The sequence below is a fragment of the Gorilla gorilla genome, chromosome 15 (genome assembly GCF_029281585.2).
Source record: "Gorilla gorilla gorilla isolate KB3781 chromosome 15, NHGRI_mGorGor1-v2.1_pri, whole genome shotgun sequence".
NCBI classification, from domain to species: domain Eukaryota; kingdom Metazoa; phylum Chordata; class Mammalia; order Primates; family Hominidae; genus Gorilla; species Gorilla gorilla.
In genome coordinates, this window is record NC_073239.2 from 45,114,023 (window position 1) to 45,258,201 (window position 144,179).

Genomic DNA, 144,179 nt, shown 5'->3' on the forward strand with positions numbered 1-144,179 from the left:
CGGGTTGATTCAATTTCATTCTACTCCATTCCATTCCATTCCGTTCCGTTCCGTTCCGTTCTACTCGCGTTTATTCAACTCCATTCTACTGCATTCCATTCCATTCTGTTCAACTCGGGTAGATGGGATTCCATTCCATTCCATTCCACTCCATTCCATTCCATTTCATTCCACTCCGCCCCATTCCATTCCGTTTTTCTCGGGTAGATTCCATTCCATTCCATTCCACTCCATTCCATTCCATTCCATTCCATTCCATTCTGTTCTAATCGGGTTGATTCAACTCCATTCTATTCCATTCCATTCCGTTCTGTTCCGTTCCATTCTACTAGAGTTTGTTCAATACCATTCTATTGCATTCCATTCCATTCCATTCCATTCCATTCCATTCCATTCCATTCCATTCCATTCAATTCCATTCCATTCCGTTCAACATGGGTTGATTCCGTTCCATTCCATTCCATTCCATTCCATTCCATTCTACTCCATTCCATTCCATTCTACTCGGGTTGATTCAATTCCATTCTATTAAATTCCATTCCGTTCCATTGCATTCTGTTCTTCTCGGGTTTATTCCATTCCATTCCATTCCATTCCATTCCATTCCATTCCATTCCTTTGCATTCCATTCCATTCCGTCCCATTCCATTCCGTTCTTCTTGAGTAGAATCCATACCATTCCATTCCATTCCATTCCACTCCATTCCATTCCATTCTATTCCATTCCAATCCATTCTGTCCCATTCTATTCCGTTCTTCTTGGGTAGAATCCATTCCATTCCATTCCATTCCATTCCATTCCATTCCATTCCATTCCATTCCATTCCATTCCATTCCATTCCATTCCATTCCATTTCATTCGATTCCATTCCACTCCATTCCATTCCGTTCTACTCGGGTTGATTCAATTCCATTCTATTAAATTCCATTCCGTTCCATTCCATTCTGTTCTACTCGGGTTTATTCCATTCCATTCCATTCCATTCCATTCCATTCCATTCCATTCCATTCCATTCCATTCCATTCCACTCAGGTTGATTCAATTCCGCTCTACTCCACTCCATTCTGCTCCGTTCCATTCCGTTCCATTCCATTCCATTCCGTTTTTCTCGGATTGATTCAATTCCTTTCTATTCCATTCCATTCCATTCCATTCCATTCCAGTCCATTCCATTCCATCCCATTACATTCCGTTCTTCTCGGGTAGATTGCATTGCATTCCATTCCATTCCATTCCATTCCATTCCATTCCATTCCATTCCTTTCTACTCGGGTTGATTCAATTCCATTCTACTCCATTCCATTCCATTCCGTTCCGTTCCGTTCCGTTCTACTCGCATTTATTCAACTCCATTCTACTGCATTCCATTCCATTCTGTTCAACTCGGGTAGATGGGATTCCATTCCATTCCATTCCACTCCATTCCATTCCATTTCATTCCATTCCGCCCCATTCCATTCCGTTCTTCTTGGGTAGATTCCATTCCATTCCATTCCACCCCATTCCATTCCATTCCATTCCATTCCATTCTGTTCTAATCGGGTTGATTCAACTCCATTCTATTCCATTCCATTCCGTTCTGTTCCGTTCCGTTCTACTAGAGTTTGTTCAATACCATTCTATTGCATTCCATTCCATTCCATTCCATTCCATTCCATTCCATTCCATTCAATTCCATTCCATTCCGTTCAACATGGTTTGATTCCGTTCCATTCCATTCCAATCCATTCCATTCCATTCCATTCCATTCCATTCCATTCCACTCGGGTTGATTAAATTCCGTTCTATTAAATTCCATTCCACTCCGTTCTGTTCCATTCCATTAAGTTCTGTTTTACAAGGATTGATTCAATTCCGTTCTATTCCTTTCCATTCCAATCCATTCCATTCCATTCCATTCCACTCCATTGCGTTCCATTCCATTCCGTCCCATTCCATTCCGTTCTTCTTGGGTAGAATCCATTCCATTCCATTCTATTCCATTCCATTCCATTCCATTCCATTCCATTCCATTCCATTCCATTCCATTCCATTGCATTCCATTCCATTCCATCCCATTCCATTCTGTTCTTCTTGGGTAGAATCCATTCCATTCCATTCCATTCCATTCCATTCCGTTCCATTCCATTCCATTCTATTCCATTCCATTCCACTCCATTCCATTCCGTTCTATTCGGGTTGATTCAATTCCATTCTATTAAATTCCACTCTGTTCCATTCCATTCTGTTTACTCGGGTTTATTCCATTCCATTCCATTCCATTCCGTTCCACTCCATTCCATTCCATTCCATTCCATTCCATTCCATTCCTTTCCTTTCAACTCGGGTTGATTCCATTCCTTTCCATTCCATTCCATTCCATTCCATTCCATTCCATTCCATTCCACTCAGGTTGATTCAATTGCCTTCTACTCCACTCCATTCTGCTCCGTTCCATTCCGTTCCATTCCATTCCGTTCCGTTTTTCTCGGACTGATTCAATTCCTTTCTATTCCATTCCATTCCATTCCATTCCATTCCAGTCCATTCCATTCCATCCCATTACATTCCGCTCTTCTCGGGTAGATTGCATTCCATTCCATTCCATTCCATTCCATTCCATTCCATTCCATTCCATTCCATTCCATTCCATTCCATTCCATTCCATTCCATTCCGTTCTACTCGGGTTGATTCAATTCCATTCTATTAAATTCCATTCCGTTCCCTTCCATTCTGTTCTACTCGGGTTTATTCCATTCCATTCCATTCCATTCCATTCCATTCCATTCCATTCCATTCCATTCCATTCCATTCCATTCCATTCCATTCCATTCCATTCCATTTCATTTCATTACATTCAACTCGGGTTGACTCCATTCCTTTCCATTCCATTCCATTCCATTCCATTCCATTCCATTCCATTCCATTCCAATCCATTCCATTCCATTCCATTCCATTCCAATCCATTCCATTGCATTCCATTCCATTCCTTTCCATTCCATTGCATTCCATTCCATTCCATTCCCTTCCTTTGCATTCCATTCCATTCCATTCCATTCCATTCCATTCCATTGCATTCCATTCCATTCCATTCCATTGCATTCCATTCCATTCCATTCCATTCCATTCCATTCCATTCCATTCCATTCAACATGGGTTGATTCCATTCCATTCCATTCCATTCCATTCCATTCCATTCCATTCCATTCCATTCCATTCCATTCCATTCCATTCCACTCGGGTTGATTGAATTCCGTTCGATTCCATTCCATTCCGTTCCGTTCCGTTCCTTTCCATTCCATTCCGTTCCGTTCTACTCGGATTGATTCAGTTCCGTTCTATTCCATTCTATTCCGTTCAATTCCATTTCATTCCATTCCATTCCACTCGGGTTGATTCAATTCCATTCTATTCCATTCCATTCCATTCCGTTCCATTCCGTTCCATTCCATTCCGTTCCGTTCTACTCAGATTGATTCAATTCCGTTCTATTCCATTCCATTCCATTCCATTCCATTCCATTCCATTCCATTCCATTCCATTCCATTCCAATCCATTCCATTCCGTTCTACTCGGGTTGATTCAATTCCATTCTATTCCATTCCACTCCGTTGCGTTCCATTCCGTTCTACTGGGGTTTATTCAATTCCATTCTAGTCCATTCCATTCCACTCCATTCCATTGCATTCCTTTCCGTTCAACTCGTGTTGATTCCATTCCATTCCATTCCATTCCATTCTAATCCATTCCATTCCACTCTGTTCAACACGGGTTGGTTCCACTCCATTCCATTCCATTCCATTCCATTCCACTCCATTCCATTCCATTCCATTCCATACCATTCCATTCCATTCCATGCCATTCCATTCCATTGCATTGCATTCCATTCCATTCCATTCCATTCCATTCCATTCCATTCCATTCCATTCCATTCCATTCCGTTCAACACGGGGTGATTCCACTCCATTCCATTCGACTCCATTCCATTCCACTCCATTCCATTCCATTCCATTCCATTCCATTCCATTCCATTGCATTCCCTTGCATTCCATTCCATTCCATTCCATTCCATTCCATTCCATTCCATTCCATTGCATTCCATTCCATTCCATTCCATTCCATTCCATTCCATTCCATTCCATTCCATTCCATTCTATTCCATTTCACTTGGGTTGATTCAATTCCGTTCTATTCAATTCCATTCCATTCCGTTCCATTCCATTCCATTCCATTCCGTTCAGTTCCACTCAGATTGATTCAATTCTGTTCTATTCCTTTCCATTCCATTCCATTCCATTCCATTCCATTCCATTCCATTCCACTCCATTCCATTCCACTCCATTCCACTCGGGTTTATTCAATTCCGTTGTATTCCATTGCATTACGTGCCGTTCCATTCCGTTCCACTCCATACGGCTCCGTTCTTCTCGGATTGATTCAATTAAGTTCTATTCCATTCCATTCCATTCCATTCCATTCCCTTCCATTCCATTCCTTTCCATTCCATTCCATCCCATTCCATTCCGTTCTTCTCGGGTAGATTCCATTCCTTTCCATTCCATTCCATTCCATGTCATTCCATTCCATTCCACTCGGGTTGATTCAATTCCATTCTATTCCGTTCCATTATATTCCATTCCATTCTGTCCCATTCTTTTCGGTTCTTCTCGGTTAGATTCCATTCCATTCCATTCCATTCCATTCCATTCCATTCTTTTCTACTCGGGTTTATTCAATTCCATTCTACTCCATTCCATTCCGTTCCGTTCTGTTCCGTTCTACTCGCGTTTATTCAACTCCATACTATTCCATTCCATTCCATTCTGTTCAACTCGGGTAGATTGGATTCCATTCCATTCCATTCCACTCCATTCCATTCCATTTCATTCCTTTCCGCCCCATTCCATTCCGTTCTTCTCGGGTAGATTCCATTCCATTCCATTCCACTCCATTCCATTCCATTCCATTCCATTCCATTCTGTTCTAATAGGGTTGTTTCAACTACATTCTATTCCATTCCATTCCGTTCTGTTCCGTTCCGTTCTACTAGGGTTTGTTCAATACCATTCTATTGCATTCCATTCCATTCCATTCCAATTCATTCCATTCCATTCCATTCCATTCCGTTCAATTCCATTCCATTCCATTCCATTCCATTCCATTCCATTCCATTCCATTCCACTCCATTCAATTACATTCCATTCCGTTCAACATGGGTTGATTCCGTTCCATTCCATTCCATTCCATTCCATTCCATTCCATTCCATTCCATTCCATTCCATTCCACTCCATTCCATTCCTTTCTACTCGGGTTGATTCAATTCCATTCTATTAAATTCCATTCCGTTCCATTCCATTCTGTTCTACTCGGGTTTATTCTATTCCATTCCATTCCATTCCATTCCATTCCATTCCATTCCATTCCATTCCATTCCATTGCATTCCATTCCATTCCGTCCCATTCCATTCCGTTCTTCTTGGGTAGAATCCCTTCCACTCCATTCCATTCCATTCCACTCCATTCCATTCCATTCTATTCCATTCCAATCCATTCTGTCCCATTCCATTCCTTTCTTCTTGGGGAGAATCCATTCCATTCCATTCCATTCCATTCCATTCCATTCCATTCCATTCCACTCCATTCCATTCCGTTCTACTCGGGTTGATTGAATTCCATTCTATTAAATTCCACTCCGTTCCATTCCATTCTGTTTACTCGGGTTTATTCCATTCCATTCCATTCCATTCCATTCCATTCCATTCCATTCCATTCCATTGCATTCAATTCCTTTCAACTCGGGTTGTTTCCATTCCTTTCCATTCCATTCCATTCCATTCCATTCCATTCCATTCCATTCCATTCCTTTCCGTTCCGTTCCATTCCATTCCATTCCATTCCATTCCATTCCATTCCATTCCATTCCATTCCATTCCTTTCAACTCGGGTTGATTCCATTCCTTTCCATTCCATTCCATTCCAATCCATTCCATTCCATTCCGTTCCATTCCATTCCATTCCATTCCATTCTATTCCATTCCATTCCGTTCAACATGGGTTGATTCCGTTCCATTCCATTCCATTCCATTCCATTCCATTCCATTCCATTCCACTCCATTGCGTTCCATTCCATTCCGTCCCATTCCATTCCGTTCTTCTTGGGTAGAATCCATTCCATTCCATTCCATTGCATTCCATTCCATTCCATTCCATTCCATTCCATTCCATTCCATTCCATTCCATTCCATTCCATTCCATTCCATTGCATTCCATTCCATTCAGTCCCATTCCATTCCGTTCTTCTTGGGTAGAATCCATTCCATTCCTTTCCATTCCATTCCATTCCATTCCATTCCATTCTATTCCATTCCATTCCACTCCATTCCATTCCGTTCTACTCGGGTTGATTCAATTCCATTCTATTAAATTCCACTCCGTTCCATTCCATTCTGTTTACTCGGGTTTATTCCATTCCATTCCATTCCATTCCATTCCATTCCATTCCATTCCATTCCATTCCATTCCATTCCTTTCAACTCGGGTTGATTCCATTCCTTTCCATTCCATTCCATTCCATTCCATTCCATTCCATTCCATTCCATTCCATTCCATTCCATTCCACTCAGGTTGATTCAATTCCGTTCTACTCCACTCCATTCTGCTCCGTTCCATTCCGTTCCATTCCATTCCGTTCCGTTTTTCTCGGACTGATTCAATTCCTTTCTATTCCATTCCATTCCATTCCATTCCATTCCAGTCCATTCCATTCCATCCCATTACATTCCGTTCTTCTCGGGTAGATTGCATTCCATTCCATTCCATTCCATTCCATTCCATTCCATTCCGTTCTACTCGGGTTGATTCTATTCCATTCTATTAAATTCCATTCCGTTCCCTTCCATTCTGTTCTACTCGGGTTTATTCCATTCCATTCCATTCCATTCCATTCCATTCCATTCCATTCCATTCCATTCCATTCCATTCCATTCCATTCCATTCCTTTCCATTCCATTCCATTCCATTTCATTTCATTCCATTCAACTCGGGTTGACTCCATTCATTTCCATTCCATTCCATTCCATTCCATTCCATTCCATTCCATTCCAATCCATTCCATTCTATTCCATTCCATTCAAATCCATTCCATTGCATTCCATTCCATTCCATTCCCTTCCATTGCATTCCATTCCATTCCATTCCATTCCATTCCATTGCATTCCATTCCATTCCATTCCATTCCATTCCATTCCATTCCATTCCATTCCATTCCGTTCCATTCCATTCAACATGGGTTGATTCCATTCCATTCCATTCCATTCCATTCCATTCCATTCCATTCCATTCCATTCCATTCCATTCCACTCGGGTTGATTCAATTCCGTTCGATTCCATTCCATTCCGTTCCGTTCCGTTCCTTTCCATTCCATTCCGTTCCGTTCTACTCGGATTGATTCAGTTCCGTTCTATTCCATTCCATTCCGTTCCATTCCATTTCATTCCATTCCATTCCACTCGAATTGATTCAATTCCATTCTTTTACATTCCATTCCATTCCGTTCCATTACGTTCCATTCCATTCCGTTCCGTTCTACTCAGATTGATTCAATTCCGTTCTATTCCATTCCATTCCATTCCATTCCATTCCATTCCATTCCATTCCATTCCATTCCATTCCATTCTGTCCCATTCTTTTCGGTTCTTCTCGGGTAGATTCCATTCCATTCCATTCCATGTCATTCCATTCCAATCCATTCCATTCCGTTATACTCGGGTTGATTCAATTCCATTCTATTCCATTCCACTCCGTTGCGTTCCATTCCGTTCTACTGGGGTTTATTCAATTCCATTCTAGTTCATTACATTCCACTCCATTCCATTGCATTCCATTCCGTTCAACTCGTGTTGATTCCATTCCATTCCATTCCATTCCATTCTAATCCATTCCATTCCACTCTGTTCAACACGGGTTGATTCCACTCCATTCCATTCCATTCCATTCCATTCCATTCCATTCCATTCCATACCATTCCATTCCATTCCATTCAATTCCATTCCATTCCACTGCATTGCATTCCATTCCATTCCATTCCATTCCATTCCATTCCATTCCATTCCATTCCATTCCATTCCATTCCGTTCAACACGGGGTGATTCCACTCCATTCCATTCGACTCCATTCCATTCCACTCCATTCCATTCCATTCCATTCCATTCCATTGCATTCCTTTGCATTCCATTCCATTCCATTCCATTCCATTCCATTGCATTCCATTCCATTCCATTGCATTCCATTCCATTCCATTCCATTCCATTCCATTCCATTCCATTCCATTCTATTCCATTTCACTTGGGTTGATTCAATTCCGTTCTATTCAATTCCATTCCATTCCGTTCCATTCCATTCCATTCCATTCCGTTCAGTTCCACTCAGATTGATTCAATTCTGTTCTATTCCTTTCCATTCCATTCCATTCCATTCCATTCCATTCCATTCCATTCCACTCCATTCCATTCCACTCCATTCCACTCGGGTTTATTCAATTCCGTTCTATTCCATTGCATTACGTTCCGTTCCGTTCCGTTCCACTCCATACGGCTCCGTTCTTCTCGGATTGATTCAATTAAGTTCTATTCTATTCCATTCCATTCCATTCCATTCCCTTCCATTCCATTCCTTTCCATTCAATTCCGTCCCATTCCATTCCGTTCTTCTCGAGTAGATTCCATTCCTTTCCATTCCATTCCATTCCATGCCATTCCATTCCATTCCACTCGAGTTGATTCAATTCCATTCTATTCCGTTCCATTCCATTCCATTCCATTCTGTCCCATTCTTTTCGGTTCTTCTCGGTTAGATTCCATTCCATTCCATTCCATTCCATTCCATTCCATTCCATTCCATTCCATTCCATTCCATTCCATTCTTTTCTACTCGGGTTGATTCAATTCCATTCTACTCCATTCCATTCCGTTCCGTTCCGTTCCGTTCTACTCGCGTTTATTCAACTCCATACTATTCCATTCCATTCCATTCCGTTCTTCTCGGGTAGATTCCATTCCATTCCATTCCACTCCATTCCATTCCATTCCATTCCATTCCATTCCATTCTGTTCTAATAGGGTTGTTTCAACTCCATTCTATTCCATTCCATTCCGTTCTGTTCCGTTCCGTTCTACTAGGGTTTGTTCAATACCATTTATTGCATTCCATTCCATTCCATTCCATTCCATTCCATTCCATTCCATTCCATTCCATTCCGTTCAACATGGGTTGATTCCGTTCCATTCCATTCCATTCCATTCCATTCCATTCCATTCCATTCCACTCCATCCCATTCCGTTCTACTCGCGTTGATTCAATTCCATTCTATTAAATTCCATTCCGTTCCATTCCATTCTGTCCTACTCGGGTTTATTCTATTCCATTCCATGCCATTCCATTCCATTCTATTCCATTCCATTCCATTCCATTCCATTCCATTCCGTCCCATTCCATTCCGTTCTTCTTGGGTAGAATCCCTTCCACTCCATTCCATTCCATTCCACTCATTTCCATTCCATTCTATTCCATTCCAATCCATTCTGTCCCATTCCATTCCGTTCTTCTTGGGGAGAATCCATTCCATTCCATTCCATTCCATTCCATTCCATTCCATTCCATTCCATTCCATTCCGTTCCATTCCATTCCACTCCATTCCATTCCATTCTACTCGGGTTGATTCAATTCCATTCTATTAAATTCCACTCCGTTCCATTCCATTCTGTTTACTCGGGTTTATTCAACTCCATTCCATTCCATTCCATTCCACTCCATTCCATTCCATTCCATTCCATTCCATTCCATTCCATTCCATTCCTTTCAACACGGGTTGATTCCATTCCTTTCCATTCCATTCCATTCCATTCCATTCCATTCCATTCCATTCCATTCCATTCCATGCCATTCCATTCCATTCCATTCCACTCGGGTTGATTCAATTCCGTTCTATTAAATTCCCTTCCACTCCGTTCCGTTCCATTCCATTAAGTTCCGCTCTACTAGGATTGATTCAATTCCGTTCTATTCCATTCCATTCCATTCCATCCCATTCCATTCCATTCCATTCCATTCCATCCCATTGCATTCCGTTCTTCTTCGGTAGAATCCATTCCATTCCATTCCATTCCATTCCTTTCCATTCCATTCCATTCCACTCCATTCCATTCCGTTCTACTCGGGTTGATTCAATTCCATTCTATTAAATTCCATTCCGTTCCATTCCATTCTGTTCTGCTCGGGTTTATTCCATTCCATTCCATTCCATCCCATTCCATTCCATTCCATTCCATTCCATTGCATTCCATTCCATTCCGTCCCATTCCATTCCGTTCTTCTTGTGTAGAATCCATACCATTCCATTCCATTCCATTCCACTCCATTCCATTCCATTCTATTCCATTCCAATCCATTCTGTCCCATTCTATTCCGTTCTTCTTTTGTAGAATCCATTCCATTCCATTCCATTCCATTCCATTCCATTCCATTCCATTCCATTCCATTCCATTCCACTCCATTCCATTCCGTTCTACTCGGGTTGATTCAATTCCATTCTATTAAATTCCATTCCGTTGCATTCCATACTGTTCTACTCGGGTTTATTCCATTCCATTCCATTCCATTCCATTCCATTCCATTCCATTCCATTCCACTCAGGTTGATGCAATTCCGCTCTACTCCACTCCATTCTGCTCCGTTCCATTCCGTTCCATTCCATTCCGTTCCTTTTTTCTCGGATTGATTCAATTCCTTTCTATTCCATTCCATTCCATTCCATTCCATTCCATTCCATTCCATTCCAGTCCATTCCATTCCATCCCATTACATTCCGTTCTTCTCGGGTAGATTGCATTCCATTCCATTCCATTCCATTCCATTCCATTCCATTCCATTCCATTCCATTCCATTCCATTCCATTCCATTCCTTTCTACTCGTGTTGATTCAATTCCATTCTACTCCATTCCATTCCGTTCCGTTCCGTTCTGTTCTACTCGCGTTTATTCAACTCCATTCTATTCCATTCCATTCCATTCTGTTCAACTCGGGTAGATTCAATTCCATTCCATTCCATTCCATTCTATTCTAATCGGGTTGATTCAACTCCATTCTATTCCATTCCATTCCGTTCTGTTCCGTTCCGTTCTACTAGGGTTTGTTCAATACCATTCTATTGCATTCCATTCCATTCCATTCCATTCCATTCCATTCCATTCCATTCAATTCCATTCCATTCCGTTCAACATGGGTTGATTCCGTTCCATTCCATTCCATTCCATTCCATTCCATTCCATTCCATTCCACTCCATTCCATTCCGTTCTACTCGGGTTGATTCAATTCCATTCTATTAAATTCCATTCCGTTCCATTCCATTCTGTTCTACTCGGGTTTATTCCATTCCATTCCATTCCATTCCATTCCATTCCATTCCATTCCATTCCATTCCATTCCATTGTATTCCATTCAATTCCGTCCCATTCCATTCCATTCTTCTTGGGTAGAATCCATTCCATTCCATTCCATTGCATTCCATTCCATTCCATTGCATTCCATTCCATTCCATTCCACTCCATTCCATTCCGTTCTACCCGGGGTGATTCAATTCCATTCTATTAAATTCCACTCCGTTCCATTCCATTCTGTTTACTCGGGTTTATTCCATTCCATTCCATTCCATTCCATTCCATTCCATTCCATTCCATTCCATTCCATTCAATTCCATTCCATTCCGTTCAACATGGGTTGATTCCGTTCCATTCCATTCCATTCCATTCCCTTCCATTCCATTCCGTTCCGTTCCGTTCCGTTCCGTTCCGTTCCGTTCCGTTCCATTCCATTCCATGCCATTCCATTCCATTCCATTCCACTCGAGTTGATTCAATTCCATTCTTTTACATTCCATTCCATTCCGTTCCATTACGTTCCATTCCATTCCGTTCCGTTCTACTCAGATTGATTCAATTCCGTTCTATTCCATTCCATTCCATTCCATTCCATTCCATTCCATTCCATTCCATTCCATTCTGTCCCATTCTTTTCGGTTCTTCTCGGGTAGATTCCATTCCATTCCATTCCATGTCATTCCATTCCAATCCATTCCATTCCGTTATACTCGGGTTGATTCAATTCCATTCTATTCCATTCCACTCCGTTGCGTTCCATTCCGTTCTACTGGGGTTTATTCAATTCCATTCTAGTCCATTACATTCCACTCCATTCCATTGCATTCCATTCCGTTCAACTCGTGTTGATTCCATTCCATTCCATTCCATTCCATTCTAATCCATTCCATTCCACTCTGTTCAACACGGGTTGATTCCACTCCATTCCATTCCATTCCATTCCATTCCATTCCATTCCATTCCATTCCATTCCATACCATTCCATTCCATTCCATTCCATTCCATTCCACTGCATTGCATTCCATTCCATTCCATTCCATTCCATTCCATTCCATTCCATTCCATTCCATTCCGTTCAACACGGGGTGATTCCACTCCATTCCATTCCACTCCATTCCATTCCATTCCATTCCATTCCATTGCATTCCTTTGCATTCCATTCCATTCCATTCCATTCCATTCCATTGCATTCCATTCCATTCCATTGCATTCCATTCCATTCCATTCCATTCCATTCCATTCCATTCCATTCCATTCCATTCCATTCCATTCTATTCCATTTCACTTGGGTTGATTCAATTCCGTTCTATTCAATTCCATTCCATTCCGTTCCATTCCATTCCATTCCATTCCGTTCAGTTCCACTCAGATTGATTCAATTCTGTTCTATTCCTTTCCATTCCATTCCATTCCATTCCATTCCATTCCATTCCATTCCACTCCATTCCATTCCACTCCATTCCACTCGGGTTTATTCAATTCCGTTCTATTCCATTGCATTACGTTCCGTTCCGTTCCGTTCCACTCCATACGGCTCCGTTCTTCTCGGATTGATTCAATTAAGTTCTATTCTATTCCATTCCATTCCATTCCATTCCCTTCCATTCCATTCCTTTCCATTCCATTCCGTCCCATTCCATTCCGTTCTTCTCGAGTAGATTCCATTCCTTTCCATTCCATTCCATTCCATGCCATTCCATTCCATTCCACTCGAGTTGATTCAATTCCATTCTATTCCGTTCCATTCCATTCCATTCCATTCTGTCCCATTCTTTTCGGTTCTTCTCGGTTAGATTCCATTCCATTCCATTCCATTCCATTCCATTCCATTCCATTCCATTCCATTCCATTCCATTCCATTCTTTTCTACTCGGGTTGATTCAATTCCATTCTACTCCATTCCATTCCGTTCCGTTCCGTTCCGTTCCGTTCTACTCGCGTTTATTCAACTCCATACTATTCCATTCCATTCCATTCCGTTCTTCTCGGGTAGATTCCATTCCATTCCATTCCACTCCATTCCATTCCATTCCATTCCATTCCATTCTGTTCTAATAGGGTTGTTTCAACTCCATTCTATTCCATTCCATTCCGTTCTGTTCCGTTCCTTTCTACTAGGGTTTGTTCAATACCATTTATTGCATTCCATTCCATTCCATTCCATTCCATTCCATTCCATTCCATTCCGTTCAACATGGGTTGATTCCGTTCCATTCCATTCCATTCCATTCCATTCCATTCCATTCCATTCCACTCCATCCCATTCCGTTCTACTCGCGTTGATTCAATTCCATTCTATTAAATTCCATTCCGTTCCATTCCATTCTGTTCTACTCGGGTTTATTCTATTCCATTCCATGCCATTCCATTCCATTCTATTCCATTCCATTCCATTCCATTCCATTCCATTCCGTCCCATTCCATTCCGTTCTTCTTGGGTAGAATCCCTTCCACTCCATTCCATTCCATTCCACTCAATTCCATTCCATTCTATTCCATTCCAATCCATTCTGTCCCATTCCATTCCGTTCTTCTTGGGGAGAATCCATTCCATTCCATTCCATTCCATTCCATTCCATTCCATTCCATTCCATTCCATTCCATTCCATTCCATTCCGTTCCATTCCATTCCACTCCATTCCATTCCATTCTACTCGGGTTGATTCAATTCCATTCTATTAAATTCCACTCCGTTCCATTCCATTCTGTTTACTCGGGTTTATTCCATTCCATTCCATTCCATTCCATTCCATTCCATTCCATTCCATTCCATTCCATTCCATTCCTTTCAACACGGGTTGATTCCATTCCTTTCCATTCCATTCCATTCCATTCCATTCCATTCCATTCCATTCCATTCCATTCCATTCCATGCCATTCCATTCCATTCCATTCCACTCGGGTTGATTCAATTCCGTTCTATTAAATTCCCTTCCACTCCGTTCCGTTCCATTCCATTAAGTTCCGCTCTACTAGGATTGATTCAATTCCGTTCTATTCCATTCCATTCCATTCCATCCCATTCCATTGCATTCCATTCCATTCCATCCCATTGCATTCCGTTCTTCTTCGGTAGAATCCATTCCATTCCATTCCATTCCTTTCCATTCCATTCCATTCCACTCCATTCCATTCCGTTCTACTCGGGTTGATTCAATTCCATTCTATTAAATTCCATTCCGTTCCATTCCATTCTGTTCTGCTCGGGTTTATTCCATTCCATTCCATTCCATCCCATTCCATTCCATTCCATTCCATTCCATTGCATTCCATTCCATTCCGTCCCATTCCATTCCGTTCTTCTTGTGTAGAATCCATACCATTCCATTCCATTCCATTCCACTCCATTCCATTCCATTCTATTCCATTCCAATCCATTCTGTCCCATTCTATTCCGTTCTTCTTTTGTAGAATCCATTCCATTCCATTCCATTCCATTCCATTCCATTCCATTCCATTCCATTCCATTCCATTCCACTCCATTCCATTCCGTTCTACTCGGGTTGATTCAATTCCATTCTATTAAATTCCATTCCGTTGCATTCCATACTGTTCTACTCGGGTTTATTCCATTCCATTCCATTCCATTCCATTCCATTCCATTCCATTCCATTCCATTCCATTCCACTCAGGTTGATGCAATTCCGCTCTACTCCACTCCATTCTGCTCCGTTCCATTCCGTTCCATTCCATTCCGTTCCTTTTTTCTCGGATTGATTCAATTCCTTTCTATTCCATTCCATTCCATTCCATTCCATTCCATTCCATTCCAGTCCATTCCATTCCATCCCATTACATTCCGTTCTTCTCGGGTAGATTGCATTCCATTCCATTCCATTCCATTCCATTCCATTCCATTCCATTCCATTCCATTCCATTCCTTTCTACTCGTGTTGATTCAATTCCATTCTACTCCATTCCATTCCGTTCCGTTCCGTTCTGTTCTACTCGCGTTTATTCAACTCCATTCTATTCCATTCCATTCCATTCTGTTCAACTCGGGTAGATTCGATTCCATTCCATTCTATTCTAATCGGGTTGATTCAACTCCATTCTATTCCATTCCATTCCGTTCTGTTCCGTTCCGTTCTACTAGGGTTTGTTCAATACCATTCTATTGCATTCCATTCCATTCCATTCCATTCCATTCCATTCCATTCCATTCCATTCAATTCCATTCCATTCCGTTCAACATGGGTTGATTCCGTTCCATTCCATTCCATTCCATTCCATTCCATTCCACTCCATTCCATTCCGTTCTACTCGGGTTGATTCAATTCCATTCTATTAAATTCCATTCCGTTCCATTCCATTCTGTTCTACTCGGGTTTATTCCATTCCATTCCATTCCATTCCATTCCATTCCATTCCATTCCATTCCATTCCATTGTATTCCATTCAATTCCGTCCCATTCCATTCCATTCTTCTTGGGTAGAATCCATTCCATTCCATTCCATTGCATTCCATTCCATTCCATTGCATTCCATTCCATTCCATTCCACTCCATTCCATTCCGTTCTACCCGGGGTGATTCAATTCCATTCTATTAAATTCCACTCCGTTCCATTCCATTCTGTTTACTCGGGTTTATTCCATTCCATTCCATTCCATTCCATTCCATTCCATTCCATTCCATTCCATTCAATTCCATTCCATTCCGTTCAACATGGGTTGATTCCGTTCCATTCCATTCCATTCCATTCCCTTCCATTCCATTCCGTTCCGTTCCGTTCCGTTCCGTTCCGTTCCGTTCCGTTCCATTCCATTCCATGCCATTCCATTCCATTCCATTCCACTCGGGTTGATTCAATTCCGTTCTATTAAATACCATTCCACTCCGTTCAGTTCCATTCCATTAAGTTCCGTTCTACTAGGATTGATTCAATTCCGTTCTATTCCATTCCATTCCATTCCATTCCATTCAATTCCATTCCATTCCATTCCATTCCATTCCATTGCATTCCATTCCATTCCATTCCATTCCATTGCATTCCATTCCATTCCATCCCTTTCCATTCCGTTCTTCTTGGGTAGAATCCATTCCATTCCATTCCATTCCATTCCATACCATTCCATTCCATTCCATTCCACTCCATTCCATTCCGTTCTACTCGGGTTTATTCAATTCCATTCTATTAAATTCCATTCCGTTCCATTCCATTCTGTTCTACTCGGGTTTATTCCATTCCATTCCATTCCATTCCATTCCATTCCATTCCATTCCATTCCATTCCATTCCTTTGCATTCCATTCCATTCCGTCCCATTCCATTCCGTTCTTCTTGAGTAGAATCCATACCATTCCATTCCATTCCATTCCACTCCATTCCATTCCATTCTATTCCATTCCAATCCATTCTGTCCCATTCTATTCCGTTCTTCTTGGGTAGAATCCGTTCCATTCCATTCCATTCCATTCCATTCCATTCCATTCCATTCCATTCAATTTCATTCGATTCCATTCCACTCCATTCCATTCCGTTCTACTCGGGTTGATTCAATTCCATTCTATTAAATTCCATTCCGTTCCATTCCATTCTCTTCTACTCGGGTTTACTCCATTCCATTCCATTCCATTCCATTCCATTCCATTCCATTCCATTCCATTCCTTTCCATTCCATTCCATTCCACTCAGGTTGATTCAATTCCGCTCTACTCCACTCCATTCTGCTCTGTTCCATTCCGTTCCATTCCATTCCATTCCGTTTTTCTCGGATTGATTCAATTCCTTTCTATTCCATTCCATTCCATTCCATTCCATTCCATTCCAGTCCATTCCATTCCATCCCATTACATTCCGTTCTTCTCGGGTAGATTGCATTCCATTCCATTCCATTCCATTCCATTCCATTCCATTCCACTCCATTCCATTCCGTTCTACTCGGGTTTATTCAATTCCATTCTATTAAATTCCATTCCGTTCCATTCCATTCTGTTCTACTCGGGTTTATTCCATTCCATTCCATTCCATTCCATTCCATTCCATTCCATTCCATTCCATTCCATTCCATTCCATTCCATTCCTTTGCATTCCATTCCATTCCGTCCCATTCCATTCCGTTCTTCTTGAGTAGAATCCATACCATTCCATTCCATTCCATTCCACTCCATTCTTTTCCATTCTATTCCATTCCAATCCATTCTGTCCCATTATATTCCGTTCTTCTTGGGTAGAATCCGTTCCATTCCATTCCATTCCATTCCATTCCATTCCATTCCATTCCATTCAATTTCATTCGATTCCATTCCACTCCATTCCATTCCGTTCTACTCGGGTTGATTCAATTCCATTCTATTAAATTCCATTCCGTTCCATTCCATTCTCTTCTACTCGGGTTTACTCCATTCCATTCCATTCCATTCCATTCCATTCCATTCCATTCCATTCCATTCCATTCCATTCCATTCCACTCAGGTTGATTCAATTCCGCTCTACTCCACTCCATTCTGCTCTGTTCCATTCCGTTCCATTCCATTCCATTCCGTTTTTCTCGGATTGATTCAATTCCTTTCTATTCCATTCCATTCCATTCCATTCCATTCCATTCCAGTCCATTCCATTCCATCCCATTACATTCCGTTCTTCTCGGGTAGATTGCATTCCATTCCATTCCATTCCATTCCATTCCATTCCATTCCATTCCATTCCATTCCATTCCATTCCATTCCATTCCATTCCTTTCTACTCGTGTTGATTCAATTCCATTCTACTCCATTCCATTCCGTTCCGTTCCGTTCTGTTCTACTCGCGTTTATTCAACTCCATTCCATTCCAGTCCATTCCATTCCATCCCATTACATTCCGTTCTTCTCGGGTAGATTGCATTCCATTCCATTCCATTCCATTCCACTCCATTCCACTCCATTCCATTCCATTTCATTCCATTCCGCCCCATTCCATTCCGTTCTTCTCGGGTAGATTCCATTCCATTCCATTCCACTCCATTAAATTCCATTCCATTCCATTCCATTCCATTCTGTTCTAATCGGGTTGATTCAACTCCATTCTATTCCATTCCATTCCGTTCTATTCCTTTCCGTTCTACTAGAGTTTGTTCAATACCATTCTATTGCATTAAATTCCATTCCATTCCATTCCATTCCATTCAATTCCATTCCATTCCGTTCAACATGGGTTGATTCCGTTCCATTCCATTCCATTCCATTCCATTCCATTCCATTCCATTCCATGCCTTTCCATTCCATTCCATTCCACTCGGGTTGATTCAATTCCGTTCTATTAAATTCCATTCCACTCCGTTCCGTTCCATTCCATTAAGTTCTGTTTTACAAGGATTGATTCAATTCCGTTCTATTCCTTTCCATTCCATTCCATTCAATTCCATTCCATTCCACTGCATTGCGTTCCATTCCATTCCGTCCCATTCCATTCCGTTCTTCTTGGGAAGAATCTATTCCATTCCATTCTATTCCATTCCATTCCATTCCATTCCATTCCATTCCATTCCATTGCATTCCATTCCATTCCGTCCCATTCCATTCCGTTCTTCTTGGGTAGAATCCATTCCATTCCATTCCATTCCATTCCATTCCATTCCATTCCATTCCATTCCATTCCATTCCATTCCATTCCATTCCATTCCATTCTATTCCATTCCATTCCACTCCATTCCTTTCCGTTCTACTCGGGTTGATTCAATTCCATTCTATTAAATTCCACTCTGTTCCATTCCATTCTGTTTACTCGGGTTTATTCCATTCCATTCCATTCCATTCCATTCCACTCCATTCCATTCCATTCCATTCCATTCCATTCCATTCCATTCCATTCCATTCCATTCCTTTCAACTCGGGTTGATTCCATTCCATTCCATTCCATTCCATTCCATTCCATTCCATTCCATTCCATTCCATTCCATTCCACTCGGGTTGATTCAATTCCTTTCGATTCCATTCCATTCCGTTCCGTTCCGTTCCTTTCCATTCCATTCCGTTCCGTTCTACTCGGATTGATTCAGTTCCGTTCTATTCCATTCCGTTCAATTCCATTTCATTCCATTCCATTCCACTCGGGTTGATTCAATTCCATTCTATTCCATTCCATTCCATTCCGTTCCATTCCGTTCCATTCCATTCCGTTCCGTTCTACTCAGATTGATTCAATTCCGTTCTATTCCATTCCATTCCATTCCATTCCATTCCATTCCATTCCAATCCATTCCATTCCGTTCTACTCGGGTTGATTCAATTCCATTCTATTCCATTCCACTCCGTTGCGTTCCATTCCGTTCTACTGGGGTTTATTCAATTCCATTCTAGTCCATTCCATTCCACTCCATTCCATTGCATTCCTTTCCGTTCAACTCGTGTTGATTCCATTCCATTCCATTCCATTCCATTCTAATCCATTCCATTCCACTCTGTTCAACACGGGTTGATTCCACTCCATTCCATTCCATTCCATTCCACTCCATTCCATTCCATTCCATTCCATACCATTCCATTCCATTCCATGCCATTCCATTCCATTGCATTGCATTCCATTCCATTCCATTCCATTCCATTCCATTCCATTCCATTCCATTCCATTCCGTTCAACACGGGGTGATTCCACTCCATTCCATTCGACTCCATTCCATTCCACTCCATTCCATTCCATTCCATTCCATTCCATTCCATTCCATTCCATTGCATTCCCTTGCATTCCATTCCATTCCATTCCATTCCATTGCATTCCATTCCATTCCATTCCATTCCATTCCATTCCATTCCATTCCATTCCATTCTATTCCATTTCACTTGGGTTGATTCAATTCCGTTCTATTCAATTCCATTCCATTCCGTTCCATTCCATTCCATTCCATTCCGTTCAGTTCCACTCAGATTGATTCAATTCTGTTCTATTCCTTTCCATTCCATTCCATTCCATTCCATTCCATTCCATTCCATTCCACTACATTCCATTCCACTCCATTCCACTGGGGTTTATTCAATTCCGTTGTATTCCATTGCATTACGTGCCGTTCCATTCCGTTCCACTCCATACGGCTCCGTTCTTCTCGGATTGATTCAATTAAGTTCTATTCCATTCCATTCCATTCCATTCCATTCCCTTCCATTCCATTCCTTTCCATTCCATTCCATCCCATTCCATTCCGTTCTTCTCGGGTAGATTCCATTCCTTTCCATTCCATTCCATTCCATGTCATTCCATTCCATTCCACTCGGGTTGATTCAATTTTATTCTATTCCGTTCCATTATATTCCATTCCATTCTGTCCCATTCTTTTCGGTTCTTCTCGGTTAGATTCCATTCCATTCCATTCCATTCCATTCCATTCCATTCTTTTCTACTCGGGTTTATTCAATTCCATTCTACTCCATTCCATTCCGTTCCGTTCTGTTCCGTTCTACTCGCGTTTATTCAACTCCATACTATTCCATTCCATTCCATTCTGTTCAACTCGGGTAGATTGGATTCCATTCCATTCCATTCCACTCCATTCCATTCCATTTCATTCCTTTCCGCCCCATTCCATTCCGTTCTTCTCGGGTAGATTCCATTCCATTCCATTCCACTCCATTCCATTCCATTCCATTCCATTCCATTCTGTTCTAATAGGGTTGTTTCAACTCCATTCTATTCCATTCCATTCCGTTCTGTTCCGTTCCGTTCTACTAGGGTTTGTTCAATACCATTCTATTGCATTCCATTCCATTCCATTCCAATTCATTCCATTCCATTCCATTCCATTCCGTTCAATTCCATTCCATTCCATTCCATTCCATTCCATTCCATTCCATTCCACTCCATTCAATTCCATTCCATTCCGTTCAACATGGGTTGATTCCGTTCCATTCCATTCCATTCCATTCCATTCCATTCCATTCCATTCCTTTCCATTCCATTCCACTCCATTCCATTCCGTTCTACTCGGGTTGATTCAATTCCATTGTATTAAATTCCATTCCGTTCCATTCCATTCTGTTCTACTCGGGTTTATTCTATTCCATTCCATTCCATTCCATTCCATTCCATTCCATTCCATTCCATTCCATTCCATTCCATTGCATTCCATTCCATTCCGTCCCATTCCATTCCGTTCTTCTTGGGTAGAATCCCTTCCACTCCATTCCATTCCATTCCACTCCATTCCATTCCATTCTATTCCATTCCAATCCATTCTGTCCCATTCCATTCCGTTCTTCTTGGGGAGAATCCATTCCATTCCATTCCATTCCATTCCATTCCATTCCATTCCATTCCATTCCATTCCATTCCATTCCACTCCATTCCATTCCGTTCTACTCGGGTTGATTGAATTCCATTCTATTAAATTCCACTCCGTTCCATTCCATTCTGTTTACTCGGGTTTATTCCATTCCATTCCATTCCATTCCATTCCATTCCATTCCATTCCATTCCATTCAATTCCTTTCAACTCGGGTTTTTTCCATTCCTTTCCATTCCATTCCATTCCATTCCATTCCATTCCATTCCATTCCATTCCTTTCCGTTCCGTTCCATTCCATTCCATTCCATTCCATTGCATTCCATTCCATTCCATTCCATTCCATTCCATTCCTTTCAACTCGGGTTGATTCCATTCCTTTCCATTCCATTCCATTCCAATCCATTCCATTCCATTCCGTTCCATTCCATTCCATTCCATTCCATTCTATTCCATTCCATTCCGTTCAACATGGGTTGATTCTGTTCCATTCCGTTCCATTCCATTCCATTCCATTCCATTCCACTCCATTGCGTTCCATTCCATTCCGTCCCATTCCATTCCGTTCTTCTTGGGTAGAATCCATTCCATTCCATTCCATTGCATTCCATTCCATTCCATTCCATTCCATTCCATTCCATTCCATTCCATTCCATTCCATTCCATTGCATTCCATTCCATTCAGTCCCATTCCATTCCGTTCTTCTTGGGTAGAATCCATTCCATTCCTTTCCATTCCATTCCATTCCATTCCATTCCATTCTATTCCATTCCATTCCACTCCATTCCATTCCGTTCTACTCGGGTTGATTCAATTCCATTCTATTAAATTCCACTCCGTTCCATTCCATTCTGTTTACTCGGGTTTATTCCATTCCATTCCATTCCATTCCATTCCATTCCATTCCATTCCATTCCATTCCATTCCATTCCTTTCAACTCGGGTTGATTCCATTCCTTTCCATTCCATTCCATTCCATTCCATTCCATTCCATTCCATTCCATTCCATTCCATTCCATTCCATTCCATTCCACTCAGGTTGATTCAATTCCGTTCTACTCCACTCCATTCTGCTCCGTTCCATTCCGTTCCATTCCATTCCGTTCCGTTTTTCTCGGACTGATTCAATTCCTTTCTATTCCATTCCATTCCATTCCATTCCATTCCATTCCAGTCCATTCCATTCCATCCCATTACATTCCGTTCTTCTCGGGTAGATTGCATTCCATTCCATTCCATTCCATTCCATTCCATTCCATTCCATTCCATTCCGTTCTACTCGGGTTGATTCTATTCCATTCTATTAAATTCCATTCCGTTCCCTTCCATTCTGTTCTACTCGGGTTTATTCCATTCCATTCCATTCCATTCCATTCCATTCCATTCCATTCCATTCCATTCCATTCCATTCCATTCCATTGCATTGCATTGCATTCCATTCCATTCCATTCCATTCCATTCCATTCCATTCCATTCCATTCCATTCCATTCAACATGGGTTGATTCCATTCCATTCCATTCCATTCCATTCCATTCCATTCCATTCCATTCCATTCCATTCCACTCGGGTTGATTCAATTCCGTTCGATTCCATTCCATTCCGTTCCGTTCCGTTCCTTTCCATTCCATTCCGTTCCGTTCTACTCGGATTGATTCACTTCCGTTCTATTACATTCCATTCCGTTCCATTCCATTTCATTCCATTCCATTCCACTCGGGTTGATTCAATTCCATTCTATTACATTCCATTGCATTCCGTTCCATTCCGTTCCATTCCATTCCGTTCCGTTCTACTCAGATTGATTCAATTCCGGTCTATTCCATTCCATTCCATTCCATTCCATTCCATTCCATTCTGTCCCATTCTTTTCGGTTCTTCTCGGGTAGATTCCATTCCATTCCATTCCATTCCATTCCATTCCATTCCATTCCATTCCAATCCATTCCATTCCGTTCTACTCGGGTTGATTCAATTCCATTCTATTCCATTCCACTCCGTTGCGTTCCATTCCGTTCTACTGGGGTTTATTCAATTCCATTCTAGTCCATTCCATTCCATTCCATTCCATTGCATTCCATTCCGTTCAACTCGTGTTGATTCCATTCCATTCCATTCCATTCAATTCCATTCCATTCTAATCCATTCCATTCCACTCTGTTCAACACGGGTTGATTCCACTCCATTCCATTCCATTCCATTCCACTCCATTCCATTCCATACCATTCCATTCCATTCCATTCCATTCCATTCCATTCCATTCCATTCCATTCCATTGAATTGCATTCCATTCCATTCCATTCGTTTCCATTCCATTCCATTCCATTCCGTTCAACACGGGGTGATTCCACTCCATTCCATTCGACTCCATTCCATTCCACTCCATTCCATTCCATTCCATTCTTTTCCATTGCATTCCTTTGTATTCCATTCCATTCCATTCCATTCCATTCCATTGCATTCCATTCCATTCCATTCCATTCCATTCCATTCCATTCCATTCCATTCCATTCCATTCCATTCCATTCTGTTCCATTTCACTTGGGTTGATTCAATTCCGTTCTATTCAATTCCATTCCATTCCGTTCCATTCCATTCCATTGCATTCCGTTCAGTTCCACTCAGATTGATTCAATTCTGTTCTATTCCTTTCCATTCCATTCCATTCCATTCCATTCCATTCCACTCCATTCCATTCCACTCCATTCCACTCGGGTTTATTCAATTCCGTTTTATTCCATTGCATTACGTTCCGTTCCGTTCCGTTCCACTCCATACGGTTCCGTTCTTCTCGGATTGATTCAATTAAGTTCTATTCTATTCCATTCCATTCCATTCCATTCCATTCCATTCCATTCCTTTCCATTCCATTCCGTCCCATTCCATTCCGTTCTTCTCGGGTAGATTCCATTCCTTTCCATTCCATTCCATTCCATGCCATTCCATTCCATTCCACTCGGGTTGATTCAATTCCATTCTATTCCGTTCCATTCCATTCCATTCCATTCCATTCCATTCCAATCCATTCCATTCCGTTCTACTCGGGTTGATTCAATTCCATTCTATTCCATTCCACTCCGTTGCGTTGCATTCCGTTCTACTGGGGTTTATTCAATTCCATTCTAGTCCATTCCATTCCACTCCATTCCATTGCATTCCATTCCGTTCAACTCGTGTTGATTCCATTCAATTCCATTCCATTCCATTCTAATCCATTCCATTCCACTCTGTTCAACACGGGTTGATTCCACTCCATTCCATTCCATTCCATTCCACTCCATTCCATTCCATTCCATTCCATTCCATACCATTCCATTCCATTCCATTCCATTCCATTCCATTGCATTGCATTCCATTCCATTCCATTCCATTCCATTCCATTCCATTCCATTCCATTAGATTCCATTCCGTTCAACACGGGGTGATTCTACTCCATTCCATTCGACTCCATTCCATTCCACTCCATTCCATTCCATTCCATTCCATTCCATTCCATTGCATTCCTTTGCATTCCATTCCATTCCATTCCATTCCATTCCATTCCATTCCATTCCATTCCATTGCATTCCATTCCATTCCATTCCATTCCATTCCATTCCATTCCATTCCATTGCATTCCATTCCATTCCATTCCATTCCATTCCATTCCATTCCATTCCTTTCTACTCTTGTTGATTCAATGCCATTCTACTCCATTCCATTCCGTTCCGTTCCGTTCCGTTCTACTCGCGTTTATTCAACTCCATTCTATTCCATTCCTTTCCATTCTGTTCACGTCGGGTAGATTCAATTCCATTCCATTCCATTCCACTCCATTCCATTCCATTTCATTCCATTCCGCCCCATTCCATTCCGTTCTTCTCGGGTAGATTCCATTCCATTCCATTCCATTCCATTCCATTCCATTCCATTCCATTCCATTCCATTCCATTCCATTCCATTCTGTTCTAATCGGGTTGATTCAACTCCATTCTATTCCATTCCATTCCGTACTGTTCCGTTCCGTTCTACTAGGGTTTATTCAATACCATTCTATTGCATTCCATTCCATTCCATTCCATTCCATTCCGTTCCCTTCCATTCCATTCCATTCCATTCCGTTCAACATGGGTTGATTCCGTTCCATTCCTTTCCATTCCATTCCATTGCATTCCATGCCATTCCATTCCTTTCCATTCCATTGCATTCCATTCCATTCCATCCCATTCCATTCCGTTCTTCTTGGATAGAATCCATTCCATTCCATTCCATTCCATTCCACTCCATTCCATTCCATTCTATTCCATTCCTATCCATTCTCTCCCATTCCATTCCGTTCTTCTTGGGTAGAATCCATTCCATTCCATTCCATTCCATTCCATTCCATTCCATTCCATTCCATTCCATTCCATTCCATTCCATTCCATTCCATTCCATTCCATTCCACTCCATTCCATTCCGTTCTACTCGGGTTGATTCAATTCCATTCTATTAAATTCCATTCCGTTCCATTCCATTCTGTTCTACTCGGGTTTATTCCATTCCATTCCATTCCATTCCATTCCATTCCATTCCATTCCATTCCATTCCATTCCATTCCATTCCATTCCATTCCATTCCATTTCTTTCCTTTCAACACGGGTTGATTCCATTCCTTTCCATTCCATTCCATTCCATTCCATTCAATTCCATTCCATTCCATTCCATTCCATTCCCTTCCACTCAGGTTGATTCAATTCCGTTCTACTCCACTCCATTCTGCTCCGTTCCATTCCGTTCCATTCCATTCCGTTCCGTTTTTCTCAGATTGATTCAATTCCTTTCTATTCCACTCCATTCCATTCCATTCCATTCCACTCCATTCCATTCCATCCCATTATGTTCCGTTCTTCTCGGGTAGATTGCATTCCATTCCATTCCTTTCCATTCCATTCCATTCCATTCCATTCCATTCCATTCCATTCCATTCCGTTCCATTCCATTCCATTCCATTCCATTCCATTCCATTTCACTTGGGTTGATTCAATTCCATTCTATTCAATTCCATTCCATTCCGTTCCCTTCCGCTCCATTCCTTTCCTTTCCGTTCTACTCAGATTGATTCAATTCCGTTCTATTCCGTTCCATTCCATTCCATTCCATTCCATTCCATTCCATTCCATTCCAATCCATTCCATTCCATTCCATTCCATTCTGTTCTAATCGGGTTGATTCAACTCCATTCTATTCCATTCCATTCCGTTCTGTTCCGTTCCGTTCTACTAGGGTTTATTCAATACCATTCTATTGCATTCCATTCCATTCCATTCCATTCCGTTCCATTCCATTCAATTCCATTCCATTCCGTTCAACATGGGTTGATTCCGTTCCATTCCATTCCGTTCCATTCCATTCCATTCCATTCCATTCCATTCCATTCCATTCCATTCTGTTCTAATCGGGTTGATTCAACTCCATTCTATTCCATTCCATTCCGTTCTGTTCCGTTCCGTTCTACTAGGGTTTATTCAATACCATTCTGTTGCATTCCATTCCATTCCATTCCATTCCATTCCATTCCGTTCCATTCCATTCAATTACTTTCCATTCCGTTCAACATGGGTTGATTCCGTTCCATTCCATTCCATTCCATTCCATTCCATTCCATTCCATTCCATGCCATTCCATTCCATTCCATTCCACTCGGGTTGATTCAATTCCGTTCTATTAAATTCCATTCCACTCCGTTACGTTCCATTCCATTAACTTCCGTTCTACTAGGATTGATTCAATTCCGTTCTATTCCATTCCATTCCATTGCATTCCATTCCATTCTATTCCATTTCAATCCATTCTGTCCCACTCCATTCCGTTCTTCTTGGGTAGAATCCATTCCATTCCATTCCATCCCATTCCATTCCATTCCATTCCATTCCATTCCATTCCATTCCATTCCACTCCATTCCATTCCGTTCTACTCGGGTTGATTCAATTCCATTCTATTAAATTCCATTCCGTTCATTCCATTCTGTTCTACTCGGGTTTATTCCATTCCATTCCATTCCATTCCATTCCATTCCATTCCATTCCATTCCATTCCATTCCATTCCATTCCATTTCATTCCTTTCAACTCGGGTTGATTCCATTCCTTTCCATTCCATTCCATTCCATTCCATTCCATTCCATTCCATTCCATTCCATTCCACTCCATTCCATTCCATTCCATTCCATTCCATTCCATTCCATTCCATTCCATTCCTTTCAACTCGGGTTGATTCCTTTCCTTTCCATTCCATTCCATTCCATTCCATTCCATTCCATTCCATTCCATTCCATTCCATTCCATTCCACTCAGGTTGATTCAATTCCGTTCTACTCCACTTCATTCTGCTCCGTTCCATTCCGTTCCATTCCATTCCGTTCCATTCCATTCCGTTCCGTTTTTCTCGGACTGATTCAATTCCTTTCTATTCCATTCCATTCCATTCCATTCCATTCCAGTCCATTCCTTTCCATCCCATTACATTCCGTTCTTCTCGGGTAGATTGCATTCCATTCCATTCCATTCCATTCCATTCCATTCCTTTCCATTCCATTCCGTTCCATTCCATTCCACTCCATTCCACTCCGTTCTACTCGGGTTGATTGAATTCCATTCTATTAAATTCCATTCCGTTCCATTCCATTCTGTTCTACTCGGGTTTATTCCATAACATTCCGTTCCATTCCATTCCATTCCATTCCATTCCATTCCATTCCATTCCATTCCATTCCATTCCACTCCATTCCATTCCGTTCTACTCGGGTTGATTGAATTCCATTCTATTAAATTCCATTCCGTTCCATTCCATTCTGTTCTACTCGGGTTTATTCCATAACATTCCATTCCATTCCATTCCATTCCATTCCATTCCATTCCATTCCATTCCATTCCATTCCATTCCGTTCTTTTTGGGTAGAATCCCTTCCACTCCATTCCATTCCATTCCACTCCATTCTATTCCATTCTATTCCATTCCAATACATTCTGTCCCATTCCATTCCGTTCTTCTTGGGGAGAATCCATTCCATTCCATTCCATTCCATTCCATTCCATTCCATTCCATTCCATTCCATTCCATTCCATTCCATTCCATTCCATTCCGTTCCATTCCACTCCATTCCATTCCGTTCTACTCGGGTTGATTCAATTCCATTCTATTAAATTCCACTCCGTTCCATTCCATTCTGTTTACTCGGGTTTATTCCATTCCATTCCATTCCATTCCATTCCATTCCATTCCATTCCATTCCATTCCATTCCTTTCAACTCGGGTTGATTCCATTCCTTTCCATTCCATTCCATTCCATTCCATTCCATTCCATTCCATTCCATTCCATTCCATTCCGTTCTGTTCCCTTCCGTTCTACTAGGGTTTGTTCAATACCATTTATTGCATTCCATTCCATTCCATTCCATTCCATTCCATTCCATTCCATTCCATTCCATTCCATTCAATTCCATTCCATTCCGTTCAACATGGGTTGATTTCGTTCCATTCCATTCCATTCCATTCCATTCCATTCCATTCCATTCCATTCCATTCCACTCCATTCCATTCAGTTGTACTCGCGTTGATTCAATTCCATTCTATTAAATTCCATTCCGTTCCATTCCATTCTGTTCTACTCGGGTTTATTCTATTCCATTCCATTCCATTCCATTCCATTCCATTCCATTCCATTCCATTCCATTCCGTCCCATCCCATTCCGTTCTTCTTGGGTAGAATCCCTTCCACTCCATTCCATTCCATTCCACTCCATTCCATTCCATTCTATTCCATTCCAATCCATTCTGCCCCATTCCATTCCGTTCTTCTTGGGGAGAATCCATTCCATTCCATTCCATTCCATTCCATTCCATTACATTCCATTACATTATATTTCCATTCCATTCCATTCCACTCCATTCCATTCCATTACATTCCATTCCATTCCATTCCATTCCATTCCACTCCATTCCATTCCGTTCTACTCGGGTTGATTCAATTCAATTCTATTAAATTCCACTGCGTTCCATTCCATTCTGTTTACACGGGTTTATTCCATTCCATTCCATTCCATTCCATTCCATTCCATTCCATTCCATTCCATTCTTTTCAACACGGGTTGATTCCATTCCTTTCCATTCCATTCCATTCCATTCCATTCCATTCCATCCATTCCATTCCATTCCATGCCATTCCATTCCATTCCATTCCACTCGGGTTGATTCAATTCCGTTCTATTAAATTCCATTCCACTCCGTTCCGTTCCATTCCATTAAGTTCCGCTCTACTAGGATTGATTCAATTCCGTTCTATTCAATTCCATTCCATTCCATCCCATTCCATTGCATTCCATTCCATTCCATCCCATTCCATTCCGTTCTTCTTCGGTAGAATGCATTCCATTCCATTCCATTCCATTCCATTCCATTCCATTCCATTCCATTCCATTCCATTCCGTTCTACTCGGGTTGATTCAATTCCATTCTATTAAATTCCATTCCGTTCCATTCCATTCTGTTCTGCTCGGGTTTATTCCATTCCATTCCATTCCATTCCATTCCATTCCATTCCATTCCAATCCATTCCATTCCATTCCACTCCATTCCATTACATTCCATTACATTTCATTCCACTCCATTCCATTCCGTTCTACTCGGGTTGATTCAATTCCATTCTATTAAATTCCATTCCGTTCCATTCCATTCTGTTCTACTCGGGTTTATTCCATTCCATTCCATTCCATTCCATTCCATTCCATTCCATTCCATTCCATTCTTTCCATTCCATTCCACTCAGGTTGATGCAATTCCGCTCTACTCCACTCCATTCTGCTCTTTTCCATTCCGTTCCATTCCATTCCGTTCCTTTTTTCTCGGATTGATTCAATTCCTTTCTATTCCATTCCATTCCATTCCATTTCATTCCATTCCATTCCATTCCATTCCATTCCATTCCTTTCTACTCGTGTTGATTCAATTCCATTCTACTCCATTCCATTCCGTTCCGTTCCGTTCTGTTCTACTCGCGTTTATTCAACTCCATTCTATTCCATTCCATTCCATTCTGTTCAACTCGGGTAGATTCGATTCCATTCCATTCCATTCCACTCCATTCCATTCCATTCCATTCCATTCCATTCCATTCTGTTCTAATCGGGTTGATTCAACTCCATTCTATTCCATTCCATTCCGTTCTGTTCCGTTCCGTTCTACTAGGGTTTGTTCAATACCATTCTATTGCATTCCATTCCATTCCATTCCATTCCATTCCATTCCATTCCATTCCATTCCATTCCATTCCATTCCATTCCATTCAATTCCATTCCATTCCGTTCAACATGGGTTGATTCCGTTCCATTCCATTCCATTCCATTCCATTCCATTCCATTCCATTCCATTCCATTCCACTCCATTCCATTCCGTTCTACTCGGGTTGATTCAATTCCATTCTATTAAATTCCATTCCGTTCCATTCCATTCTGTTCTACTCGGGTTTATTCCATTCCATTCCATTCCATTCCATTCCATTCCATTCCATTCCATTCCATTCCATTCCATTGCGTTCCATTCCATTCCGTCCCATTCCATTCCATTCTTCTTGGGTAGAATCCATTCCATTCCATTCCATTGCATTCCATTCCATTCCATTCCATTCCATTCCATTCCATTCCATTCCATTCCATTCCATTCCACTCCATTCCATTCCGTTCTACTCGGGTTGATTCAATTCCATTCTATTAAATTCCCCTCCGTTCCATTCCATTCTGTTTACTCGGGTTTATTCCATTCCATTCCATTCCATTCCATTCCATTCCATTCCATTCCATTCCATTCCATTCCATTCAATTCCATTCCATTCCGTTCAACATGGTTTGATTCCGTTCCATTCCATTCCATTCCATTCCATTCCATTCCATTCCGTTCCGTTCCGTTCCGTTCCGTTCCGTTCCATTCCATTCCATGCCATTCCATTCCATGCCATTCCACTCGGGTTGATTCAATTCCGTTCTATTAAATTCCATTCCACTCCGTTCCGTTCCATTCCATTAAGTTCCGTTCTACTAGGATTGATTCAATTCCGTTCTATTAAATTCCATTCCATTCCATTCCATTCCATTCCATTCCATTCCATTCCATTGCATTCCATTCCATTCCATTCCATTCCATTCCATTGCATTCCATTCCATTCCATCCCTTTCCATTCCGTTCTTTTTGGGTAGAATCCATTCCATTCCATTCCATTCCATTCCATACCATTCCATTCCATTCCATTCCACTCCATTCCATTCCGTTCTACTCGGGTTGATTCAATTCCATTCTATTAAATTCCATTCCGTTCCATTCCATTCTGTTCTACTCGGGTTTATTCCATTCCATTCCATTCCATTCCATTCCATTCCATTCCATTCCATTCCATTCCATTCCATTCCTTTGCATTCCATTCCATTCTGTCCCATTCCATTCCGTTCTTCTTGAGTAGAATCCATACCATTCCATTCCATTCCATTCCACTCCATTCCATTCCATTCTATTCCATTCCAATCCATTCTGTCCCATTCTATTCCGTTCTTCTTGGGTAGAATCCATTCCATTCCATTCCATTCCATTCCATTCCATTCCATTCCATTCCATTCAATTTCATTCGATTCCATTCCACTCCATTCCATTCCGTTCTACTCGGGTTGATTCAATTCCATTCTATTAAATTCCATTCCGTACCATTCCATTCTGTTCTACTCGGGTTTACTCCATTCCATTCCATTCCATTCCATTCCATTCCATTCCATTCCATTCCATTCCATTCCATTCCATTCCACTCAGGTTGATTCAATTCCGCTCTACTCCACTCCATTCTGCTCTGTTCCATTCCGTTCCATTCCATTCCATTCCGTTTTTCTCGGATTGATTCAATTCCTTTCTATTCCATTCCATTCCATTCCATACCATTCCAGTCCGTTCCATTCCATCCCATTACATTCCGTTCTTCTCGGGTAGATTGCATTCCATTCCATTCCATTCCATTCCATTCCATTCCATTCCATTCCATTCCTTTCTACTCGTGTTGATTCAATTCCATTCTACTCCATTCTATTCCGTTCCGTTCCGTTCTGTTCTACTCGCGTTTATTCAACTCCATTCTATTCCATTCCATTCCATTCTGTTCAAGTCGGGTAGATGGGATTCCATTCCATTCCATTCCACTCCATTCCACTCCATTCCATTCCATTTCATTCCATTCCGCCCCATTCCATTCCGTTCTTCTCGGGTAGATTCCATTCCATTCCATTCCACTCCATTCCATTCCATTCCATTCCATTCCATTCCATTCCATTCCATTCTGTTCTAATCGGGTTGATTCAACTCCATTCTATTCCATTCCATTCCGTTCTGTTCCTTTCCGTTCTACTAGAGTTTGTTCAATACGATTCTATTGCATTCCATTCCATTCCATTCCATTCCATTCCATTCAATTCCATTCCATTCCGTTCAACATGGGTTGATTCCGTTCCATTCCATTCCATTCCATTCCTTTCCATTCCATTCCATTCCATTCCATTCCATTCCATGCCATTCCATTCCATTCCATTCCACTCGGGTTGATTCAATTCCGTTCTATTAAATTCCATTCCACTCCATTCCGTTCCATTCCATTAAGTTCTGTTTTACAAGGATTGATTCAATTCCGTTCTATTCCTTTCCATTCCATTCCATTCCATTCCATTCCATTCCACTGCATTGCGTTCCATTCCATTCCGTCCCATTCCATTCCGTTCTTCTTGGGTAGAATCCATTCCATTCCATTCTATTCCATTCCATTCCATTCCATTCCATTCCATTCCATTCCATTCCATTCCATTGCATTCCATTCCATTCCGTCCCATTCCATTCCGTTCTTCTTGGGTAGAATCCATTCCATTCCATTCCATTCCATTCCATTCCATTCCATTCCATTCCATTCCATTCCATTCCATTCCATTCCATTCCATTCTATTCCATTCCATTCCACTCCATTCCTTTCCGTTCTACTCGGGTTGATTCAATTCCATTCTATTAAATTCCACTCTGTTCCATTCCATTCTGTTTACTCGGGTTTATTCCATTCCATTCCATTCCATTCCATTCCACTCCATTCCATTCCATTCCACTCCATTCCATTCCATTCCATTCCATTCCATTCCATTCCATTCCATTCCTTTCAACTCGGGTTGATTCCATTCCATTCCATTCCATTCCATTCCATTCCATTCCATTCCATTCCATTCCACTCAGGTTGATTCAATTCCATTCTACTCCACTCCATTCTGCTCCGTTCCATTCCGTTCCATTCCTTTCCGTTCCGTTTTTCTCGGACTGATTCAATTCCTTTCTATTCCATTCCATTCCATTCCATTCCATTCCATTCCAGTCCATTCCATTCCATCCCATTACATTCCGTTCTTCTCGGGTAGATTGCATTCCATTCCATTCCATTCCATTCCATTCCATTCCATTCCATTCCATTCCATTTCATTCCATTCCATTCCATTCCATTCCATTCCGTTCTACTCGGGTTGATTCAATTCCATTCTATTAAATTCCATTCCGTTCCCTTCCATTCTGTTCTACTCGGGTTTATTCCATTCCATTCCATTCCATTCCATTCCATTCCATTCCATTCCATTCCATTCCATTCCATTCCATTCCATTCCTTTCCATTCCATTCCATTCCATTTCATTTCATTCCATTCAACTCGGGTTGAATCCATTCCTTTCCATTCCATTCCATTCCATTCCATTCCAATCCATTCCATTCCATTCCATTCCATTCCAATCCATTCCATTGCATTCCATTCCATTCCATTCCATTGCATTCCATTCCATTCCATTCCCTTCCATTGCATTCCATTCCATTCCATTCCATTCCATTCCATTCCATTGCATTGCATTGCATTCCATTCCATTCCATTCCATTCCATTCCATTCCATTCCATTCCATTCCATTCCATTCAACATGGGTTGATTCCATTCCATTCCATTCCATTCCATTCCATTCCATTCCATTCCATTCCATTCCATTCCATTCCACTCGGGTTGATTCAATTCCGTTCGATTCCATTCCATTCCGTTCCGTTCCGTTCCCTTCCATTCCATTCCATTCCGTTCTACTCGGATTGATTCACTTCCGTTCTATTACATTCCATTCCGTTCCATTCCATTTCATTCCATTCCATTCCACTCGGGTTGATTCAATTCCATTCTATTACATTCCATTCCATTCCGTTCCATTCCGTTCCATTCCATTCCGTTCCGTTCTACTCAGATTGATTCAATTCCGGTCTATTCCATTCCATTCCATTCCATTCCATTCCATTCCATTCTGTCCCATTCTTTTCGGTTCTTCTCGGGTAGATTCCATTCCATTCCATTCCATTCCATTCCATTCCATTCCATTCCATTCCAATCCATTCCATTCCGTTCTACTCGGGTTGATTCAATTCCATTCTATTCCATTCCACTCCGTTGCGTTCCATTCCGTTCTACTGGGGTTTATTCAATTCCATTCTAGTCCATTCCATTCCATTCCATTCCATTGCATTCCATTCCGTTCAACTCGTGTTGATTCCATTCCATTCCATTCCATTCAATTCCATTCCATTCTAATCCATTCCATTCCACTCTGTTCAACACGGGTTGATTCCACTCCATTCCATTCCATTCCATTCCACTCCATTCCATTCCATACCATTCCATTCCATTCCATTCCATTCCATTCCATTCCATTCCATTCCATTCCATTGCATTGCATTCCATTCCATTCCATTCCATTCCATTCCATTCCATTCCATTCCGTTCAACACGGGGTGATTCCACTCCATTCCATTCGACTCCATTCCATTCCACTCCATTCCATTCCATTCCATTCTTTTCCATTGCATTCCTTTGTATTCCATTCCATTCCATTCCATTCCATTCCATTCCATTCCATTGCATTCCATTCCATTCCATTCCATTCCATTCCATTCCATTCCATTCCATTCCATTCCATTCCATTCCATTCTGTTCCATTTCACTTGGGTTGATTCAATTCCGTTCTATTCAATTCCATTCCATTCCGTTCCATTCCATTCCATTGCATTCCGTTCAGTTCCACTCAGATTGATTCAATTCTGTTCTATTCCTTTCCATTCCATTCCATTCCATTCCATTCCATTCCACTCCATTCCATTCCACTCCATTCCACTCGGGTTTATTCAATTCCGTTCTATTCCATTGCATTACGTTCCGTTCCGTTCCGTTCCACTCCATACGGTTCCGTTCTTCTCGGATTGATTCAATTAAGTTCTATTCTATTCCATTCCATTCCATTCCATTCCATTCCATTCCATTCCATTCCTTTCCATTCCATTCCGTCCCATTCCATTCCGTTCTTCTCGGGTAGATTCCATTCCTTTCCATTCCATTCCATTCCATGCCATTCCATTCCATTCCACTCGGGTTGATTCAATTCCATTCTATTCCGTTCCATTCCATTCCATTCCATTCCATTCCATTCCATTCCAATCCATTCCATTCCGTTCTACTCGGGTTGATTCAATTCCATTCTATTCCATTCCTCTCCGTTGCGTTGCATTCCGTTCTACTGGGGTTTATTCAATTCCATTCTAGTCCATTCCATTCCACTCCATTCCATTGCATTCCATTCCGTTCAACTCGTGTTGATTCCATTCAATTCCATTCCATTCCATTCTAATCCATTCCATTCCACTCTGTTCAACACGGGTTGATTCCACTCCATTCCATTCCATTCCATTCCACTCCATTCCATTCCATTCCATTCCATTCCATACCATTCCATTCCATTCCATTCCATTCCATTCCATTGCATTGCATTCCATTCCATTCCATTCCATTCCATTCCATTCCATTCCATTCCATTAGATTCCATTCCGTTCAACACGGGGTGATTCTACTCCATTCCATTCGACTCCATTCCATTCCACTCCATTCCATTCCATTCCATTCCATTCCATTCCATTGCATTCCTTTGCATTCCATTCCATTCCATTCCATTCCATTCCATTCCATTCCATTCCATTCCATTGCATTCCATTCCATTCCATTCCATTCCATTCCATTCCATTCCATTGCATTCCATTCCATTCCATTCCATTCCATTCCATTCCATTCCTTTCTACTCTTGTTGATTCAATGCCATTCTACTCCATTCCATTCCGTTCCGTTCCGTTCCGTTCTACTCGCGTTTATTCAACTCCATTCTATTCCATTCCTTTCCATTCTGTTCACGTCGGGTAGATTCAATTCCATTCCATTCCATTCCACTCCATTCCATTCCATTTCATTCCATTCCGCCCCATTCCATTCCGTTCTTCTCGGGTAGATTCCATTCCATTCCATTCCATTCCATTCCATTCCATTCCATTCCATTCCATTCCATTCCATTCCATTCCATTCCATTCTGTTCTAATCGGGTTGATTCAACTCCATTCTATTCCATTCCATTCCGTACTGTTCCGTTCCGTTCTACTAGGGTTTATTCAATACCATTCTATTGCATTCCATTCCATTCCATTCCATTCCATTCCGTTCCCTTCCCTTCCATTCCATTCCATTCCGTTCAACATGGGTTGATTCCGTTCCATTCCTTTCCATTCCATTCCATTGCATTCCATGCCATTCCATTCCTTTCCATTCCATTGCATTCCATTCCATTCCATCCCATTCCATTCCGTTCTTCTTGGATAGAATCCATTCCATTCCATTCCATTCCATTCCACTCCATTCCATTCCATTCTATTCCATTCCTATCCATTCTCTCCCATTCCATTCCGTTCTTCTTGGGTAGAATCCATTCCATTCCATTCCATTCCATTCCATTCCATTCCATTCCATTCCATTCCATTCCATTCCATTCCACTCCATTCCATTCCGTTCTACTCGGGTTGATTCAATTCCATTCTATTAAATTCCACTCCGTTCCATTCCATTCTGTTTACTCGGGTTTATTCCATTCCATTCCATTCCATTCCATTCCATTCCATTCCATTCCATTCCATTCCATTCCATTCCATTCCTTTCAACTCGGGTTGATTCCATTCCTTTCCATTCCATTCCATTCCATTCCATTCCATTCCATTCCATTCCATTCCATTCCGTTCTGTTCCCTTCCGTTCTACTAGGGTTTGTTCAATACCATTTATTGCATTCCATTCCATTCCATTCCATTCCATTCCATTCCATTCCATTCCATTCAATTCCATTCCATTCCGTTCAACATGGGTTGATTTCGTTCCATTCCATTCCATTCCATTCCATTCCATTCCATTCCATTCCTTTCCATTCCATTCCACTCCATTCCATTCAGTTGTACTCGCGTTGATTCAATTCCATTCTATTAAATTCCATTCCGTTCCATTCCATTCTGTTCTACTCGGGTTTATTCTATTCCATTCCATTCCATTCCATTCCATTCCATTCCATTCCATTCCATTCCATTCCGTCCCATCCCATTCCGTTCTTCTTGGGTAGAATCCCTTCCACTCCATTCCATTCCATTCCACTCCATTCCATTCCATTCTATTCCATTCCAATCCATTCTGCCCCATTCCATTCCGTTCTTCTTGGGGAGAATCCATTCCATTCCATTCCATTCCATTCCATTCCATTCCATTCCATTACATTATATTTCCATTCCATTCCATTCCACTCCATTCCATTCCATTACATTCCATTCCATTCCATTCCATTCCATTCCACTCCATTCCATTCCGTTCTACTCGGGTTGATTCAATTCCATTCTATTAAATTCCACTGCGTTCCATTCCATTCTGTTTACACGGGTTTATTCCATTCCATTCCATTCCATTCCATTCCATTCCATTCCATTCCATTCCATTCTTTTCAACACGGGTTGATTCCATTCCTTTCCATTCCATTCCATTCCATTCCATTCCATTCCATCCATTCCATTCCATTCCATGCCATTCCATTCCATTCCATTCCACTCGGGTTGATTCAATTCCGTTCTATTAAATTCCATTCCACTCCGTTCCGTTCCATTCCATTAAGTTCCGCTCTACTAGGATTGATTCAATTCCGTTCTATTCAATTCCATTCCATTCCATCCCATTCCATTGCATTCCATTCCATTCCATCCCATTCCATTCCGTTCTTCTTCGGTAGAATGCATTCCATTCCATTCCATTCCATTCCATTCCATTCCATTCCATTCCATTCCATTCCATTCCGTTCTACTCGGTTTGATTCAATTCCATTCTATTAAATTCCATTCCGTTCCATTCCATTCTGTTCTGCTCGGGTTTATTCCATTCCATTCCATTCCATTCCATTCCATTCCATTCCATTCCATTCCATTCCAATCCATTCCATTCCATTCCATTCCATTCCATTCCATTCCATTACATTACATTTCATTCCACTCCATTCCATTCCGTTCTACTCGGGTTGATTCAATTCCATTCTATTAAATTCCATTCCGTTCCATTCCATTCTGTTCTACTCGGGTTTATTCCATTCCATTCCATTCCATTCCATTCCATTCCATTCCATTCCATTCTTTCCATTCCATTCCACTCAGGTTGATGCAATTCCGCTCTACTCCACTCCATTCTGCTCTTTTCCATTCCGTTCCATTCCATTCCGTTCCTTTTTTCTCGGATTGATTCAATTCCTTTCTATTCCATTCCATTCCATTCCATTCCATTCCATTCCATTCCATTCCATTCCATTCCATTCCATTCCTTTCTACTCGTGTTGATTCAATTCCATTCTACTCCATTCCATTCCGTTCCGTTCCGTTCTGTTCTACTCGCGTTTATTCAACTCCATTCTATTCCATTCCATTCCATTCTGTTCAACTCGGGTAGATTCGATTCCATTCCATTCCATTCCACTCCATTCCATTCCATTCCATTCCATTCCATTCCATTCTGTTCTAATCGGGTTGATTCAACTCCATTCTATTCCATTCCATTCCGTTCTGTTCCGTTCCGTTCTACTAGGGTTTGTTCAATACCATTCTATTGCATTCCATTCCATTCCATTCCATTCCATTCCATTCCATTCCATTCCATTCCATTCCATTCCATTCAATTCCATTCCATTCCGTTCAACATGGGTTGATTCCGTTCCATTCCATTCCATTCCATTCCATTCCATTCCATTCCATTCCATTCCATTCCATTCCATTCCACTCCATTCCATTCCGTTCTACTCGGGTTGATTCAATTCCATTCTATTAAATTCCATTCCGTTCCATTCCATTCTGTTCTACTCGGGTTTATTCCATTCCATTCCATTCCATTCCATTCCATTCCATTCCATTCCATTCCATTCCATTCCATTCCATTCCATTGCGTTCCATTCCATTCCGTCCCATTCCATTCCATTCTTCTTGGGTAGAATCCATTCCATTCCATTCCATTGCATTCCATTCCATTCCATTCCATTCCATTCCATTCCATTCCATTCCATTCCATTCCATTCCACTCCATTCCATTCCGTTCTACTCGGGTTGATTCAATTCCATTCTATTAAATTCCCCTCCGTTCCATTCCATTCTGTTTACTCGGGTTTATTCCATTCCATTCCATTCCATTCCATTCCATTCCATTCCATTCCATTCCATTCCATTCCATTCCATTCAATTCCATTCCATTCCGTTCAACATGGGTTGATTCCGTTCCATTCCATTCCATTACATTCCATTCCATTCCATTCCGTTCCGTTCCGTTCCGTTCCGTTCCGTTCCATTCCATTCCATGCCATTCCATTCCATTCCATTCCACTCGGGTTGATTCAATTCCGTTCTATTAAATTCCATTCCACTCCGTTCCGTTCCATTCCATTAAGTTCCGTTCTACTAGGATTGATTCAATTCCGTTCTATTAAATTCCATTCCATTCCATTCCATTCCATTCCATTCCATTCCATTCCATTGCATTCCATTCCATTCCATTCCATTCCATTCCATTGCATTCCATTCCATTCCATCCCTTTCCATTCCGTTCTTTTTGGGTAGAATCCATTCCATTCCATTCCATTCCATTCCATACCATTCCATTCCATTCCATTCCACTCCATTCCATTCCGTTCTACTCGGGTTGATTCAATTCCATTCTATTAAATTCCATTCCGTTCCATTCCATTCTGTTCTACTCGGGTTTATTCCATTCCATTCCATTCCATTCCATTCCATTCCATTCCATTCCATTCCATTCCATTCCTTTGCATTCCATTCCATTCTGTCCCATTCCATTCCGTTCTTCTTGAGTAGAATCCATACCATTCCATTCCATTCCATTCCACTCCATTCCATTCCATTCTATTCCATTCCAATCCATTCTGTCCCATTCTATTCCGTTCTTCTTGGGTAGAATCCATTCCATTCCATTCCATTCCATTCCATTCCATTCCATTCCATTCCATTCCATTCAATTTCATTCGATTCCATTCCACTCCATTCCATTCCGTTCTACTCGGGTTGATTCAATTCCATTCTATTAAATTCCATTCCGTACCATTCCATTCTGTTCTACTCGGGTTTACTCCATTCCATTCCATTCCATTCCATTCCATTCCATTCCATTCCATTCCATTCCATTCCATTCCATTCCACTCAGGTTGATTCAATTCCGCTCTACTCCACTCCATTCTGCTCTGTTCCATTCCGTTCCATTCCATTCCATTCCGTTTTTCTCGGATTGATTCAATTCCTTTCTATTCCATTCCATTCCATTCCATACCATTCCAGTCCGTTCCATTCCATCCCATTACATTCCGTTCTTCTCGGGTAGATTGCATTCCATTCCATTCCATTCCATTCCATTCCATTCCATTCCATTCCATTCCATTCCTTTCTACTCGTGTTGATTCAATTCCATTCTACTCCATTCTATTCCGTTCCGTTCCGTTCTGTTCTACTCGCGTTTATTCAACTCCATTCTATTCCATTCCATTCCATTCTGTTCAAGTCGGGTAGATGGGATTCCATTCCATTCCATTCCACTCCATTCCACTCCATTCCATTCCATTTCATTCCATTCCGCCCCATTCCATTCCGTTCTTCTCGGGTAGATTCCATTCCATTCCATTCCACTCCATTCCATTCCATTCCATTCCATTCCATTCCATTCCATTCCATTCTGTTCTAATCGGGTTGATTCAACTCCATTCTATTCCATTCCATTCCGTTCTGTTCCTTTCCGTTCTACTAGAGTTTGTTCAATACGATTCTATTGCATTCCATTCCATTCCATTCCATTCCATTCCATTCAATTCCATTCCATTCCGTTCAACATGGGTTGATTCCGTTCCATTCCATTCCATTCCATTCCTTTCCATTCCATTCCATTCCATTCCATTCCATTCCATGCCATTCCATTCCATTCCATTCCACTCGGGTTGATTCAATTCCGTTCTATTAAATTCCATTCCACTCCATTCCGTTCCATTCCATTAAGTTCTGTTTTACAAGGATTGATTCAATTCCGTTCTATTCCTTTCCATTCCATTCCATTCCATTCCATTCCATTCCACTGCATTGCGTTCCATTCCATTCCGTCCCATTCCATTCCGTTCTTCTTGGGTAGAATCCATTCCATTCCATTCTATTCCATTCCATTCCATTCCATTCCATTCCATTCCATTCCATTCCATTCCATTCCATTCCATTGCATTCCATTCCATTCCGTCCCATTCCATTCCGTTCTTCTTGGGTAGAATCCATTCCATTCCATTCCATTCCATTCCATTCCATTCCATTCCATTCCATTCCATTCCATTCCATTCCATTCCATTCCATTCTATTCCATTCCATTCCACTCCATTCCTTTCCGTTCTACTCGGGTTGATTCAATTCCATTCTATTAAATTCCACTCTGTTCCATTCCATTCTGTTTACTCGGGTTTATTCCATTCCATTCCATTCCATTCCATTCCACTCCATTCCATTCCATTCCACTCCATTCCATTCCATTCCATTCCATTCCATTCCATTCCATTCCATTCCATTCCTTTCAACTCGGGTTGATTCCATTCCATTCCATTCCATTCCATTCCATTCCATTCCATTCCATTCCATTCCACTCAGGTTGATTCAATTCCGTTCTACTCCACTCCATTCTGCTCCGTTCCATTCCGTTCCATTCCTTTCCGTTCCGTTTTTCTCGGACTGATTCAATTCCTTTCTATTCCATTCCATTCCATTCCATTCCATTCCATTCCAGTCCATTCCATTCCATCCCATTACATTCCGTTCTTCTCGGGTAGATTGCATTCCATTCCATTCCATTCCATTCCATTCCATTCCATTCCATTCCATTCCATTTCATTCCATTCCATTCCATTCCATTCCATTCCGTTCTACTCGGGTTGATTCAATTCCATTCTATTAAATTCCATTCCGTTCCCTTCCATTCTGTTCTACTCGGGTTTATTCCATTCCATTCCATTCCATTCCATTCCATTCCATTCCATTCCATTCCATTCCATTCCATTCCATTCCATTCCATTCCTTTCCATTCCATTCCATTCCATTTCATTTCATTCCATTCAACTCGGGTTGAATCCATTCCTTTCCATTCCATTCCATTCCATTCCATTCCAATCCATTCCATTCCATTCCATTCCATTCCAATCCATTCCATTGCATTCCATTCCATTCCATTCCATTGCATTCCATTCCATTCCATTCCCTTCCATTGCATTCCATTCCATTCCATTCCATTCCATTCCATTCCATTGCATTGCATTGCATTCCATTCCATTCCATTCCATTCCATTCCATTCCATTCCATTCCATTCCATTCAACATGGGTTGATTCCATTCCATTCCATTCCATTCCATTCCATTCCATTCCATTCCATTCCATTCCATTCCATTCCACTCGGTTTGATTCAATTCCGTTCGATTCCATTCCATTCCGTTCCGTTCCGTTCCCTTCCATTCCATTCCGTTCCGTTCTACTCGGATTGATTCACTTCCGTTCTATTACATTCCATTCCGTTCCATTCCATTTCATTCCATTCCATTCCACTCGGGTTGATTCAATTCCATTCTATTACATTCCATTCCATTCCGTTCCATTCCGTTCCATTCCATTCCGTTCTGTTCTACTCAGATTGATTCAATTCCGGTCTATTCCATTCCATTCCATTCCATTCCATTCCATTCCATTCTGTCCCATTCTTTTCGGTTCTTCTCGGGTAGATTCCATTCCATTCCATTCCATTCCATTCCATTCCATTCCATTCCATTCCAATCCATTCCATTCCGTTCTACTCGGGTTGATTCAATTCCATTCTATTCCATTCCACTCCGTTGCGTTCCATTCCGTTCTACTGGGGTTTATTCAATTCCATTCTAGTCCATTCCATTCCATTCCATTCCATTGCATTCCATTCCGTTCAACTCGTGTTGATTCCATTCCATTCCATTCCATTCAATTCCATTCCATTCTAATCCATTCCATTCCACTCTGTTCAACACGGGTTGATTCCACTCCATTCCATTCCATTCCATTCCACTCCATTCCATTCCATACCATTCCATTCCATTCCATTCCATTCCATTCCATTCCATTCCATTCCATTGCATTGCATTCCATTCCATTCCATTCCATTCCATTCCATTCCATTCCATTCCGTTCAACACGGGGTGATTCCACTCCATTCCATTCGACTCCATTCCATTCCACTCCATTCCATTCCATTCCATTCTTTTCCATTGCATTCCTTTGTATTCCATTCCATTCCATTCCATTCCATTCCATTCCATTCCATTGCATTCCATTCCATTCCATTCCATTCCATTCCATTCCATTCCATTCCATTCCATTCCATTCTGTTCCATTTCACTTGGGTTGATTCAATTCCGTTCTATTCAATTCCATTCCATTCCGTTCCATTCCATTCCATTGCATTCCGTTCAGTTCCACTCAGATTGATTCAATTCTGTTCTATTCCTTTCCATTCCATTCCATTCCATTCCATTCCATTCCACTCCATTCCATTCCACTCCATTCCACTCGGGTTTATTCAATTCCGTTCTATTCCATTGCATTACGTTCCGTTCCGTTCCGTTCCACTCCATACGGTTCCGTTCTTCTCGGATTGATTCAATTAAGTTCTATTCTATTCCATTCCATTCCATTCCATTCCATTCCATTCCATTCCTTTCCATTCCATTCCGTCCCATTCCATTCCGTTCTTCTCGGGTAGATTCCATTCCTTTCCATTCCATTCCATTCCATGCCATTCCATTCCATTCCACTCGGGTTGATTCAATTCCATTCTATTCCGTTCCATTCCATTCCATTCCATTCCATTCCATTCCAATCCATTCCATTCCGTTCTACTCGGGTTGATTCAATTCCATTCTATTCCATTCCACTCCGTTGCGTTGCATTCCGTTCTACTGGGGTTTATTCAATTCCATTCTAGTCCATTCCATTCCACTCCATTCCATTGCATTCCATTCCGTTCAACTCGTGTTGATTCCATTCAATTCCATTCCATTCCATTCTAATCCATTCCATTCCACTCTGTTCAACACGGGTTGATTCCACTCCATTCCATTCCATTCCATTCCACTCCATTCCATTCCATTCCATTCCATTCCATACCATTCCATTCCATTCCATTCCATTCCATTCCATTGCATTGCATTCCATTCCATTCCATTCCATTCCATTCCATTCCATTCCATTCCATTAGATTCCATTCCGTTCAACACGGGGTGATTCTACTCCATTCCATTCGACTCCATTCCATTCCACTCCATTCCATTCCATTCCATTCCATTCCATTCCATTGCATTCCTTTGCATTCCATTCCATTCCATTCCATTCCATTCCATTCCATTCCATTCCATTCCATTGCATTCCATTCCATTCCATTCCATTCCTTTCCATTCCATTCCATTGCATTCCATTCCATTCCATTCCATTCCATTCCATTCCATTCCTTTCTACTCTTGTTGATTCAATGCCATTCTACTCCATTCCATTCCGTTCCGTTCCGTTCCGTTCTACTCGCGTTTATTCAACTCCATTCTATTCCATTCCTTTCCATTCTGTTCACGTCGGGTAGATTCAATTCCATTCCATTCCATTCCACTCCATTCCATTCCATTTCATTCCATTCCGCCCCATTCCATTCCGTTCTTCTCGGGTAGATTCCATTCCATTCCATTCCATTCCATTCCATTCCATTCCATTCCATTCCATTCCATTCCATTCCATTCCATTCCATTCCATTCCATTCTGTTCTAATCGGGTTGATTCAACTCCATTCTATTCCATTCCATTCCGTACTGTTCCGTTCCGTTCTACTAGGGTTTATTCAATACCATTCTATTGCATTCCATTCCATTCCATTCCATTCCATTCCGTTCCCTTCCATTCCATTCCATTCCATTCCGTTCAACATGGGTTGATTCCGTTCCATTCCTTTCCATTCCATTCCATTGCATTCCATGCCATTCCATTCCTTTCCATTCCATTGCATTCCATTCCATTCCATCCCATTCCATTCCGTTCTTCTTGGATAGAATCCATTCCATTCCATTCCATTCCATTCCACTCCATTCCATTCCATTCTATTCCATTCCTATCCATTCTCTCCCATTCCATTCCGTTCTTCTTGGGTAGAATCCATTCCATTCCATTCCATTCCATTCCATTCCATTCCATTCCATTCCATTCCATTCCATTCCATTCCATTCCACTCCATTCCATTCCGTTCTACTCGGGTTGATTCAATTCCATTCTATTAAATTCCATTCCGTTCCATTCCATTCTGTTCTACTCGGGTTTATTCCATTCCATTCCATTCCATTCCATTCCATGCCATTCCATTCCATTCCACTCGGGTTGATTCAATTCCATTCTATTCCGTTCCATTCCATTCCATTCCATTCCATTCCATTCCAATCCATTCCATTCCGTTCTACTCGGGTTGATTCAATTCCATTCTATTCCATTCCACTCCGTTGCGTTGCATTCCGTTCTACTGGGGTTTATTCAATTCCATTCTAGTCCATTCCATTCCACTCCATTCCATTGCATTCCATTCCGTTCAACTCGTGTTGATTCCATTCAATTCCATTCCATTCCATTCTAATCCATTCCATTCCACTCTGTTCAACACGGGTTGATTCCACTCCATTCCATTCCATTCCATTCCACTCCATTCCATTCCATTCCATTCCATTCCATACCATTCCATTCCATTCCATTCCATTCCATTCCATTGCATTGCATTCCATTCCATTCCATTCCATTCCATTCCATTCCATTCCATTCCATTAGATTCCATTCCGTTCAACACGGGGTGATTCTACTCCATTCCATTCGACTCCATTCCATTCCACTCCATTCCATTCCATTCCATTCCATTCCATTCCATTGCATTCCTTTGCATTCCATTCCATTCCATTCCATTCCATTCCATTCCATTCCATTCCATTCCATTGCATTCCATTCCATTCCATTCCATTCCTTTCCATTCCATTCCATTGCATTCCATTCCATTCCATTCCATTCCATTCCATTCCATTCCTTTCTACTCTTGTTGATTCAATGCCATTCTACTCCATTCCATTCCGTTCCGTTCCGTTCCGTTCTACTCGCGTTTATTCAACTCCATTCTATTCCATTCCTTTCCATTCTGTTCACGTCGGGTAGATTCAATTCCATTCCATTCCATTCCACTCCATTCCATTCCATTTCATTCCATTCCGCCCCATTCCATTCCGTTCTTCTCGGGTAGATTCCATTCCATTCCATTCCATTCCATTCCATTCCATTCCATTCCATTCCATTCCATTCCATTCCATTCCATTCCATTCCATTCCATTCCATTCCATTCTGTTCTAATCGGGTTGATTCAACTCCATTCTATTCCATTCCATTCCGTACTGTTCCGTTCCGTTCTACTAGGGTTTATTCAATACCATTCTATTGCATTCCATTCCATTCCATTCCATTCCATTCCGTTCCCTTCCATTCCATTCCATTCCATTCCGTTCAACATGGGTTGATTCCGTTCCATTCCTTTCCATTCCATTCCATTGCATTCCATGCCATTCCATTCCTTTCCATTCCATTGCATTCCATTCCATTCCATCCCATTCCATTCCGTTCTTCTTGGATAGAATCCATTCCATTCCATTCCATTCCATTCCACTCCATTCCATTCCATTCTATTCCATTCCTATCCATTCTCTCCCATTCCATTCCGTTCTTCTTGGGTAGAATCCATTCCATTCCATTCCATTCCATTCCATTCCATTCCATTCCATTCCATTCCATTCCATTCCATTCCATTCCACTCCATTCCATTCCGTTCTACTCGGGTTGATTCAATTCCATTCTATTAAATTCCATTCCGTTCCATTCCATTCTGTTCTACTCGGGTTTATTCCATTCCATTCCATTCCATTCCATTCCATTCCATTCCATTCCATTCCATTCCATTCCATTCCATTCCATTCCATTCCATTTCTTTCCTTTCAACACGGGTTGATTCCATTCCTTTCCATTCCATTCCATTCCATTCCATTCAATTCCATTCCATTCCATTCCATTCCATTCCCTTCCACTCAGGTTGATTCAATTCCGTTCTACTCCACTCCATTCTGCTCCGTTCCATTCCGTTCCATTCCATTCCGTTCCGTTTTTCTCAGATTGATTCAATTCCTTTCTATTCCACTCCATTCCATTCCATTCCATTCCACTCCATTCCATTCCATCCCATTATGTTCCGTTCTTCTCGGGTAGATTGCATTCCATTCCATTCCTTTCCATTCCATTCCATTCCATTCCATTCCATTCCATTCCGTTCCATTCCATTCCATTCCATTCCATTCCATTCCATTTCACTTGGGTTGATTCAATTCCATTCTATTCAATTCCATTCCATTCCGTTCCCTTCCGCTCCATTCCTTTCCTTTCCGTTCTACTCAGATTGATTCAATTCCGTTCTATTCCGTTCCATTCCATTCCATTCCATTCCATTCCATTCCATTCCATTCCACTCCATTCCATTCCATTCCATTCCATTCTGTTCTAATCGGGTTGATTCAACTCCATTCTATTCCATTCCATTCCGTTCTGTTCCGTTCCGTTCTACTAGGGTTTATTCAATACCATTCTATTGCATTCCATTCCATTCCATTCCATTCCGTTCCATTCCATTCAATTCCATTCCATTCCGTTCAACATGGGTTGATTCCGTTCCATTCCATTCCGTTCCATTCCATTCCATTCCATTCCATTCCATTCCATTCCATTCCATTCTGTTCTAATCGGGTTGATTCAACTCCATTCTATTCCATTCCATTCCGTTCTGTTCCGTTCCGTTCTACTAGGGTTTATTCAATACCATTCTGTTGCATTCCATTCCATTCCATTCCATTCCATTCCATTCCGTTCCATTCCATTCAATTACTTTCCATTCCGTTCAACATGGGTTGATTCCGTTCCATTCCATTCCATTCCATTCCATTCCATTCCATTCCATTCCATGCCATTCCATTCCATTCCATTCCACTCGGGTTGATTCAATTCCGTTCTATTAAATTCCATTCCACTCCGTTACGTTCCATTCCATTAACTTCCGTTCTACTAGGATTGATTCAATTCCGTTCTATTCCATTCCATTCCATTGCATTCCATTCCATTCTATTCCATTTCAATCCATTCTGTCCCACTCCATTCCGTTCTTCTTGGGTAGAATCCATTCCATTCCATTCCATCCCATTCCATTCCATTCCATTGCATTCCATTCCATTCCATTCCATTCCACTCCATTCCATTCCGTTCTACTCGGGTTGATTCAATTCCATTCTATTAAATTCCATTCCGTTCCATTCCATTCTGTTCTACTCGGGTTTATTCCATTCCATTCCATTCCATTCCATTCCATTCCATTCCATTCCATTCCATTCCATTCCATTCCATTCCATTCCATTTCATTCCTTTCAACTCGGGTTGATTCCATTCCTTTCCATTCCATTCCATTCCATTCCATTCCATTCCATTCCATTCCATTCCATTCCATTCCACTCAGGTTGATTCAATTCCGTTCTACTCCACTCCATTCTGCTCCGTTCCATTCCGTTCCATTCCATTCCGTTCCGTTTTTCTCGGATTGATTCAATTCCTTTCTATTCCACTCCATTCCAATCCATTCCATTCCATTCCAGTTCATTCCATTCCATCCCATTACATTCCGTTCTTCTCGGGTAGATTGCATTCCATTCCATTCCTTTCCATTCCATTCCATTCCATTCCATTCCATTCCATTCCATTCCATTCCATTCCATTCCATTCCATTCCTTTCTACTCGGGTTGATTCAATTACATTCTACTCCATTCCATTCCATTCCGTTCCGTTCCGTTCTACTCGCTTTTATTCAACTCCATTCTATTCCATTCCATTCCATTCTGTACAACTCGGGTAGATTCGATTCCATTCCATTCCATTCCACTCCATTCCATTCCATTTCATTCCATTCCGCCCCATTCCATTCCGATCTTCTCGGGTAGATTCCATCCCATTCCATTCCATTCCATTCCATTGTATTCCATTCCATTCCATTCCATTTTGTTCTAATCGGGTTGATTCAACTCCATTCTATTCCATTCCATTCCGTTCTGTTTCGTTCCGTTCTACTAGGGTTTGTTCAATACCATTCTATTGCATTCCATTCCATTCCATTGCATTCCATTCCATTCCATTCCATTCCATTCCATTCCATTCCATTCCATTCCATTCCGTTCAACATGGGTTGATTCCGTTCCATTCCATTCCATTCCATTCCATTCCATGCCATTCCATTCCATTCCATTCCACTCTGGTTGATTCAATTCCGTTCTATTAAATTCCATTCCACTCCGTTACGTTCCATTCCATTAAGTTCCGTTCTACTAGGATTGATTCAATTCCGTTCTATTCCATTCCATTCCATTCCATTCCATTCCATTCTATTCCATTCCATTCCATTCCGTTCTACTCGTTTTGATTCCATTCCATTCCATTCCATTCCATTCCATTCCATTCCATTGCATTGCATTCCATTCCATTCCATTCCATTGCATTCCATTCCATTACATTCCGTTCAACACGGGTTGATTCCACTTCATTCCATTCGACTCCATTCCATTCCATTCCATTCCATTCAATTCCATTCCATTCCATTCCATTGCATTCCATTCCGTTCCGTTCCGTTCCGTTCCGTTCCATTCCATTCCATTCCTTTCCACTCCATTCCGTTCCATTCCATTCCATTCCATTCCATTCCATTTCACTTGGGTTGATTCAATTCCATTCTATTCAATTCCATTCCATTCCGTTCCCTTCCGCTCCATTCCATTCCTTTCCGTTCTACTCAGATTGATTCAATTCCGTTCTATTCCGTTCCATTCCATTCCACTCCATTCCATTCCATTCCATTCCATTCCATTCCATTCCATTCAATTCCATTCCATTCCATTCCATTCCATTCCATTCTTTTCTAATCGGGTTGATTCAACTCCATTCTATTCCATTCCATTCCGTTCTGTTCCGTTCCGTTCTACTAGGGTTTATTCAATACCATTCTATTGCATTCCATTCCATTCCATTCCATTCCATTCCGTTCCATTCCATTCAATTCCACTCCATTCCGTTCAACATGGGTTGATTCCGTTCCATTCCATTCCATTCCATTCCATTCCATTCCATTCCATTCCATTCTGTTCTAATCGGGTTGATTCAACTCCATTCTATTCCATTCCATTCCGTTCTGTTCCGTTCCGTTCTACTAGGGTTTATTCAATACCATTCTGTTGCATTCCATTCCATTCCATTCCATTCCATTCCGTTCCATTCCATTCAATTACATTCCATTCCGTTCAACATGGGTTGATTCCGTTCCATTCCATTCCATTCCATTCCATTCCATTCCACTCGGGTTGATTCAATTCCGTTCTTTTAAATTCCATTCCACTCCGTTACGTTCCATTCCATTAAGTTCCGTTCTACTAGGATTGATTCAATTCCGTTCTATTCCATTCCATTCCATTGCATTCCTTTCCATTCCATTGCATTCCATTCTATTCCGTCCCATTCCATTCCGTTCTTCTTGGGTAGGATCCATTCCATTCCATTCCATTCCATTCCACTCAAATCCATTCCATTATATTCCATTCCAATCCATTCTGTCCCACTCCATTCCGTTCTTCTTGGGTAGAATCCATTGCATTCCATTCCATTCCATTCCATTCCATTCCATTCCATTCCATTCCATTCCATTCCATTCCATTCCATTCCACTGCATTCCATTCCGTTCTACTCGGGTTGATTCAATTCCATTCTATTAAATTCCATTCCGTTCCATTCCATTCTGTTCTACTCGGGTTTATTCCATTCCATTCCATTCCATTCCATTCCATTCCATTCCATTCCATTCCATTCCATTCCATTCCATTTCATTCCTTTCAACTCGGGTTGATTCCATTCCTTTCCATTCCATTCCATTCCATTCCATTCCATTCCATTCCATTCCATTCCATTCCATTCCACTCCATTCCATTCCGTTCTACTCTGGTTGATTCAATTCCATTCTATTAAATTCCATTCCGTTCCATTCCATTCTGTTCTACTCGGGTTTATTCCATTCCATTCCATTCCATTCCATTCCATTCCATTCCATTCCATTCCATTCCATTCCATTCCATTTCTTTCCTTTCAACTCGGGTTGATTTCATTCCTTTCCATTCCATTCCATTCCATTCCATTCAATTCCATTCCATTCCATTCCACTCAGGTTGATTCAATTCCGTTCTACTCCACTCCATTCTGCTCCGTTCCATTCCGTTCCATTCCATTCCGTTCCGTTTTTCTCAGATTGATTCAATTCCTTTCTATTCCACTCCATTCCATTCCATTCCATTCCATTCCACTCCATTCCATGCCATCCCATTATGTTCCGTTCTTCTCGGGTAGATTGCATTCCATTCCATTCCTTTCCATTCCATTCCATTCCATTCCATTCCATTCCATTCCATTCCATTCCATTCCTTTCTACTCGGGTTGATTCAATTCCATTCTACTCCATTGCATTCTGTTCCATTCCGTTCCGTTCTACTCGCGTTTATTCAGCTCCATTCTATTCCATTCCATTCCATTCTGTACAACTCGGGTAGATTCGATTCCATTCCATTCCATTCCACGCCATTCCATTCCATTTCATTCCATTCCGCCCCATTCCATTCCGTTCTTCTCAGGTAGATTCCATTCCATTCCATTCCATTCCATTCTATTCCATTCCATTCCATTCCATTCTGTTCTAATTGGGTTGATTCAACTCCATTCTATTCCATTCCATTCCGTTCTGTTCCGTTCCGTTCTACTAGAGTTTGTTCAATACCATTCTATTGCATTCCATTTCATTCCATTCCATTCCATTCCATTCCATTCCATTCCATTCCATTCCATTCCTTTCCGTTCAACATGGGTTGATTCCGTTCCATTCCATTGCATTCCATTCCATGCCATTCCATTCCATTCCATTCCACTCGGGTTGATTCAATTCCGTTCTATTAAATTCCATTCCACTCCGTTCCGTTCCATTCCATTAAGTTCCGTTCTACTAGGATTGATTCAATTCCGTTCTATTCCATTCCATTCCATTCCATTCCATTCCATTCTATTCCATTCCATTCCATTCCGTTCTACTCGAGTTGATTCCATTCCATTCCATTCCATTCCATTCCATTCCATTCCATTCCATTCCATTGCATTGCATTCCATTCCATTCCGTTCCATTGCATTCCATTCCATTCCATTCCGTTCAACACGGGTTGATTCCACTCCATTCCATTCGACTCCATTCCATTCCATTCCATTCCATTCCATTCCATTCTATTCCATTCCATTCCATTCCATTGCATTCCATTCCGTTCCGTTCCGTTCCGTTCCGTTCCGTTCCATTCCGTTCCATTCCATTCCTTTCCATTCCATTCCCTTCCATTCCATTCCATTCCATTCCATTCCATTTCACTTGGGTTGATTCAATTCCATTCTATTCAATTCCATTCCATTCCATTCCTTTCCGCTCCATTCCATTCCTTTCCGTTCTACTCAGATTGATTCAATTCCGTTCTATTCCGTTCCATTCCATTCCATTCCATTCCATTCCATTCCATTCCGTTCCATTCCATTCCATTCCATTCCATTCCATTCCATTCCATTCTGTTCTAATCGGGTTGATTCAACTCCATTCTATTCCATTCCATTCCGTTCTGTTCCGTTCCGTTCTACTAGGGTTTATTCAATACCATTCTATTGCATTCCATTCCATTCCATTCCATTCCATTCCGTTCCATTCCATTCAATTCCATTCCATTCCGTTCAACATGGGTTGATTCCGTTCCATTCCATTCCATTCCATTCCATTCCATTCCATTCCATTCCATTCCATTCTGTTCTAATCGGGTTGATTCAACTCCATTCTATTCCATTCCATTCCGTTCTGATCCGTTCCGTTCTACTAGGGTTTATTCAATACCATTCTGTTGCATTCCATTCCATTCCATTCCATTCCATTCCGTTCCATTCCATTCAATTACATTCCATTCCGTTCAACATGGGTTGATTCCTTTCCATTCCATTCCATTCCATTCCATTCCATTCCATTCCATTCCATGCCATTCCATTCCATTCCATTCCACTCAGTTTGATTCAATTCCGTTCTATTAAATTCCATTCCACTCCGTTACGTTCCATTCCATTAATTTCCGTTCTACTAGGATTGATTCAATTCCGTTCTATTCCATTCCATTCCATTGCATTCCTTTCCATTACATTGCATTCCATTCCATTCCGTCCCATTCCATTCCGTTCTTCTTGGGTAGGATCCATTCCATTCCATTCCATTCCATTCCACTCCAATCCATTCCATTCTATTCCATTCCAATCCATTCTGTCCCACTCCATTCCGTTCTTCTTGGGTAGATTCCATTCCATTCCATTCCCTTCCATTCCATTCCATTCCATTCCATTCCACTCCATTCCTTTCTACTCGGGTTGGTTCAATTCCATTCTACTCCATTCCATTCCGTTCCGTTCCGTTCCGTTCCGTTCTACTCGCGTTTATTCAACTCTATTCTATTCCATTCCATTCCATTCTGTTCAACACGGGTAGATTCGATTCCATTCCACTCCATTCCATTCCATTTCATTCCATTCCGCACCATTCCATTCCATTCTTCTCGGGTAGATTCCATTCCATTCCATTCCATTCCATTCCATTCCATTCCATTCCATTCCATTCCATTCCATTCCACTCCATTCCATTCCGTTCTACTCGGGTTGATTCAATTCCATTCTATTAAATTCCATTCCGTTCCATTCCATTCTGTTCTACTCGGGTTTATTCCATTCCATTCCATTCCATTCCTTTCCATTCCATTCCATTCCATTCCATTTCATTCCTTTCAACTCGGGTTGATTCCATTCCTTTCCATTCCATTCCATTCCATTCCATTCCATTCCATTCCATTCCATTCCATTCCATTCCGTTCCACTCAGGTTGATTCAATTCCGTTCTACTCCACTCCATTCTGCTCCGTTCCATTCCATTCCATTCCATTCCGTTCCGTTTTTCTCGGATTGATTCAATTCCTTTCTATTCCACTCCATTCCAATCCATTCCATTCCATTCCAGTTCATTCCATTCCATTCCATCCCATTCCATTCCGTTCTTCTTGGGAAGAATCCATTCCATTCCATTCCATTCCATTCCATTCCATTCCATTCCACTCCATTCCATTCCGTTCTTCTTGGGTAGAATCCATTCCATTCCATTCCATTCCATTCCGTTCCATTCCATTTCATTCCATTCCATTCCACTCCATTCCGTTCCGTTCTACTCGGGTTGATTCAATTCCATTCTATTAAATTCCATTCCGTTCCATTCCATTCTGTTCTACTCGGGTTTATTCCATTCCATTCCATTCCATTCCATTCCATTCCATTCCATTCCATTCCATTCCATTCCATTCTATTCCATTCCATTCCATTCCGTTCTACTCGTGTTGATTCCATTCCATTCCATTCCATTCCATTCCATTCCATTCCATTCCATTCCATTCCATTCCATTCCATTCCATTCCATTGCATTGCATTCCATTCCATTCCGTTCCGTTACATTCCATTCCATTCCATTCCGTTCAACACGGTTTGATTCCACTCCATTCCATTCGACTCCATTCCATTCCATTCCATTCCATTCCATTCTATTCCATTCCATTCCATTCCATTGCATTCCATTCCGTTCCGTTCCGTTCCGTTCCATTCCGTTCCATTCCATTCCTTTCCATTCCATTCCATTCCATTCCATTCCATTCCATTCCATTCCATTTCACTTGGGTTGATTCAATTCCATTCTATTCAATTCCATTCCATTCCATTCCTTTCCGCTCCATTCCATTCCTTTCCGTTCTACTCAGATTGATTCAATTCCGTTCTATTCCGTTCCATTCCATTCCATTCCATTCCATTCCATTCCTTTCCATTCCATTCCATTCCCCTCCATTCCATTCCGTTCTACTCGGGTTGATTCAATTCCATTCTATTAAATTCCATTCCGTTCCATTCCATTCTGTTCTACTCGGGTTTATTCCATTCCATTCCATTCCATTCCATTCCATTCCATTCCATTCCATTCCATTCCATTCCATTCCATTTCATTCCTTTCAACTCGGGTTGATTCCATTCCTTTCCATTCCATTCCATTCCATTCCATTCCGTTCCACTCAGGTTGATTCAATTCCGTTCTACTCCACTCCATTCTGCTCCGTTCCATTCCGTTCCATTCCATTCCGTTCCGTTTTTCTCAGATTGATTCAATTCCTTTCTATTCCACTCCATTCCATTCCATTCCATTCCATTCCACTCCATTCCATTCCATCCCATTATGTTCCGTTCTTCTCGGGTAGATTGCATTCCATTCCATTCCTTTCCATTCCATTCCATTCCATTCCATTCCATTCCATTCCATTCCATTCCATTCCATTCCATTCCTTTCTACACGGGTTGATTCAATTCCATTCTACTCCATTGCATTCCGTTCCGTTCCGTTCCGTTCTACTCGCGTTTATTCAACTACATTCTATTCCATTCCATTCCATTCTGTACAACTCGGGTAGATTCGATTCCATTCCATTCCATTCCACTCCATTCCATTCCATTTCATTCCATTCCGCCCCATTCCATTCCGTTCTTCTCGGGTAGATTCCATTCCATTCCATTCCATTCCATTCTATTCCATTCCATTCCATTCCATTCTGTTCTAATTGGGTTGATTCAACTCCATTCTATTCCATTCCTTTCCGTTCTGTTCCGTTCCGTTCTTCTAGGGTTTGTTCAATACCATTCTATTGCATTCCATTCCATTCCATTCCATTCCATTCCATTCCATTCCATTCCGTTCCGTTCAACATGGGTTGATTCCGTTCCATTCCATTGCATTCCATTCCATGCCATTCCATTCCATTCCATTCCACTCAGGTTGATTCAATTCCGTTCTATTAAATTCCATTCCACTCCGTTCCGTTCCATTCCATTAAGTTCCGTTCTACTAGGATTGATTCAAATCCGTTCTATTGCATTCCATTCCATTCCATTCCATTCCATTCTATTCCATTCCATTCCATTCCGTTCTACTCGTGTTGATTCCATTCCTTTCCATTCCATTCCATTCCATTCCATTCCATTCCATTGCATTGCATTGCATTCCAATCCATTCCATTCCATTGCATTCCATTCCATTCCATTCCGTTCAACACGGGTTGATTCCACCCCATTCCATTCGACTCCATTCCATTCCATTCCATTCCATTCTATTCCATTCCATTCCATTCCATTGCATTCCATTCCGTTCCGTTCCGTTCTGTTCCATTCTGTTCCATTCCATTCCTTTCCATTCCATTCCGTTCCATTCCATTCCATTCCATTTCACTTGGGTTGATTCAATTCCATTCTATTCAATTCCATTCCATTCCATTCCTTTCCGCTCCATTCCATTCCTTTCCGTTCTACTCAGATTGATTCAATTCCGTTCTATTCCGTTCCATTCCATTCCATTCCATTCCATTCCATTCCATTCCATTCCATTCCATTCCATTCCATTCCATTCTGTTCTAATCGGGTTGATTCAACTCCATTCTATTCCATTCCATTCTGTTCTGTTCCGTTCCGTTCTACTAGGGTTTATTCAATACCATTCTATTGCATTCCATTCCATTCCATTCCATTCCATTCCGTTCCATTCCATTCAATTCCATTCCATTCCGTTCAACATGGGTTGATTCCGTTCCATTCCATTCCATTCCATTCCATTCCATTCCATTCCATTCCATTCCATTCCATTCCATTCTGTTCTAATCGGGTTGATTCAACTCCATTCTATTCCATTCCATTCCGTTCTGATCCGTTCGGTTGTACTAGGGTTTATTCAATACCATTCTGTTCCATTCCATTCCATTCCATTCCATTCCATTCCGTTCCATTCCATTAAATTACATTCCATTCCATTCCATTCCATTCCATTCCGTTCCATTCCATTCAATTACATTCCATTCCGTTCAACATGGGTTGATTCCGTTCCATTCCATTCCATTCCATTCCATTCCATTCCATTCCATTCCATTCCATTCCATTCCATGCCATTCCATTCCATTCCATTCCACTCGGGTTGATTCAATTCCGTTCTATTAAATTCCATTCCACTCCGTTACGTTCCATTCCATTAAGTTCCGTTCTACTAGGATTGATTCAATTCCGTTCTATTCCATTCCATTCCATTGCATTCCTTTCCATTACATTGCATTCCATTCCATTCCGTCCCATTCCATTCCGTTCTTCTTGGGTAGGATCCATTCCATTCCATTCCATTCCATTCCACTCCAATCCATTCCATTCTATTCCATTCCAATCCATTCTGTCCCACTCCATTCCGTTCTTCTTGGGTAGAATCCATTCCATTCCATTCCATTCCATTCCATTCCATTCCATTCCATTCCATTCCATTCCATTCCATTCCATTCCATTCCATTCCATTCCATTTCATTCCTTTCAACTCGTGTTGATTCCATTCCTTTCCATTCCATTCCATTCCATTCCATTCCATTCCATTCCATTCCATTCCATTCCATTCCATTCCGTTCCACTCAGGTTGATTCAATTCCGTTCTACTCCACTCCATTCTGCTCCGTTCCATTCCGTTCCATTCCATTCCGTTCCGTTTTTCTCGGATTGATTCAACTCCTTTCTATTCCACTCCATTCCAATCCATTCCACTCCATTCCAGTTCATTCCATTCCATCCCATTACATTCCGTTCTTCTTGGGTAGATTGCATTCCTTTCCATTCCTTTCCATTCCATTCCATTCCATTCCATTCCATTCCATTCCATTCCATTCCATTCCTTTCTACTCGGGTTGATTCAATTCCATTCTAATCCATTCCTTTCCATTCCGTTCCTTTCCGTTCTACTCGCTTTTATTCAACTCCATTCTATTCCATTCCATTCCATTCTGTACAACTCGGGTAGATTCGATTCCATTCCATTCCATTCCACTCCATTCCATTCCATTTCATTCCATTCCGCCCCATTCCATTCCGATCTTCTCGGGTAGATTCCATTCCATTCCATTCCATTCCATTCCATTGTATTCCATTCCATTCCATTCCATTTTGTACTAATCGGGTTGATTCAACTCCATTCTATTCCATTCCATTCCGTTCTGTTTTGTTCCGTTCTACTAGGGTTTGTTCAATACCATTCCATTCCATTCCATTCCATTCCATTCCATTCCATTCCGTTCAACATGGGTTGATTCCGTTCCATTCCATTCCATTCCATTCCATTCCATGCCATTCCATTCCATTCCATTCCACTCGGGTTGATTCAATTCCGTTCTATTAAATTCCATTCCACTCCGTTCCGTTCCATTCCATTAAGTTCCGTTCTACTAGGATTGATTCAATTCCGTTCTATTCCATTCCATTCCATTCCATTCCATTCTATTCCATTCCATTCCATTCCGTTCTACTCGTGTTGATTCCATTAAATTCCATTCCATTCCATTCCATTCCATTCCATTCCATTGCATTGCATTCCATTCCATTCCATTCCATTGCATTCCATTCCATTCCATTCCGTTCAACACGGGTTGATTCCACTCCATTCCATTCGACTCAATTCCATTCCATTCCATTCCATTCCATTCCATTCCATTCCATTCCATTCCATTCCATTGCTTTCCGTTCCGTTCCGTTCCGTTCCGTTCCGTTCCGTTCCGTTCCATTCCATTCCTTTCCATTCCATTCCGTTCCATTCCATTCCATTCCATTCCATTCCATTTCACTTGGGTTGATTCAATTCCATTCTATTCAATTCCATTCCATTCCGTTCCCTTCCACTCCATTCCATTCCTTTCCATTCTACTCAGATTGATTCAATTCCGTTCTATTCCGTTCCATTCCATTCCATTCCATTCCATTCCATTCCATTCCATTCCATTCCATTCCATTCCATTCTGTTCTAATCAGGTTGATTCAACTCCATTCTATTCCATTCCATTCCGTTCTGTTCCGTTCCGTTCTATTAGGGTTTATTCAATAGCAATCTATTGCATTCCATTCCATTCCATTCCATTCCATTCCGTTCCATTCCATTCAATTCCATTCCATTCCGTTCAACATGGGTTGATTACGTTCCATTCCATTCCATTCCATTCCATTCCATTCCATTCCATTCCATTCTGTTCTAATCGGGTTGATTCAACTCCATTCTATTCCATTCCATTCCGTTCTGTTCCGTTCCGTTCTACTAGGGTTTATTCAATACCATTCTGTTGCATTCCATTCCATTCCATTCCATTCCATTCCGTTCCATTCCATTCAATTACATTCCATTCCGTTCAACATGGGTTTACTCCGTTCCATTCCATTCCATTCCATTCCATTCCATTCCATTCCATTCCATTCCATTCCATTCCATGCCATTCCATTCCATTCCATTCCACTCGGGTTGATTCAATTCCGTTCTATTAAATTCCATTCCACTCCGTTACGTTCCATTCCATTAAGTTCCGTTCTACTAGGATTGATTCAATTCCGTTCTATTCCATTACACTCCATTGCATTCCTTTCCATTCCAATGCATTCCATTCTATTCCGTCCCATTCCATTCCGTTCTTCTTGGGTAGGATCCATTCCATTCCATTCCATTCCATTCCACTCAAATCCATTCCATTATATTCCATTCCAATCCATTCTGTCCCACTCCATTCCGTTCTTCTTGCGTAGAATCCATTCCATTCCATTCCATTCCATTCCATTCCATTCCATTCCATTCCATTCCATTCCACTCCATTCCATTCCCTTCTACTCGGGTTGATTCAATTCCATTCTATTAAATTCCATTCCGTTCCATTCCATTCTGTTCTACTCGGGTTTATTCCATTCCATTCCATTCCATTCCATTCCATTCCATTCCATTCCATTCCATTCCATTCAATTCCATTCCATTCCATTCCTTTCAACTCGGTTTGATTCCATTCCTTTCCATTCCATTCCATTCCATTCCATTCCATTCCATTCCATTCCATGCCATTCCACTCTGGTTGATTCAATTCCGTTCTACTCCACTCCATTCTGCTCCGTTCCATTCCGTTCCATTCCATTCCATTCCGTTTTTCTCGGATTGATTCAATTCCTTTCTATTCCACTCCATTCCAATCCATTCCATTCCATTCCAGTTCATTCCATTCCATCCCATTACATTCCGTTCTTCTCGGGTAGATTGCATTCCATTCCCTTCCTTTCCATTCCATTCCATTCCATTCCATTCCATTCCATTCCATTCCATTCCATTCCGTTCCATTCCATTCCATTCCATTCCATTCCACTCCATTCCATTCCGTTCTACTCGGGTTGATTCAATTCCATTCTATTAAATTCCATTCCGTTCCATTCCATTCTGTTCTACTCGGGTTTATTCCATTCCATTCCATTCCATTCCATTCCATTCCATTCCATTCCATTCCATTCCATTCCATTCCATTTCTTTCCTTTCAACTCGGGTTGATTCCATTCCTTTCCATTCCATTCCATTCCATTCCATTCCATTCCTTTCCATTCCATTCCATTCCATTCCACTCAGGTTGATTCAATTCCGTTCTACTCCACTCCATTCTGCTCCGTTCCATTCCGTTCCATTCCATTCCGTTCCGTTTTTCTCAGATTGATTCAATTCCTTTCTATTCCACTCCATTCCTTTCCATTCCATTCCATTCCACTCCATTCCATTCCATCCCATTATGTTCCGTTCTTCTCGGGTAGATTGCATTCCATTCCATTCCTTTCCATTCCATTCCATTCCATTCCATTCCATTCCATTCCATTCCATTCCATTCCATTCCATTCCTTTCTACTCGGGTTGATTCAATTCCATTCTACTCCATTCCATTCCGTTCCGTTCCGTTCCGTTCTACTCGCGTTTATTCAACTCCATTCTATTCCATTCCATTCCATTCTGTACAACTCGGGTAGATTCGATTCCATTCCATTCCATTCCACTCCATTCCATTCCATTTCATTCCATTCCGCCCCATTCCATTCCGTTCTTCTCGGGTAGATTCCATTCCATTCCATTCCATTCCATTCTATTCCATTCCATTCCATTCCATTCTGTTCTAATCGGGTTGATTCAACTCCATTCTATTCCATTCCATTCCGTTCTGTTCCGTTCCGTTCTACTAGGGTTTGTTCAATACCATTCTATTGCATTCCATTCCATTCCATTCCATTCCATTCCATTCCATTCCGTTCCGTTCCGTTCAACATGGGTTGATTCCGTTCCATTCCATTCCATTCCATTCCATGCCATTCCATTCCATTCCATTCCACTCGGGTTGATTCAATTCCGTTCTATTAAATTCCATTCCACTCCGTTCCGTTCCATTCCATTAATTTCCGTTCTACTAGGATTGATTCAATTCCGTTCAATTCCATTCCATTCCATTCCATTCCATTCTATTCCATTCCATTCCATTCCGTTCTACTCGTGTTGATTCCATTCCATTCCATTCCATTCCATTCCATTCCATTCCATTCCATTCCATTGCATTGCATTCCATTCCTTTCCATTCCATTCCATTCCATTCCATTCCATTCCGTTCAACACGGGTTGATTCCACTCCATTCCATTCGACTCCATTCCATTCCATTCCATTCCATTCCATTCCATTGCATTCCGTTCCGTTCCGTTCCGTTCCTTTCCGTTCCATTCCATTCCTTTCCATTCAATTCCGTTCCATTCCATTCCATTCCATTCCATTCCATTTCACTTGGGTTGATTCAATTCCATTCTATTCCATTCCATTCCATTCCATTCCCTTCCGCTCCATTCCATACCTTTCCGTTCTACTCAGATTGATTCAATTCCGTTCTATTCCGTTCCATTCCATTCCATTTCATTCCATTCCATTCCATTCCATTCCATACCATTCCATTCCATTCTGTTCTAATCGGGTTGATACAACTCCATTCTATTCCATTCCATTCCATTCTGTTCCGTTCCGTTCTACTAGGGTTAATTCAATACCATTCTATTGCATTCCATTCCATTCCATTCCATTCCATTCCGTTCCATTCCATTCAATTCCATTCCATTCCGTTCAACATGGGTTGATTCCGTTCCATTCCATTCCATTCCATTCAATTCCATTCCATGCCATTCCATTCCATTCCGTTCCACTCGGGTTGATTCAATTCCGTTCTATTCCATTCCATTCCACTCCTTTCCATTCCATTCTATTCCATTCCAATCCATTCTGACCCACTCCATTCCGTTCTTCTTGGGTAGAATCCATTCCGTTCCATTCCATTCCATTCCATTCCATTCCATTCCATTCCATTCCATTCTGTTCAACACGGGTTGATTCCGTTCCATTCCATTCCATTCCATTCCATTCCATTCCATGCCATTCCATTCCATTCCATTCCACTCGGGTTGATTCAATTCCGTTCTATTAAATTCCATTCCAATCCGTTACGTTCCATTCCATTAAGTTCCGTTCTACTAGGATTGATTCAATTCCGTTCTATTCCATTCCATTCCATTCCATTCCATTCCATTCTATTCCATTCCATTCCATTCCGTTCTACTCGTGTTGATTCCATTCCATTCCATTCCATTCCATTCCATTCCATTCCATTCCATTGCATTCCATTCCATTGCATTCCATTCCATTCCATTAAGTTCACCACGGGTTGATTCCACTCCATTCCATTCGACTCCATTCCATTCCATTCCATTCCTTTCCATTCCATTCCATTGCATTCCATTCCATTCCATTCCATTCCATTCCATTCCATTCCATTCCATTCCATTCTATTCCATTCCATTCCATTCCATTCCTTTCCACTCAATTCCACTCGGGTTGATTCAATTCCATTCTATTCCATTCCATTCCATTCCGTTCCATTCCGCTCCATTCCATTCCTTTCCGTTTTTCACAGATTGATTCAATTCCGTTCTATTCCGTTCCATTCCATTCCATTCCATTCCATTCCATTCCATTCCATTCCATTCCATTCCATGCCATTCCACTCAGGTTGATTCAATTCCGTTCTACTCCACTCCATTCTGCTCCGTTCCATTCCGTTCCATTCCATTCCATTCCGTTTTTCTCGGATTGATTCAATTCCTTTCTATTCCACTCCATTCCAATCCATTCCATTACATTCCAGTTCATTCCATTCCATCCCATTACATTCCGTTCTTCTCGGGTAGATTGCATTCCATTCCCTTCCTTTCCATTCCATTCCATTCCATTCCATTCCATTCCATTCCATTCCATTCCATTCCATTCCGTTCCATTCCATTCCATTCCATTCCACTCCATTCCATTCCGTTCTACTCGGGTTGCTTCAATTCCATTCTATTAAATTCCATTCCGTTCCATTCCATTCTGTTCTACTCGGGTTTATTCCATTCCATTCCATTCCATTCCATTCCATTCCATTCCATTCCATTTCTTTCCTTTCAACTCGGGTTGATTCCATTCCTTTCCATTCCATTCCATTCCATTCCATTCCATTCCATTCCTTTCCATTCCATTCCATTCCATTCCACTCAGGTTGATTCAATTCCGTTCTACTCCACTCCATTCTGCTCCGTTCCATTCCGTTCCATTCCATTCCGTTCCGTTTTTCTCAGATTGATTCAATTCCTTTCTATTCCACTCCATTCCTTTCCATTCCATTCCATTCCACTCCATTCCATTCCATCCCATTATGTTCCGTTCTTCTCGGGTAGATTGCATTCCATTCCATTCCTTTCCATTCCATTCCATTCCATTCCATTCCATTCCATTCCATTCCATTCCATTCCATTCCATTCCTTTCTACTCGGGTTGATTCAATTCCATTCTACTCCATTCCATTCCGTTCCGTTCCGTTCCGTTCTACTCGCGTTTATTCAACTCCATTCTATTCCATTCCATTCCATTCTGTACAACTCGGGTAGATTCGATTCCATTCCATTCAATTCCACTCCATTCCATTCCATTTCATTCCATTCCGCCCCATTCCATTTCGTTCTTCTCGGGTAGATTCCATTCCATTCCATTCCATTCCATTCTATTCCATTCCATTCCATTCCATTCTGTTCTAATCGGGTTGATTCAACTCCATTCTGTTCCATTCCATTCCGTTCTGTTCCGTTCCGTTCTACTAGGGTTTGTTCAATACCATTCTATTGCATTCCATTCCATTCCATTCCATTCCATTCCATTCCATTCCTTTCCGTTCCGTTCAACATGGGTTGATTCCGTTCCATTCCATTCCATTCCATTCCATGCCATTCCATTCCATTCCATTCCACTCGGGTTGATTCAATTCCGTTCTATTAAATTCCATTCCACTCCGTTCCGTTCCATTCCATTAAGTTCCGTTCTACTAGGACTGATTCAATTCCGTTCAATTCCATTCCATTCCATTCCATTCCATTCTATTCCATTCCATTCCATTCCGTTCTACTCGTGTTGATTCCATTCCATTCCATTCCATTCCATTCCATTCCATTCCATTCCATTCCATTCCATTCTATTGCATTCCATTCCTTTCCATTCCATTGCATTCCATTCCATTCCATTCCGTTCAACACGGGTTGATTCCACTCCATTCCATTCGACTCCATTCCATTCCATTCCATTCCATTCCATTCCATTCCATTGCATTGCATTCCGTTCCGTTCCGTTCCGTTCCTTTCCGTTCCATTCCATTCCTTTCCATTCCATTCCGTTCCATTCCATTCCATTCCATTCCATTCCATTCCATTTCACTTGGGTTGATTCAATTCCATTCTATTCCATTCCATTCCATTCCATTCCATTCCCTTCCGCTCCATTCCATTCCTTTCCGTTCTACTCAGATTGATTCAATTCCGTTCTATTCCGTTCCATTCCATTCCATTTCATTCCATTCCATTCCATTCCATTCCATACCATTCCATTCCATTCTGTTCTAATCGGGTTGATACAACTCCATTCTATTCCATTCCATTCCATTCTGTTCCGTTCCGTTCTACTTGGGTTAATTCAATACCATTCTATTGCATTCCATTCCATTCCATTCCATTCCATTCCGTTCCATTCCATTCAATTCCATTCCATTCCGTTCAACATGGGTTGATTCCGTTCCATTCCATTCCATTCCATTCAATTCCATTCCATGCCATTCCATTCCATTCCGTTCCACTCGGGTTGATTCAATTCCGTTCTATTCCATTCCATTCCACTCCATTCCATTCCATTCTATTCCATTCCAATCCATTCTGACCCACAACATTCCGTTCTTCTTGGGTAGAATCCATTCCGTTCCATTCCATTCCATTCCATTCCATTCCATTCCATTCCATTCTGTTCAACACGGGTTGATTCCGTTCCATTCCATTCCATTCCATTCCATTCCATGCCATTCCATTCCATTCCATTCCACTCGGGTTGATTCAATTCCGTTCTATTAAATTCCATTCCACTCCGTTACGTTCCATTCCATTAAGTTCCGTTCTACTAGGATTGATTCAATTCCGTTCTATTCCATTCCATTCCATTCCATTCCATTCCATTCCATTCCATTCCATTCCATTCCATTCCATTCCATTCCATTCCATTGCATTCCATTCCATTGCATTCCATTCCATTCCATTAAGTTCACCACGGGTTGATTCCACTCCATTCCATTCGACTCCATTCCATTCCATTCCATTCCGTTCCATTCCATTCCATTGCATTCCATTCCATTCCATTCCATTCCATTCCATTCCATTCCATTCCATTCCATTCCTTTCCACTCCATTCCACTCTGGTTGATTCAATTCCATTCTATTCCATTCCATTCCATTCCGTTCCATTCCCCTCCATTCCATTCCTTTCCGTTTTTCACAGATTGATTCAATTCCGTTCTATTCCGTTCCATTCCATTCCATTCCATTCCATTCCATTAAATTCCATTCAATTCCATTCCATTCCATTCTGTTCTAATCGGGTTGATTCAACTCCATTCTATTCCATTCCATTCCATTCTGTTCCGTTCCGTTCTACTAGGGTTAATTCAATACCATTCTATTGCATTCCTTTCCATTCCATTCCATTCCATTCCGTTCCATTCCATTCAATTCCATTCCATTCCGTTCAACATGGGTTGATTCCGTTCCATTCCATTCCATTCCATTCAATTCCATTCCATGCCATTCCATCCCATTCCATTCCACTCGGGTTGATTCAATTCCGTTCTATTCCATTCCATTCCACTCCATTCCATTCCATTCTATTCCATTCCAATCCATTCTGACCCACTCCATTCCGTTCTTCTTGGGTAGAATCCATTACGTTCCATTCAATTCCATTCCATTCCATTCCATTCCATTCCATTCCATTCCACTCCATTCCATTCCGTTCTACTCGGGTTGATTCAATTCCATTCTATTAAATTCCATTCCGTTGCATTCCATTCTGTTCTACTCGGGTTTATTCCATTCCATTCCATTCCATTCCATTCCATTCCATTCCATTCCATTCCATTCCATTCCATTCCATGCCATTCCATTCCATTCCATTTCATTCCTTTCAACTCGGGTTGATTCCATTCCATTCCATTCCATTCCATTCCATTCCATTCCATTCCATTCCATTCCATTCCACTCAGGTTGATTCAATTCCGTTCTACTCCACTCCATTCTGCTCCGTTCCATTCCCTTCCATTCCATTCCGTTCCGTTTTTCTCGGATTGATTCAATTCCTTTCTATTCCACTCCATTCCAATCCATTCCATTCCATTCCAGTCGATTACATTCCATCCCATTACATTCCATTCTTCTCGGGTAGATTTCATTCCATTCCCTTCCTTTCCATTCCATTCCATTCCATTCCATTCCATTCCATTCCATTCCTTTCTACTCAGGTTGATTCAATTCCATTCTACTCCATTCCATTCCGTTCCGTTCCGTTCTACTCGCGTTTATTCAACTCCATTCTATTCCATTCCATTCCATTCTGTACAACTCGGGTAGATTCGATTCCATTCCATTCCATTCCACTCCATTCCATTCCATTTCATTCCATTCCGCCCCATTCCATTCCGATCTTCTCGGGTAGATTCCATTCCATTCCATTCCATTCCATTCCATTCTATTCCATGCCATTCCATTCCATTCTGTTCTAATCGGGTTGATTCAACTCCATTCTATTCCATTCCATTCTGTTCTGTTCCGTTCCGTTCTACTAGGGTTTGTTCAATACCATTCTATTGCATTCCATTGCATTCCATTCCATTCCATTCCATTCCATTCCATTCCATTCCATTCCATTCCATTCCATTCCACTCCATTCCATTCCACTCCATTCCACTCGGGTTTATTCAATTCCGTTCTATTCCTTTGCATTACGTTCCGTTCCGTTCCGTTCCACTCCATACGGCTCCGTTCTTCTCGGATTGATTCAATTAAGTTCTATTCTATTCCATGCCATTCCATTCCATTCCCTTCCATTCCATTCCTTTCCATTCCATTCCATCCCATTCCATTCCGTTCTTCTCGGGTAGATTCCATTCCATTCCATTCCATTCCATTCCATTCCATTCCATTCCATTCCATTCCACTCGGGTTGATTCAATTCCATTCTATTCCATTCCATTCCATTCCGTTCCATTCCGCTCCATTCCATTCCTTTCCGTTCTACTCTGATTGATTCAATTCCGTTCAATTCCGTTCCATTCCATTCCATTCCATTCCATTCCATTCCATTCCATTCCATTCTGTCCCATTCTTCTCGGTTCTTCTTGGTTAGATTCCATTCCATTCCATTCCATTCCATTCCATTCCATTCCATTCCAATCCATTCCATTCCGTTCTACTCGGGTTGATTCAATTCCATTCTATTCCATTCCACTCCGTTGCGTTCCATTCCGTTCTACTGGGGTTTATTCAATCCCATTCTAGTCCATTCCATTCCACTCCATTCCATAGCATTCCATTCCGTTCAAGTCGGGTTGATTCCATTCCATTCCATTCCATTCCAATCCATTCCATTCCATTCCGTTCAACACGGGTTGATTCCACTCCATTCCATTCCATTCCATTCCATTCCATTCCATACCATTCCATTCCATTCCATTCCATTCCATTCCATTCCATTGCATTGCATTCCATTCCATTCCATTCCATTCCATTCCATTCCATTCCATTCCATTCCATTCCATTCCATTCCGCTCCATTCCGTTCCATTCCTTTCAGTTCCACTCGGATTGATTCAATTTTGTTCTATTCCTTTCCATTCCATTCCATTCCATTCCATTCCATTCCATTCCATTCCACTCCATTCCATTCCACTCCATTCCACTCGGGTTTATTCAATTCCGTTCTATTCCATTCCATTACGTTCCGTTCCATTCCGCTCCACTCCCTATGGCTCCGTTCTTCTCTGATTGATTCATTTAAGTTCTATTCCATTCCATTCCATTCCATTCCATTCCCTTCCATTCCATTCCATTCCATTCCATTCCCTTCCACTCCATTCCTTTCCATTCCATTCCGTCCCATTCCATTCCGTTCTTCTCGGGTAGATTCCATTCCATTCCGTTCCATTCCATTCCATTCCATTCCATTCCATTCCATTCCATTCCTTTCTTCTCGGGTTGATTCAATTCCATTCTACTCCATTCCATTCCGTTCCGTTCCGTTCCGTTCTACTCGCGCTTATTCAAGTCTATTCTATTCCATTCCATTCCATTCTGTTCAACTCTGGTAGACTCGATTCCATTCCATTCCATTCCATTCCATTCCATTCCATTTCATTCCATTCCGCCCCATTCCATTCCATTCCACTCAGGTTGATTCAATTCCGTTCTACTCCACTCCATTCTGCTCCGTTCCATTCCGTTCCATTCCATTCCGTTCCGTTTTTCTCGGATTGATTCAATTCCTTTCTATTCCACTCCATTCCAATCCATTCCATTCCATTCCAGTCCATTACATTCCATCCCATTACATTCCATTCTTCTCGGGTAGATTTCATTCCATTCCCTTCCTTTCCATTCCATTCCATTCCATTCCATTCCATTCCTTTCTACTCAGGTTGATTCAATTCCATTCTACTCCATTCCATTCCGTTCCGTTCCGTTCCGTTCTACTCGCGTTTATTCAACTCCATTCTATTCCATTCCATTCCATTCTGTACAACTCAGGTAGATTCGATTCCATTCCATTCCATTCCACTCCATTCCATTCCATTTCATTCCATTCCGCCCCATTCCATTCCGATCTTCTCTGGTAGATTCCATTCCATTCCATTCCATTCCATTCCATTCTATTCCATGCCATTCCATTCCATTCTGTTCTAATCGGGTTGATTCAACTCCATTCTATTCCATTCCATTCTGTTCTGTTCCGTTCCGTTCTACTAGGGTTTGTTCAATACCATTCTATTGCATTCCATTGCATTCCATTCCATTCCATTCCATTCCATTCCATTCCATTCCATTCCATTCCATTCCATTCCGTTCAACATGGGTTGATTCCGTTCCATTCCATTCCATTCCATTCCATGCCATTCCATTCCATTCCATTCCACTCGGGTTGATTCAATTCTGTTCTATTAAATTCCATTCCACTCCGTTCAGTTCCATTCCATTAAGTTTCGTTCTACTAGGATTGATTCAATTCCGTTCTATTGCATTCCATTCCATTCCTTTCCATTCTATTCCATTCCATTCCATTCCGTTCAATTCGTGTTGATTCCATTCCATTCCATTCCATTCCATTCCATTCCATTCCATTCCATTGCATTGCATTCCATTCCATTCCATTCCATTGCATTCCATTCCATTCCATTCCGTTCAACACGGGTTGATTCCACTCCATTCCATTCGACTCCATTGCATTCCATTCCATTCCATTCCATTCCATTCCATTCCATTCCATTCCATTGCATTCCATTTCATTCCGTTCCGTTCCGTTCCGTTCCATTCCATTCCATTCCATTCCATTCCATTCCATTCCATTCCATTGCATTCCATTCCATTCCATTCCATTCCATTCCATTCCATTCCATTCTATTCCATTTCACTTGGGTTGATTCAATTCCATTCTATTCAATTCCATTCCATTCCGTTCCGTTCCATTCCTTTCCATTCCGTTCAGTTCCACTCGGATTGATTCAATTCTGTTCTATTCCTTTCCTTTCCATTCCATTCCATTCCATTCCATTCCATTCCATTCCATTCCATTCCATTCCATTCCACTCCATTCCATTCCACTCCATTCCACTCGGGTTGATTCAATTCCGTTCTATTAAATTCCATTCCTCTCCGTTCCGTTCCATTCCATTAAGTTCCGTTCTACTAGGATTGATTCAATTCCGTTCTATTCCATTCCATTCCATTCCATTCCATTCTATTCCATTCCATTCCATTCCATTCTGTTCTAATCGGGTTCATTCAACTCCATTCTATTCCATTCCATTCCGTTCTGTTCCGTTCCGTTCTACTAGGGTTTGTTCAATACCATTTTATTGCATTCCATTCCATTCCATTCCATTCCATTCCATTCCATTCCATTCCATTCCGTTCAACATGGGTTGATTCCGTTCCATTCCAGTCCATTCCATTCCATGCCATTCCATTCCATTCCATTCCACTCGGGTTGATTCAATTCCGTTCTATTAAATTCCATTCCACTCCGTTCCATTCCATTCCATTATGTTCTGTTCTACTAGGATTGATTCAATTCCGTTCTATTCCATTCCATTCCATTCCATTCCATTCTATTCCATTCCATTCCATTCCGTTCTACTCGTGTTGATTCCATTCCATTCCATTCCACTCCATTCCACTCGGGTTTATTCAATTCCATTCTATTCCATTCCATTACGTTCCGTTCCATTCCGTTCCACTCCATACGGCTCCGTTCTTCTCGGATTGATTCAACTAAGTTCTATTCTATTCCATTCCATTCCATTCCATTCCATTCCACTCCATTCCTTTCCATTCCATTCCGTTCTTCTCTGGTAGATTCCATTCCATTCCTTTCCATTCCATTCCATTCCACTCGGGTTGTTTCAATTCCTTTCTATTCCATTCCATTCCATTCCGTTCCATTCCGCTCCATTCCATTCCTTTCCGTTCTACTCAGATTGATTCAATTCCGTTCTATTCCGTTCCATTCCATTCCATTCCATTCCACTCAGGTTGATTCAATTCCGTTCTACTCCACTCCATTCTGCTCCGTTCCATTCCGTTCCATTCCATTCCGTTCCGTTTTTCTCAGATTGATTCATTTCCTTTCTATTCCACTCCATTCCAATCCATTCCATTCCATTCCAGTCCATTCCATTCCATCCCATTACATTCCTTTCTTCTCGGGTAGATGGCATTCCATTCCATCCCTTTCCATTCCATTCCATTCCATTCCATTCCATTCCATTCCATTCCTTTCTACTCAGGTTGATTCAATTCCATTCTACTCCATTCCATTCCGTTCCGTTCCGTTCCGTTCTACTCGCGTTTATTCAACTCCATTCTATTCCATTCCATTCCATTCTGTACAACTCGGGTAGATTCGATTCCATTCCATTCAATTCCACTCCATTCCATTCCATTTCATTCCATTCCGCCCCATTCCATTCCGATCTTCTCGGGTAGATACCATTCCATTCCATTCCATTCCATTCCATTCCATTCTATTCCATTCCATTCTATTCCATTCTGTTCTAATCGGGTTGATTCAACTCCATTCTATTCCATTCCATTCTGTTCTGTTCCGTTCCGTTCTACTAGGGTTTGTTCAATACCATTCTATTGCATTCCATTGCATTCCATTCCATTCCATTCCATTCCATTCCATTCCATTCCATTCCATTCCATTCCGTTCAACATGGGTTGATTCCGTTCCATGCCATTCCATTCCATTCCATTCCATTCCATTCCATTCCATTCCATTCCATTCCACTCGGGTTGATTCAATTCCGTTCTATTAAATTCCATTCCAATCCGTTCCGTTCCATTCCATTAAGTTTCGTTCTACTAGGATTGATTCAATTCCGTTCTATTCCATTCCATTCCATTCCTTTCCCTTCTATTCCATTCCATTCCATTCCGTTCAACTCGTGTTGATTCCATTCCATTCCATTCCATTCCATTCCATTCCATTCCATTCCATTCCATTCCATTCCATTCCATTCCATTCCATTGCATTGCATTCCATTCCATTCCATTCCATTGCATTCCATTCCATTCCATTCCGTTCAACACGGGTTGATTCCACTCCATTCCATTCGACTCCATTCCATTCCATTCCATTCCATTCCATTCCATTCCATTCCATTCCATTCCATTCCATTCCATTGCATTCCATTCCATTCCGTTCCGTTCCGTTCCGTTCCATTCCATTCCATTCCATTCCATTCCATTCCATTCCATTCCATTCCATTCCATTCCATTCCATTGCATTCCATTCCATTCCATTCCATTCCATTCCATTCCATTCCATTCCATTCTATTTCATTTCACTTGGGTTGATTCAATTCCATTCTATTCAATTCCATTCCATTCCGTTCCGTTCCATTCCGTTCCATTCCGTTCAGTTCCACTCGGATTGGTTCAATTCTGTTCTATTCCTTTCCATTCCATTCCATTCCATTCCATTCCATTCCATTCCATTCCATTCCATTCCTTTCCATTCCATTCCACTCCATTCCATTCCACTCCATTCCACTCGGGTTGATTCAATTCCGTTCTATTAAATTCCATTCCACTCCTTTCCGTTCCATTCCATTAAGTTCCGTTCTACTAGGATTGATTCAATTCCGTTTAATTCCATTCCGTTCCATTCCATTCCATTCTATTCCATTCCATTCCATTCCATTCTGTTCTAATCGGGTTGATTCAACTCCATTCTATTCCATTCCATTCCGTTCTGTTCCGTTCCGTTCTACTAGGGTTTGTTCAATACCATTTTATTGCATTCCATTCCATTCCATTCCATTCCATTCCATTCCATTCCATTCCATTCCGTTCAACATGGGTTGATTCCGTTCCATTCCATTCCATTCCATTCCATGCCATTCCATTCCATTCCATTCCAATCGGGTTGATTCAATTCCGTTCTATTACATTCCATTCCACTCCGTTCCTTTCCATTCCATTATGTTCCGTTCTACTAGGATTGATTCAATTCCGTTCTATTCCATTCCATTCCATTCCATTCCATTCTATTCCATTCCATTCCATTCCGTTCTACTCGTGTTGATTCCATTCGATTCCATTCCACTCCATTCCACTCGGGTTTATTCAATTCCATTCTAATCCATTCCCTTACGTTCCGTTCCGTTCCGTTCCACTCCATACCGCTCCGTTCTTCTCGGATTGATTCAATTAAGTTCTATTCAATTCCATTCCATTCCATTCCATTCCATTCCACTCCATTCCTTTCCATTCCATGCCGTCCCATTCCATTCCGTTCTTCTCTGGTAGATTCCATTCCATTCCATTCCATTCCATTCCATTCCATTCCACTCGGGTTGTTTCAATTCCTTTCTATTCCATTCCATTCCATTCCGTTCCATTCCGCTCCATTCCATTCCTTTCCGTTCTACTCAGATTGATTCAATTCCGTTCTATTCCGTTCCATTCCACTCCATTCCATTCCACTCAGGTTGATTCAATTCCGTTCTACTCCACTCCATTCTGCTCCATTCCATTCCGTTCCATTCCATTCCGTTCCGTTTTTCTCGGATTGATTCAATTCCTTTCTATTCCACTCCATTCCAATCCATTCCATTCCATTCCAGTCCATTCCATTCCATCCCATTACATTCCATTCTTCTCGGGTAGATTGCATTCCATTCCATTCCTTTCCATTCCATTCCATTCCATTCCATTCCATTCCATTCCATTCCATTCCATTCCATTCCATTCCATTCCTTTCTACTCAGGTTGATTCAATTCCATTCTACTCCATTCCATTCCGTTCCGTTCCGTTCCGTTCTACTCGCGTTTATTCAACTCCATTCTATTCCATTCCATTCCATTCTGTACAACTCGGGTAGATTCGATTCCATTCCATTCCATTCCACTCCATTCCATTCCATTTCATTCCATTCCGCCCCATTCCATTCAGATCTTCACTGGTAGATACCATTCCATTCCATTCTATTCCATTCCATTCTATTCCATTCCATTCCATTCCATTCTGTTCTAATCGGGTTGATTCAACTCCATTCTATTCCATTCCATTCTGTTCTGTTCCGTTCCATTCTACTAGGGTTTGTTCAATACCATTCTATTGCATTCCATTGCATTCCATTCCATTCCATTCCATTCCATTCCATTCCATTCCATTCCATTCCATTCCATTCCATTCCGTTCAACATGGGTTGATTCCGTTCCATTCCATTCCATTCCATTCCATGCCATTCCATTCCATTCCATTCCACTCGGGTTGATTCAATTCCGTTCTATTAAATTCCATTCCACTCCGTTCCGTTCCATTCCATTAAGTTTCGTTCTACTAGGATTGATTCAATTCCGTTCTATTCCATTCCATTCCATTCCTTTCCATTCTATTCCATTCCATTCCATTCCGTTCAACTCGTGTTGATTCCATTCCATTCCATTCCATTCCATTCCATTCCATTCCATTCCATTCCATTCCATTGCATTGCATTCCATTCCATTCCATTCCATTGCATTCCATTCCATTCCATTCCGTTCAACACGGGTTGATTCCACTCCATTCCATTCGACTCCATTCCATTCCATTCCATTCCATTACATTACATTCCATTGCATTCCATTCCATTCCATTCCATTCCGTTCCATTCCATTCCATTCCATTCCATTCCATTCCATTCCATTCCATTGCATTCCATTCCATTCCATTCCATTCCATTCCATTCCATTCCATTCTATTCCATTTCACTTGGGTTGATTCAATTCCATTCTATTCAATTCCATTCCATTCCGTTCTGTTCCATTCCGTTCCATTCCGTTCAGTTCCACTCGGATTGATTCAATTCTGTTCTATTCCTTTCCGTTCCATTCCATTCCATTCCATTCCATTCCACTCCATTCCATTCCACTCCATTCCACTCGGGTTGATTCAATTCCGTTCTATTAAATTCCATTTCACTCCGTTCCGTTCCATTCCATTAAGTTCCGTTCTACTAGGATTGATTCAATTCCGTTCTATTCCATTCCATTCCATTCCATTCCATTCTATTCCATTCCATTCCATTCCATTCTGTTCTAATCGGGTTGATTCAACTCCATTCTATTCCATTCCATTCCGTTCTGTTCCGTTCCGTTCTACTAGGGTTTGTTCAATACCATTTTATTGCATTCCATTCCATTCCATTCCATTCCATTCCATTCCATTCCATTCCATTCCATTCCATTCCGTTCAACATGGGTTGATTCCGTTCCATTCCATTCCATTCCATTCCATGCCATTCCATTCCATTCCATTCCACTCGGGTTGATTCAATTCCGTTCTATTAAATTCCATTCCACTCCGTTACGTTCCATTCCATTAAGTTCCATTCTACTAGGATTGATTCAATTCCGTTCTATTCCATTCCATTCCATTCCTTTCCTTTCCATTCCATTGAATTCCATTTTATTCCGTCCCATTTCATTCCGTTCTTCTTGGGTAGAATCCATTCCATTCCATTACATTCCATTCCACTCCATTCCATTCCATTCTATTACATTCCAATCCATTCTGTCCGATTCCATTCCGTTCTTCTTTGGTAGAATCCATTCCATTCCATTCCATTCCATTCCATTCTATTCCATTCCATTCCACTCCATTCCATTCCGTTCTACTGGGGTTGATTCAATTCCATTCTATTAAATTCCATTCCGTTCCATTCCATTCTGTTCTACTCGGGTTTATTCCATTCCATTCCATTCCATTCCATTCCATTCCATTCCATTCCATTCCATTCCATTCCATTTCATTCCTTTCAACTCGGGTTGATTCCATTCCTTTCCATTCCATTCCATTCCATTCCATTCCATTCCACTCAGGTTGTTTCAATTCCGTTCTACTCCACTCCATTCTGCTCCGTTCCATTCCGTTCCATTCCATTCCGTTCCGTTTTTCTCGGATTTATTGAATTCCTTTATATTCCATTCCATTCCATTCCATTCCATTCCATTCCATTCCATTCGAGTCCATTCCATTCCATCCCATTACATTCCGTTCTTCTCGGGTAGATTGCTTTCCATTCCATTCCTTTCCGTTCCATTCCATTCCATTCCGTTCTTCCCTGGTACATTCCATTCCTTTCCATGCCATTCCATTCCATTCCATTCCATTCCATTCCTTTCCAATCCATTCCATTACATTCCATTCCGTTCCATTCCATTCCATTCCATTCCATTCCATTCCAATCCAATAAATTCCATTCCATTCCATTCCACTCCATTCTATTCCATTCCATTCCATTCCATTCCATTCCATTCCATTCCATTCCATTCCATTCCATTCCATTGCATTCCATTCCATTCCATTCCATTCCATTCCATTCTATTCCATTTCACTTGGGTTGCTTCAATTCCATTCAATTCAATTCCGTTCCATTCCGTTCCGTTCCATTCTGTTCCATTCCGTTCAGTTCCACTCGGATTGATTCAATTCTGTTCTATTCCTTTCCATTCCATTCCATTCCATTCCATTCCATTCCATTCCACTCCATTCCATTCCACTCCATTCCACTCGGGTTTATTCAATTCCGTTCTATTCCTTTGCATTACGTTCCGTTCCATTCCGTTCCACTCCATACGGCTCCGTTCTTCTCGGATTGATTCAATTAAGTTCTATTCTATTCCATGCCATTCCATTCCATTCCCTTCCATTCCATTCCTTTCCATTCCATTCCATCCCATTCCATTCCGTTCTTCTCGGGTAGATTCCATTCCATTCCATTCCATTCCATTCCATTCCATTCCATTCCATTCCACTCGGGTTGATTCAATTCCATTCTATTCCATTCCATTCCATTCCGTTCCATTCCGCTCCATTCCATTCCTTTCCGTTCTACTCTGATTGATTCAATTCCGTTCAATTCCATTCCATTCCATTCCATTCCATTCTGTCCCATTCTTCTCGGTTCTTCTTGGTTAGATTCCATTCCATTCCATTCCATTCCATTCCATTCCATTCCATTCCATTCCAATCCATTCCATTCCGTTCTACTCGGGTTGATTCAATTCCATTCTATTCCATTCCACTCCGTTGCGTTCCATTCCGTTCTACTGGGGTTTATTCAATCCCATTCTAGTCCATTCCATTCCACTCCATTCCATAGCATTCCATTCCGTTCAAGTCGGGTTGATTCCATTCCATTCCATTCCATTCCAATCCATTCCATTCCATTCCGTTCAACACGGGTTGATTCCACTCCATTCCATTCCATTCCATACCATTCCATTCCATTCCATTCCATTCCATTCCATTGCATTGCATTCCATTCCATTCCATTCCATTCCATTCCATTCCATTCCATTCCATTCCATTCCATTCCATTCCATTCCATTCCATTCCGCTCCATTCCGTTCCATTCCTTTCAGTTCCATTCGGATTGATTCAATTTTGTTCTATTCCTTTCCATTCCATTCCATTCCATTCCATTCCATTCCATTCCATTCCACTCCATTCCATTCCACTCCATTCCACTCGGGTTTATTCAATTCCGTTCTATTCCATTCCATTACGTTCCGTTCCATTCCGCTCCACTCCCTATGGCTCCGTTCTTCTCTGATTGATTCATTTAAGTTCTATTCCATTCCATTCCATTCCAATCCATTCCATTCCATTCCATTCCATTCCATTCCATTCCCTTCCACTCCATTCCTTTCCATTCCATTCCGTCCCATTCCATTCCGTTCTTCTCGGGTAGATTCCATTCCATTCCGTTCCATTCCATTCCATTCCATTCCATTCCATTCCATTCCATTCCTTTCTTCTCGGGTTGATTCAATTCCATTCTACTCCATTCCATTCCGTTCCGTTCCGTTCCGTTCTACTCGCGCTTATTCAAGTCTATTCTATTCCATTCCATTCCATTCTGTTCAACTCTGGTAGATTCGATTCCATTCCATTCCATTCCATTCCATTCCATTCCATTTCATTCCATTCCGCCCCATTCCATTCCATTCCACTCAGGTTGATTCAATTCCGTTCTACTCCACTCCATTCTGCTCCGTTCCATTCCGTTCCATTCCATTCCGTTCCGTTTTTCTCGGATTGATTCAATTCCTTTCTATTCCACTCCATTCCAATCCATTCCATTCCATTCCAGTCCATTACATTCCATCCCATTACATTCCATTCTTCTCGGGTAGATTTCATTCCATTCCCTTCCTTTCCATTCCATTCCATTCCATTCCATTCCATTCCATTCCATTCCATTCCATTCCTTTCTACTCAGGTTGATTCAATTCCATTCTACTCCATTCCATTCCGTTCCGTTCCGTTCCGTTCTACTCGCGTTTATTCAACTCCATTCTATTCCATTCCATTCCATTCTGTACAACTCAGGTAGATTCGATTCCATTCCATTCCATTCCACTCCATTCCATTCCATTTCATTCCATTCCGCCCCATTCCATTCCGATCTTCTCTGGTAGATTCCATTCCATTCCATTCCATTCCATTCCATTCTTTCTATTCCATGCCATTCCATTCCATTCTGTTCTAATCGGGTTGATTCAACTCCATTCTATTCCATTCCATTCTGTTCTGTTCCGTTCCGTTCTACTAGGGTTTGTTCAATACCATTCTATTGCATTCCATTGCATTCCATTCCATTCCATTCCATTCCATTCCATTCCATTCCATTCCATTCCATTCCATTCCGTTCAACATGGGTTGATTCCGTTCCATTCCATTCCATTCCATTCCATGCCATTCCATTCCATTCCATTCCACTCGGGTTGATTCAATTCTGTTCTATTAAATTCCATTCCACTCCGTTCCGTTCCATTCCATTAAGTTTCGTTCTACTAGGATTGATTCAATTCCGTTCTATTGCATTCCATTCCATTCCTTTCCATTCTATTCCATTCCATTCCATTCCGTTCAATTCGTGTTGATTCCATTCCATTCCATTCCATTCCATTCCATTCCATTCCATTCCATTGCATTGCATTCCATTCCATTCCATTCCATTGCATTCCATTCCATTCCATTCCGTTCAACACGGGTTGATTCCACTCCATTCCATTCGACTCCATTCCATTCCATTCCATTCCATTCCATTCCATTCCATTCCATTCCATTCCATTGCATTCCATTTCATTCCGTTCCGTTCCGTTCCGTTCCATTCCATTCCATTCCATTCCATTCCATTCCATTCCATTCCATTGCATTCCATTCCATTCCATTCCATTCCATTCCATTCCATTCCATTCTATTCCATTTCACTTGGGTTGATTCAATTCCATTCTATTCAATTCCATTCCATTCCGTTCCGTTCCATTCCTTTCCATTCCGTTCAGTTCCACTCGGATTGATTCAATTCTGTTCTATTCCTTTCCTTTCCATTCCATTCCATTCCATTCCATTCCATTCCATTCCATTCCATTCCATTCCATTCCACTCCATTCCATTCCACTCCATTCCACTCGGGTTGATTCAATTCCGTTCTATTAAATTCCATTCCTCTCCGTTCCGTTCCATTCCATTAAGTTCCGTTCTACTAGGATTGATTCAATTCCGTTCTATTCCATTCCATTCCATTCCATTCCATTCTATTCCATTCCATTCCATTCCATTCTGTTCTAATCGGGTTGATTCAACTCCATTCTATTCCATTCCATTCCGTTCTGTTCCGTTCCGTTCTACTAGGGTTTGTTCAATACCATTTTATTGCATTCCATTCCATTCCATTCCATTCCATTCCATTCCATTCCATTCCATTCCGTTCAACATGGGTTGATTCCGTTCCATTCCAGTCCATTCCATTCCATGCCATTCCATTCCATTCCATTCCACTCGGGTTGATTCAATTCCGTTCTATTAAATTCCATTCCACTCCGTTCCATTCCATTCCATTATGTTCTGTTCTACTAGGATTGATTCAATTCCGTTCTATTCCATTCCATTCCATTCCATTCCATTCTATTCCATTCCATTCCATTCCGTTCTACTCGTGTTGATTCCATTCCATTCCATTCCACTCCATTCCACTCGGGTTTATTCAATTCCATTCTATTCCATTCCATTACGTTCCGTTCCATTCCGTTCCACTCCATACGGCTCCGTTCTTCTCGGATTGATTCAACTAAGTTCTATTCTATTCCATTCCATTCCATTCCATTCCATTCCACTCCATTCCTTTCCATTCCATTCCGTTCTTCTCTGGTAGATTCCATTCCATTCCTTTCCATTCCATTCCATTCCACTCGGGTTGTTTCAATTCCTTTCTATTCCATTCCATTCCATTCCGTTCCATTCCGCTCCATTCCATTCCTTTCCATTCTACTCAGATTGATTCAATTCCGTTCTATTCCGTTCCATTCCATTCCATTCCATTCCACTCAGGTTGATTCAATTCCGTTCTACTCCACTCCATTCTGCTCCGTTCCATTCCGTTCCATTCCATTCCGTTCCGTTTTTCTCAGATTGATTCATTTCCTTTCTATTCCACTCCATTCCAATCCATTCCATTCCATTCCAGTCCATTCCATTCCATCCCATTACATTCCTTTCTTCTCGGGTAGATGGCATTCCATTCCATCCCTTTCCATTCCATTCCATTCCATTCCATTCCATTCCATTCCATTCCATTCCTTTCTACTCAGGTTGATTCAATTCCATTCTACTCCATTCCATTCCATTCCGTTCCGTTCCGTTCCACTCGCGTTTATTCAACTCCATTCTATTCCATTCCATTCCATTCTGTACAACTCGGGTAGATTCGATTCCATTCCATTCAATTCCACTCCATTCCATTCCATTTCATTCCATTCCGCCCCATTCCATTCCGATCTTCTCGGGTAGATACCATTCCATTCCATTCCATTCCATTCCATTCCATTCTATTCCATTCCATTCTATTCCATTCTGTTCTAATCGGGTTGATTCAACTCCATTCTATTCCATTCCATTCTGTTCTGTTCCGTTCCGTTCTACTAGGGTTTGTTCAATACCATTCTATTGCATTCCATTGCATTCCATTCCATTCCATTCCATCCCATTCCATTCCATTCCATTCCATTCCATTCCGTTCAACATGGGTTGATTCCGTTCCATGCCATTCCATTCCATTCCATTCCATTCCATTCCATTCCATTCCATTCCATTCCACTCGGGTTGATTCAATTCCGTTCTATTAAATTCCATTCCAATCCGTTCCGTTCCATTCCATTAAGTTTCGTTCTACTAGGATTGATTCAATTCCGTTCTATTCCATTCCATTCCATTCCTTTCCCTTCTATTCCATTCCATTCCATTCCGTTCAACTCGTGTTGATTCCATTCCATTCTATTCCATTCCATTCCATTCCATTCCATTCCATTCCATTCCATTCCATTCCATTCCATTCCATTGCATTGCATTCCATTCCATTCCATTCCATTGCATTCCATTCCATTCCATTCCGTTCAACACGGGTTGATTCCACTCCATTCCATTCGACTCCATTCCATTCCATTCCATTCCATTCCATTCCATTCCATTCCATTCCATTGCATTCCATTCCATTCCATTCCATTCCGTTCCGTTCCATTCCATTCCATTCCATTCCATTCCATTCCATTCCATTCCATTCCATTCCATTGCATTCCATTCCATTCCATTCCATTCCATTCCATTCCATTCCATTCCATTCTATTTCATTTCACTTGGGTTGATTCAATTCCATTCTATTCAATTCCATTCCATTCCGTTCCGTTCCATTCCGTTCCATTCCGTTCATTTCCACTCGGATTGGTTCAATTCTGTTCTATTCCTTTCCATTCCATTCCATTCCATTCCATTCCCTTCCATTCCATTCCATTCCTTTCCATTCCATTCCACTCCATTCCATTCCACTCCATTCCACTCGGGTTGATTCAATTCCGTTCTATTAAATTCCATTCCACTCCTTTCCGTTCCATTCCATTAAGTTCCGTTCTACTAGGATTGATTCAATTCCGTTCAATTCCATTCCGTTCCATTCCATTCCATTCTATTCCATTCCATTCCATTCCATTCTGTTCTAATCGGGTTGATTCAACTCCATTCTATTCCATTCCATTCCGTTCTGTTCCGTTCCGTTCTACTAGTGTTTGTTCAATACCATTTGATTGCATTCCATTCCATTCCATTCCATTCCATTCCATTCCATTCCATTCCATTCCGTTCAACATGGGTTGATTCCGTTCCATTCCATTCCATTCCATTCCATGCCATTCCATTCCATTCCATTCCAATCGGGTTGATTCAATTCCGTTCTATTACATTCCATTCCACTCCGTTCCTTTCCATTCCATTATGTTCCGTTCTACTAGGATTGATTCAATTCCGTTCTATTCCATTCCATTCCATTCCATTCCATTCTATTCCATTCCATTCCATTCCGTTCTACTCGTGTTGATTCCATTCGATTCCATTCCACTCCATTCCACTCGGGTTTATTCAATTCCATTCTAATCCATTCCCTTACGTTCCGTTCCGTTCCGTTCCACTCCATACGGCTCCGTTCTTCTCGGATTGATTCAATTAAGTTCTATTCAATTCCATTCCATTCCATTCCATTCCATTCCACTCCATTCCTTTCCATTCCATGCCGTCCCATTCCATTCCGTTCTTCTCTGGTAAATTCCATTCCATTCCATTCCATTCCATTCCATTCCATTCCACTCGGGTTGTTTCAATTCCTTTCTATTCCATTCCATTCCATTCCGTTCCATTCCGTTCAACACGGGTTGATTCCACTCCATTCCATTCGACTCCATTCCATTCCATTCCATTCCATTCCATTCCATTCCATTCCATTCCATTCCATTGCATTCCATTTCATTCCGTTCCGTTCCGTTCCGTTCCATTCCATTCCATTCCATTCCATTCCATTCCATTCCATTCCATTGCATTCCATTCCATTCCATTCCATTCCATTCCATTCCATTCCATTCTATTCCATTTCACTTGGGTTGATTCAATTCCATTCTATTCAATTCCATTCCATTCCTTTCCGTTCCATTCCTTTCCATTCCGTTCAGTTCCACTCGGATTGATTCAATTCTGTTCTATTCCTTTCCTTTCCATTCCATTCCATTCCATTCCATTCCATTCCATTCCATTCCATTCCATTCCACTCCATTCCATTCCACTCCATTCCACTCGGGTTGATTCAATTCCGTTCTATTAAATTCCATTCCTCTCCGTTCCGTTCCATTCCATTAAGTTCCGTTCTACTAGGATTGATTCAATTCCGTTCTATTCCATTCCATTCCATTCCATTCCATTCTATTCCATTCCATTCCATTCCATTCTGTTCTAATCGGGTTGATTCAACTCCATTCTATTCCATTCCATTCCGTTCTGTTCCGTTCCGTTCTACTAGGGTTTGTTCAATACCATTTTATTGCATTCCATTCCATTCCATTCCATTCCATTCCATTCCATTCCATTCCATTCCATTCCATTCCATTCCGTTCAACATGGGTTGATTCCGTTCCATTCCAGTCCATTCCATTCCATGCCATTCCATTCCATTCCATTCCACTCGGGTTGATTCAATTCCGTTCTATTAAATTCCATTCCACTCCGTTCCATTCCATTCCATTATGTTCTGTTCTACTAGGATTGATTCAATTCCGTTCTATTCCATTCCATTCCATTCCATTCCATTCTATTCCATTCCATTCCATTCCGTTCTACTCGTGTTGATTCCATTCCATTCCATTCCACTCCATTCCACTCGGGTTTATTCAATTCCATTCTATTCCATTCCATTACGTTCCGTTCCATTCCGTTCCACTCCATACGGCTCCGTTCTTCTCGGATTGATTCAACTAAGTTCTATTCTATTCCATTCCATTCCATTCCATTCCATTCCACTCCATTCCTTTCCATTCCATTCCGTTCTTCTCTGGTAGATTCCATTCCATTCCTTTCCATTCCATTCCATTCCACTCGGGTTGTTTCAATTCCTTTCTATTCCATTCCATTCCATTCCGTTCCATTCCGCTCCATTCCATTCCTTTCCGTTCTACTCAGATTGATTCAATTCCGTTCTATTCCGTTCCATTCCATTCCATTCCATTCCACTCAGGTTGATTCAATTCCGTTCTACTCCACTCCATTCTGCTCCGTTCCATTCCGTTCCATTCCATTCCGTTCCGTTTTTCTCAGATTGATTCATTTCCTTTCTATTCCACTCCATTCCAATCCATTCCATTCCATTCCAGTCCATTCCATTCCATCCCATTACATTCCTTTCTTCTCGGGTAGATGGCATTCCATTCCATACCTTTCCATTCCATTCCATTCCATTCCATTCCATTCCATTCCATTCCTTTCTACTCAGGTTGATTCAATTCCATTCTACTCCATTCCATTCCGTTCCGTTCCGTTCCGTTCTACTCGCGTTTATTCAACTCCATTCTATTCCATTCCATTCCATTCTGTACAACTCGGGTAGATTCGATTCCATTCCATTCAATTCCACTCCATTCCATTCCATTTCATTCCATTCCGCCCCATTCCATTCCGATCTTCTCGGGTAGATACCATTCCATTCCATTCCATTCCATTCCATTCCATTCTATTCCATTCCATTCTATTCCATTCTGTTCTAATCGGGTTGATTCAACTCCATTCTATTCCATTCCATTCTGTTCTGTTCCGTTCCGTTCTACTAGGGTTTGTTCAATACCATTCTATTGCATTCCATTGCATTCCATTCCATTCCATTCCATTCCATTCCATTCCATTCCATTCCATTCCATTCCATTCCGTTCAACATGGGTTGATTCCGTTCCAAGCCATTCCATTCCATTCCATTCCATTCCATTCCATTCCATTCCATTCCACTCGGGTTGATTCAATTCCGTTCTATTAAATTCCATTCCAATCCGTTCCGTTCCATTCCATTAAGTTTCGTTCTACTAGGATTGATTCAATTCCGTTCTATTCCATTCCATTCCATTCCTTTCCCTTCTATTCCATTCCATTCCATTCCGTTCAACTCGTGTTGATTCCATTCCATTCCATTCCATTCCATTCCATTCCATTCCATTCCATTCCATTCCATTCCATTCCATTCCATTGCATTCCATTCCATTCCATTCCATTCCATTGCATTCCATTCCATTCCATTCCGTTCAACACGGGTTGATTCCACTCCATTCCATTCGACTCCATTCCATTCCATTCCATTCCATTCCATTCCATTCCATTCCATTCCATTCCATTCCATTCCGTTCCGTTCCATTCCATTCCATTCCATTCCATTCCATTCCATTCCATTCCATTCCATTCCATTGCATTCCATTCCATTCCATTCCATTCCATTCCATTCCATTCCATTCTATTTCATTTCACTTGGGTTGATTCAATTCCATTCTATTCAATTCCATTCCATTCCGTTCCGTTCCATTCCGTTCCATTCCGTTCAGTTCCACTCGGATTGGTTCAATTCTGTTCTATTCCTTTCCATTCCATTCCATTCCATTCCATTCCATTCCATTCCATTCCATTCCTTTCCATTCCATTCCACTCCATTCCATTCCACTCCATTCCACTCGGGTTGATTCAATTCCGTTCTATTAAATTCCATTCCACTCCTTTCCGTTCCATTCCATTAAGTTCCGTTCTACTAGGATTGATTCAATTCCGTTCAATTCCATTCCGTTCCATTCCATTCCATTCTATTCCATTCCATTCCATTCCATTCTGTTCTAATCGGGTTGATTCAACTCCATTCTATTCCATTCCATTCCGTTCTGTTCCGTTCCGTTCTACTAGGGTTTGTTCAATACCATTTTATTGCATTCCATTCCATTCCATTCCATTCCATTCCATTCCGTTCAACATGGGTTGATTCCGTTCCATTCCATTCCATTCCATTCCATGCCATTCCATTCCATTCCATTCCAATCGGGTTGATTCAATTCCGTTCTATTACATTCCATTCCACTCCGTTCCTTTCCATTCCATTATGTTCCGTTCTACTAGGATTGATTCAATTCCGTTCTATTCCATTCCATTCCATTCCATTCCATTCTATTCCATTCCATTCCATTCCGTTCTACTCGTGTTGATTCCATTCGATTCCATTCCACTCCATTCCACTCGGGTTTATTCAATTCCATTCTAATCCATTCCCTTACGTTCCGTTCTGTTCCGTTCCACTCCATACGGCTCCGTTCTTCTCGGATTGATTCAATTAAGTTCTATTCCATTCCATTCCATTCCATTCCATTCCATTCCACTCCATTCCTTTCCATTCCATGCCGTCCCATTCCATTCCGTTCTTCTCTGGTAGATTCCATTCCATTCCATTCCATTCCATTCCATTCCATTCCACTCGGGTTGTTTCAATTCCTTTCTATTCCATTCCATTCCATTCCGTTCCATTCCGCTCCATTCCATTCCTTTCCGTTCTACTCAGATTGATTCAATTCCGTTCTATTCCGTTCCATTCCACTCCATTCCATTCCACTCAGGTTGATTCAATTCCGTTCTACTCCACTCCATTCTGCTCCAATCCATTCCGTTCCATTCCATTCCGTTCCGTTTTTCTCGGATTGATTCAATTCCTTTCTATTCCACTCCATTCCAATCCATTCCATTCCATTCCAGTCCATTCCATTCCATCCCATTACATTCCATTCTTCTCGGGTAGATTGCATTCCATTCCATTCCTTTCCATTCCATTCCATTCCATTCCATTCCATTCCATTCCATTCCATTCCATTCCATTCCATTCCTTTCTACTCAGGTTGATTCAATTCCATTCTACTCCATTCCATTCCGTTCCGTTCCGTTCCGTTCTACTCGCGTTTATTCAACTCCATTCTATTCCATTCCATTCCATTCTGTACAACTCGGGTAGATTCGATTCCATTCCATTCCATTCCACTCCATTCCATTCCATTTCATTCCATTCCGCCCCATTCCATTCAGATCTTCACTGGTAGATACCATTCCATTCCATTCTATTCCATTCCATTCTATTCCATTCCATTCCATTCCATTCTGTTCTAATCGGGTTGATTCAACTCCATTCTATTCCATTCCATTCTGTTCTGTTCCGTTCCGTTCTACTAGGGTTTGTTCAATACCATTCTATTGCATTCCATTGCATTCCATTCCATTCCATTCCATTCCATTCCATTCCATTCCATTCCATTCCATTCCGTTCAACATGGGTTGATTCCGTTCCATTCCATTCCATTCCATTCCATGCCATTCCATTCCATTCCATTCCACTCGGGTTGATTCAATTCCGTTCTATTAAATTCCATTCCACTCCGTTCCGTTCCATTCCATTAAGTTTCGTTCTACTAGGATTGATTCAATTCCGTTCTATTCCATTCCATTCCATTCCTTTCCATTCTATTCCATTCCACTCCATTCCGTTCAACTCGTGTTGATTCCATTCCATTCCATTCCATTCCATTCCATTCCATTCCATTCCATTCCAGTGCATTGCATTCCATTCCATTCCATTCCATTGCATTCCATTCCATTCCATTCCGTTCAACACGGGTTGATTCCACTCCATTCCATTCGACTCCATTCCATTCCATTCCATTCCATTCCATTACATTCCATTGCATTCCATTCCATTCCATTCCATTCCGTTCCGTTCCATTCCATTCCATTCCATTCCATTCCATTCCATTCCATTGCATTCCATTCCATTCCATTCCATTCCATTCCATTCCATTCCATTCTATTCCATTTCACTTGGGTTGATTCAATTCCATTCTATTCAATTCCATTCCATTCCGTTCTGTTCCATTCCGTTCCATTCCGTTCAGTTCCACTCGGATTGATTCAATTCTGTTCTATTCCTTTCCGTTCCATTCCATTCCATTCCATTCCATTCCACTCCATTCCATTCCACTCCATTCCACTCGGGTTGATTCAATTCCGTTCTATTAAATTCCATTTCACTCCGTTCCGTTCCATTCCATTAAGTTCCGTTCTACTAGGATTGATTCAATTCCGTTCTATTCCATTCCATTCCATTCCATTCCATTCTATTCCATTCCATTCCATTCCATTCTGTTCTAATCGGGTTGATTCAACTCCATTCTATTCCATTCCATTCCGTTCTGTTCCGTTCCGTTCTACTAGGGTTTGTTCAATACCATTTTATTGCATTCCATTCCATTCCATTCCATTCCATTCCATTCCATTCCATTCCATTCCATTCCATTCCGTTCAACATGGGTTGATTCCGTTCCATTCCATTCCATTCCATTCCATGCCATTCCATTCCATTCCATTCCACTCGGGTTGATTCAATTCCGTTCTATTAAATTCCATTCCACTCCGTTACGTTCCATTCCATTAAGTTCCATTCTACTAGGATTGATTCAATTCCGTTCTATTCCATTCCATTCCATTCCTTTCCTTTCCATTCCATTGAATTCCATTTTATTCCGTCCCATTTCATTCCGTTCTTCTTGGGTAGAATCCATTCCATTCCATTACATTCCATTCCACTCCATTCCATTCCATTCTATTACATTCCAATCCATTCTGTCCCATTCCATTCCGTTCTTCTTTGGTAGAATCCATTCCATTCCATTCCATTCCATTCCATTCTATTCCATTCCATTCCACTCCATTCCATTCCGTTCTACTGGGGTTGATTCAATTCCATTCTATTAAATTCCATTCCGTTCCATTCCATTCTGTTCTACTCGGGTTTATTCCATTCCATTCCATTCCATTCCATTCCATTCCATTCCATTCCATTCCATTCCATTTCATTCCTTTCAACTCGGGTTGATTCCATTCCTTTCCATTCCATTCCATTCCATTCCATTCCATTCCACTCAGGTTGTTTCAATTCCGTTCTACTCCACTCCATTCTGCTCCGTTCCATTCCGTTCCATTCCATTCCGTTCCGTTTTTCTCGGATTTATTGAATTCCTTTATATTCCATTCCATTCCATTCCATTCCATTCCATTCCATTCCATTCCATTCCATTCGAGTCCATTCCATTCCATCCCATTACATTCCGTTCTTCTCGGGTAGATTGCTTTCCATTCCATTCCTTTCCGTTCCATTCCATTCAATTCCGTTCTTCCCTGGTACATTCCATTCCTTTCCATGCCATTCCATTCCATTCCATTCCATTCCATTCCTTTCCAATCCATTCCATTACATTCCATTCCGTTCCATTCCATTCCATTCCATTCCATTCCATTCCAATCCAATAAATTCCATTCCATTCCATTCCACTCCATTCTATTCCATTCCATTCCATTCCATTCCATTCCATTCCATTCCATTCCATTCCATTCCATCATACTCTTGTTGATTCAATTCCATTCTATTCCGTTCCTTTCCGTTCCGTTCCATTCCGTTCTACTCGGGTTTATTCCATTCCATTCTATTCCATTCTATTAAGTTCCATTCCATTCCATTCCGTTAAACTCGGGTTGATTCCATTCCTTTTCATTCCATTCTATTCCATTCTATTCCATTCCTTTCCATTCCATTCCATTCCATTCCGCCCCATTCCAGTCCATTCTTCTCGGATAGATTCCATTCCATTCCTTTCCATTCCATTCCATTCCATTCCATTCCATTCCATTCCATTCCATTCCATTCCATTCCATTCGAGTTGATTCAATTCCTTTCTTTTCCATTCCATTCCGCTGCGTTCCATCCCGTTCCTTTCCTTTCCGTTCCATTGTACTCGGATTGATTCAATTCCGTTCTATTCCATTCCATTCCTCTCCATTCCATTCCATTCCATTCCATTCCATTCTGTTCTATTTGGGTTGATTCAACTCAATTCCATTCCATTCCATTCAATTCCATTCCATTCCGTTCAACTCGGGTTTATTCCAATCCATTCCATTCCATTATATACCATTCCATTCCATTCCATTCCAATCCATTCCATTCCATTCCATTCCATTCCATTCCATTCCATTCCATTCCATTCCATTCCACTCCATTCCATTCCATTCCATTCCATTCCATTCTGTTCTACTCGGGTTTATTCAATTCCCTTTATTCCATTCCATTCCATTCTATTCCATTCCATTCCATTCCGTTCTACTCGTGTTGATTCCATTCCATTCCATTCCATTCCATTCCATTCCATTCCATTCCATTCCATTCTATTCCATTCCATTGCATTGCATTCCATTCCATTCCATTCCATTGCATTCTATTCCATTCCTTTCCGTTCAACACGGGTTGATTCCACTCCATTCCATTCGACTCCATTCCATTCCATTCCATTCCATTCCATTCCATTCCATTCCATTCCATTCCACTCCATTCCATTCCACTCCATTCCACTCGGGTTTATTCAATTCCGTTCTATTCCATTGCATTACGTTCCGTTCCGTTCCGTTCCACTCCATACGGCTCCGTTCTTCTCGGATTGATTCAATTAAGTTCTATTCTATTCCATTCCATTCCATTCCATTCCCTTCCATTCCATTCTTTCCATTGCATTCCGTCCCTTTCCATTCCGTTCTTCTCGGGTAGATTCCATTCCATTCCATTCCATTCTGTCCTATTCTTTTCGGTCCTTCTCGGGTAGATTCCATTCCATTCCATTCCATTCCATTCCATTCCATTCCATTCCATTCCATTCCTATCTATTCCATTCCGTTCTACTCGGGTTGATTCAATTCCATTCTATTCCATTCCACTCCGTTGAGTTCCATTCCGTTCTACTGCGGTTTATTCAATTCCATTCTAGTCCATTCCATTCCACTCCATTCCATTGCATTCCATCCTACTCTTGTTGATTCAATTCCATTCTATTCCGATCCTTTCCGTTCCGTTCCATTCCATTCTACTCTGGTTTATTCCATTCCATTCTATTCCATTCTGTTAAATTACATTCCATTCCATTCCGTTCTTCTCGGGTAGATTCCATTCCATTCCACTCCATTCCATTCCATTCCATTCCATTCCATTCCATTCCATTCCATTCCACTCCATTCCTTTCTACTCGGGTTGATTCAATTCCATTCTACTCCATTCCATTCCGTTCCGTTCCGTTCCGTTCTACTCGCGTTTATTCAACTCTATTCTATTCCATTACATTCCATTCTGTTCAACTCGGGTAGATTCGATTCCATTCCATTCCATTCCACTCCATTCCATTCCATTTCATTCCATTCCGCCCCATTCCATTCCGTTCTTCTCGGGTAGATTCCATTCCATTCCATTCCATTCCATTCCATTCCATTCTGTTCTAATCGGGTTGATTCAACTACATTCTACTCCATTCCATTCCGTTCTGTTCCGTTCTGTTCTACTAGGGTTTATTCAATACCATTCTATTGCATTCCATTCAATTCCATTCCATTCCATTCCATTCCATTCCATTCAACATGGGTTGATTCCGTTCCATTCCATTCCATTCCATTCCATGCCATTCCATTCCATTCCATTCCACTCGGGATGATTCAATTCCGTTCTATTAAATTCCATTCCACTCCGTTCCGTTCCATTCCATTAAGTTCCGTTCTACTAGGATTGATTCAATTCCGTTCTATTCCATTCCATTCCATTCCATTCCATTCCATTGCATTCCATTCCATTCCGTCCCATTCCATTCCGTTCTTCTTGGGTAGAATCCTTTCCATTCCATTCCATTCCATTCCACTACATTCCATTCCATTCTATTCCATTCCAATCCATTCTGTCCCATTCCATTCCGTTCTTCTTGGGTAGAATCCATTCCATTCCATTCCATTCCATTCCATTCCATTCCATTCCATTACATTCCATTACATTCAATTCCACTCCATTCCATTCCGTTCTACTCGGGTTGATTCAATTCCATTCTATTAAATTCCATTCCGTTCCATTCCATTCTGTTCTACTCGGGTTTATTCCATTCCATTCCATTCCATTCCATTCCATTCCATTCCATTCCATTCCATTCCATTCCATTCCATTCCATTCGTTTCCATTCCATTCCATTCCATTTCATTCCATTCCATTCCATTCCATTCCATTCCATTCCATTCCATTCCATTCCTTTCCATTCCATTCCATTCCATTCCATTCCATTTCATTCCTTTCAACTCGTGCTGATTCCATTCCTTTCTATTCCATTCCATTCCATTCCATTCCATTCCATTCCATTCCATTCCACTCGGGTTGATTCAATTCCGTTCTACTCCATTCCATTCTGCTCCGTTCCATTCCATTCCATTCCATTCCGTTCCGTTTTTCTCGGATTTATTCAATTCCATTCTATTCCATTCCATTCCATTCCATTCCATTCCATTCCATTCCAGTCCATTCCATTCCATCCCAGTCCATTCCATTCCATCCCATTACATTCCGTTCTTCTCGGGTAGATTGCTTTCCATTCCATTCCTTTCCATTCCATTCCATTCAATTCCGTTCTTCCCTGGTACATTCCATTACATTCCATTCCATTCCATTCCAATCCATTCCATTCCACTCCATTCCATTCCATTCCTTTCCATTCCATTCCATTCCATTCCAATCCAATAAATTCCATTCCATTCCATTCCACTCCATTCCACTCCATTCCATTCCATTCCATCCTACTCTTGTTGATTCAATTCCATTCTATTCCGTTCCTTTCCGTTCCGTTCCATTCCGTTCTACTCGGGTTTATTCCATTCCATTCTATTCCATTCTATTAAATTCCATTCCATTCCATTCCGTTCAACTCGGGTTGATTCCATTCCTTTTCATTCCATTCTATTCCATTCTATTCCATTCCATTCCATTCCATTCCATTCCATTCCATTCCATTCCGCCCCATTCCATTCCATTCTTCTCGGATAGATTCCATTCCATTCCTTTCCATTCCATTCCATTCCATTCCATTCCATTCCATTCCACTCGGTTTGATTCAATTCCGTTCTTTTCCATTCCATTCCGCTGCGTTCCATCTCGTTCCGTTCCTTTCCGTTCCATTGTACTCGGATTGATTCAATTCCGTTCTATTCCATTCCATTCCACTCCATTCCATTCCATTCCATTCCATTCCATTCCTTTCCATTCCCTTCCGTCCAATTCCATTCGGTTCTTCTTGGGTAGATTCCATTGCAATCCTTTCCATTAAATTCCAGTCCATTCCATTCCACTCCACTCCACTCCACTCCATTCCATTCCATTCCATTCCATTCCATTCCATTCTTTTCCATTTTACTCGGGTTGATTCCATTCCATTCCATTCCATTCCATTCCGTCCCATTCCATTCCATTCCATCCCATTCCATTGCATTCCATTCCATTCAGTTCATCTCGGGTTGTTTGCATTCCACTCCACTGTATTCCATTCCATTCCTTTCCATTACACTCCACTCCATTCCATTCCATTCCATTCCATTCCATTCCATTCCATTCCATTCCATTCCATTCCATTCCATTCCATTCCATTCCGTTCTATTCGGGTTGATTCAACTCAATTCCATTCCATTCCATTCAATTCCATTCCATTCCGTTCAACTCGGGTTTATTCCATTCCATTCCATTCCATTCCATACCATTCCATTCCATTCCATTCCAATCAATTCCATTCCATTCCATTCCATTCCATTCCATTCCATTCCATTCCATTCCATTCTGTTCTACTCGGGTTTATTCAATTCCCTTCTATTCCATTTCATTCCATTCCATTCCATTCCATTCCATTCCATTCCATTCCATTCCACTCAACTCGGGTTGATTCCATTCCTTTCTATTCCATTCCATTCCATTCCATTCCATTCCATTCCATTCCACTCAGGTTGATTCAATTCCGTTCTACTCCATTCCATTCTGCTCCGTTCCATTCCGTTCCATTCCATTCCGTTCCGTTTTTCTCGGGTTGATTCAATTCCATTCTATTCCATTCCATTCCATTCCATTCCATTCCATTCCAGTCCATTCCATTCCATCCCATTACATTCCGTTCTTATTGGGTAGATTGCATTCCATTCCATTCCATTCCATTCCATTCCATTCCATTCCATTCCATTCCATTCCTTTCCATCCCATTCAATTCCATTTCTTTCCGTTCAACATGGGTTGATTCCGTTCCATTCCATTCCCTTCCATTCCATGCCATTCCATTCCATTCCATTCCACTCGGGTTGATTCAATTCCGTTCTATTAAATTCCATTCCACTCCTTTCCGTTCCATTCCATTGAGTTCCGTTCTACTAGGATTGATTCAATTCCGTTCTATTCCATTCCATTCAATTCCATTCCATTCCGTTCTACTCGTGTTGATACCATTCCATTCCATTCCATTCCATTCCATTCCATTCCATTCCATTCCATTCCATTCCATTCCATTCCATTGCATTGCATTCCATTCCATTCCATTCCGTTGCATTGCAATCCATTCCATTCCATTCCATTGCATTCCATTCCATTGCATTCTGTTAAACACGAGTTGGTTCCTCTCCATTCCATTCGACTCCATTCCATTCCGTTCCATTCCATTCCATTCCCTTCCATTCCATTGCATTCCATTACATTCCATTCCGTTCCGTTCCGTTCCATTCCATTCCATTCCATTCCATTCCATTCCATTCCATTCCATTGCATTCCATTCCATTCCATTCCATTCCATTCCATTCCATTCCATTCCATTCTATTCCATTTCACTTGGGTTGATTCAATTCCATTCTATTCAATTCCATTCCATTACATTACATTCCATTGCACTCCATTCCATTCCACTCCATTCCACTCGGGTTTATTCAATTCCGTTCTATTCCATTGAATTAGTTCCGTTCCGTTTCGTTCCGTTCCACTCCATACGGCTCCGTTCTTCTCGGATTGATTCAATTAAGTTCTATTCTATTCCATTCCATTCCATTCCATTCCCTTCCATTCCATTCCTTTAAATTCCGTTCCATCCCATTCCATTCCGTTCTTCTCGGGTAGATTCCATTCCATTCCATTCCATTCCATTCCATTCCATTCCATTCCATTCCATTCCATTCCGTTCCACTCGGGTTGACTCAATTCCATTCTATTCAATTCCATTCCATTCCGTTCCGTTCCATTCTGTTCCATTCCGTTCATTTCCACTCGGATTGATTCAATTCTGTTCTATTCCTTTCCATTCCATTCCATTCCATTCCATTCCATTCCATTCCATTCCACTCTATTCCATTCCACTCGGTTTTATTCAATTCCATTCTATTCCATTGCATTACGTTCCGTTCCGTTCCGTTCCACTCCATACGGCTCCGTTCTTCTCGGATTGATTCAATTAAGTTCTATTCTATTCCATTCCATTCCATTCCATTCCCTTCCATTCCATGCCTTTCCATTCCATTCCGTCCCATTCCATTCCGTTCTTCTCGGGTAGATTCCATTCCTTTCCATTCCATTCCATTCCATGCCATTCCATTCCATTCCACTCGGGTTGATTCAATTCCATTCTATTCCGTTCCATTCCATTCCATTCCATTCTGTCCCATTCTTTTCGGTTCTTCTCGGTTAGATTCCATTCCATTCCATTCCATTCCATTCCATTCCACTCCATTCCATTCCACTCCATTACACTCGGGTTTATTCAATTCCGTTCTATTCCATTCCATTACGTTCCGTTCCGTTCCGTTCCACTCCATACGGCTGTGTTCTTCTCGGATTTAGTCAATTAAGTTCTATTCCATTCCATTCCATTCCTTTCCATTCCATTCCCTTCCATTCCATTCCTTTCCATTCCATTCCGTCCCATTCCATTCCGTTATTCTCGGGTAGATTCCATTCCATTCCATTCCATTCCATTCCATTCCATTCCATTCCATTCCATTCCATTCCATTCCATTCCATTCCATTCCTTTCTACTCGGGTTGATTCAATTCCATTCTACTCCATTCCATTCTGTTCCGTTCCGTTCCGTTCTCCTCGCGCTTATTCTACTCTATTCTATTCCATTCCATTCCATTCTGTTCAACTCGGGTACATTCGATTCCATTCCATTCCATTCCACTCCATTCCATTCCTTTTCATTCCATTCTGCCCCATTCCATTCCGTTCTTCTCGGGTAGATTCCATTCCATTCCATTCCATTCCATTCCATTCCATTCCATTCCATTCCATTCCATTCCATTCCATTCCATTCCATTCCATTCTGTTCTACTCGGGTTTATTCAATTCCCTTCTATTCCATTTCATTCCATTCCATTCCATTCCATTCCATTCCATTTCATTCCATTCCATTCCATTCCATTCCATTCCATTCCATTCCATTCCATTCCACTCAACTCGGGTTGATTCCATTCCTTTCTATTCCATTCCATTCCATTCCATTCCATTCCATTCCATTCCACTCAGGTTGATTCAATTCCGTTCTACTCCATTCCATTCTGCTCCGTTCCATTCCGTTCCATTCCATTCCGTTCGGTTTTTCTCGGGTTGATTCAATTCCATTCTATTCCATTCCCTTCCATTCCATTCCATTCCGTTCCAGTCCATTCCATTCCATCCCATTACATTCCGTTCTTATTGGGTAGATTGCATTCCATTCCATTCCATTCCATTCCATTCCATTCCATTCCATTCCATTCCATTCCATCCCATTCAATTCCATTTCTTTCCGTTCAACATGGGTTGATTCCGTTCCATTCCATTCCCTTCCATTCCATGCCATTCCATTCCATTCCATTCCACTCGGGTTGATTCAATTCCGTTCTATTAAATTCCATTCCACTCCTTTCCGTTCCATTCCATTGAGTTCCGTTCTACTAGGATTGATTCAATTCCGTTCTATTCCATTCCATTCAATTCCATTCCATTCCGTTCTACTCGTGTTGATACCATTCCATTCCATTCCATTCCATTCCATTCCATTCCATTCCATTCCATTCCATTCCATTGCATTGCATTCCATTCCATTCCATTCCGTTGCATTGCAATCCATTCCATTCCATTCCATTGCATTCCATTCCATTGCATTCTGTTAAACACGAGTTGGTTCCTCTCCATTCCATTCGACTCCATTCCATTCCGTTCCATTCCATTCCATTCCCTTCCATTCCATTGCATTCCATTACATTCCATTCCGTTCCGTTCCGTTCCATTCCATTCCATTCCATTCCATTCCATTCCATTCCATTCCATTGCATTCCATTCCATTCCATTCCATTCCATTCCATTCCATTCCATTCCATTCTATTCCATTTCACTTGGGTTGATTCAATTCCATTCTATTCAATTCCATTCCATTACATTACATTCCATTGCACTCCATTCCATTCCACTCCATTCCACTCGGGTTTATTCAATTCCGTTCTATTCCATTGAATTAGTTCCGTTCCGTTTCGTTCCGTTCCACTCCATACGGCTCCGTTCTTCTCGGATTGATTCAATTAAGTTCTATTCTATTCCATTCCATTCCATTCCATTCCCTTCCATTCCATTCCTTTAAATTCCGTTCCATCCCATTCCATTCCGTTCTTCTCGGGTAGATTCCATTCCATTCCATTCCATTCCATTCCATTCCATTCCATTCCATTCCATTCCATTCCATTCCGTTCCACTCGGGTTGACTCAATTCCATTCTATTCAATTCCATTCCATTCCGTTCCGTTCCATTCTGTTCCATTCCGTTCATTTCCACTCGGATTGATTCAATTCTGTTCTATTCCTTTCCATTCCATTCCATTCCATTCCATTCCATTCCATTCCATTCCACTCTATTCCATTCCACTCGGGTTTATTCAATTCCATTCTATTCCATTGCATTACGTTCCGTTCCGTTCCGTTCCACTCCATACGGCTCCGTTCTTCTCGGATTGATTCAATTAAGTTCTATTCTATTCCATTCCATTCCATTCCATTCCCTTCCATTCCATGCCTTTCCATTCCATTCCGTCCCATTCCATTCCGTTCTTCTCGGGTAGATTCCATTCCTTTCCATTCCATTCCATTCCATGCCATTCCATTCCATTCCACTCGGGTTGATTCAATTCCATTCTATTCCGTTCCATTCCATTCCATTCCATTCTGTCCCATTCTTTTCGGTTCTTCTCGGTTAGATTCCATTCCATTCCATTCCATTCCATTCCATTCCACTCCATTCCATTCCACTCCATTACACTCGGGTTTATTCAATTCCGTTCTATTCCATTCCATTACGTTCCGTTCCGTTCCGTTCCACTCCATACGGCTGTGTTCTTCTCGGATTTAGTCAATTAAGTTCTATTCCATTCCATTCCATTCCTTTCCATTCCATTCCCTTCCATTCCATTCCTTTCCATTCCATTCCGTCCCATTCCATTCCGTTATTCTCGGGTAGATTCCATTCCATTCCATTCCATTCCATTCCATTCCATTCCATTCCATTCCATTCCATTCCATTCCATTCCATTCCATTCCTTTCTACTCGGGTTGATTCAATTCCATTCTACTCCATTCCATTCTGTTCCGTTCCGTTCCGTTCTACTCGCGCTTATTCTACTCTATTCTATTCCATTCCATTCCATTCTGTTCAACTCGGGTACATTCGATTCCATTCCATTCCATTCCACTCCATTCCATTCCTTTTCATTCCATTCTGACCCATTCCATTCCGTTCTTCTCGGGTAGATTCCATTCCATTCCATTCCATTCCATTCCATTCCATTCCATTCCATTCCATTCCATTCCATTCCATTCCATTCCATTCTGTTCTACTCGGGTTTATTCAATTCCCTTCTATTCCATTTCATTCCATTCCATTCCATTCCATTCCATTCCATTCCATTCCATTCCACTCAACTCGGGTTGATTCCATTCCTTTCTATTCCATTCCATTCCATTCCATTCCATTCCATTCCATTCCACTCAGGTTGATTCAATTCCGTTCTACTCCATTCCATTCTGCTCCGTTCCATTCCGTTCCATTCCATTCCGTTCCGTTTTTCTCGGGTTGATTCAATTCCATTCTATTCCATTCCATTCCATTCCATTCCATTCCATTCCAGTCCATTCCATTCCATCCCATTACATTCCGTTCTTATTGGGTAGATTGCATTCCATTCCATTCCATTCCATTCCATTCCATTCCATTCCATTCCATTCCATCCCATTCAATTCCATTTCTTTCCGTTCAACATGGGTTGATTCCGTTCCATTCCATTCCCTTCCATTCCATGCCATTCCATTCCATTCCATTCCACTCGGGTTGATTCAATTCCGTTCTATTAAATTCCATTCCACTCCTTTCCGTTCCATTCCATTGAGTTCCGTTCTACTAGGATTGATTCAATTCCGTTCTATTCCATTCCATTCAATTCCATTCCATTCCGTTCTACTCGTGTTGATACCATTCCATTCCATTCCATTCCATTCCATTCCATTCCATTCCATTCCATTCCATTGCATTGCATTCCATTCCATTCCATTCCGTTGCATTGCAATCCATTCCATTCCATTCCATTGCATTCCATTCCATTGCATTCTGTTAAACACGAGTTGGTTCCTCTCCATTTCATTCGACTCCATTCCATTCCGTTCCATTCCATTCCATTCCCTTCCATTCCATTGCATTCCATTACATTCCATTCCGTTCCGTTCCGTTCCATTCCATTCCATTCCATTCCATTCCATTCCATTCCATTGCATTCCATTCCATTCCATTCCATTCCATTCCATTCCATTCCATTCCATTCCATTCTATTCCATTTCACTTGGGTTGATTCAATTCCATTCTATTCAATTCCATTCCATTACATTACATTCCATTGCACTCCATTCCATTCCACTCCATTCCACTCGGGTTTATTCAATTCCGTTCTATTCCATTGAATTAGTTCCGTTCCGTTTCGTTCCGTTCCACTCCATACGGCTCCGTTCTTCTCGGATTGATTCAATTAAGTTCTATTCTATTCCATTCAATACCATTCCATTCCCTTCCATTCCATTCCTTTAAATTCCGTTCCATCCCATTCCATTCCGTTCTTCTCGGGTAGATTCCATTCCATTCCATTCCATTCCATTCCATTCCATTCCATTCCATTCCATTCCATTCCGTTCCACTCGGGTTGACTCAATTCCATTCTATTCAATTCCATTCCATTCCGTTCAGTTCCATTCTGTTCCATTCCGTTCATTTCCACTCGGATTGATTCAATTCTGTTCTATTCCTTTCCATTCCATTCCATTCCATTCCATTCCATTCCATTCCATTCCACTCTATTCCATTCCACTCGGGTTTATTCAATTCCATTCTATTCCATTGCATTACGTTCCGTTCCGTTCCGTTCCACTCCATACGGCTCCGTTCTTCTCGGATTGATTCAATTAAGTTCTATTCTATTCCATTCCATTCCATTCCATTCCCTTCCATTCCATGCCTTTCCATTCCATTCCGTCCCATTCCATTCCGTTCTTCTCGGGTAGATTCCATTCCTTTCCATTCCATTCCATTCCATGCCATTCCATTCCATTCCACTTGGGTTGATTCAATTCCATTCTATTCCGTTCCATTCCATTCCATTCCATTCTGTCCCATTCTTTTCGGTTCTTCTCGGTTAGATTCCATTCCATTCCATTCCATTCCATTCCATTCCACTCCATTCCATTCCACTCCATTACTCTCGGGTTTATTCAATTCCGTTCTATTCCATTCCATTACGTTCCGTTCCGTTCCGTTCCACTCCATACGGCTGTGTTCTTCTCGGATTTAGTCAATTAAGTTCTATTCCATTCCATTCCATTCCTTTCCATTCCATTCCCTTCCATTCCATTCCTTTCCATTCCATTCCGTCCCATTCCATTCCGTTATTCTCGGGTAGATTCCATTCCATTCCATTCCATTCCATTCCATTCCATTCCATTCCATTCCATTCCATTCCATTCCATTCCATTCCATTCCATTCCATTCCATTCCTTTCTACTCGGGTTGATTCAATTCCATTCTACTCCATTCCATTCTGTTCCGTTCCGTTCCGTTGTACTCGCGCTTATTCTACTCTATTCTATTCCATTCCATTCCATTCTGTTCAACTCGGGTACATTCGATTCCATTCCATTCCATTCCACTCCATTCCATTCCTTTTCATTCCATTCTGCCCCATTCCATTCCGTTCTTCTCGGGTAGATTCCATTCCATTCCATTCCATTCCATTCCATTCCATTCCATTCCATTCCATTCCATTCCATTCCATTCCATTCCATTCCATTCCATTCCATTCTGTTCTAATCGGGTTGATTCAATTACATTCTACTCCATTCCATTCCGTTCTGTTCCGTTCCGTTCTACTAGGGTTTATTCAATACCATTCTATTGCATTCCATTCCATTCCATTCCATTCCATTCCATTCCATTCCATTCCATTCCATTCCATTCCATTCCATTCAATTCCATTCCATTCCGTTCAGCATGGGTTGATTCCGTTCCATTCCATTCCATTCCATTCCATGCCATGCCATTCCATTCCATTCCACTCGGGTTGATTCAATTCCGTTCTATTAATTTCCACTCCACTCCGTTCCGTTCCATTCCATTAATTTCCGTTCTACTAGGATTGATTCAATTCCGTTCTATTCCATTCCATTCCATTCCATTCCATTCCGTCCCATTCCATTCCGTTCTTCTTGGGTAGAATCCATTCCATTCCATTCCATTCCATTCCTTCCATTCCATTCCATTCCATTCCATTCCATTCCGTTCTACTCGGGTTGATTCAATTCCATTCTATTAAATTCCATTCCGTTCCATTCCATTCTGTTCTACTCGGGTTTATTCCATTCGATTCCATTCCATTCGATTCCATTCCATTCCATTCCATTCGTTTCCATTCCATTCCATTCCATTCCATTCCATTCCATTCCATTCCATTCCGTTCTAGTCGTGTTGATTCCATTCCATTCCATTCCATTCCATTCCATTGCATTGCATTCCATTCCATTGCATTGCATTCCATTCCATTCCATTCCATTGCATTGCATTCCATTCCATTCCATTCCATTGCATTCCATGCCATTCCATTCCGTTTAACACGGGTTGATTCCACTCCATTCCATTCGACTCAATTCCATTCCATTCCATTCCATTCCATTCCATTCCATTCCATTCCATTGCATTCCATTCCATTCCATTCCGTTCCATTCCGTTCCATTCCATTCCATTCCATTCCGTTCCATTGCATTCCATTCCATTCCATTCCATTCCATTCCATTCCATTCCATTCCATTCCATTCCATTCCATTCCATTCCATTCTATTCCATTTCACTTGGGTTGATTCAATTCCATTCTATTCAATTCCATTCCATTCCGTTCCATTCCATTCCATTCCATTCCGTTCAGTTCCACTTGGATTGATTCAATTCTGTTCTATTCCTTTCCATTCCATTCCGTTCCACTCGGGTTGATTCAATTCCATTCTATTCCATTCCATTCCATTCCGTTCCATTCCGCTCCATTCCATTCCTTTCCATTCTACTCAGATTGATTCAATTCCGTTCTATTCCATTCCATTCCATTCCATTCCATTCCATTCCATTCCATTCCATTCCATTCCATTCCATTCCGTTCTACTCGGGTTGATTCAATTCCATTCTATTCCATTCCACTCCGTTGAGTTCCATTCCTTTCTACTGGTGTTTATTCAATTCCATTCTAGTCCATTCCATTCCACTCCATTCCATTGCATTCCATTCCGTTCAACTCGGGTTGATTCCATTCCATTCCATTCCATGCCAATCCATTCCATTCCATTCCGTTCAACACGGGTTGATTCCACTCCATTCCATTCCATGGCATTCCACTCCATTCCATTCCATTCCATTCCATTCCATTCCATTCCATTCCATTCCATTCCATTCCATTCCATTGCATTGCACTCCATTCCATTCCATTCCATTCCATTCCATTCCATTCCGTTCCGTTCCATTCCGTTCCATTCCGTTCAGTTCCACTCGGATTGATTCAATTCTGTTCTATTCCTTTCCATTCCATTCCATTCCATTCCATTCCATTCCACTCCATTCCATTCCACTCCATTCCACTCGGGTTTATTCAATTCCGTTCTATTCCATTCCATTACGTTCCGTTCCGTTCCGTTCCACACCATATGGCACTGTTCTTCTCGGATTGATTCAATTAAGTTCTATTCCATTCCATTCCATTCCATTCCATTCCATTCCATTCCATTCCATTCCTTTCCATTCCATTCCGTCCCATTCCATTCCGTTCTTCTCGGGTTGATTCCATTCCATTGCATTCCATTCCATTCCATTCCATTCTATTCCTTTCTACTCGGGTTGATTCAATTCCATTCTACTCCATTCCATTCCGTTCCGTTCCGTTCCGTTCTACTCGCGCTTATTCAACTCTATTCCATTCCATTCCATTCCATTCTGTTCAACTCGGGTAGATTGGATTCCATTCCATTCCATTCCACTCCATTCCATTCCATTTCATTCCATTCCGCCCCATTCCATTCCGTTCTTCTCGGGTAGATTCCATTCCATTCCGTTCCATTCCATTCCATTCCATTCCATTCCATTCCATTCTGTTCTAATCGGGTTGATTCAACTACATTCTATTCCATTCCATTCCGTTCTGTTCCGTTCTGTTCTACTAGGGTTTATTCAATACCATTCTATTGCATTCCATTCCATTCCATTCCATTCCGTTCCATTCCATTCCATTCCATTCCATTCCATTCCATTCCATTCCATTCCATTCCATTCCATTCCATTCCGTTCAACATGGGTTGATTCCGTTCCATTCCATTCCATTCCATTCCATGCCATTCCATTCCATTCCATTCCACTCGGGTTGATTCAATTCCGTTCTATTAAATTCCATTCCACTCCGTTCCGTTCCATTCCATTAAGTTCCGTTCTACTAGGATTGATTCAATTCCGTTCTATTCCATTCCATTCCATTCCATTCCATTCCATTCCATTCCATTCCATTGCATTCTATTCCATTCCGTCCCATTCCATTCCGTTCTTCTTGGGTAGAATCCATTCCATTCCATTCCATTCCATTCCACTCCATTGCATTCCATTCCGTTCCATTCCATTGCATTGCATTCCATTCCATTCCATTCCATTCCATTCCATTCCATTCCATTCCATTCCATTCCATTCCATTCCATTCCATTCTATTCCATTTCACTTGGGTTGATTCAATTCCATTCTATTCAATTCCATTCCATTTTGTTCCATTCCATTCCATTCCATTCCGTTCAGTTCCACTCGGATTGATTCAATTCTGTTCTATTACTTTCCATTCCATTCCGTTCCACTCGGGTTGATTCACTTCCATTCTATTCCATTCCATTCCATTCCGTTCCATTCCGCTCCATTCCATTCCTTTCCATTCTACTCAGATTGATTCAATTCCGTTCTATTCCATTCCATTCCATTCCATTCCATTCCATTCCATTCCACTCCATTCCATTCCATTTCATTCCATTCCGCCCCAATCCATTCCGTTATTCTCGGGTAAATTCCATTCCATTCCATTCCATTCCATTCCATTCCATTCCATTCCACTCCATTCCATTCCATTTCATTCCATTCCATTCCGTTCCATTCCATTCCATTCCATTCCATTCCATTCCATTGCACTCCATTCCATTCCATTCCATTCCATTCCATTCCATTCCATTCCATTCCATTCCGTTCCATTCCGTTCCGTTCCATTCCGTTCCATTCCGTTCAGTTGCACTCGGATTGATTCAATTCTGTTCTATTCCTTTCCATTCCATTCCATTCCATTCCATTCCATTCCATTCCACTCCATTCCATTCCGCTTCATTCCACTCGGGTTTATTCAATTCCGTTCTATTCCATTCCATTATTTTCCGTTCCGTTCCGTTCCACACCATACGGATCCGTTCTTCTCGGATTGATTCAATTATGTTCTATTCCATTCCATTCCATTCCATTCCATTCCATTCCTTTCCATTCCATTCCGTCCCATTCCATTCCGTTCTTCTCGGGTTGATTCCATTCCATTCCATTCCATTCCATTCCATTCCATTCCATTCCATTCCATTCCATTCCTTTCTACTCGGGTTGATTCAATTCCATTCTACTCCATTCCATTCCGTTCCGTTCTGTTCCGTTCTACTCGCGCTTAATCAACTCTATTCCATTCCATTCCATTCCATTCTGTTCAACTCGGGTAGATTCGATTCCATTCCATTCCATTCCACTCCATTCCATTCCATTTCTTTCCATTCCGCCCCATTCCATTCCGTTCTTCTCGGGTAGATTCCATTCCATTCCATTCCATTCCATTCCATTCCATTCCATTCCATTCCATTCCATTCCATTCGATTCCATTTCATTCCATTCCATTCCATTCTGTTCTAATCGGGTTGTTTCAACTACATTCTACTCCATTGCATTCCGTTCTGTTCCGTTCCGTTCTACTAGGGTTTATTCAATACCATTCTATTGCATTCCATTCCATTCCATTCCATTCCATTCCATTCCATTCCATTCCATTCCGTTCAACATGGGTTGATTCCGTTCCATTCCATTCCATTGCATTCCATTCCATTCCATTCCATTCCATTCCATTCCATTCCATTCCATTCCATTCCATTCCATTCTGTTCTAATCAGGTTGATTCAACTACATTCTACTCCATTCCATTCCGTTCTGTTCCATTCTGTTCTACTAGGGTTTATTCAATACCATTCTATTGCATTCCTTTCCATTCCATTCCATTCCATTCCGTTCCATTCCATTTCATTCCATTCCATTCCATTCCATTCCATTCCATTCCGTTCAACATGAGTTGATTCCGTTCCATTCCATTCCATTCCATTCCATGCCATTCCATTCCATTCCATTCCACTCGGGTTGATTCAATTCCGTTCTATTAAATTCCATTCCACTCCGTTCCGTTCCATTCCATTAAGTTCCGTTCTACTAGGATTGATTCAATTCCGTTCTATTCCATTCCATTCCATTCCATTCCATTGCATTCCATTCCATTCCGTCCCATTCCATTCCGTTATTCCTGGGTAGAATCCATTCCATTCCATTCCATTCCATTCCACTCCATTCCATTCCATTCTATTCCATTCCAATCCATTCTGTCCCATTCCATTCCATTCTTCTTGTGTAGAATCCATTCCATTCCATTCCATTCCATTCCATTCCATTCCATTACTTTCCATTCCATTCCATTCCATTCCATTCCATTCCATTCCATTCCATTCCTTTCAACTCGGGTTGATTCCATTCCTTTCCATTCCATTCCATTCCATTCCATTCCATTCCATTCCATTCCATTCCATTCCACTCAGGTTGATTCAATTCCGTTCTACTCCATTCCATTCTGCTCCGTTCCATTCCGTTCCATTCCATTCCGTTCCGTTTTTCTCGGATTTATTCAATTCCAGTCTATTCCATTCCATTCCATTCCATTCCAGTCCATTCCATTCCAGTCCGTTCCATTCCATCCCATTACATTCCGTTCTTCTCGGGTAGATTGCTTTCCATTCCATTCCTTTCCGTTCCATTCCATTCAATTCCATTCTTCCCTGGTACATTCCATTCCATTCCATGCCATTCCAATCCATTCCATTCCATTCCATTCCGTTCCATTCCATTCCATTCCATTCCAATCCAATAAATTCCATTCCATTCCATTCCACTCCGTTCCATTCCATTGCATTCCATTCCATCCTACTCTTGTTGATTCAACTCCATTCTATTCCGTTCTTTTCCGTTCCGTTCCATTCCGTTCTACTCGGGTTTATTCCATTCCATTCTATTCCATTCTATTAAATTCCATTCCATTCCATTCCGTTCAACTCGGGTTGATTCCATTCCTTTTCATTCCATTCTATTCCATTCTATTCCATTCCATTCCATTCCGCCCCATTCCATTCCATTCTTCTCGGATAGATTCCATTCCATTACTTTCCATTCCATTGCATTCCATTCCATTCCATTCCATTCCATTCCACTCGGGTTGATTCAATTCCATTCTTTTCCATTCCATTCCGCTGTGTTCCATCTCTTTCCGTTCCTTTCCGTTCCATTGTACTCGGATTGATTCAATTCTGTTCTATTCCATTCCATTCCACTCCATTCCATTCCATTCCATTCCATTCCATTCCATTCCACTCCATTCCATTCCATTCCATTCCATTCCATTCCATTCCATTCCATTCCATTCCATTCCATTCCATTCCGTCCATTTCCATTCGGTTCTTCTCGGGTAGATTCCATTCCTATCCTTTCCATTAAATTCCATTCCATTCCATTCCACTCCACTCCACTCCATTCCATTCCATTCCATTCCATTCCATTCCATTCCATTCCATTCTGTTCTACTCGAGTTTATTCATTTCCCTTCTATTCCATTCCATTCCATTCCATTCCATTCCATTCCATTCCATTCCATTCCATTCCACTCAGGTTGATTCAATTCCGTTCTACTCCATTCCATTCTGCTCCGTTCCATTCCGTACCATTCCATTCCATTCCGTTTTTCTCGGATTGATTCAATTCCATTCTATTCCATTCCATTCCATTCCAGTCCAGTCCATTCCATTCCATCCCGTTACATTCCGTTCTTCTTGCGTAGATTGCATTCCATTCCATTCCATTCCAGTCCATTCCATTGCATTCCATTCCATTCCATTCCATTCAATTCCTTTCCATTCCGTTCAACATGGGTTGATTCCGTTCCATTCCATTCCATTCCATTCCATTCCATTCCACTCGGGTTGATTCAATTCCGTTCTATTAAATTCCATTCCACTCCATTCCGTTCCATTCCATTAAGCTCCGTTCTACTAGGATTGATTCAATTCCGTTCTATTCCATTCCATTCCATTCCATTCCATTCCATTCCATTCCATTCCATTCCATTCCATTCCGTTCTACTCGTGTTGATTCCATTCCATTCCATTCCTTTCCATTCCATTCCATTGCATTCTATTCCATTCCATTCCATTGCATTGCATTCCATTCCATTCCGTTTCATTCCATTGCATTGCATTCCATTCCATTCCATTCCATTGCATTCCACTCCATTCCGTACCGTTTAACACGGGTTGATTCCACTCCATTCCATTCGACTCCATTCCATTCCATTCCATTCCATTCCATTCCATTCCATTCCATTCCATTGCATTCCATTCCATTCCATTCCATTGCATTGCATTGCATTCCATTCCATTCCATTCCATTGCATTGCATTCCATTCCATTCCATTCCATTGCATTCCACTCCATTGCGTACCGTTTAACACGGGTTGATTCCACTCCATTCCATTCGACTCCATTCCATTCCATTCCATTCCATTCCATTCCATTCCATTCCATTCCATTGCATTCCATTCCATTCCATTCCGTTCCGTTCCGTTCCATTCCTTTCCATTCCATTCCATTCCATTCCATTCCATTCCATTCCGTTCCATTCCATTCCATTGCATTCCATTCCATTCCATTCCATTCCATTCCATTCTATTCCATTTCTCTTGGGTTTATTCAATTCCATTCTATTCAATTGCATTCCATTCCGTTCCGTTCCAATCTGTTCCATTCCGTACAGTTCTCTCGGATTGATTCAATTCTGTTCTATTCCTTTCCATTCCATTCCATTCCATTCCATTCCATTCCATTCCACTCCATTCCATTCCACTCCATTCCACTCGGGTTTATTCAATTCCGTTCTATTCCATTGCATTACGTTCCGTTCCGTTCCGTTCCACTCCATACGGCTCCGTTCTTCTCGGATTGATTCAATTAAGTTCTATTCTATTCCATTCCATTCCATTCCATTCCATTCCATTCCATTCCATTCCATTCCATTCTATTCCATTTCACTTGGGTTGATTCAATTCCATTCTATTCAATTCCATTCCATTCCGTTCCGTTCCAATCTGTTCCATTCCGTACAGTTCCACTCGGATTGATTCAATTCTGTTCTATTCCTTTCCATTCCATTCCTTTCCATTCCATTCCATTCCATTCCACTCCTTTCCATTCCACTCCATTCCACTCTGGTTTATTCAATTCCGTTCTATTCCATTGCATTACTTTCCGTTCCGTTCCGTTCCACTCCATACGGCTCCATTCTTCTCGAATTGATTCAATTAAGTTCTATTCTATTCCATTCCATTCCATTCCATTCCCTTCCATTCCATTCCTTTCCATTCCATTCCGTCCCATTCCATTGCGTTCTTCTCGGGTAGATTCCATTCCATTCCATTCCATTCCATTCCATTCCATTCCATTCTATTCCATTCCATTCCATTCCACTCCATTCCATTCCATTCCATTCCATTCCATTCCATTCCACTCCATTCCATTCCATTTCATTCCATTCCGCCCCATTCCATTCCGTTCTTCTTGGGTAGATTCCATTCCATTCCATTCCATTCCGTTCTTCTCGGGTAGATTCCATTCCGTTCCATTCCATTCCATTCCATTCCATTCCATTCCATTCTGTTCTAATCGGGTTGATTCAACTACATTCTACTCCATTGCATTCCGTTCTGTTCCGTTCCGTTCTACTAGGGTTTATTCAATACCATTCTATTGCATTCCATTCCATTCCATTCCATTCCATTCCATTCCATTCCATTCCATTCCATTCCGTTCAACATGGGTTGATTCCGTTCCATTCCATTCCATTGCATTCCATTCCATTCCATTCCATTCCATTCCATTCCATTCCATTCCATTCTGTTCTAATCAGGCTGATTCAACTACATTCTACTCCATTCCATTCCGTTATGTTCCATTCTGTTCTACTAGGGTTTATTCAATACCATTCTATTGCATTCCTTTCCATTCCATTCCATTCCATTCCGTTCCATTCCATTCCATTCCATTCCATTCCATTCCATTCCATTCCATTCCATTCCGTTCAACATGGGTTGATTCCGTTCCATTCCATTCCATTCCATTCCATGCCATTCCATTCCATTCCATTCCACTCGGGTTGATTCAATTCCGTTCTATTAAATTCCATTCCACTCCGTTCCGTTCCATTCCATTAAGTTCTGTTGTACTAGGATTGATTCAATTCCGTTCTATTCCATTCCATTCCATTCCATTCCATTGCATTCCTTTCCATTCCGTCCCATTCCATTCCGTTATTCCTGGGTAGAATCCATTCCATTCCATTCCATTCCATTCCATTCCACTCCATTCCATTCCATTCTATTCCATTCCAATCCATTCTGTCCCATTCCATTCCATTCTTCTTGTGTAGAATCCATTCCATTCCATTCCATTCCATTCCATTCCATTCCATTACTTTCCATTCCATTCCATTCCATTCCATTCCATTCCATTCCATTCCATTCCTTTCAACTCGGGTTGATTCCATTCCTTTCCATTCCATTCCATTCCATTCCATTCCATTCCATTCCATTCCATTCCATTCCATTCCATTCCATTCCACCCAGGTTGATTCAATTCCGTTCTACTCCATTCCATTCTGCTCCGTTCCATTCCGTTCCATTCCATTCCGTTCCGTTTTTCTCGGATTTATTCTATTCCATTCTATTCCATTCCATTCCATTCCATTCCAGTCCATTCCATTCCAGTCTTTTCCATTCCATCCCATTACATTCCGTTCTTCTCGGGTAGATTGCTTTCCATTCCATTCCTTTCCGTTCCATTCCATTCAATTCCATTCTTCCCTGGTACATTCCATTCCATTCCATGCCATTCCAATCCATTCCTTTCCATTCCATTCCGTTCCATTCCATTCCATTCCATTCCAATCCAATAAATTCCATTCCATTCCATTCCACTCCGTTCCATTCCATTGCATTCCATTCCATTCTACTCTTGTTGATTCAATTCCATTCTATTCCGTTCTTTTCCGTTCCGTTCCATTCCGTTCTACTCGGGTTTATTCCATTCCATTCTATTCCATTCTATTAAATTCCATTCCATTCCATTCCGTTCAACTCGGGTTGATTCCATTCCTTTTCATTCCATTCTATTCCATTCTATTCCATTCCATTCCATTCCGCCCCATTCCATTCCATTCTTCTCGGATAGATTCCATTCCATTACTTTCCATTCCATTGCATTCCATTCCATTCCATTCCATTCCATTCCACTCGGGTTGATTCAATTCCATTCTTTTCCATTCCATTCCGCTGTGTTCCATCTCTTTCCGTTCCTTTCCGTTCCATTGTACTCGGATTGATTCAATTCTGTTCTATTCCATTCCATTCCACTCCATTCCATTCCATTCCATTCCATTCCATTCCATTCCATTCCATTCCATTCCATTCCATTCCGTCCATTTCCATTCGGTTCTTCTCGGGTAGATTCCATTCCTATCCTTTCCATTAAATTCCATTCCATTCCATTCCACTCCACTCCACTCCATTCCATTCCATTCCATTCCATTCCATTCCATTCCATTCCATTCTGTTCTACTCGAGTTTATTCATTTCCCTTCTATTCCATTCCATTCCATTCCATTCCATTCCATTCCATTCCATTCCATTCCATTCCATTCCACTCAGGTTGATTCAATTCCGTTCTACTCCATTCCATTCTGCTCCGTTCCATTCCGTACCATTCCATTCCATTCCGTTTTTCTCGGATTGATTCAATTCCATTCTATTCCATTCCATTCCATTCCAGTCCAGTCCATTCCATTCCATCCCGTTACATTCCGTTCTTCTTGCGTAGATTGCATTCCATTCCATTCCATTCCAGTCCATTCCATTGCATTCCATTCCATTCCATTCCATTCAATTCCTTTCCATTCCGTTCAACATGGGTTGATTCCGTTCCATTCCATTCCATTCCATTCCATTCCATTCCACTCGGGTTGATTCAATTCCGTTCTATTAAATTCCATTCCACTCCATTCCGTTCCATTCCATTAAGCTCCGTTCTACTAGGATTGATTCAATTCCGTTCTATTCCATTCCATTCCATTCCATTCCATTCCATTCCATTCCATTCCATTCCATTCCATTCCGTTCTACTCGTGTTGATTCCATTCCATTCCATTCCATTCCATTCCATTCCATTGCATTCCATTCCATTCCATTCCATTGCATTGCATTGCATTCCATTCCATTCCATTCCATTGCATTGCATTCCATTCCATTCCATTCCATTGCATTCCACTCCATTGCGTACCGTTTAACACGGGTTGATTCCACTCCATTCCATTCGACTCCATTCCATTCCATTCCATTCCATTCCATTCCATTCCATTCCATTCCATTGCATTCCATTCCATTCCATTCCGTTCCGTTCCGTTCCATTCCTTTCCATTCCATTCCATTCCATTCCATTCCATTCCGTTCCATTCCATTCCATTGCATTCCATTCCATTCCATTCCATTCCATTCCATTCTATTCCATTTCTCTTGGGTTTATTCAATTCCATTCTATTCAATTGCATTCCATTCCGTTCCGTTCCAATCTGTTCCATTCCGTACAGTTCTCTCGGATTGATTCAATTCTGTTCTATTCCTTTCCATTCCATTCCATTCCATTCCATTCCATTCCATTCCACTCCATTCCATTCCACTCCATTCCACTCGGGTTTATTCAATTCCGTTCTATTCCATTGCATTACGTTCCGTTCCGTTCCGTTCCACTCCATACGGCTCCGTTCTTCTCGGATTGATTCAATTAAGTTCTATTCTATTCCATTCCATTCCATTCCATTCCATTCCATTCCATTCCATTCCATTCTATTCCATTTCACTTGGGTTGATTCAATTCCATTCTATTCAATTCCATTCCATTCCGTTCCGTTCCAATCTGTTCCATTCCGTACAGTTCCACTCGGATTGATTCAATTCTGTTCTATTCCTTTCCATTCCATTCCTTTCCATTCCATTCCATTCCATTCCACTCCTTTCCATTCCACTCCATTCCACTCTGGTTTATTCAATTCCGTTCTATTCCATTGCATTACTTTCCGTTCCGTTCCGTTCCACTCCATACGGCTCCATTCTTCTCGAATTGATTCAATTAAGTTCTATTCTATTCCATTCCATTCCATTCCATTCCCTTCCATTCCATTCCTTTCCATTCCATTCCGTCCAATTCCATTGCGTTCTTCTCGGGTAGATTCCATTCCATTCCATTCCATTCCATTCCATTCCATTCCATTCTATTCCATTCCATTCCATTCCACTCCATTCCATTCCATTCCATTCCATTCCATTCCATTCCACTCCATTCCATTCCATTTCATTCCATTCCGCCCCATTCCATTCCGTTCTTCTTGGGTAGATTCCATTCCATTCCATTCCATTCCGTTCTTCTCGGGTAGATTCCATTCCGTTCCATTCCATTCCATTCCATTCCATTCCATTCCATTCTGTTCTAATCGGGTTGATTCAACTACATTCTACTCCATTGCATTCCGTTCTGTTCCGTTCCGTTCTACTAGGGTTTATTCAATACCATTCTATTGCATTCCATTCCATTCCATTCCATTCCATTCCATTCCATTCCATTCCATTCCATTCCATTCCATTCCATTCCATTCCATTCCATTCCGTTCAACATGGGTTGATTCCGTTCCATTCCATTCCATTGCATTCCATTCCATTCCATTCCATTCCATTCCATTCTGTTCTAATCAGGCTGATTCAACTACATTCTACTCCATTCCATTCCGTTATGTTCCATTCTGTTCTACTAGGGTTTATTCAATACCATTCTATTGCATTCCTTTCCATTCCATTCCATTCCATTCCGTTCCATTCCATTCCATTCCATTCCATTCCATTCCATTCCATTCCATTCCATTCCGTTCAACATGGGTTGATTCCGTTCCATTCCATTCCATTCCATTCCATGCCATTCCATTCCATTCCATTCCACTCGGGTTGATTCAATTCCGTTCTATTAAATTCCATTCCACTCCGTTCCGTTCCATTCCATTAAGTTCTGTTGTACTAGGATTGATTCAATTCCGTTCTATTCCATTCCATTCCATTCCATTCCATTGCATTCCTTTCCATTCCGTCCCATTCCATTCCGTTATTCCTGGGTAGAATCCATTCCATTCCATTCCATTCCATTCCACTCCATTCCATTCCATTCTATTCCATTCCAATCCATTCTGTCCCATTCCATTCCATTCTTCTTGTGTAGAATCCATTCCATTCCATTCCATTCCATTCCATTCCATTCCATTACTTTCCATTCCATTCCATTCCATTCCATTCCATTCCATTCCATTCCATTCCTTTCAACTCGGGTTGATTCCATTCCTTTCCATTCCATTCCATTCCATTCCATTCCATTCCATTCCATTCCATTCCATTCCATTCCATTCCATTCCACCCAGGTTGATTCAATTCCGTTCTACTCCATTCCATTCTGCTCCGTTCCATTCCGTTCCATTCCATTCCGTTCCGTTTTTCTCGGATTTATTCTATTCCATTCTATTCCATTCCATTCCATTCCATTCCAGTCCATTCCATTCCAGTCTTTTCCATTCCATCCCATTACATTCCGTTATTCTCGGGTAGATTGCTTTCCATTCCATTCCTTTCCGTTCCATTCCATTCAATTCCATTCTTCCCTGGTACATTCCATTCCATTCCATGCCATTCCAATCCATTCCTTTCCATTCCATTCCGTTCCATTCCATTCCATTCCATTCCAATCCAATAAATTCCATTCCATTCCATTCCACTCCGTTCCATTCCATTGCATTCCATTCCATTCTACTCTTGTTGATTCAATTCCATTCTATTCCGTTCTTTTCCGTTCCGTTCCATTCCGTTCTACTCGGGTTTATTCCATTCCATTCTATTCCATTCTATTAAATTCCATTCCATTCCATTCCGTTCAACTCGGGTTGATTCCATTCCTTTTCATTCCATTCTATTCCATTCTATTCCATTCCATTCCATTCCGCCCCATTCCATTCCATTCTTCTCGGATAGATTCCATTCCATTACTTTCCATTCCATTGCATTCCATTCCATTCCATTCCATTCCATTCCATTCCACTCGGGTTGATTCAATTCCATTCTTTTCCATTCCATTCCGCTGTGTTCCATCTCTTTCCGTTCCTTTCCGTTCCATTGTACTCGGATTGATTCAATTCCGTTCTATTCCATTCCATTCCACTCCATTCCATTCCATTCCATTCCATTCCATTCCATTCCATTCCATTCCATTCCGTTCCATTCCGTCCATTTCCATTCGGTTCTTCTTGGGTAGATTCCATTCCAATCCTTTCCATTAAATTCCATTCCATTCCATTCCACTCCACTCCACTCCATTCCATTCCATTCCATTCCATTCCATTGCATTCCATTCCATTCCATTCCGTTCCGTTCCGTTCCATTCCTTTCCATTCCATTCCATTCCATTCCATTCCATTCCGTTCCATTCCATTCCATTGCATTCCATTCCATTCCATTCCATTCCATTCCATTCTATTCCATTTCTCTTGGGTTTATTCAATTCCATTCTATTCAATTGCATTCCATTCCGTTCCGTTCCAATCTGTTCCATTCCGTACAGTTCCCTCGGATTGATTCAATTCTGTTCTATTCCTTTCCATTCCATTCCATTCCATTCCATTCCATTCCATTCCATTCCACTCCATTCCATTCCACTCCATTCCACTCGGGTTTATTCAATTCCGTTCTATTCCATTGCATTACGTTCCGTTCCGTTCCGTTCCACTCCATACGGCTCCGTTCTTCTCGGATTGATTCAATTAAGTTCTATTCTATTCCATTCCATTCTTTCCATTCCATTCCATTCCATTCCATTCTATTCCATTTCACTTGGGTTGATTCAATTCCATTATATTCAATTCCATTCTATTCAATTCCATTCCATTCCGTTCCGTTCCAATCTGTTCTATTCCGTACAGTTCCACTCGGATTGATTCAATTCTGTTCTATTCCTTTCCATTCCATTCCTTTCCATTCCATTCCATTCCATTCCACTCCTTTCCATTCCACTCCATTCCACTCTGGTTTATTCAATTCCGTTCTATTCCATTGCATTACGTTCCGTTCCGTTCCGTTCCACTCCATACGGCTCCATTCTTCTCGGATTGATTCAATTAAGTTCTATTCTATTCCATTCCATTCCATTCCATTCCCTTCCATTCCATTCCTTTCCATTCCATTCCGTCCCATTCCATTGCGTTCTTCTCGGGTAGATTCCATTCCATTCCATTCCATTCCATTCCATTCCATTCCATTCCATTCCACTCCATTCCATTCCATTTCATTCCATTCCGCCCCATTCCATTCCGTTCTTCTCGGGTAGATTCCATTCCATTCCATTCCATTCCATTCCATTCCATTCCATTCCATTCCATTCCATTCCATTCCATTCCATTCCATTCCATTCTGTTCTAATCGGGTTGATTCAACTACGTTCTACTCCATTGCATTCCGTTCTGTTCCGTTCCGTTCTACTAGGGTTTATTCAATACCATTCTATTGCATTCCATTCCATTCCATTCCATTCCATTCCATTCCATTCCGTTCAACATGGGTTGATTCCGTTCCATTCCATTCCTTTGCATTCCATTCCATTCCATTCCATTCCATTCCATTCCATTCCATTCCATTCCATTCTGTTCTAATCAGGCTGATTCAACTACATTCTACTCCATTCCATTCCGTTCTGTTCCATTCTGTTCTACAAGGGTTTATTCAATACCATTCTATTGCATTCCTTTCCATTCCATTCCATTCCATTCCGTTCCATTCCATTCCATTCCATTCCATTCCATTCCATTCCATTCCATTCCATTCCATTCCATTCCGTTAAACATGGGTTGATTCCGTTCCATTCCATTCCATTCCATTCCATGCCATTCCATTCCATTCCATTCCACTCGGGTTGATTCAATTCCGTTCTATTAAATTCCATTCCACTCCGTTCCGTTCCATTCCATTAAGTTCCATTCTACTAGGATTGATTCAATTCCGTTCTATTCCATTCCATTCCATTCCATTCCATTGCATTCCATTCCATTCCGTCGCATTCCATTCCGTTATTCCTGGGTAGAATCCATTCCATTCCATTGCATTCCATTCCACTCCATTCCATTCCATTCTATTCCATTCCAATCCATTCTGTCCCATTCCTTTCCATTCTTCTTGTGTAGAATCCATTCCATTCCATTCCATTCCATTCCATTCCATTCCTTTCCATTCCATTCCATTACTTTCCATTCCATTCCATTCCATTCCATTCCTTTCAACTCGGGTTGATTCCATTCCTTTCCATTCCATTCCATTCCATTCCATTCCATTCCATTCCATTCCACTCAGGTTGATTCAATTCCGTTCTACTCCATTCCATTCTGCTCCGTTCCATTCCGTTCCATTCCATTCCGTTCCGTTTTTCTCAGATTTATTCAATTCCATTCTATTCCATTCCATTCCATTCCATTCCAGTCCATTCCATTCCAGTCCATTCCATTCCATCCCATTACATTCCGTTCTTCTCGGGTAGATTGCTTTCCATTCCATTCCTTTCCGTTCCATTCTATTCAATTCCATTCTTCCCTGGTACATTCCATTCCATTCCATGCCATTCCAATCCATTCCATTCCATTCCATTCCGTTCCATTCCATTCCATTCCATTCCAATCCAATAAATTCCATTCCATTCCATTCCACTCCGTTCCATTCCATTGCATTCCATTCCATCCTACTCTTGTTGATTCAATTCCATTCTATTCCGTTCTTTTCCGTTCCGTTCCATTCCATTCTACTCGGGTTTATTCCATTCCATTCTATTCCATTCTATTAAATTCCATTCCATTCCATTCCGTTCAACTTGGGTTTATTCCATTCCTTTTCATTCCATTCTATTCCATTCTATTCCATTCCATTCCATTCCGCCCCATTCCATTCCATTCTTCTCGGATAGATTCCATTCCATTACTTTCCATTCCATTGCATTCCATTCCATTCCATTCCATTCCATTCCATTCCATTCCACTCGGGTTGATTCAATTCCATTCTTTTCCATTCCATTCCGCTGTGTTCCATCTCTTTCCGTTCCTTTCCGTTCCATTGTACTCGGATTGATTCAATTCCGTTCTATTCCATTCCATTCCACTCCATTCCATTCCATTCCATTCCATTCCATTCCATTCCATTCCATTCCATTCCGTCAAATTCCATTCGGTTCTTCTCGGGTAGATTCCATTCCAATCCTTTCCATTAAATTCCATTCCATTCCATTCCACTCCACTCCACTCCATTCCATTCCATTCCATTCCATTCCATTCCATTCCATTCTGTTCTACTCGGGTTTATTCATTTCCCTTCTATTCCATTCCATTCCATTCCATTCCATTCCATTCCATTCCATTCCATTCCACTCAGGTTGATTCAATTCCGTTCTACTCCATTCCATTCTGCTCCGTTCCATTCCGTACCATTCCATTCCATTCCGTTTTTCTCGGATTGATTCAATTCCATTCTATTCCATTCCATTCCATTCCATTCCATTCCAGTCCAGTCCATTCCATTCCATCCCATTACATTCCGTTCTTCTTGCGTAGATTGCATTCCATTCCATTCCATTCCAGTCCATTCCATTGCATTCCATTCCATTCCATTCCATTCAATTCCTTTCCATTCCGTTCAACATGGGTTGATTCCGTTCCATTCCATTCCATTCCATTCCATGCCATTCCATTCCATTCCATTCCACTCGGGTTGATTCAATTCCGTTCTATTAAATTCCATTCCACTCCGTTCCGTTCCATTCCATTAAGCTCCGTTCTACTAGGATTGATTCAATTCCGTTCTATTCCATTCCATTCCATTCCATTCCATTCCATTCCATTCCATTCCATTCCATTCCGTTCTACTCGTGTTGATTCCATTCCATTCCATTCCTTTCCATTCCATTCCATTGCATTCTATTCCATTCCATTCCATTGCATTGCATTCCATTCCATTCCGTTTCATTCCATTGCATTGCATTCCATTCCATTCCATTCCATTGCATTCCACTCCATTCCGTACCGTTTAACACGGGTTGATTCCACTCCATTCCATTCGACTCCATTCCATTCCATTCCATTCCATTCCATTCCATTCCATTCCATTCCATTCCATTCCATTCCATTGCATTCCATTCCATTCCGTTCCGTTCCGTTCCGTTCCATTCCTTTCCATTCCATTCCATTCCATTCCATTCCATTCCGTTCCATTCCATTCCATTGCATTCCATTCCATTCCATTCCATTCCATTCCATTCTATTGCATTTCTCTTGGGTTTATTCAATTCCATTCTATTCAATTGCATTCCATTCCGTTCCGTTCCAATCTGTTCCATTCCGTACAGTTCTCTCGGATTGATTCAATTCTGTTCTATTCCTTTCCATTCCATTCCATTCCATTCCATTCCATTCCATTCCATTCCATTCCATTCCACTCCATTCCATTCCACTCCATTCCACTCGGGTTGATTCAATTCCGTTCTTTTAAATTCCATTCCACTCCGTTCCGTTCCATTCCATTAAGCTCCGTTCTACTAGGATTGATTCAATTCCGTTCTATTCCATTCCATTCCATTCCATTCCATTCCATTCCATTCCATTCCATTCCATTCCATTCCATTCCGTTCTACTCGTGTTGATTCCATTCCATTCCATTCCTTTCCATTCCATTCCATTGCATTCTATTCCATTCCATTCCATTGCATTGCATTCCATTCCATTCCGTTTCATTCCATTGCATTGCATTCCATTCCATTCCATTCCATTGCATTCCACTCCATTCCGTACCGTTTAACACGGGTTGATTCCACTCCATTCCATTCGACTCCATTCCATTCCATTCCATTCCATTCCATTCCATTCCATTCCATTCCATTCCGTTCCGTTCCATTCCATTCCTTTCCATTCCATTCCATTCCATTCCATTCCATTCCGTTCCATTCCATTCCATTGCATTCCATTCCATTCCATTCCATTCCATTCCATTCTATTCCATTTCTCTTGGGTTTATTCAATTCCATTCTATTCAATTGCATTCCATTCCGTTCCGTTCCAATCTGTTCCATTCCGTACAGTTCTCTCGGATTGATTCAATTCTGTTCTATTCCTTTCCATTCCATTCCATTCCATTCCATTCCATTCCATTCCATTCCATTCCACTCCATTCCATTCCACTCCATTCCACTCGGGTTTATTCAATTCCGTTCTATTCCATTGCATTACGTTCCGTTCCGTTCCGTTCCACTCCATACGGCTCCGTTCTTCTCGGATTGATTCAATTAAGTTCTATTCTATTCCATTCCATTCCATTCCATTCCATTCCATTCCATTCTATTCCATTTCACTTGGGTTGATTCAATTCCATTCTATTCAATTCCATTCCATTCCGTTCCGTTCCAATCTGTTCCATTCCGTACAGTTCCACTCGGATTGATTCAATTCTGTTCTATTCCTTTCCATTCCATTCCTTTCCATTCCATTCCATTCCATTCCACTCCTTTCCATTCCACTCCATTCCACTCTGGTTTGTTCAATTCCGTTCTATTCCATTGCATTACGTTCCGTTCCATTCCGTTCCACTCCATACGGCTCCATTCTTCTCGGATTGATTCAATTAAGTTCCATTCTATTCCATTCCATTCCTTTCCATTCCATTCCGTCCCATTCCATTGCGTTCTTCTCGGGTAGATTCCATTCCATTCCATTCCATTCCATTCCATTCCATTCCATTCCATTCCATTCCATTCCATTCCATTCCACTCGGGTTGATTCAATTCCATTCTATTCCATTCCATTCCATTCCCTTCCATTCCGCTCCATTCCATTCCTTTCCGTTCTACTCATATTGATTCAATTCCGTTCTATTCCGTTCCATTCCATTCCATTCCATTCCATTCCATTCTGTCCCATTCTTTTCGGTTCTTCTTAGTTAGATTCCATTCCATTCCATTCCATTCCATTCCATTCCATTCCATTCCGTTCTACTCGGGTTGATTCAATTCCATTCTATTCCATTCCACTCCGTTGCGTTCCATTCCGTTCTACTGGGGTTTATTCAATTCCATTCTAGTCCATTCCATTCCACTCCATTCCATTGCATTCCATTCCGTTCAACTCGGTTTGATTCCATTCCATTCCATTCCATTCCAATCCATTCCATTCCATTCTGTTCAACACGGGTTGATTCCACTCCATTCCATTCCATTCCATTCCACTCCATTCCATTCCATTCCATTCCATACCATTCCATTCCTTTCCATACCATTGCATTGCATTCCATTCCATTCCATTCCATTCCATTCCACTCCATTCCATTCCGTTCCATTCCATTCCGTTCCATTCCGTTCAGTTCCACTCGCATTGATTCAATTCTGTTCTATTCCTTTCCATTCCATTCCATTCCATTCCATTCCATTCCATTCCATTCCATTCCATTCCACTCCATTCCATTCCACTCCATTCCACTCGGGTTTATTCAATTCCGTTCTATTCCATTCCATTATGTTGCATTCCATTCCGTTCCACTCCATACGGCTCCATTCTTCTCGGATTGATTCAATTAAGTTCTATTCCATTCCATTCCATTCCATTCCATTCCATTCCATTCCCTTCCATTCCATTCCTTTCCATTCCATTCCGTCCCATTCCATTCCGTTCTTCTCGGGTAGATTCCATTCCATTCCATTCCATTCCATTCCATTCCATTCCTTTCTGCTCGGGTTGATACAATTCCATTCTACTCCATTCCATTCCGTTCCGTTCCGTTCCGTTCCACTCGCGCTTATTCAACTCTATTCAATTCCATTCCATTCCATTCCTTTCTGCTCGGGTTGATACAATTCCATTCTACTCCATTCCATTCCGTTCCGTTCCGTTCCGTTCCACTCGCGCTTATTCAACTCTATTCTATTCCATTGCATTCCATTCTGTTCAACTCGGGTAGATTCGATTCCATTCCATTCCATTCCACTCCATTCCATTCCGTTTCATTCCATTCTGCCCCATTCCATTCCGTTCTTCTCGGGTAGACTCCATTCCATTCCATTCCATTCCATTCCATTCTGTTCTAATCGGGTTTATTTAACTCCATTCTACTCCATTCCATTCCGTTCTGTTCCGTTCCGTTCCACTAGGGTTTATTCAATACCATTCTATTGCATTCCATTCCATTCCATTCCATTCCATTCCATTCCATTCCATTCCATTCCATTCCATTCCATTCTGTTCAACATGGGTTGATTCCATTCCATTCCATTCCATTCCATGCCATTCCATTCCATTCCATTCCACTCGGGTTGATTCAATTCCGTTCTATTAAATTCCATTCCTCTCCGTTCCGTTCCATTCCATTAAGTTCCGTTCTACTAGGATTGATTCAATTCCGTTCTATTCCATTCCATTCCATTCCATTCCATTCCATTCCATTCCATTCCATTCCATTCCATTCCATTGCATTCCATTCCATTCCGTCCCATTCCATTCCGTTCTTCTTGGGTAGAATCCATTCCATTCCATTCCATTCCATTCCATTCCATTCCATTCCATTCCATTCCATTCCATTCCATTCCATTCCATTCCATTCCATTCCATTCCACTCCATTCCATTCAATTCTACTCGGGTTGATTCAATTCCATTCTATTAAATTCCATTCCGTTCCATACCATTCTGTTCTACTCAGGTTTATTCCATTCCATTCCATTCCGTTCCATTCCATTCCATTCGTTTCCATTCCATTCTATTCCATTCCATTCCATTCCATTTCATTTTTTCCATTGAATTCCATTCCATTCCATTCCATTCCATTCCATTCCATTCAATTCCATTCCATTCCATTCCATTCCATTCCATTCCGTCCCATTCCATTCCGTTCTTCTCGGGTACATTCCATTCCATTCCATTCCATTCCATTCCATTCCTTTCTGCTCGGGTTGATTCAATTCCGTTCTACTCCTTTCCATTCCGTTCCGTTCCGTTCCGCTCCACTCGCGCTTATTCAACTCTATTCTATTCCATTCCATTCCATTCTGTTCAACTCGGGTAGATTCGATTCCATTCCATTCCATTCCACTCCATTCCATTCCATTTCATTCCATTCTGCCCCATTCCATTCCGTTCTTCTCGGGTAGACTCCATTCCGTTCCATTCCATTCCATTCCATTCTGTTCTAATCGGGTTTATTTAACTCCATTCTACTCCATTCCATTCCGTTCTGTTCCGTTCCGTTCTACTAGGATTTATTCAATACCATTCTATTGCATTCCATTCCATTCCATTCCATTCCATTCCATTTCATTCCGTTCCATTCCATTCCATTCCATTCCATTCCGTTCAACATGGGTTGATTCCGTTCCATTCCATTCCATTCCATTCCATGCCATTCCATTCCATTCCATTCCACTCGGGTTGATTAAATTCCGTTCTATTAAATTCCATTCCTCTGCGTTCCGTTCCATTCCATTAAGTTCCGTTCTACTAGGATTGATTCAATTCCGTTCTATTCCATTCCATTCCATTCCATTCCATTGCATTCCATTCCATTCCGTCCCATTCCATTCCGTTATTCCTGGGTAGAATCCATTCCATTCCATTCCATTCCATTCCACTCCATTCCATTCCATTCTATTCCATTCCAATCCATTCTGTCCCATTCCATTCCATTCTTCTTGTGTAGAATCCATTCCATTCCATTCCATTCCATTCCATTCCATTCCATTCCATTACTTTCCATTCCATTCCATTCCATTCCATTCCATTCCATTCCATTCCATTCCTTTCAACTCGGGTTGATTCCATTCCTTTCCATTCCATTCCATTCCATTCCATTCCATTCCATTCCATTCCACTCAGGTTGATTCAATTCCGTTCTACTCCATTCCATTCTGCTCCGTTCCATTCCGTTCCATTCCATTCCGTTCCGTTTTTCTCGGATTTATTCAATTCCAGTCTATTCCATTCCATTCCATTCCATTCCAGTCCATTCCATTCCAGTCCGTTCCATTCCATCCCATTACATTCCGTTCTTCTCGGGTAGATTGCTTTCCATTCTATTCCTTTCCGTTCCATTCCATTCAATTCCATTCTTCCCTGGTACATTCCATTCCATTCCATGCCATTCCAATCCATTCCATTCCATTCCATTCCGTTCCATTCCATTCCATTCCATTCCAATCCAATAAATTCCATTCCATTCCATTCCACTCCGTTCCATTCCATTGCATTCCATTCCATCCTACTCTTGTTGATTCAACTCCATTCTATTCCGTTCTTTTCCGTTCCGTTCCATTCCGTTCTACTCGGGTTTATTCCATTCCATTCTATTCCATTCTATTAAATTCCATTCCATTCCATTCCGTTCAACTCGGGTTGATTCCATTCCTTTTCATTCCATTCTATTCCATTCTATTCCATTCCATTCCATTCCGCCCCATTCCATTCCATTCTTCTCGGATAGATTCCATTCCATTACTTTCCATTCCATTGCATTCCATTCCATTCCATTCCATTCCATTCCACTCGGGTTGATTCAATTCCATTCTTTTCCATTCCATTCCGCTGTGTTCCATCTCTTTCCGTTCCTTTCCGTTCCATTGTACTCGGATTGATTCAATTCCGTTCTATTCCATTCCATTCCACTCCATTCCATTCCATTCCATTCCATTCCATTCCATTCCATTCCATTCCATTCCATTCCATTCCGTCCATTTCCATTCGGTTCTTCTCGGGTAGATTCCATTCCTATCCTTTCCATTAAATTCCATTCCATTCCATTCCACTCCACTCCACTCCATTCCATTCCATTCCATTCCATTCCATTCCATTCCATTCCATTCTGTTCTACTCGGGTTTATTCATTTCCCTTCTATTCCATTCCATTCCATTCCATTCCATTCCATTCCATTCCATTCCATTCCACTCAGGTTGATTCAATTCCGTTCTACTCCATTCCATTCTGCTCCGTTCCATTCCGTACCATTCCATTCCATTCCGTTTTTCTCGGATTGATTCAATTCCATTCTATTCCATTCCATTCCATTCCAGTCCAGTCCATTCCATTCCATCCCGTTACATTCCGTTCTTCTTGCGTAGATTGCATTCCATTCCATTCCATTCCAGTCCATTCCATTACATTCCATTCCATTCCATTCCATTCAATTCCTTTCCATTCCGTTCAACATGGGTTGATTCCGTTCCATTCCATTCCATTCCATTCCATTCCATTCCATTCCACTCGGGTTGATTCAATTCCGTTCTATTAAATTCCATTCCACTCCATTCCGTTCCATTCCATTAAGCTCCGTTCTACTAGGATTGATTCAATTCCGTTCTATTCCATTCCATTCCATTCCATTCCATTCCATTCCATTCCATTCCATTCCATTCCGTTCTACTCGTGTTGATTCCATTCCATTCCATTCCATTCCATTCCATTCCATTGCATTCCATTCCATTCCATTGCATTGCATTGCATTGCATTCCATTCCATTCCATTCCATTGCATTGCATTCCATTCCATTCCATTCCATTGCATTCCACTCCATTGCGTACCATTTAACACGGGTTGATTCCACTCCATTCCATTCGACTCCATTCCATTCCATTCCATTCCATTCCATTCCACTCCATTCCATTCCATTCCATTCCATTGCATTCCATTCCATTCCGTTCCGTTCCGTTCCGTTCCATTCCTATCCATTCCATTCCATTCCATTCCATTCCATTCCGTTCCATTCCATTCCATTGCATTCCATTCCATTCCATTCCATTCCATTCCATTCTATTCCATTTCTCTTGGGTTTATTCAATTCCATTCTATTCAATTGCATTCCATTCCGTTCCGTTCCAATCTGTTCCATTCCGTACAGTTCTCTCGGATTGATTCAATTCTGCTCTATTCCTTTCCATTCCATTCCATTCCATTCCATTCCATTCCATTCCACTCCATTCCATTCCACTCCATTCCACTCGGGTTTATTCAATTCCGTTCTATTCCATTGCATTACGTTCCGTTCCGTTCCGTTCCACTCCATACGGCTCCGTTCTTCTCGGATTGATTCAATTAAGTTCTATTCTATTCCATTCCATTCCATTCCATTCCATTCCATTCCATTCTATTCCATTTCACTTGGGTTGATTCAATTCCATTCTATTCAATTCCATTCCATTCCGTTCCGTTCCAATCTGTTCCATTCCGTACAGTTCCACTCGGATTGATTCAATTCTGTTCTATTCCTTTCCATTCCATTCCTTTCCATTCCATTCCATTCCATTCCACTCCTTTCCATTCCACTCCATTCCACTCTGGTTTATTCAATTCCGTTCTATTCCATTGCATTACTTTCCGTTCCGTTCCGTTCCACTCCATACGGCTCCATTCTTCTCGAATTGATTCAATTAAGTTCTATTCTATTCCATTCCATTCCATTCCATTCCCTTCCATTCCATTCCTTTCCATTCCATTCCGTCCCATTCCATTGCGTTCTTCTCGGGTAGATTCCATTCCATTCCATTCCATTCCATTCCATTCCATTCCATTCTATTCCATTCCATTCCATTCCACTCCATTCCATTCCATTCCATTCCATTCCATTCCATTCCACTCCATTCCATTCCATTTCATTCCATTCCGCCCCATTCCATTCCGTTCTTCTTGGGTAGATTCCATTCCATTCCATTCCATTCCGTTCTTCTCGGGTAGATTCCATTCCGTTCCATTCCATTCCATTCCATTCCATTCCATTCCATTCCATTCCATTCTGTTCTAATCGGGTTGATTCAACTACATTCTACTCCATTGCATTCCGTTCTGTTCCGTTCCGTTCTACTAGGGTTTATTCAATACCATTCTATTGCATTCCATTCCATTCCATTCCATTCCATTCCATTCCATTCCATTCCATTCCGTTCAACATGGGTTGATTCCGTTCCATTCCATTCCATTGCATTCCATTCCATTCCATTCCATTCCATTCCATTCCATTCCATTCCATTCCATTCTGTTCTAATCAGGCTGATTCAACTACATTCTACTCCATTCCATTCCGTTATGTTCCATTCTGTTCTACTAGGGTTTATTCAACACCATTCTATTGCATTCCTTTCCATTCCATTCCATTCCATTCCGTTCCATTCCATTCCATTCCATTCCATTCCATTCCATTCCATTCCATTCCATTCCATTCCATTCCGTTCAACATGGGTTGATTCCGTTCCATTCCATTCCATTCCATTCCATGCCATTCCATTCCATTCCATTCCACTCGGGTTGATTCAATTCCGTTCTATTAAATTCCATTCCACTCCGTTCCGTTCCATTCCATTAAGTTCTGTTGTACTAGGATTGATTCAATTCCGTTCTATTCCATTTCATTCCATTCCATTCCATTGCATTCCTTTCCATTCCGTCCCATTCCATTCCGTTATTCCTGGGTAGAATCCATTCCATTCCATTCCATTCCATTCCACTCCATTCCATTCCATTCTATTCCATTCCAATCCATTCTGTCCCATTCCATTCCATTCTTCTTGTGTAGAATCCATTCCATTCCATTCCATTCCATTCCATTCCATTCCATTACTTTCCATTCCATTCCATTCCATTCCATTCCATTCCATTCCATTCCTTTCAACTCGGGTTGATTCCATTCCTTTCCATTCCATTCCATTCCATTCCATTCCATTCCATTCCATTCCATTCCATTCCATTCCATTCCATTCCATTCCATTCCATTCCACTCAGGTTGATTCAATTCCGTTCTACTCCATTCCATTCTGCTCCGTTCCATTCCGTTCCATTCCATTCCGTTCCGTTTTTCTCGGATTTATTCTATTCCATTCTATTCCATTCCATTCCATTCCATTCCAGTCCATTCCATTCCAGTCTTTTCCATTCCATCCCATTACATTCCGTTCTTCTCGGGTAGATTGCTTTCCATTCCATTCCTTTCCGTTCCATTCCATTCAATTCCATTCTTCCCTGGTACATTCCATTCCATTCCATGCCATTCCAATCCATTCCTTTCCATTCCATTCCGTTCCATTCCATTCCATTCCATTCCAATCCAATAAATTCCATTCCATTCCATTCCACTCCGTTCCATTCCATTGCATTCCATTCCATCCTACTCTTGTTGATTCAATTCCATTCTATTCCGTTCTTTTCCGTTCCGTTCCATTCCGTTCTACTCGGGTTTATTCCATTCCATTCTATTCCATTCTATTAAATTCCATTCCATTCCATTCCGTTCAACTCGGGTTGATTCCATTCCTTTTCATTCCATTCTATTCCATTCTATTCCATTCCATTCCATTCCGCCCCATTCCATTCCATTCTTCTCGGATAGATTCCATTCCATTACTTTCCATTCCATTGCATTCCATTCCATTCCATTCCATTCCATTCCATTCCACTCGGGTTGATTCAATTCCATTCTTTTCCATTCCATTCCGCTGTGTTCCATCTCTTTCCGTTCCTTTCCGTTCCATTGTACTCGGATTGATTCAATTCCGTTCTATTCCATTCCATTCCACTCCATTCCATTCCATTCCATTCCATTCCATTCCATTCCATTCCATTCCGTCCATTTCCATTCGGTTCTTCTCGGGTAGATTCCATTCCAATCCTTTCCATTAAATTCCATTCCATTCCATTCCACTCCACTCCACTCCATTCCATTCCATTCCATTCCATTCCATTGCATTCCATTCCATTCCATTCCGTTCCGTTCCGTTCCATTCCTTTCCATTCCATTCCATTCCATTCCATTCCATTCCGTTCCATTCCATTCCATTGCATTCCATTCCATTCCATTCCATTCCATTCCATTCCATTCCATTCTATTCCATTTCTCTTGGGTTTATTCAATTCCATTCTATTCAATTGCATTCCATTCCGTTCCGTTCCAATCTGTTCCATTCCGTACAGTTCCCTCGGATTGATTCAATTCTGTTCTATTCCTTTCCATTCCATTCCATTCCATTCCATTCCATTCCATTCCATTCCATTCCACTCCATTCCATTCCACTCCATTCCACTCGGGTTTATTCAATTCCGTTCTATTCCATTGCATTACGTTCCGTTCCGTTCCGTTCCACTCCATACGGCTCCGTTCTTCTCGGATTGATTCAATTAAGTTCTATTCTATTCCATTCCATTCTTTCCATTCCATTCCATTCCATTCCATTCTATTCCATTTCACTTGGGTTGATTCAATTCCATTATATTCAATTCCATTCTATTCAATTCCATTCCATTCCGTTCCGTTCCAATCTGTTCCATTCCGTACAGTTCCACTCGGATTGATTCAATTCTGTTCTATTCCTTTCCATTCCATTCCTTTCCATTCCATTCCATTCCATTCCACTCCTTTCCATTCCACTCCATTCCACTCTGGTTTATTCAATTCCGTTCTATTCCATTGCATTACGTTCCGTTCCGTTCCGTTCCACTCAATACGGCTCCATTCTTCTCGGATTGATTCAATTAAGTTCTATTCTATTCCATTCCATTCCATTCCATTCCCTTCCATTCCATTCCTTTCCATTCCATTCCGTCCCATTCCATTGCGTTCTTCTCGGGTAGATTCCATTCCATTCCATTCCATTCCATTCCATTCCATTCCATTCCATTCCACTCCATTCCATTCCATTTCATTCCATTCCGCCCCATTCCATTCCGTTCTTCTCGGGTAGATTCCATTCCATTCCATTCCATTCCATTCCATTCCATTCCATTCCATTCCATTCCGTTCCATTCCGTCCATTTCCATTCGGTTCTTCTTGGGTAGATTCCATTCCAATCCTTTCCATTAAATTCCATTCCATTCCATTCCACTCCACTCCACTCCATTCCATTCCATTCCATTCCATTCCATTGCATTCCATTCCATTCCATTCCGTTCCGTTCCGTTCCATTCCTTTCCATTCCATTCCATTCCATTCCATTCCATTCCGTTCCATTCCATTCCATTGCATTCCATTCCATTCCATTCCATTCCATTCCATTCTATTCCATTTCTCTTGGGTTTATTCAATTCCATTCTATTCAATTGCATTCCATTCCGTTCCGTTCCAATCTGTTCCATTCCGTACAGTTCCCTCGGATTGATTCAATTCTGTTCTATTCCTTTCCATTCCATTCCATTCCATTCCATTCCATTCCATTCCATTCCACTCCATTCCATTCCACTCCATTCCACTCGGGTTTATTCAATTCCGTTCTATTCCATTGCATTACGTTCCGTTCCGTTCCGTTCCACTCCATACGGCTCCGTTCTTCTCGGATTGATTCAATTAAGTTCTATTCTATTCCATTCCATTCTTTCCATTCCATTCCATTCCATTCCATTCTATTCCATTTCACTTGGGTTGATTCAATTCCATTATATTCAATTCCATTCTATTCAATTCCATTCCATTCCGTTCCGTTCCAATCTGTTCTATTCCGTACAGTTCCACTCGGATTGATTCAATTCTGTTCTATTCCTTTCCATTCCATTCCTTTCCATTCCATTCCATTCCATTCCACTCCTTTCCATTCCACTCCATTCCACTCTGGTTTATTCAATTCCGTTCTATTCCATTGCATTACGTTCCGTTCCGTTCCGTTCCACTCCATACGGCTCCATTCTTCTCGGATTGATTCAATTAAGTTCTATTCTATTCCATTCCATTCCATTCCATTCCCTTCCATTCCATTCCTTTCCATTCCATTCCGTCCCATTCCATTGCGTTCTTCTCGGGTAGATTCCATTCCATTCCATTCCATTCCATTCCATTCCATTCCATTCCATTCCACTCCATTCCATTCCATTTCATTCCATTCCGCCCCATTCCATTCCGTTCTTCTCGGGTAGATTCCATTCCATTCCATTCCATTCCATTCCATTCCATTCCATTCCATTCCATTCCATTCCATTCCATTCCATTCCATTCCATTCTGTTCTAATCGGGTTGATTCAACTACGTTCTACTCCATTGCATTCCGTTCTGTTCCGTTCCGTTCTACTAGGGTTTATTCAATACCATTCTATTGCATTCCATTCCATTCCATTCCATTCCATTCCATTCCATTCCGTTCAACATGGGTTGATTCCGTTCCATTCCATTCCTTTGCATTCCATTCCATTCCATTCCATTCCATTCCATTCCATTCCATTCCATTCTGTTCTAATCAGGCTGATTCAACTACATTCTACTCCATTCCATTCCGTTCTGTTCCATTCTGTTCTACAAGGGTTTATTCAATACCATTCTATTGCATTCCTTTCCATTCCATTCCATTCCATTCCGTTCCATTCCATTCCATTCCATTCCATTCCATTCCATTCCATTCCATTCCATTCCATTCCATTCCGTTAAACATGGGTTGATTCCGTTCCATTCCATTCCATTCCATTCCATGCCATTCCATTCCATTCCATTCCACTCGGGTTGATTCAATTCCGTTCTATTAAATTCCATTCCACTCCGTTCCGTTCCATTCCATTAAGTTCCATTCTACTAGGATTGATTCAATTCCGTTCTATTCCATTCCATTCCATTCCATTCCATTGCATTCCATTCCATTCCGTCGCATTCCATTCCGTTATTCCTGGGTAGAATCCATTCCATTCCATTGCATTCCATTCCACTCCATTCCATTCCATTCTATTCCATTCCAATCCATTCTGTCCCATTCCTTTCCATTCTTCTTGTGTAGAATCCATTCCATTCCATTCCATTCCATTCCATTCCATTCCTTTCCATTCCATTCCATTACTTTCCATTCCATTCCATTCCATTCCATTCCTTTCAACTCGGGTTGATTCCATTCCTTTCCATTCCATTCCATTCCATTCCATTCCATTCCATTCCATTCCACTCAGGTTGATTCAATTCCGTTCTACTCCATTCCATTCTGCTCCGTTCCATTCCGTTCCATTCCATTCCGTTCCGTTTTTCTCAGATTTATTCAATTCCATTCTATTCCATTCCATTCCATTCCATTCCAGTCCATTCCATTCCAGTCCATTCCATTCCATCCCATTACATTCCGTTCTTCTCGGGTAGATTGCTTTCCATTCCATTCCTTTCCGTTCCATTCTATTCAATTCCATTCTTCCCTGGTACATTCCATTCCATTCCATGCCATTCCAATCCATTCCATTCCATTCCATTCCGTTCCATTCCATTCCATTCCATTCCAATCCAATAAATTCCATTCCATTCCATTCCACTCCGTTCCATTCCATTGCATTCCATTCCATCCTACTCTTGTTGATTCAATTCCATTCTATTCCGTTCTTTTCCGTTCCGTTCCATTCCATTCTACTCGGGTTTATTCCATTCCATTCTATTCCATTCTATTAAATTCCATTCCATTCCATTCCGTTCAACTTGGGTTTATTCCATTCCTTTTCATTCCATTCTATTCCATTCTATTCCATTCCATTCCATTCCGCCCCATTCCATTCCATTCTTCTCGGATAGATTCCATTCCATTACTTTCCATTCCATTGCATTCCATTCCATTCCATTCCATTCCATTCCATTCCATTCCACTCGGGTTGATTCAATTCCATTCTTTTCCATTCCATTCCGCTGTGTTCCATCTCTTTCCGTTCCTTTCCGTTCCATTGTACTCGGATTGATTCAATTCCGTTCTATTCCATTCCATTCCACTCCATTCCATTCCATTCCATTCCATTCCATTCCATTCCATTCCATTCCATTCCATTCCGTCAAATTCCATTCGGTTCTTCTCGGGTAGATTCCATTCCAATCCTTTCCATTAAATTCCATTCCATTCCATTCCACTCCACTCCACTCCATTCCATTCCATTCCATTCCATTCCATTCCATTCCATTCTGTTCTACTCGGGTTTATTCATTTCCCTTCTATTCCATTCCATTCCATTCCATTCCATTCCATTCCATTCCATTCCATTCCACTCAGGTTGATTCAATTCCGTTCTACTCCATTCCATTCTGCTCCGTTCCATTCCGTACCATTCCATTCCATTCCGTTTTTCTCGGATTGATTCAATTCCATTCTATTCCATTCCATTCCATTCCATTCCATTCCAGTCCAGTCCATTCCATTCCATCCCATTACATTCCGTTCTTCTTGCGTAGATTGCATTCCATTCCATTCCATTCCAGTCCATTCCATTGCATTCCATTCCATTCCATTCCATTCAATTCCTTTCCATTCCGTTCAACATGGGTTGATTCCGTTCCATTCCATTCCATTCCATTCCATGCCATTCCATTCCATTCCATTCCACTCGGGTTGATTCAATTCCGTTCTATTAAATTCCATTCCACTCCGTTCCGTTCCATTCCATTAAGCTCCGTTCTACTAGGATTGATTCAATTCCGTTCTATTCCATTCCATTCCATTCCATTCCATTCCATTCCATTCCATTCCATTCCATTCCGTTCTACTCGTGTTGATTCCATTCCATTCCATTCCTTTCCATTCCATTCCATTGCATTCTATTCCATTCCATTCCATTGCATTGCATTCCATTCCATTCCGTTTCATTCCATTGCATTGCATTCCATTCCATTCCATTCCATTGCATTCCACTCCATTCCGTACCGTTTAACACGGGTTGATTCCACTCCATTCCATTCGACTCCATTCCATTCCATTCCATTCCATTCCATTCCATTCCATTCCATTCCATTCCATTCCATTCCATTGCATTCCATTCCATTCCGTTCCGTTCCGTTCCGTTCCATTCCTTTCCATTCCATTCCATTCCATTCCATTCCATTCCGTTCCATTCCATTCCATTGCATTCCATTCCATTCCATTCCATTCCATTCCATTCTATTGCATTTCTCTTGGGTTTATTCAATTCCATTCTATTCAATTGCATTCCATTCCGTTCCGTTCCAATCTGTTCCATTCCGTACAGTTCTCTCGGATTGATTCAATTCTGTTCTATTCCTTTCCATTCCATTCCATTCCATTCCATTCCATTCCATTCCATTCCATTCCATTCCACTCCATTCCATTCCACTCCATTCCACTCGGGTTGATTCAATTCCGTTCTTTTAAATTCCATTCCACTCCGTTCCGTTCCATTCCATTAAGCTCCGTTCTACTAGGATTGATTCAATTCCGTTCTATTCCATTCCATTCCATTCCATTCCATTCCATTCCATTCCATTCCATTCCATTCCATTCCATTCCGTTCTACTCGTGTTGATTCCATTCCATTCCATTCCTTTCCATTCCATTCCATTGCATTCTATTCCATTCCATTCCATTGCATTGCATTCCATTCCATTCCGTTTCATTCCATTGCATTGCATTCCATTCCATTCCATTCCATTGCATTCCACTCCATTCCGTACCGTTTAACACGGGTTGATTCCACTCCATTCCATTCGACTCCATTCCATTCCATTCCATTCCATTCCATTCCATTCCATTCCATTCCATTCCGTTCCGTTCCATTCCATTCCTTTCCATTCCATTCCATTCCATTCCATTCCATTCCGTTCCATTCCATTCCATTGCATTCCATTCCATTCCATTCCATTCCATTCCATTCTATTCCATTTCTCTTGGGTTTATTCAATTCCATTCTATTCAATTGCATTCCATTCCGTTCCGTTCCAATCTGTTCCATTCCGTACAGTTCTCTCGGATTGATTCAATTCTGTTCTATTCCTTTCCATTCCATTCCATTCCATTCCATTCCATTCCATTCCATTCCATTCCACTCCATTCCATTCCACTCCATTCCACTCGGGTTTATTCAATTCCGTTCTATTCCATTGCATTACGTTCCGTTCCGTTCCGTTCCACTCCATACGGCTCCGTTCTTCTCGGATTGATTCAATTAAGTTCTATTCTATTCCATTCCATTCCATTCCATTCCATTCCATTCCATTCTATTCCATTTCACTTGGGTTGATTCAATTCCATTCTATTCAATTCCATTCCATTCCGTTCCGTTCCAATCTGTTCCATTCCGTACAGTTCCACTCGGATTGATTCAATTCTGTTCTATTCCTTTCCATTCCATTCCTTTCCATTCCATTCCATTCCATTCCACTCCTTTCCATTCCACTCCATTCCACTCTGGTTTGTTCAATTCCGTTCTATTCCATTGCATTACGTTCCGTTCCATTCCGTTCCACTCCATACGGCTCCATTCTTCTCGGATTGATTCAATTAAGTTCCATTCTATTCCATTCCATTCCTTTCCATTCCATTCCGTCCCATTCCATTGCGTTCTTCTCGGGTAGATTCCATTCCATTCCATTCCATTCCATTCCATTCCATTCCATTCCATTCCATTCCATTCCATTCCATTCCACTCGGGTTGATTCAATTCCATTCTATTCCATTCCATTCCATTCCCTTCCATTCCGCTCCATTCCATTCCTTTCCGTTCTACTCATATTGATTCAATTCCGTTCTATTCCGTTCCATTCCATTCCATTCCATTCCATTCCATTCTGTCCCATTCTTTTCGGTTCTTCTTAGTTAGATTCCATTCCATTCCATTCCATTCCATTCCATTCCATTCCATTCCGTTCTACTCGGGTTGATTCAATTCCATTCTATTCCATTCCACTCCGTTGCGTTCCATTCCGTTCTACTGGGGTTTATTCAATTCCATTCTAGTCCATTCCATTCCACTCCATTCCATTGCATTCCATTCCGTTCAACTCGGTTTGATTCCATTCCATTCCATTCCATTCCAATCCATTCCATTCCATTCTGTTCAACACGGGTTGATTCCACTCCATTCCATTCCATTCCATTCCACTCCATTCCATTCCATTCCATTCCATACCATTCCATTCCTTTCCATACCATTGCATTGCATTCCATTCCATTCCATTCCATTCCATTCCACTCCATTCCATTCCGTTCCATTCCATTCCGTTCCATTCCGTTCAGTTCCACTCGCATTGATTCAATTCTGTTCTATTCCTTTCCATTCCATTCCATTCCATTCCATTCCATTCCATTCCATTCCATTCCATTCCACTCCATTCCATTCCACTCCATTCCACTCGGGTTTATTCAATTCCGTTCTATTCCATTCCATTATGTTGCATTCCATTCCGTTCCACTCCATACGGCTCCATTCTTCTCGGATTGATTCAATTAAGTTCTATTCCATTCCATTCCATTCCATTCCATTCCATTCCATTCCCTTCCATTCCATTCCTTTCCATTCCATTCCGTCCCATTCCATTCCGTTCTTCTCGGGTAGATTCCATTCCATTCCATTCCATTCCATTCCATTCCATTCCTTTCTGCTCGGGTTGATACAATTCCATTCTACTCCATTCCATTCCGTTCCGTTCCGTTCCGTTCCACTCGCGCTTATTCAACTCTATTCAATTCCATTCCATTCCATTCCTTTCTGCTCGGGTTGATACAATTCCATTCTACTCCATTCCATTCCGTTCCGTTCCGTTCCGTTCCACTCGCGCTTATTCAACTCTATTCTATTCCATTGCATTCCATTCTGTTCAACTCGGGTAGATTCGATTCCATTCCATTCCATTCCACTCCATTCCATTCCGTTTCATTCCATTCTGCCCCATTCCATTCCGTTCTTCTCGGGTAGACTCCATTCCATTCCATTCCATTCCATTCCATTCTGTTCTAATCGGGTTTATTTAACTCCATTCTACTCCATTCCATTCCGTTCTGTTCCGTTCCGTTCCACTAGGGTTTATTCAATACCATTCTATTGCATTCCATTCCATTCCATTCCATTCCATTCCATTCCATTCCATTCCATTCCATTCCATTCCATTCTGTTCAACATGGGTTGATTCCATTCCATTCCATTCCATTCCATGCCATTCCATTCCATTCCATTCCACTCGGGTTGATTCAATTCCGTTCTATTAAATTCCATTCCTCTCCGTTCCGTTCCATTCCATTAAGTTCCGTTCTACTAGGATTGATTCAATTCCGTTCTATTCCATTCCATTCCATTCCATTCCATTCCATTCCATTCCATTCCATTCCATTCCATTCCATTGCATTCCATTCCATTCCGTCCCATTCCATTCCGTTCTTCTTGGGTAGAATCCATTCCATTCCATTCCATTCCATTCCATTCCATTCCATTCCATTCCATTCCATTCCATTCCATTCCATTCCATTCCATTCCATTCCATTCCACTCCATTCCATTCAATTCTACTCGGGTTGATTCAATTCCATTCTATTAAATTCCATTCCGTTCCATACCATTCTGTTCTACTCAGGTTTATTCCATTCCATTCCATTCCGTTCCATTCCATTCCATTCGTTTCCATTCCATTCTATTCCATTCCATTCCATTCCATTTCATTTTTTCCATTGAATTCCATTCCATTCCATTCCATTCCATTCCATTCCATTCAATTCCATTCCATTCCATTCCATTCCATTCCATTCCGTCCCATTCCATTCCGTTCTTCTCGGGTACATTCCATTCCATTCCATTCCATTCCATTCCATTCCTTTCTGCTCGGGTTGATTCAATTCCGTTCTACTCCTTTCCATTCCGTTCCGTTCCGTTCCGCTCCACTCGCGCTTATTCAACTCTATTCTATTCCATTCCATTCCATTCTGTTCAACTCGGGTAGATTCGATTCCATTCCATTCCATTCCACTCCATTCCATTCCATTTCATTCCATTCTGCCCCATTCCATTCCGTTCTTCTCGGGTAGACTCCATTCCGTTCCATTCCATTCCATTCCATTCTGTTCTAATCGGGTTTATTTAACTCCATTCTACTCCATTCCATTCCGTTCTGTTCCGTTCCGTTCTACTAGGATTTATTCAATACCATTCTATTGCATTCCATTCCATTCCATTCCATTCCATTCCATTTCATTCCGTTCCATTCCATTCCATTCCATTCCATTCCGTTCAACATGGGTTGATTCCGTTCCATTCCATTCCATTCCATTCCATGCCATTCCATTCCATTCCATTCCACTCGGGTTGATTAAATTCCGTTCTATTAAATTCCATTCCTCTGCGTTCCGTTCCATTCCATTAAGTTCCGTTCTACTAGGATTGATTCAATTCCGTTCTATTCCATTCCATTCCATTCCATTCCATTGCATTCCATTCCATTCCGTCCCATTCCATTCCGTTATTCCTGGGTAGAATCCATTCCATTCCATTCCATTCCATTCCACTCCATTCCATTCCATTCTATTCCATTCCAATCCATTCTGTCCCATTCCATTCCATTCTTCTTGTGTAGAATCCATTCCATTCCATTCCATTCCATTCCATTCCATTCCATTCCATTACTTTCCATTCCATTCCATTCCATTCCATTCCATTCCATTCCATTCCATTCCTTTCAACTCGGGTTGATTCCATTCCTTTCCATTCCATTCCATTCCATTCCATTCCATTCCATTCCATTCCACTCAGGTTGATTCAATTCCGTTCTACTCCATTCCATTCTGCTCCGTTCCATTCCGTTCCATTCCATTCCGTTCCGTTTTTCTCGGATTTATTCAATTCCAGTCTATTCCATTCCATTCCATTCCATTCCAGTCCATTCCATTCCAGTCCGTTCCATTCCATCCCATTACATTCCGTTCTTCTCGGGTAGATTGCTTTCCATTCTATTCCTTTCCGTTCCATTCCATTCAATTCCATTCTTCCCTGGTACATTCCATTCCATTCCATGCCATTCCAATCCATTCCATTCCATTCCATTCCGTTCCATTCCATTCCATTCCATTCCAATCCAATAAATTCCATTCCATTCCATTCCACTCCGTTCCATTCCATTGCATTCCATTCCATCCTACTCTTGTTGATTCAACTCCATTCTATTCCGTTCTTTTCCGTTCCGTTCCATTCCGTTCTACTCGGGTTTATTCCATTCCATTCTATTCCATTCTATTAAATTCCATTCCATTCCATTCCGTTCAACTCGGGTTGATTCCATTCCTTTTCATTCCATTCTATTCCATTCTATTCCATTCCATTCCATTCCGCCCCATTCCATTCCATTCTTCTCGGATAGATTCCATTCCATTACTTTCCATTCCATTGCATTCCATTCCATTCCATTCCATTCCATTCCACTCGGGTTGATTCAATTCCATTCTTTTCCATTCCATTCCGCTGTGTTCCATCTCTTTCCGTTCCTTTCCGTTCCATTGTACTCGGATTGATTCAATTCCGTTCTATTCCATTCCATTCCACTCCATTCCATTCCATTCCATTCCATTCCATTCCATTCCATTCCATTCCATTCCATTCCATTCCGTCCATTTCCATTCGGTTCTTCTCGGGTAGATTCCATTCCTATCCTTTCCATTAAATTCCATTCCATTCCATTCCACTCCACTCCACTCCATTCCATTCCATTCCATTCCATTCCATTCCATTCCATTCCATTCTGTTCTACTCGGGTTTATTCATTTCCCTTCTATTCCATTCCATTCCATTCCATTCCATTCCATTCCATTCCATTCCATTCCACTCAGGTTGATTCAATTCCGTTCTACTCCATTCCATTCTGCTCCGTTCCATTCCGTACCATTCCATTCCATTCCGTTTTTCTCGGATTGATTCAATTCCATTCTATTCCATTCCATTCCATTCCAGTCCAGTCCATTCCATTCCATCCCGTTACATTCCGTTCTTCTTGCGTAGATTGCATTCCATTCCATTCCATTCCAGTCCATTCCATTACATTCCATTCCATTCCATTCCATTCAATTCCTTTCCATTCCGTTCAACATGGGTTGATTCCGTTCCATTCCATTCCATTCCATTCCATTCCATTCCATTCCACTCGGGTTGATTCAATTCCGTTCTATTAAATTCCATTCCACTCCATTCCGTTCCATTCCATTAAGCTCCGTTCTACTAGGATTGATTCAATTCCGTTCTATTCCATTCCATTCCATTCCATTCCATTCCATTCCATTCCATTCCATTCCATTCCGTTCTACTCGTGTTGATTCCATTCCATTCCATTCCATTCCATTCCATTCCATTGCATTCCATTCCATTCCATTGCATTGCATTGCATTGCATTCCATTCCATTCCATTCCATTGCATTGCATTCCATTCCATTCCATTCCATTGCATTCCACTCCATTGCGTACCATTTAACACGGGTTGATTCCACTCCATTCCATTCGACTCCATTCCATTCCATTCCATTCCATTCCATTCCACTCCATTCCATTCCATTCCATTCCATTGCATTCCATTCCATTCCGTTCCGTTCCGTTCCGTTCCATTCCTATCCATTCCATTCCATTCCATTCCATTCCATTCCGTTCCATTCCATTCCATTGCATTCCATTCCATTCCATTCCATTCCATTCCATTCTATTCCATTTCTCTTGGGTTTATTCAATTCCATTCTATTCAATTGCATTCCATTCCGTTCCGTTCCAATCTGTTCCATTCCGTACAGTTCTCTCGGATTGATTCAATTCTGCTCTATTCCTTTCCATTCCATTCCATTCCATTCCATTCCATTCCATTCCACTCCATTCCATTCCACTCCATTCCACTCGGGTTTATTCAATTCCGTTCTATTCCATTGCATTACGTTCCGTTCCGTTCCGTTCCACTCCATACGGCTCCGTTCTTCTCGGATTGATTCAATTAAGTTCTATTCTATTCCATTCCATTCCATTCCATTCCATTCCATTCCATTCTATTCCATTTCACTTGGGTTGATTCAATTCCATTCTATTCAATTCCATTCCATTCCGTTCCGTTCCAATCTGTTCCATTCCGTACAGTTCCACTCGGATTGATTCAATTCTGTTCTATTCCTTTCCATTCCATTCCTTTCCATTCCATTCCATTCCATTCCACTCCTTTCCATTCCACTCCATTCCACTCTGGTTTATTCAATTCCGTTCTATTCCATTGCATTACTTTCCGTTCCGTTCCGTTCCACTCCATACGGCTCCATTCTTCTCGAATTGATTCAATTAAGTTCTATTCTATTCCATTCCATTCCATTCCATTCCCTTCCATTCCATTCCTTTCCATTCCATTCCGTCCCATTCCATTGCGTTCTTCTCGGGTAGATTCCATTCCATTCCATTCCATTCCATTCCATTCCATTCCATTCTATTCCATTCCATTCCATTCCACTCCATTCCATTCCATTCCATTCCATTCCATTCCATTCCACTCCATTCCATTCCATTTCATTCCATTCCGCCCCATTCCATTCCGTTCTTCTTGGGTAGATTCCATTCCATTCCATTCCATTCCGTTCTTCTCGGGTAGATTCCATTCCGTTCCATTCCATTCCATTCCATTCCATTCCATTCCATTCCATTCCATTCTGTTCTAATCGGGTTGATTCAACTACATTCTACTCCATTGCATTCCGTTCTGTTCCGTTCCGTTCTACTAGGGTTTATTCAATACCATTCTATTGCATTCCATTCCATTCCATTCCATTCCATTCCATTCCATTCCATTCCATTCCGTTCAACATGGGTTGATTCCGTTCCATTCCATTCCATTGCATTCCATTCCATTCCATTCCATTCCATTCCATTCCATTCCATTCCATTCCATTCTGTTCTAATCAGGCTGATTCAACTACATTCTACTCCATTCCATTCCGTTATGTTCCATTCTGTTCTACTAGGGTTTATTCAACACCATTCTATTGCATTCCTTTCCATTCCATTCCATTCCATTCCGTTCCATTCCATTCCATTCCATTCCATTCCATTCCATTCCATTCCATTCCATTCCATTCCATTCCGTTCAACATGGGTTGATTCCGTTCCATTCCATTCCATTCCATTCCATGCCATTCCATTCCATTCCATTCCACTCGGGTTGATTCAATTCCGTTCTATTAAATTCCATTCCACTCCGTTCCGTTCCATTCCATTAAGTTCTGTTGTACTAGGATTGATTCAATTCCGTTCTATTCCATTTCATTCCATTCCATTCCATTGCATTCCTTTCCATTCCGTCCCATTCCATTCCGTTATTCCTGGGTAGAATCCATTCCATTCCATTCCATTCCATTCCACTCCATTCCATTCCATTCTATTCCATTCCAATCCATTCTGTCCCATTCCATTCCATTCTTCTTGTGTAGAATCCATTCCATTCCATTCCATTCCATTCCATTCCATTCCATTACTTTCCATTCCATTCCATTCCATTCCATTCCATTCCATTCCATTCCTTTCAACTCGGGTTGATTCCATTCCTTTCCATTCCATTCCATTCCATTCCATTCCATTCCATTCCATTCCATTCCATTCCATTCCATTCCATTCCATTCCATTCCATTCCACTCAGGTTGATTCAATTCCGTTCTACTCCATTCCATTCTGCTCCGTTCCATTCCGTTCCATTCCATTCCGTTCCGTTTTTCTCGGATTTATTCTATTCCATTCTATTCCATTCCATTCCATTCCATTCCAGTCCATTCCATTCCAGTCTTTTCCATTCCATCCCATTACATTCCGTTCTTCTCGGGTAGATTGCTTTCCATTCCATTCCTTTCCGTTCCATTCCATTCAATTCCATTCTTCCCTGGTACATTCCATTCCATTCCATGCCATTCCAATCCATTCCTTTCCATTCCATTCCGTTCCATTCCATTCCATTCCATTCCAATCCAATAAATTCCATTCCATTCCATTCCACTCCGTTCCATTCCATTGCATTCCATTCCATCCTACTCTTGTTGATTCAATTCCATTCTATTCCGTTCTTTTCCGTTCCGTTCCATTCCGTTCTACTCGGGTTTATTCCATTCCATTCTATTCCATTCTATTAAATTCCATTCCATTCCATTCCGTTCAACTCGGGTTGATTCCATTCCTTTTCATTCCATTCTATTCCATTCTATTCCATTCCATTCCATTCCGCCCCATTCCATTCCATTCT